Source organism: Tripterygium wilfordii, chromosome 3 (genome assembly GCF_013401445.1).
Source record: "Tripterygium wilfordii isolate XIE 37 chromosome 3, ASM1340144v1, whole genome shotgun sequence".
NCBI classification, from domain to species: Eukaryota; Viridiplantae; Streptophyta; class Magnoliopsida; order Celastrales; family Celastraceae; genus Tripterygium; species Tripterygium wilfordii.
The window spans coordinates 586,964-706,406 of NC_052234.1; the positions used below are offsets into that span (position 1 = coordinate 586,964).

A 119,443-nucleotide genomic window follows, 5' to 3' on the forward strand; every position below is an offset into this window, starting at 1 on the left:
TCGTATAGCTTGGGAAGAGGGCTTTCGCCAAGTTATTTTGGAGACAAATTCCTCTATGGTTGCGGATTGGCTAAATAAGCATAGTGTTCCACAACTCTCTCTTTCCAATTTGATTAGTGTGTGCCGAAAGCTTGTAAATCAAGCTTGGGAGGTGAAAGTAATTCACGTGTATAGAGAAAGGAATCGGGTTGTTGATTTCCTTGCATCTGAGTCTCTCAACCATGGCAATGGGCTAACGATTCTTCAACATCCTATTGCTGGCATTCAGGGTCTGCTTTGGGAGGATTTTATTGGAGTTGCTTGGCCTAGGCGGGTCTTGCAAGTAGAGGTTTAATCCTTTGGTTTGTCTGTGGGTATTCCCCCTCCCTAGTATCAAAAAAAAAAAAACCAAGCCTTATCCAATGAAAAAAAAACAAAACAAATTTCACCAACTACCTAATCAGACTCCGAGCCTCTCCTCGAACATATTCCTCATTTTCTTTCTCAACCTACGAGATATTAGCAATTGTTTGATAGACAAATAAGTGGATTTCACGTTACCAAAAAAAATTAGGAGCTGTTTCAGCATTGTTCCTCTCCCAAGGGCAGGTCAAATATAAAAGGTCACTTGATCCCACTACCAAAAATTGCTTGTATAAATGGCTATTAGGTTGTTTAACAAATATAATTTAATAATCTCAAACCTTACACAATTGTTTTAATTATCTGAATATTAAAAACATAATTTAAATACAAAAAAGAAAAAGAAAAAAAAAGAGCAAATCAAACTGACAGTCTAGCGGAAGACGACTCTTCGACCCCATCACTCCTCCTAGAGAAGAAATCTGGCATCTTGATCGATGCCAGTAATCTCGTCTTGCCGTTAACGGACAACTCTTCTACGTCGTTACAGGACCTTGCATTTCCAACCGAACCACTGTTAAAGGATCCCTCCCGATCGTTACCGAATTTCGTAATCCTCACCGAACCACCGTAAGTGGATCCCTCTCTGTCGTTACCGAACCTCGCAATCCGAACCGAACGTCCTCCTCCTCCTCTCGTAACAAACGGCGGCGTAGCACAAAAAACCCACTTCTTTGGCCGTTCAATTTGCAAGCTCTTCAACCTTGTATCCTTTCCGCTACCTTCATCACAGGCGTATGATCTACGACCCTTCGTCGAACTCCCTTCAGTATCCAAAAGCAAATTCATACTCCGCACGCGATTCAACTTCGCGTTCGCCATCAAAATTTGCCTCCTCACATCCACCGGCAGCCTCAATGTGTACCTCTCCGTAGTCTCTGTCGATTGAACCATCGAATGCCCCGTCGAATGGGATCTTGAGAACTTCCCATGTACCTTCTTAGGTCTTGGTGGAACGATCACGTTTTGGTCTTCGCTGGCTGTGACGATTACTATTTGATCGGGCGCGTTTGTTTCAATTGATTCGGACTGAGAGTTGTCTCCGTTTGTTTCGGGCGGTTCTTGTTCGAATTTCTCGGTCAGGTTCGCTCGACAAAACGGACAAGTGGTGCGAGAAGATAACCAGGCGTCGATGCAGTCCGGATGGAAGACGTGGTGACAGATTGGGATAAAACGCAGCGTATCATGGTCTTCAAACTCGCTCAGGCAAATCGCGCATTCCATTGATTCGCCACCGATTTTCACGTTCTTGACATCGGAGTAGATGAGGATCGGGAATGTCTCAATGATGTCATGATCCAAACCTCCGCATGTGGGACCACCGTCTGCGGCAGAGGGCTGAAAGGGTAGCGAAATTGTGACGGCTTCGATACAACATAAACGGTAGATGTAGTATGAGAGGGTGGTCGCACTGAAGAGGACGGAGACAAAGATGATGACCATCGTCACCCCGGATTTATCTATGTGGAAGGATCCAGAAAATCCATTATTCGAAGAACTGTTGGTGGACTGTCCCTGGCACACTGCAGGCAAGACGATGAAGAGAGTGTAAACCCAGGAGAGTACGTAGATCGGACGGCCGAGATTGATCGTCATTCGCAGTTTCTGATTCTAATTTTACTGAAGAACAACAAAAAAAATGTGCTCTGTTTTGTTTTGTTTCGACAAAATTAAGGTAATTTAAAGGGGGATGAAGATGCAGTATGCTGTCTGAAAGGGAAAAAACCCACAAAAACCAGAAATAGGTAATTAGTGCGATTTTGTTAAATTTCCATAGATGTTGTCTTAATTGCATTCGTTCCTTGTCATGATTAGCTGGTTTTCCTGTTTAGTCACAAATGTGTAAGCTAATAGTTGTACGAGGACAGGACAGGTCCATTTTTGATGAGTATTAGGTCAGGAGTGAATGCAGTATGAATGAATTATTCGATACTCCACCTCATCAGAAAATCGAGTCCAGAAGCAGCAGTATATATCTACAGTTCTACTCTGGAGTCTCCATTGTGAGAGAAGATGTGAAACTCAAAGAAATGGCTTTAAACGACATCGTTTTTCAAAATCGTTAAAACGACGTCATTTTGTACTGTTTTAGTCCATTAGTGATCCTTAATAGTTAATTCTACTACTATTTCTGAAATTACTTAAATCCTTAACACATGGCCGGTCACCGGTGAATCGGTGATTATGAGACTGGTTTGGGCCGAGTTAGGCCCAACCTAACAACCGGGATTATCGGCCTCCTTTAAGCCCAATTTTGAATATCGGAGTTGATATTAGTCTACCCTTAAATAAAAAAACAGTACCTAGGAACGCTAAAGGCTATGAAATTCGTAGGATATTAATGATATCCTACGAATGGTTGGAAGTAAAGGGGAGGGTTGTGCAACCCACAAAGTAAAAATGGGATGGACGGCCTCGATTTTAGTTAAAGAGAGAAGATTTTTAAGTGTTGTACCATGTCAACACCAATATCGCACGTCAAATTAACATAACACAATTGAGTGATATATGATAAGTAAAGACGTAACTCTTCTCACACAAAGACGGGTGTTTTGAGATGAGTGCAGATCTATGATCAAAAACGAATAATATTTGTTAATATGTTTAGACTAAAATTTTTAACATACCACGATAACAGTACAAGAGAATCTGACCAACGAGCGGGATATGTTGTGAGGAGATAATGATTCATTTGCTGAAGGGTTGAGATTAAGATGTGTGACAATTGATGTAGTTAGATATTGAGCTATTAATGCTTCTTTAACCTCTCATCTACAGCCTACAAGGAATAGGTTTTGAGGGGAGAGTGTCTTTAGGGGTAATTAAAAGCATTCACCCCACTAGAGTCAATTGCGAATTATCAAATTGAGGCCGTCATTTTGGAATCCACAAGTCTTCTCAGATCCTTTCAAGAATGGACAGTTAGTTAAGTCTCAAGAAACGAGCCGACCACTTAACTAGTTGATTAACGACTTAATAGCCTTGACTGTATGGTGAGCGGGATGAGGACCGACCCTAATCATTTTGATGTCCAAAGCGACAATGTAAATTAGTAGGGGTGTCCATTCGATTTTTGGTTCGGTTTTTAATATAATCGAAATGTCCGAATCGATTCGGTTATGATATTTTAAAATCCATAACCAAACCATATATTTCGGATAACCAAACCGAAATAACCATATTTTTGGTATCAGATCGGTTTTCGGTTTTTGAAGAAATGAAAAAAGTATGAATAAATCTCAAATAGAGTGAGAAAATAGCCCATGATAGACTCCAACTCCATCTAACAAAGTTTAATAAAAATTCATGATAACGATAATAAATGTATTATCTTATCACAATTAAAGAAAAATAAATTTACAATACCGAGACAAATAATATGATAAAGAAAAAGAAAAGAAAAGAAACATACATGAAGATGTCTCTCCACTTTCGCTTTGACAAATACTATTTTGCCTCCCATATTCTCATATTCCAATATGTAACTTTTATATATATATATAATTTAATATATATTAATATTATTTGATTTTTTCGGTTATAACCATAACCAAAAAAACTATAACCGTAAAAATATCAAAACATTTATTAAAATCATAACCATAGCCGAAACCATAACCGAAAAATCATATCCGAAAATCGAATAACCACGGTTATGGATGGGTTTCTCAGTTACGGATTGGTTGTAAACACCCCTATAAACTAGTGCCTTATCGCAAAAAAAAGATATATATATATATAAAATGAAACGGTACTAATATGTCGTATGCGTGAGCAATGGCCTGAGGGTGAGGAGAGAGAGTAAGGAACTGGTTAAAGTTTTTTTTATTGATAGACTGGTTTTCGGTTGGGTCGCTCAACTAATGAGTTATGAATAATTTTTTCTTAAAAATTATGGTGTTACGAGTCGGTCTGGTGTCCAAAGCTATAACTTTGATTATTTGGGCAAGGGCCGGCTCTGAGTGGGACCTTTTCGAATAGATTATACTCAGCCGAACTTTTATCAATATGAACATTTTGGATAACTGAACAGATTCGTAAGACTGCTGATCTCAAAAATATACAAAGCTTGATTTCCATTGGTGAACTCAGATGGAGCCAACCCTACTAGCGGTGGTTGAGAAAGCTGCGTTTAACAAATGCTAACTGTTTTTCGCGATTCAAAGAAGCAGCACCTAACGGTCATACGAAGTTTGGTTGTTGAAGGATGACAAAGCCCAAACACACACATACACGAGTCGATCAAAATTTCCCCAAAAACTAGTATTACATCGATCTGTTCTTCTATCTCTCTACACCTTCTATTCAACTCTTTCTTTCCTCCTCTCATTTCGTCTCTTTCTTTTTTCCTTTTGTTTTATCTAATAATGCACTCTTTGGATGCTCTCTCATATGCGACCCGCTCCATCACTATTACCTCTGTTTTGCTCATATGGGAAGACCCAAAATCCTCACCATTTTCAACGGAAGTAACCACGAAGATGGAGACAGAATTCCCTTATCTAATACTGTTCGTGAAAATCTTGTCAACAAACCTGATACCCATCAAGATCGGTTCTGTCGTTCTGTCTTTAACTATCTTGGCAGCCTCTTCTCTAACAGTATGTTTCGATTATTATCTGTTTTGGGTTTCCTTTTAGATTGATATTTTCAATCTCCAGTACTCTTTTGATTATCTGCAACTGGGTTGTTGATGATGCAGAGAAAATTGATGGTGGGTCACGGACTGATGAGGAAGAGAAGGTAATTTCTTGGTTATACTCCTTGGCCAAATCGGGCAAAGATTTGGTCTTCGAGTATGTTCGATCCACTGAAAGGGGTAAGTTTGAATTCATCATTTCGTAATATAATGGTCGGTTGCATAGTTCATTTGTTAAAATTTTGAAGTAATCAGCTTAATGGAGTTTGAAGAATGTGTTAGACATGCTCGAAGAAACGCCTGACTGCAAGATGTTTTCTGGTTTCTGCGGAAATAAGCTTTCTTTATATCCAGAATGGCTGTTTTTACACATATAAAGTAGAAATAGTTGAAAATCATCAGAGTAATACAGTGCCTTGGTCGATGCTTCCTTTTAAGTTTTGAACTTGACATAACTTTAGTTCATCCTTATATCATGAAGGTTTGAGCTTCACTGAAGCTGAGAGGAGACTGAAGGAAAATGGCCCAAATGTTCCTCTTGAACATGCTTTTCCAAGCTGGTGGCATCTACTGTGGAATGCCTTTTTCCATCCATTCAATATCATTCTAATTGTGTTGTCAGCTATCTCATTCATTACCAGTGACAATCCAAATGGATGTATCATGCTTGCATTGGTTTTTATTAGTGTTTCCCTCCGGTTTTACAAGGTACGCACTGCTTCATTTGCGTGCTCAAACAGGTTCCATGCTTTCCTATCTGAGCCATGGTCTTTACTTATTTTGCCACATACCTTTCAGGAATACAGCAGTTCAAAAGCTGCCATGAAACTTTCAGAATTTGTAAGATGCCCGATTAAAGTTCAAAGATGTGCAGGTCGAGTTGTTCAAACTGAGTTGGTAGTTCAGGTTGATCAACGAGATATTGTTCCCGGAGACATTGTCATTTTTGAACCCGGGGATCTTTTCCCAGGTGATGTGAGACTTCTATCTTCAAAACACCTTGTCGTAAGGTATGATAAATCTAAAATTTTTCCTTTTGGTTTTCCGAGTTTTTCATGCCGTCACAAGGATTCCATTTATAGCTAATTATAGAACGTGTTTGGATTCCTCCTTGAAACAGCCAGTCCTCATTAACAGGGGAGTCTGGGATAACTGAGAAAACAGCTGATGTTAACGAAGATCAAAGCACTCCCTTGCTAGAGTTAAAGAATATATGCTTCATGGTCAGTAACGAATTCAGGTTTTAAGCTACTTTTTCAGTAGTTCAGAGGTATTATAATTCCACACTGGATTGGATTTGGGCAGAGTTACATTCTCCAACAAAAGAGAAGACAGAAAAGAAATAAAATAAAAAATGAACATTTAATCAAGAGGTTATCGTTACAGAATTTCGCAAAGGCTAGAAAGTAATTTGGTTGTAGTGTAGTTTTCAGAATAGCGGATTATACTTATATCACAATCAGGTTATTTGTGGATATCGAAGTTTACTTCAAATTGAAGAGTAGGTGAAAATTTGATAACTTATGTGATTTTTCATAACTTGTTACAGTCGCACTATTGTTTAGTTGCGAATGGTAAATAATTTCTTTTCTTTATAAGTCACCGGACACCGATTTGAAAGTGAGTATACGGTTGAGTACAATGTAGAGGCTTCTAAGAATCATTATGTCCGAGTCTGAAAAGTTTTTCTAGAAGCCAAGAACAAGTATAACCTTTTTTTGTGTTTGAATATCCTTTCCAATGATTCCATGATCAAGTATAACTAAGCAGTTAAATATGGCTTGATGATATGAGAACGACTGACAGGAATCGGTTTTGATTTGCTTTTTCAGGGAACAAATGTGGTATCTGGAAGTGGAACTGGTCTCGTTATTTCCACTGGACCCAAAACTTACACGAGCACCATTTTCTCAAATGTCGGCAAACATAAACCACCAGATGACTTTGAGGAAGGCATCCGACATATATCTTATGTGCTTGTTGGCGTTATGCTTGTAATAGTCACTATCATAATCTTGATAGATTACTTCACTTCTCATATTTGGAGTGAGAGCATTCTCTTTGGAGTTTCTGTTGCATGTGCACTCACTCCTCAGATGCTTCCCGTTATCGTTAACGCTAGTCTTGCAAAAGGAGCACTTGCAATGGCCAGGGAGAGATGCATAGTCAAAAGTTTAACTGCCATACGAGACATGGGATCTATGTAAGTGGGATCTATGTAAGTTGTAACCACTTCTAATTAATGCCAGTAATACATGCTCCTGGGTATTTGCTTCTCATGAATCAATTCATGCTGCTGAGACAATTCCTAGTATTGAAGCCATCTATGGTATCAAATAATGTCCTTGATAAGAGCCACCTGTTTCAAAAGCATAAGGCAATTTTTTATTGCTCATTGATCCATTTAATTGGTGTAGGGATATCCTATGCATAGACAAGACTGGTACACTGACCATGAACCGTGCAATCGTGATCGATCATATTGACGGCTGGGGTTCATCGAAAGAAAAGGTCTTACAGTTTGTCTTCCTTAATTCTTACTTCAAGACTGAACAGAAGTATCCTCTAGATGATGCAATATTGGCATTTGTATACACAAACGGATACAGGTTCAAGCCATCTAAATGGAGAAAGAAAGACGAGATCCCTTTTGATTTTATAAGACGAAGGGTTTCTGTTATCTTGGAGACCGTCTCAACTGTAGAAAGAAGCAGCCCATTCCTGGATACACTCGTCGTTACCAAGGGAGCATTGGAGGAAGTAATGAAAGTTTGTTCTTTTATTGAGCACATTGATACTGGTGCAGTTACTACTTTCTCTTCTGAAGACTATCACAGGATTCGAAATATGGAAGAAGAATTAAGCAATGATGGCCTAAGGATTATCGGGGTTGCAGTAAAGAGGCTAAGAATGGTGTGTTCTATCTCTCATGCAGCTAATTTTCATATATGTGTCTCATTATAATTTGCATCTTTGTGTTAGTTTAAATTATTTGTTGTGATGTTGCAGAGGAGAAATGATCTAAGCATAGTCAATGTTGAAACTGCTGAATCAGACATGGTATTCCTAGGTGTAATTACATTCTTTGACCCACCCAAGGACTCGGCAAAGCAAGCTCTGTGGAGGCTAGCAGACAAGGGAGTAAAAGCAAAAGTATTGACAGGTGACTCACTCGCGCTTGCAATAAGGATCTGCAAAGAAGTTGGAATTAGAACCAGTAATGTAACTACAGGACCTGAGCTTGAACTACTTGATGAGCAGTCGTTCCACGAGACCATCAAAAGAGTGACAGTACTTGCTCGGCTCACTCCAACTCAGAAACTCCGCGTGGTGCAGTCCTTGCAGACAACTGGTAACAATGTAGTTGGGTTCTTGGGAGATGGAATAAACGACGCACCTGCACTAGATGCTGCAAATGTAGCTATCTCTGTAGATTCAGGAGTGTCAGTTGCCAAAGACTTTGCTGATATTATTTTACTGGAGAAAGATCTTAATGTCCTCATTGCTGGAGTTGAGCAGGGTCGTCTCACCTTCGGTAACACTATGAAATACATCAAAATGTCAGTTATTGCCAACATAGGAAGTGTTCTTTCACTTTTCATAGCATATCTGTTCCTGGATTTTGAGCCATTGACTCCAGGGCAGCTGCTTACACAGAACTTCTTATACAGTGTGGGTCAGATTGCAATCCCCTGGGACGGAATGGATGAAGATGATACTAAAACTCCCCAGAGATGGTCTGAGAAAGGCTTGCCTATGTTCATACTATGGAATGGTCCTGTATGTACTCTCTGCGACATTGCCGCCTTATTGTTCCTTATGCTCTATTACAAGTCTCATGATAAAGAATTGGACGCCAGGTATGAATTCTTCCATTCTGCTTGGTTCGTCGAGGGGCTTCTCATGCAGACCTTAATAATCCACTTGATCCGTACAGAAAAGATACCATTCATCCAGGACGTCGCCTCCTGGCCTGTAATTTGTTCCACGGTTGTGATTTCTGCCATTGGCATCTCAATTCCATTCACAATAATTGGAGAAGTTATGGGATTTGTTGGGTTGCCAATTTCGTATTTTGGGTTTCTGGTTGTGCTTTTCCTGGGATATTTTTCGGCTGGTCAAGTCGTCAAGAGGATATACATTCTGATATACAAGAAATGGCTTTAGAAAACAGAATCAACACTCATATGAGAACTTGCTCACTCTGTAAATTATTGAAGATACAGGATCATCCACATTTTTTCAATGGATAATACGTTCTGGAGAGTTTATTACAAACTGTAATAGTCGAGCAGCGAAGAATTCCCGCACCCTTCCCTCAAAAGAAAAAAGCAGAGAAGGAATGGCACGAGGTGCAGGCACACCTTCCTCTATCTATATTTGAATCATGGAGCTAGTCAGCTTGATTGTCATAGCACATGATGCATACATAGCCATCCACAAACTGATACAAGCAAAACAAAACCATCGAAAATTTGCCTCTTTGGTGAAATCCCTGCACAATGACATTAAGAATCCTGTTCAGATACAAAACAAATAACCAGAGCTGGCATCGTAGAGTGGCGGATTTCGAAGGCATTGATTTCAGAATTGAGCGCCTTACGTGCAGGTGTAAGTTAAAAAAAAGGACAAAAGTTTACTTACCGAATTGGAGATAATTGTTCCTGATGTTCCATTCAAAATCCCAGTGCTTCCGGTCATTTTTGAGTGTCCAATAAGCCCATCCAAAAGAAGCTGCATTATAAACCTCTAATTGAGCCCTTCCAAATTTTTGATAATCTTCCTGCAATCCGCTTGTCACATTCCATTCATTCACCCATTCTCCTGTAGCCAATTCCCATTAAAATATCGTCAGTTTAGACAGATTTGGATCAGAGTTGAGCAGTAAATTCATATTTAGGAGTATCGAGTGCCATGTCATTGTCTATATGCACATAAAATGGGAAAGTATGTGTCTTTGTCTGCTTACATAATTGCATAGGTTTCTTGAATTTACCAGCATAACAATACAAGAAAACATACAAAATTTATTTAGGGAAAAATTAGCATTACCAATAAAAACAAGGGGACCATTTGCGCCGTTCAGGGCCTGCAGCTGAGCTTCCCGGGTCTTGTATAGATATAGGATATTATCCACACTGCTCAAATTTACGAAGAATGTGTCGAAGAGATTGTAGTAATGCAGATCCAATACAACATTGTGAGAGCCGATATTAGCCTGATAGAGCTCCAGTGGATCTGCGTTGCCGATTCTTTGACAAATTATCACATAGGCTGTTGATGAATATTTTCTAACAGTTTTGTAGCCTTGTTTGTAATACGGAACCAAAATATCTAATGGAACTGAGGATGCTGATGGTTCATTTAAGAGCTCAATTCCCAGCAAAGCAGGATGACTTGCATACCTGGAAATGAAAGAATGTCATGTTTAAAAAGATCAAAGTCTACGAAGGGTTATAAGTTACTCTCTCCGCATATAAACTTCAGAGGCTATAAAGCAAGGACACTAAAAATGGTACAAACAAATACAGGTTTTCCCGGTCCAGTTAGTTTTAGCATTTGTTCAACATATAAACAAGAACTACCAAAGACAAAGGAAATGCGTGTGCACAAAAGGACACAGAGAGGAAAAAGAGTCTAAACTCTGCCAATTGGACCCCTACCCCTCATGAAGAACCACACTCCTTCAGTTATTTATAGTAATCCAACGGCTATTCTAGTTCATACCTGGAAGCCAAAAAGTCTATTACATCCAATGACTGTGAGATGTAATCCTGAGAAGTTGGCCAGTCGGTTGAACCATCTCTACTGGCACTATGTTCCATACCATTTTGTGAGCCAGGAGCAGCATGAAGATCAATTATGCATTTTATTTTATAGGTTCTGCAACATAGTAATCCAGTAAGGCATCGGAATCAAGTTGTCAAATTTCAAACAGAGAAAGGTGAAAGCAAGACCTACTGTGCCCACAAGAAAGTATTATCTAGGGCTTCCAAGGACCCCCCTATAAAGGGTTCTGGTGGATCAGGATCAAAAGCAATCCACCAACCAACCGGAATCCTCAAAGTATTTATTCCATGTCTATACAGAAAGTTGAAATCTTCCATAGTGATGAAACTGTTTCTATGTTTCTGCAATTGTAATAAGGAAAAACAAGAAGAAAACAAAAACATAAACTTCATTAAGAAATCTATTAAAATTAATCCAGCATATGTTCGATTTCTTTGTTCGTAAAAGGAATATAAAAATAACAGGCTACTAATTGGTTTTAGGTAGATACATAAATAACCAACCACCAACGAAGACATTATGAGGAGAAATCTATAGTAGCAAATGTAACATATACAAGAAAAACAAGATATATGCCAAACTTGTAGTCCGTGTCTTGAAGGTGAGGCACAGGTGCACAGATTTGAGTATCAGAACGACATTGCCATATATATATGCAAACAAATGTAATGCCTGTATTTTTGGAATTTGTCAACACGAATTAGGTTATTTGATACTATAAGATATTATTTCATCCCTCTTCTTTCAAAATATAATTACTAACTTAGCCTTGCAAAATGAAATGTATTACACAAAGCATAATAGCATTACAGCACGGATTGTCACTTCATTTTTTTTCTTTTTCGTTCCCAACTCTGAACCTTGAGCCTATTGGATCTGTATTATCCATGACAATGCTCAGCATTGACATAGAGAGTGGTGAAAGTCCACCAATGGTAATGGTGTAGCAAAATATGAGTAGAAACAAAACTATTGCCATATAGGAAGGAAACAAGGAATTACCTCGAGAACCTTTTTGGCCTCAATATGTCCGTATCCATTACCAAGCTGGTAATCTCCATGCAAGTTATTTGAGACAATTGTCATTTCAAATGTGGCTGCATTATCATCCCATCCTGGTTTCCCTGGATAGTCTCCCGTAAGCTGATTTCCTATAGTAGCCTAAAACATAAAGCACATCCTATCATGTAGGCTATTGAGAAACTTTTGAATCATTTGAGGATAGTAAACAATGAGACAGTCTAGAATGCCATATAGGGTGGTCCTTGGTAGATCATTAATCGCATGGTGTATTCCCCAGTGATTCCAGGTGTATATGATGGCTAAATCGCAAATGATCTGAAATCAGAAAAAAAATATATGCCCACGCTGGCAAGTGAGGTAGTTACATATGAGGAAGACAGAAGCTCCATGGAGAGGCTGAGACTGGACGGGAGATAATATTAAACCAACCCTAAGGGAAGTAGTGAGATATCTAACCATTCTGAATGCATGCTAAACGTGCCACTAAACTTGGTCTTTCATTCAGCCTGACCAATCACTTTAACAGTAATTCATATTTTATTCCAATATAAAAGTTAACGGACGAGAATCTCAGTTGTTAGCTCAATACCTGCACGTAGACCCCACTTGTTAGTTTAATGTGAATTCTACTGTTGTTATTCCTTTCAATGTAAAATGTTTCTGCTGCTGAAGACGAATTCACTGTTGCATCTACTGAGCACCCTTCACCAGCACATGCCAGAAAGTTGCCTTGTGCAGTACGCAACTGAAATTCTGATTGAGAAATTCGCCATAACTGCAAGAATGAAAATCAACAGCATAATAAGAAATAAGCTCATACACCAGAGAATTTATTAGTTCAAAGGCCACCAGGCACCAGCCCAATGTAGACATAAACTACATTAACGGTAGTGAAGCCAGAGAAGAAGTGATCACCAGTTTCATACAACTAGCATGGATAACAATTATTCAAGGATCCCTAGCTTCTGCAGAACCGGTCTCCAATCAGACACCACAACATGGTGCTTGAATGTCTCCTAATTCAATCTTACATTGCATCACTCCTCAAAATAATGGAGATGGGATGAAAAGGATAAGTTAATATACAGGCAAAATACTATATATCAATATATAAACAACAAAAACAGGGAGGAGAATCGGTCTTAATCTTTCAAAAAACATAACTGAATTAGATTACTAATTAGTGAATACAAATAAGATCAATGAGCATCATATTAGAGAACTATCAGATGAGTTTAAGCTTGACAGAACAGACCAGACAATGCTTTATCATATCTAGCAGACCTCCTCACAAACAAGGCCGCTTAAGCTTTGAATGCAGTTTTCAATACAACGCACCCTTGTAGGTTGCGATTGATGTTATTGATCAAGTAGGACAATTGTAGGAACTAAAGTACTAAACAATGAACTTCTTAGTCAAAGTAAATGGATTTCTAGATTCAGTAAGCATCGCCAATAGAAAGGTTAAACCATACACCATCAGATCTCTCTAATAGAGTCCACCTTTAGGTGTCTGATATAGGCTAACTGTAGCATTATAGTTAAGCACCCAACATATACAAAATGATTTAACAAAAAGCTTCATTAAGTTGCATTAATCTGAGATGTGGTCCCATCTACATATTAATATTCAAATGCAACAAATGGCTTCAACTCACTGATAAGATCATCATCATTTACCACCTCTATCTTAACAAAACTGAACAAAATTTTCAGTTCACAATCATGAAAAAACAGATCAAATGCTATTCAAGTTTTCTTCAACTTCACAAGCTAGCACCTAGGCAAGCATCAATTTCAACAAAATTCTGATTGGATTCTTTTAACACCGCAATTGAATAAATTTATTGCATTATTTATGAACTTCAACTCACAGCATAACAAAAATGCCATGTGCCTATCTGAAATCTAAATAAGGAGAAACCAAAAAAACTAAAATAGCTAAACTATCTCAGTGAATAAGAATTTATAAACCAGTAAATTTAACAAATCCATATACACATCATAGGAGATCATATGCACACATTAAGATCGATGATTGGTCAGGAAATTTACCCTGAAAGTTTCCCATGAGGAAGCAGTATCTCTATCTGCAGTAACGCCCATGCCACCCCCATTCTCTGCAGATACATACTTTTGCAACGTAACAGATTTTAGTTGGATCTGTGTGCCATCCTACATTTCGAAATTAGCTCCCAGTAAGCAGAATTCCTTACGAAAGACCACAAGAATATGTAAAGAAACAAAAAAAAAAAGAACAAAAAAAAAATGACAGACTTTGAAAGGAAGCTGACCAGCATGTCACCATTGGGAATGCCATCAAACAGTGAAGGCTTAATCCATCCTTCCACAACCAGCCATCCTCCCAAATTCACTCCTCTAACTTTGGAATCTCCCCCTAATCCCTCCACTTTAATCAGGAAATAGAACATCATATATAAGTACTGGAACATGGCTTCCATAAACAACTTTCAGCAATCAGCATTCCCAAAAAAAATACTGAAAAAATTTAAGAAATTAGTGGAAAACAAACAACTCACCTGAGCGTGCACGAGGGAAGATGAACCAACAAGACAGCAAAAATACAACTACCCATTTCCAAAAAAAAAGTTCCATGAAGAATGCAGGTCCCTACAGCATCAAGAAAGCAAAAAATATAGAATCCATCTGAAACAGATTAAATGGAAGACCCCAATACAGAATGTGATATTCAAAGACCCCCAATACACCCACTTGGGGGTATCTCAGTGATCCCTTTCTTGTCACTAAATTAATACCAAATTCCACTCTGTAAACAAGCATAAGCACATATCTGAGTCACCTTTCTGATAAACAACTAATTAATCTTAAATGAATACCATTTCTTTTCTGGAATCAAGACAACCCTAATCCTATTAAAATAAATAGCAGAAGAAAAGAACAACATTCTAGAAAGCAAGGGAATAAAAAGGGAGACGCAAAAGTGTTCAAAAACACGGAAAAGGAAAGCGAGAGAGAGAGAGAGAGAGAGGTGGCTACGTTGCTTGGAGATTTGATGTTCGCTTTGTGGGGTTGGTAGATGTTGATAGATTAAAGTATGAAACGTCATAAAGATTAAAAATTTCAAAAAGGTTCACCACTACCTTATCTTCATTGTTTTGTTCTGTACATTCCCTTCATCAATTCTTTTACTTGCTAACTTGGCTTTCCCAGAGAGAGTTTGTCACCGTCTCCTCCACTTGTCTTATTGGGTTTGCTTCTAAACTGTGAAAAGGCACTGCTGGTAACACTAGTCCGTGACTGTAACTACGTTGCTTGGAGATTTGATGTTCGCTTTGTGGGGTTGGTAGATATTAGATGATATGGTATTAGTCAACACAGCATGATATGGTATTAGTCAACATTCAACACAGCATGATATGATTTTAGTCAATATTCCATAATTACATCCCTATAATTATGGGATTGACAGTAGAATTAGGGAGAAAGACGTGTGATTCTGTAACTATATATGTTAGACTTTGTAACATAAAGTAATTATGAAAGAAAAACGATACTTGCAATCATTCTCTTCTTTCTTTCTTTTTCTACATGGTATCAGAGGAGGTCGTTCATAATCATCTGCTCCATCCTTGTTTTGCCTAAAAATGGCAGATATTATCTCGTCCAGTTCAAAGGCAGAAAGTTCTTCTGTCTCTGCATCATCAAATTTTTTTGAAGTTAATCCCAATCAGCGTTTGACTTCAGCCCTCTTGAATGAATTCAACTACCTTCCTTGGTCAAGGGCTATTTTATTGGCTCTTGGTGGAAGATCAAAGCTTGAATTTATCGATGAGAATAGCGTTGCTCCTGATGCCAATTCAGGAGAATATAAAGCTTGGATCGCAAATGACAAATTGGTCATGACTTGGCTGCTTAACTCTATGGAACTCCATCTTGCTGAGATTTTTAGTTTTTCAGAGTCCTCTGCAGATCTATGGAAAGCCGTTAAAGAGATGTACGGGAACCAGAATAATGCTGCGCGCGTGTTTCAACTCCAGAAAGATATTGCAAGTCTTCAGCAAGAAGGTAAACCTTTTGTGCAATTTCTTGGTAGTTTGAAAAGTATGTGGAATGAATTATCCATTTATCGTCCACATACAACTGATTCCGCCGTTCTGTTAAAACGGGCTGAAGAGGATAAAATTTTTCAACTTTTGGCTAGTCTTTCTCCTGACTATGAAGATCTACGTAGTCGCATACTCATGAATTCAGAACTACCCTCCCTTGCAAATGTATGTTCAACTATTTCTAGAGAAGAAGTTCGTAGAAAAGTTATGAACGTAAATGTTAAATCTGATTTTTCTGAGGCCCGGGCCTATGTATCCAACCATAGACGATCTGAAGAAAAAGGAAATAAGGGTAGGAGACCCGAATTGAAGTGCACTCACTGTAACAATATCGGTCATACCATGGATCGATGTTGGATTCTTCATCCTGAATTAAAGCCAAAATTTGCAAGAGACAACAAGAATGCACAGAAACGTTTCCAATCGTCAGGCTACAAGGCTAATCATGTGACAGCTTCATCCACGGATGGGCTCTCAAAGTTTACTTCTAGCCCGATCACGCTCATCAATGAATTCACCTCTTATCTTCAAGCAAAACAAGGTGAGATTGATAAGAATGAGAATGAAAGTTCATCAGCTATGCTTAGCCGATTTGCGGGTTTTCTTGCTGAAAATAAGAATGTCTCAAATGAAGACAAACCAGGTATTTTGAATGCTTTCTCAACTGCTCTTAATGTAAGTAATGTGCATGATTTTTGGGTCATAGATTCAGGTGCCACTGATCACATAACTAATAATCGTAGCATCTTACTTGATTTTGAGACATTGTCTCCACCATCTCAAATATCAGTTGCTAATGGCAAAAGTGCATCAATTAATGGGCAAGGAAAATTAAAACTACTCTCTGACCAAGTTGCATCATCTGTTCTATATGTTCCTTCCTTCCCTTTTCAAGTACTCTCTGTTGGAAAGATTATTGCTTCACTAAATTGCCATGTTATTTTTTCTTCTCACAATATTGTATTTCAGGATATAGTCACCAAGAGGACGATTGGTGAGGGCTTTTTCTTTCAAGGTCTTTATTATCTTCTCAAAGATTGTCGTGTTCCTAAGGGATTTCACGTGAATGCCTTTCTAGCTCCAGAGCAACAATTGTGGCATCAACGTCTGGCACATCCCTCAGAGTTAATTTTAGCAAAGCTTTTTCCTAGTTTCAACAAAAATTCCATCAATTGTGATGTTTGTCACTTTTCCAAATCTACTCGGTTACCATTTTCTTCCTCTACATCTCGTTCAAATAAAATTTTTGATTTGGTGCATTCTGATGTTTGGGGCCCGGTTCTCGAGTCATTTGATGGTTATAAATATTTTGTCACATTTGTTGACGATTTCTCTCGATTTACTTGGCTATATCTTTTAAAATCAAAAAGTGAAGTTGTTCATGTGTTTCGAGATTTTCATAAACTGATAATGACTCAATTCTCATCTTCAATTAAGATTCTACGATCAGATAATGGCACAGAATATATGTCTCATATCATGACACAATACTTGAGCATGCATGGCATCATTCATCAAACTAGTTGTGTTGGTACTCCACAACAAAATGGCATAGCAGAGAGAAAGAATCGAGACCTACTTGAGAAAACAAGATCACTAATGTTTCAAATGAATATTCCCAAGAAATTTTGGGCTCAAGGGGTGCTCACAGCCACCTATCTTATTAATCGGCTGCCTAGTAGAATTTTAAATTTCATCTCTCCATTTGAGTTGTTGACAGGAAAGAAGCCGAGCTTGTCACACCTTAAGGTTTTCGGTTGTTGTTGCTATGTGCACATTCAATCCTCTCAACGTGACAAGCTGGATCCCAGGGCAACCAAATGTGTTTTCTTGGGTTACTCTCCTACACAAAAGGGGTATAAGTGCTATCACTCTATCTCTAACAAAGTATTTGTCACCAGAGACGTTCAATTTGATGAAGGCACTCCCTATTATATTCGCTCTGGTGATATTTCGAGTCAGGGGGAAGAGTCCTTTTGTGACTTATTTCCATTGCCAACCTCAACAGATAACAATTATGCTTTTGATCATACTAAAGAGGTGGAATCTCCTGCTACTGTTACCGACAATAATATGCCATCACATGAAGAATCTCACACATCAACTCCCAATATTGATCCAACACTTGAAGCAGCTACAGGTACTAATTTACAAATTGAAGCACTTAATCCTACTAGTTTATCTCCTCGACGCAATCCTCTTCGTGAACATCGACCACCATCAAAGCTGCAAGATTATGTCACATATACGGTAAGATATCCAGTCAATAATGCTATTGGATATCATCGATTATCCTCATCTTATGTAGCTTATCTCAGTACCATTACCAAAGAAGCTGAACCTCGAAACTTTCAAGAAGCCAACGATCAAGAAGTCTGGCGACGGGCTATGCAAGAAGAACTTCAAGCTCTAAATGACAATCAAACTTGGAGTGTTGTTCAACTACCGAATGATAAGAAGGCAGTTGGTAGTCGATGGGTATACAAGACAAAATTCAAGTCAGATGGCTCCATTGAAAGACATAAAGCACGATTGGTAGCACAAGGTTTCACTCAAACGTATGGAGTAGACTACAAGGAGACATTTGCACCTGTGGCAAAAATGACAACCGTTAGAGCGTTATTGTCCGTGGCTGTAAATCATGGATGGTCTCTATCTCAGATGGACGTTAAAAATGCCTTCTTGCATGGAGATCTCCAGGAAGAAGTATATATGAAACTCCCACCAGGTCATCCTCAAAGCAGCGACCCAAAATTGGTGTGTAAATTGCATAAATCCATTTATGGATTAAAACAATCTCCCCGGGCTTGGTACGCCAAGTTGAGTGCTGTGCTTGAAGAGATTGGGTTCATAAGAAGCCATGCTGATCATTCTCTCTTTGTTCGAACTAAATCTGGTAAGAGATTGGTTGTGTTAATTTACGTTGATGACCTTATTGTTACTGGTAACCATGATGCAGCTATTGCTGACCTGAAAAGTGTTCTTCACCAGAAATTTGCTATTAAGGATCTCGGAATTCTTAAGTATTTTCTGGGAATCGAAATGGCCACTTCTCATAAAGGGCTTTTTCTCAATCAACGCAAATATGTGCTTGACTTATTGCGTGAAGTTGATATGCTTGACTGCAAACCTGCTAGAACTCCTCTGGATAGCAAACTTCAGTTGACTATTACTGGTGAATCTCTGGAATCCCCTAACCTTTATCAACGGTTGGTTGGAAAGCTTATTTATCTTACCATTACGCGACCTGATATTAGTCATGCAGTTAGTATTGTGAGTCAATTTATGCACTCACCCACCACCGCACATATGGTTGTTGTTAAACGTATTCTTCGCTATCTAAAAGGGTCGATTGGGCGTGGTATACTCATGAAGAATAATGGACACACACAGATAATTGGTTACACTGATGCGGATTGGGCAGGTAATACTCTTGATCGAAAATCGACTACTGGATACTGCATATTTATTGGTGGAAATTTAGTTTCCTGGAAGAGTAAAAAACAACTAGTTGTTGCTAGATCAAGTGCCGAAGCAGAGTATCGTGCAATGGCGTCTACCGCTTCTGAGCTTATATGGCTAAAAATGTTGCTTGCTGACTTGGGTTTTCTTCATTCTCAACCTATGTCTCTCTATTGTGATAATCAAGCTGCTATGCATATTGCTTCTAATCCAGTATTCCATGAAAGAACCAAGCATATTGAAGTTGACTGTCATTATGTTCGAGAAAAGGTTCAATCCGAATTGATTGCCACCAAATATACTCGTAGTCATGATCAACTCGCGGACATATTCACCAAAGCGCTATCTTCTACTCAGTTTCACCGATTACTTTCCAAGCTTGGCTCAATCAATCCTCTTGATCCAGCTTGAGGGGGAATATTAGATGATATGGTATTAGTCAACACAGCATGATATGGTATTAGTCAACATTCAACACATCATGATATGATATTAGTCAACATTCCATAATTACATCCCTATAATTATGGGATTGACAGTAGAATTAAGGAGAAAGACGTGTGATTCTGTAACTATATATGTTAGACTTTGTAACATAAAGTAATTATGAAAGAAAAACGATACTTGCAATCATTCTCTTCTTTCTTTCTTTTTCTACAGTAGATGTTGATAGATTAAAGTATGAAACGTCATAAAGATTAAAAATTTCAAAAAGGTTCGCCACTACCTTATCTTCATTGTTTTGTTCTGTACATTCCCTTCATCAATTCTTTTACTTGCTAACTTGACTTTCCCAGAGCGAGTTTGTCACCGTCTCCTCCACTTGTCTTATTGGGTTTGCTTCTAAACTGTGAAAAGGCACTGCTGGTAACACTAGTCCGTGACTGTAACTACGAAAGACAGTGCTTATGCTAGTAGAAATTAGGGGATGAAAGCTTGAACATTTTTACAAAACCGGTAGTTCAACAAAAAGGGAAGGAATGCGAGAATTGCGAAGGCTCCCTGCAAAGTAATGGATTCGCCGTCAAAAGAGGAAGTTTTGGACTGACATAGCTTATTTGGGATTTGGTTTTGAACTATAACTTCTGTCAAAGGAGAACGATATGCGAAAATGATGCCTGAAAAGTGATCTGTAAAGATTGATGCTCGATGGGTCGGTGGAGACTGGAGAGCTTTTCTTTGTCGCATACCAATTAATTGTGGGCCAGACAATGCGGGTCGGGCTGCATCCAAGGGTAGCTAACCCAAAATATAGGCCCGTATGTTAAAAATGGTCCAGTCCAGAGGAATGGGAAAGGCCTGCACCAGAGCCTAAGCTTCCCAAGGCAGCCCAAGCCCAAATATTTATTAAAAGCCCATAACGAAGTTTGTCATACAAAACGTTGCACAACTGGGTTCAATTCGAAGAGCCCATTATAAATTCCATTTCTTCAAACCCATTCGTTATATATATATATATATTTATTTATTTATTTATTTATAGAGAAATCTCTTTATCAATGGTAGAACAAGATCCATTTTGCAACAAATCTAAGGAATTACTTGGTTCGGGTTGAAGAAGCAAGTCACTCAATCATTATCAAATTGACTGTAATTTTGTTTCTATCCCTAAAAATCATACCAGAGCGCCTTCTACTACTAATAAGTCATGAACTAGAGCGTAATCATTCTCGTCGAGTTCATAATAAGTTTTTTTTTTTATCGGATTCGAGTAGAGACCAAAGTTCTTGAGCTACCAATCCAACTAAAAACACAAGCTTTCACGGATATCCTAGGAATAGGATATTTTCCTCTCACGTACGTTTGGTGTTTGCATGCAATGTGTCAATATGATCATAAGTTAAACACAAATATATTAAAAAATTGGGGGTTGGTGTTTTTATTTTTTATTTTTAAAAGGTAGTTAATTGGCTTTGCCACGTAGGATTGCATCACAGGACAGGAGTCCGACATGTCTGTCCCTGCCAACAATTGTATGGTTGGGAATAGTTGACTAGATTCTCTGTCCAAATGAGTCCAGACAAAACCCTACCTCATCGTCAAATCCATTCTAATGGTAGAACAGAACTCCAAAGGGACACAGCAAAACTAGCAATGGCGACCAATCTCATATTTTGCTTTGGGTTCCAACACTTTGTTGATTCCCGAATTTAACACATATTTGGATCGAGAATATTATTTTATTTAAATAAATTAAACAATACTCTAATAAATTAGTGGGACAACAGTTTCTTAATTAAAAGTTACATAATTGAGTTTCACTTATCATATATATATATATAGACACACACACAAATTTATTCTCACATACAGACGTCCGTATACAGAATCCTATAGCTTAAATAAGTGAGCTGAAACAGTGTGCCTCTGAAACAGTACATCGAAACATCACAGATTCTTGATGTCCTTAAACAATTATGTTTACCGACGTCCGCATGTGAGAATGACTATATATATATATATACATATGCATGCTTTATCAGTCCCTCTGTTACACGTGAAGATGATTGCATGGATTTACGTGAATGTTTTTCCCCCATGTTTCTCTGCCTATATTTCCCTCGAGTATTAAGTAGGATGTATATATATAATACGGATGTTGCAGAGAGACATAACCAAAAAAAGTCTAGTTGGCAGACTTAGCCTCTGCCAACCAAAACTAGTCTTCTTTTGAGTCGGTCCGAATGTGACTACACATATATAACATTTAAAATAAGATATTGAAGAAGAACAATTAAACTCTAAAATAATGTTTTTAATTCCTTATATAATTCCAAAATATATATAATTCATTCATTCTTTTGCGAAGAGTCCATGACGTATTTGATAATTCCAAGAATAATAGGAGAAGAGTCCATGACGTATTTGATAGTGGCATAATTGTCGCAATTTGATGACCGACTCATTCATTCTTTTGCGATCTCTTTGATATGTGTGTTTTTGCTTTAAAAACTCTAAGAAACAATCACTAACTCTTGCAAACACTTGCTTGCATAGGACATGAACGCATTTGTGACCTTTTATAAATCTCATTGGCCATATTTTGAAGCAACTTGTCATGTGTCAGGTGAGAAATTTTTGTGCATCCAAATTTAACTTCATATCAAATGTTTAAAAGAAAAACTTATATAATATCTTTCTAGGTTACTAAAAATGGATGTTTTATTGGTTAGTTTTATCGGGTTTAGTTAATGAAAAATGATAATATGTACCCTTATGACACTAGATAAAGATGAAAAATGTTGTTTGAAATTTGAAAAAATATGTATTTTAAAAAATTAAGTGACGGAGTGCTCATCACACATGACAGAATGCATAGTACATGTGATATGCTATAGTGAATTCTTAACAAGTGCTCTTAGAACACAGGTTATCAATACCTTAATTAGTAATTGTGATTAAAAAAGGTTAAACACATGTCACAATCATCGGGGAAAAAGGTGGAGACATTCAATTTTAATTATGAAGTTGGGTTCTTGGAAAGTGAGAAAACTTTTAGACTTGATGGTTGAGACGTCAGACGATTGATGAAAAAACTTTCATCTTTGTTTGTTTGGTCACATGGAAAATGGATTCCATACCAAAAATACCCATGTAGTTAAACACTTACTCTCTCTAGCTAGTGCTATATGCCAATAATAGCAATCATGACCAGTTTAAACAAAATAAGGAAATCCTCAAGAGAACATGCAATATCAAATTACTATATCCATGTTTGCAATTAAAACGGAACATTTAGACCAACAAAAGCACGTTATGCTGTCGATTATGATGATAATTATGACTTGATTAGTTGATTAGACCTTTCTTATACTGGAGAGGTTTATAAAAATGGTTAGACAATTAGCATACTAGCTAGCTGGGTAATTAGTGTTTTGAGATATAACCCTACAAAAAAAAATACAATGAATTGAAGAAATTTTATCATTCTACTTACTATGATCATGTGTGTCAAGACTCGTAGCTCCACATTGGATTGATATAATTCAACTTAGTGGCATATAAACAAATGTTCAACTCCTCTCACACAAATGACGCATTTTATGGGCCTAAGTACTTTGAGACTGCCTGGTATACAAATCTATACAGGCCTTAAGCCTAGAGCAGACAATATCACTTTGAATTGTTTGGCTTATCTAGTGTTATCATGAATATCCGATTTATAAACTCCTCACATATGTGACGAGTTTTTTGGGCATAACTACATTGAGACGACCCGGTTGTACAAATCCGTACGAATCTTAGGCCCAGAGCAAATCATATTAGTTTGATCTGTTTGAGTTATGCGATGTACCTCACCAGGTCCAATAAATAAAAAAAAATAAAAGAGAATCTCGCTCTCTCTTCATAATCACTAGAGGAAATGGTCCCTCATGCAACCTAATTAATTGGTGTACGAACATAATTGTGCATGCATGTATCGAACAGTTGTCATTATTTTATGTTTTCATGGTGAACTTCTATATATATATATATATATATATATATATATATATATATATATATATATATATCTATGTATGTATGTATGTATGTATGTATGTCTGTATGTAAATGTAAGCGTGTGCGTTGGGGTGTGCACACAATAATGCACTCAATAATAGGTGGAAGAGGGAAAGGGTTCGAATCATAGTTAGACAAAAACCAAAAAAGGTTGCTTGTATCTATATTTGAGCTTGCTAGGGCTTGAATATATAGGCCATGTCCCTTTGAGGTTCTATTTAGATCTTCATTGTCTGTTTGTGTCGTATAACTACAACTCTACAACAAATTAAGACTCGTCTGATCAGTAATTGTTTTTTTGTGTGTGAGATAGAGAAAGAAATATGGCATTAGAAGCTGTGGTCTTCCCTCAAGAAGACCCATTATTCATCTATGGTTGCAAGGATACCATTCAACATCAGCTTCAAAACTCAGATGGCATTGTTTTCAACACAGACAATTGGAAAACCCAAGATGCTTACTTGGTCGGAAAAATTAATGTTCTTCCGGTGGTGGTTGCGGCGGCGCCTCCACGACGGCCAAAGAGGCGTAGATTCAGAAGCATGAAGAACAAAGAAGAAGCTGAGAATCAGAGAAGGACACACATTGTTGTTGAACGCAATCGGAGGAAGCAAATGAATGACTATCTCAACCTCCTCCGATCCATCATGCCTTCCTCATACTCCCAATCAGTACTGCTACTACCATCCCTTTCTTTTCTTATTTTCCACACCGGCTTCAGCATCATTCCCCGTATTGGTATCGGCCCGGTCTTACCTATAATTAACGTAGAGTAGATTGGGTTGATGGTCCGAGTTTAGATCTGACCCAACTATATGATGCACATATTGAGTATTGGTTTTAGGCGCAAATTGGCTTAAAATGGCCAGGTTTGACCATTAATTAATTAATACTTTCGCAATTTTGCTTCTAAGGCTCATGATTTTTTACTTTAAAGAAATTAATCAAAATTTGAGGGTGTTTTCTCTTTGTCGAGTGGATTTGAATATCCGTGTTCTAGAGATTAAACGATGTTTTGGCCCTAACCGTTAATTTCTGACTTTGTGTGTTTGTTTTTTTTGTACACAGGGAGACCAAGCATCCATAATTGGAGGAGCAATCAATTATGTGAAGGAATTGGAGCAACTCCTTCAAACCCTTGAAGCCAAAAAGAGAATCAGTCAACAATCAGCAGCAGATACTAATAATACCAGTCTCTTTTCTGACTTCTTCACCTTCCCTCAGTACTCAACTTGGTCTAATTCTCATCATGAAGAGTACCCATTAATTAAGGCCGAGAAGCGATTTGTTAATGTTGCTGATGTGGAAGTCAGAATGGTAGAAAAGCATGCCAACATCAAAATATTATCAGAGAAGCAACCAAAGAGATTGATGAAGATTATTGGAGGGTTGCACTCTCATGGCCTTACCATTCTTCACCTTAATGTCACAACTCTTCACAAGACTGTCCTCTACTGTGTCAATGTCAAGGTAATAACATACATACATACGTACATATATATATAATGTGCATGTGTAATTGATGCAAAACCCTTTTTTTGTTTCTGATTTTAAACTTCATTTTGTTTGGTAGGTCGAAGATGATTGTAAGCTGAATTCAGTGAATGAGATTGCAGCTGCAGTGTATGAGATGGTGGGTGGTGTTCATGAAGGCCAAGAGGAAGCCGAGTCTTAGTTGAAGTATGTGGCCTTAGTTTCTTTCTCATATGTAATAATTATTAGTTTATTCTGAGCTTTGCAATCATGAATGTGGAACCAATACTTTATTTGTTCATGAGAATGTTTTTTCATTTTTGGGTTTTCCTTCCATTTAAGGGATGATAGAAAAAAGTGATAAAAAGGTGTGGCCTTTAATTCCTTGGATTCATCATGATATATGGGCTAGAATAGGGCACTGTGGGGGCACTCTTGATTGAGAGCAACTCAAGCCCAAAAAGTGATCACGACAAGAAATAAACTTTGCACCCCCTCATGTCTTGTTAAAAGTTTTTGCTTCACTAGCTTAATTGGAGTAGTATTTCTTTTCTATTTTATTTGTCAATATTGAGATAAATGGGGGAAGAAAGACAAACAAGGAAAAATCAAGTAGAAAATGTGAGTTGGATTTATGTTGCATGCTTGCATTTGGAGTTGAATCACTTGGAGCGATTTTTGAAGATTGAAATTCAGCAAATACATTCAACTAGTTGTATATATAGCGATTCAATGAAATCAGCATTATGGGTTTCACCTTCTCATTTTCATGCATTGGCTCATTCGGCGTACCTACGGGTCAAGGACTCTTATAGTAGAAGTCACCGTAATTTTTCTATAATTTTAATCTGTTAATCAATATAGAATCCACAAAATATTTTGAATTTGATAAATAAATTGGCGTCTGTGATTTAGTAGAATGACTTCTACTGCAAGGCCCCGTCCGGTGTAACAAGACATGCATGCTTGATTACACAATTCACTGAGACACACCCGAAAAGCAAATCAGGCTTTGATTTGATCTTTTTCACAAGACAAGCAAGTACCAAAACGATAGTCAAGGGCCACGTACTGCAGAGCTGCCATAGCAAACAGCTTTGGAAGACAAATCAAATTCACTTGATTTTTTTGATGTACTGAGCCTCATACTTCATCCATTGGAAGTATTATTTTATTTTATTTTTTTGTCGGGATATATGTCTGTCCATGTTTAACAAAGTCAGACACTCATAACAACATATAATGGGCCAGATCCAGGATTTATGAGATTGGACTAGAGATCGGCCCATACTAAGTTGAAAATTAAGCCGTTGCCCGTTGGTGGATAAGTGTGGCCCAATAACAGCCCCTCTCCCCTGTGAACTACACGGCCCATTCGGTGGCCCAATTTCAAGGACCCTGTGAAATAACTACGGAGGCCTTAGATATGATAGGTTGAATGGAAGTTTATTCTGGCAATGAATTCTTTTGATGCCAAGGTTGTGCAGCTTGTCGAATAATCTATTGTTGATTATTCTATGCCTATAAATTACTCCCGTTACAATATTTCACATCGGTTTGGAATGTCCAAACTTCAAACCATGTCGTTTATAATGAAAACCATGTTCCCAACCACATTAAGAGGCCTGAGTCAATGAATCAACAAAACTTTGAGGGTTATTCAATATATCCAAACTTCAAACCATGTGCTACTGGTTTATAATGAAAATCATGTCCCCTACCACATTAAGAGGTTTGAGTCAATGAATCAACAAAACTTTGAGGGTTATCCAATATATCCATAGGGAATCGGAACCGCTCTATTTTAGACAAATTCTATTGTTTAGTAATTACGTATTTTTATGTTTTTCGTTATTTTATGATCGTAACCCACTTTAATGGTCATTATCTCTTGATTTTATATATATATATATATAGAAACTCTAGTGAATTTCAGTGTGTTCTTTGATTAAACGCTGATTTAATCTTGTTCGTCTTATACGCTTGCTTCGGAATAAGGAGAGGAAGACATATTTGCAAGAGATTAAAAAAAAAACAGAAGGGATGGAAGAACACATAAGAGAAACATAGCTTAATCTTAGGGAATAGTCCCCCTAATTTCTCCTTCTCTGTTTAATAAAATTTTGTCTTGCACAAAAAAAAAAACAACCCATAGCTTGAGCTTGAACATAAAAATATTCACAAAAGGCAGTTTCAGGATCTTTGATGTTTCTATTGCACTTAATATTTCTGTTGCATGAACCATCATCCCCGCCTGAGGAATATAGCTTATTTTTCCCAGGATTGATTGTTTTCTTCCTTCAAAACCCTCTTCTTCAGAACCACATACCTTATGATGTTCTTATTTTCCAGTTGGCAGTTGATTTTCCTTCACAAGGGAAGGATTGAGTCAAGGCTTCTATTACCTTGAGATGATGAGGAGGCCGCCTTTCCACTTGAGGAGAAAGATCTTTTCATCACAATAGGCCCAATTGAAGAACCACTCATCAGTTTCATCACACTAAAGCTTCCACTCCTTCGCTTGGAAGAAGAAATCTTTGATTTCGACTTCTTACTTGCCACGAACTGATTATCAGTAACAGGAACAACATTAGCTACAGCACTGTAGATCCTCATTGCTGATACTGAATCCATTGATACCGACCTTCTCAGCGGTTGTAGTTCACCTTCTGTCGATGCTTGTCGATTCTCAACTAAATCGCTTCGAACCCGAGAGGGATAATTCAATCCTTTTGCTTCAACTGGGCTATTCTGCTCTTCAATCCTCAATCCGCTAGTTTCACCTCCTCCCACCTCTCCACTTACTATATTCTCCTCTTCTGCTTCCTCTCTCGAATCCAAATCATTCGAATTAACAGACTCCATTGATGACTGATCTTGAACAGCTGCATAGTTGTCGGAGACAATAGGGGCACGACACAAAGGGCAATTCTTATGCGACCTCAACCATGTATCAATACAAGGAATGTGAAAGGCATGGCTACACTTTGGCAAAAGACGAAGACTTTCATCTTCTTCAAACTCACTCAAGCAAACAGAGCAATCTGTACCTTCAATCAACCCTTCATCCTTCTTATACTTACAAACTGTGATTGAATCAATGATTGATTGTTGCAGACCCACAGTGTTGATGTACCAGATTGGATGATCAATCTCCGGCCCTTGATTTTCATCACGAAAACTCTCTTGGGTATGGAACAACATTGGGGAATTCCTTCTTCTGCTTGAATCAAAGGTATCGTTCTGTCTAGATTTGTAAAATTTCCAAGCCTGCCATACAAGCCCCAAAAGAAAAACACCAGTAATTAAAGCAGACAAAAATATTAGACCAAATTTGAGAACAGATCTTGGTAATACAGCACCCCTGTTTGCAAGTGTAGGCCTCGAATAGGAAGGTTGAGGCGACGGCGGCGGGGATGGAGGACATAAAGGATCATCAAAGACTGATGTAAGGTATTTACAAACTTCAGGACAGACCTTAAAACAAGAAGCCAAACAAAACCCATATGGGTTTGTTTCTGTATTGCAAGTCAGTCCACAATGAAAAAAAGCACCATCGCCGTTCGTACTGATTTTCGGTAGCAGAAGTGGTTTACTGTGATCAGAAGCCATTACAGAAACAGAGGAGGAGGAGGAGGAAACAGGGGATTATGAGGTTCATTTCATACCTTTGGACTTGGAAGTCAAGATTGGTGTGTGGTGTACTTTTTCCACAATAGTGAATAGGACAGCGTGTGAATTGATGAGAATAAAAGACTTTTGGTTTGGGGGGTTTTTGCCCCTTCCCCCATTAATGGGTTGGTTGGTTGGTGGCTTGTTTTTTTGTTCTTGTGGGTGAGAAAAGACATGGCAATTTCAGTGAGAAGAGAAGACTCAAGCCTTGTGCTGCATTTACTTGTAGGGATGGCAAAAAAAACCGACCCTAGCACTATTCATAGGGTACCCGGTCCATTTAAAATCCGAAAACCGATCCCATAGGGTTTGGAAACGGTTTTGGTTTTGATTTTCAAACCCGTTATGGTTTAGGGTCGGGTTTGGTTTTTGACGTCGGGTTTAGGGTACCCGAACCGTTTAATTAAAAAAGTAAATTATAGTAATAACATTATAAATCATTTATATAAAGGTATATTACTAGAATGTTAAATTTTAGCATGATCAAACATATTAAATAAAATAAAATAATATAATTATATAGATATTACATTCAAACTATAACAACATGATAAGTCATATTATTTTTTAAAAAAATTGAGTTATACATTTATAGAAAAATAAAAATATTAAAAGTTAGACGGTAAACAGGTACCCAATGGTAAACGGTTATGGAACGGTTCCGGTTTTGGAAATTTAAATGGTTTTTTAAACGGTTTTGGAACGGTTTTGATATTGAGTAACTTAAATGGAAACGGTTTTGGTATTCACTAATTGGAAGGGTACCCGATCGGTTGTCATCCCTATTTACTTGGTAGTTTCGTTTCTTGTTCTGGTTCTGTTTTCTGGTCCCATTCAGTAGACTTTTCTTTTCTTGAGTCGTTTACGCGTAAATGTTGTCCTAGTGCCTAGTGGTCCACTGGTCCTCAATGGTGCCATCACACCATAAAGAACCAAAAGAAAATGTTCTAGTAGTTGGCAGATATGCTTAATGGGCCTCTCTCCCGTCCCCGTTAGCTTTACAACTGAGCTTTCAGCTGTGACAATCTGTGATCAAGTTTATAGCTCAGCATAAGCAGTGGCACTACTAACTACCATTTTAATGAAATGAATATTTCCATCATTGGATCATTCACAATTAGGGTTGGCAAAATTCTATCCTGTCTGGATGACCGAATTTGTCCGACTCAGATTAAATCAAGTTTGAACATCAATTATATGTTCGAAATTCGGGTTAAAACACAAAAAAAATTATTCGGTTTAAAGCCGGGGCAAGGTTCAAATACAAAATATTGTTCGATTTAAACTCGGATTCGAGTTTCGGACATATAACTCATGTATCTTCTCATGATTCAAATCATATAGAGATTGATTGATGGCATATGGTGATTGTGTGGGGCAACTGGGCAAGTTGGTTTGGAATTTGGGATTATTTGACGTTATTGATTTAATGTAATTTTCTTTTCAACATGAATGTTGTGTCATTATTCACTTGTTTTGTATTTGGAACTATAGGGCAATTTATATGACAATTTGTTTTGTATTTTACTTTATTTTAAGGTTCTATGAATTGTTTCAATTAATTGTAATTCCATGTTAAGGAGAAATAACACAAAAAGGTGAATGACATTTGAACAAAGAATAATGCTTGAGACCCCTAAAAAGTGACCTCAAAAAACCCTCCATTTAATGTGGAGTGTTGGATGTGAAGTAGAGTCTACATGTGTGTTTTTAATCAATGACTATTTTAATGCCACATAGATTTGAGGGACTTTTGGGGGTGATATTTTGGAGGCATTGTCCTTGAACAAATTGGACAAATCAGACAATCTGAATTTAAACAAATATGGGTTTGACCAATTAACTATGTCTGAAATTCAATCTATGTTAAAGTCTAGATATGTTAATATTTTGTAAATTTATGATGTTGTCCAATCCGAAAACGACTCGGAAACCACTTTATTTTCCTATTCCCATTCATAACGTCCACATTACTTTTGGCAAATGCCCAATGTAGCCAAATGGGCCGCAGGCCCGCATTCCTAATTCATCCTTTGCTGCACAAGCTGTGTGAAATATTTTGCTGAAAAATGACTGTAATTACAGATATAACCCCATCACTATGACAGGAGAGACCCTATCGATTCGCAAATCGCAAGTCGCACAAACAGTAAAATGATCGGAAAAATCAAGAACTAAACCAATACAATACTTCTGCTACAGATTCGAGAGGGATCGAAGCACTCTACGATTCTCACCTCCCTTGATTTTTCAACCAAACCCCACCTCACGGCGTCGATGAGCGATTCCAGCGCCACTTCTTCACCCTTCAGCAACAACAACATGGTTCATCCGCTGTCGAAGAATTCGAGGCTGCTTGGAAAAAGAGCTGGTTGTGGTAGATCCAGAGCTGCTTCTTCTTTTTCTTCTAGCATTCAGCGTCGGATCCCTCGTCCAATTTGTCAAATTTGTGGCATATCAGGTCATGTAGCTATTGTCTGCTACGAACGCTACAACCCAAACTTTTAGTCCATAGTTGGGTATTTAGTGATCGTGATAATGCTAATGTGCTCGTAATAAACAGAGCCTAGTTTGTTTCTTCTCTTCGTTTAGTGCATTGTGACTTCTGGTTCTGGGTTCTGGTCACACTCTTTCATTTTTTAATGTTAATTTTTGGGATTTCTTGAATTAATCTGTTCTTGAAAAGATGCTCTCAAAGCCAAAAAGTTGAATACTAAAGACAATTTATCGGACTGAAATCTCTATTAGAACACAAATAACTTCAACCTCCAACCCCACAAACGTCCTCTGCCTTTCACGTCTCTAAAAGGACAGTTACTCCATCTTGTTCAAGTTTTTGATTAAAACCCACAAACCAAATCAATCTCAAACCATCAAAATGAAAGGATGGGAATAAAATAACCAGAAACCGAGTGCTGGAGTGATGAATGAGCATGATGGGATTTGGAGACCTAAGTTCTCTCAAAAGCTTGGTGTGGAGCTGATGATGTATAAGTGTGATGCCGTATGAGAGGAGAAGCATCATTGATGATCTTTCCCTTCATAAGCTCTTCCAAAGGCCGTCTCAGCTCTGCCACAGTTTTTGTACCATTAGCTGATATTCTCACTCGCGATGGTTTCACATCCCTTAGATGTGAGACTGAAGTGCTGGTTATAAGGGAGGCCAAGCTCCCTTGTCCACCTCTAGACTTAGCCTGTGTGCCCATGAAGGCTGGTTGGTTGGGTCGGGCTCTCCAGCCCACATTGGTGTGGTTTTGAGGAGACAAATTTATGCGGGCCTCTGAGCCTAATGCAGACAAATGGTTGATTATTTGGGGAGGGAGGTTGTTCTTATTAAACAACCGTACATAACAATACTTACGTCTATACATTTATATATTATTTACATCGCGTACCTGGTTTTTAATTAGTTTTTGTCATTCTCCATGGTCTTGTCCAGGAAGTATTCTGCACCTGCAAATGACAAACAAACATCAGTAAGCACTAAGTAGCAGGAAACTTCAGAAGAAGATTTTGGGGGAAGGGGGAATATAAGATGATGCTGCTTGATGACTGTAAATTCAAAATTAAGGGACTTATATAGCTAAGGAACAATAAAAAAAAATGGGGCTAAGCGATCTGTTGAAGCTGTGAGGTGTAAAAACGCATCGATAGGGAGTGTTACGCCTTAGAGGAAAGCAACCACCTCACTATTAAGGGGTCTACACTCTGCAAAGTCCACCCGGCACCCAACTAACCAAATCTTTTCTGTATTTGTTACTTTTATTTGGTTTTGTTTTGACCTTTTTCTTTGTCTTGCACCCATGTTAGATTCTCTGCACACTTGTTCATAGGCCCCAGGATGTAACCCTAAAACGAAAGGGCCATCCATCTTTCCTACTCTCTGTGCAAAAAAAATAACTCAATCGACTGTTTTCTGTCATTGTTGACACATCTTATTCAAACTTGGCTTGCCATCCTCTGCTTCTGGACATTGAATTGCCCTCTCTAATAAAGGTCTTGTGATTAGTGTCCGATTCATAAATCAATTTTTATAATATCTGGATATTTGTCTAGTACTGTATTTGCTTGGACTTGGAGTTATGATTATTGAATCTCGCATGTCTCCAACTCGCCATTGCACAAGCCTTATGAACGAGAGTTGTTTACCTTCTTACAAGCGAACATATGTGATACTGATACAAGACTCTTGTGTATGTTTGTTGTTTATAAAAAAAAAAAGAGGCCAAACATGTATGGTTGCAATCCCTGCATCTATCATAGTTATTGTGTTATTGTGTCCTGAAGATATACATTTATTGAATTATCAGCAAAGAGTAGAGCCTAATCAGGAAAGGATCATCCGTATTGGTCAGAAAAGGTTGTTAGCTAATGATCATCCCTACCTTGATTAGCAAACTTGCATTTACAACATCTGTGCCTGTGGTACCAACCAACTAACCAAGGGGAGCTGAACTGAGCTACTCTCTGAATCTACACTATTTCTATTTTTGGCATTAAGCCCTACTTGTTCTCTTATCTTCTTCATGGACATCAATTTCTGAACCCTTTTTTTGCTGTGCTGAGGACTGCAAGTCTGCAGACTCCACATGCACACAGATTTGCGCAACTCATCATAAGTTAGTTGGGGTCATCTCTGAAACTTTGAGAACCCAGTGAACCCAACTCACACGTGCTGTTACAATTTTCGAAACTACAAAAGTCTTATGGATCCTGGTATGTTCCAACTATCCCCAAAGTCTTATGCACACGATTTTTTGTGGATCATGTATGACCCACGATTTTATATAGATCATATACGTCCATCTTAATATTTGGAATAGTTGGGAAAATACCGGAGAACCTTAGAATTTTCCAAGAAAACGGATCATCATGATGGGTGGGTCCTTTTGATCATCTTTTGATGATCATACAACAGCTGCAATCCCACTATGTTCTTGCTTATCACAGCTTGGGGGGGATTCTGTCATTGTATATGGACTAGTCAATTCTTAGTCACCACAAGCTTTAGGATATAATCCGTCATCACCAGTATGATCCATCCATGCTGTCTTTATTGTGAAATGGACTAAACAGAGAAACAGCTCTCGACAGTGCTTTTATAAGTTGTGTTAACTTCAGTTATCACTTTATTTGAAATCAAGATTAACCCATTATCCATCTATACTTCTTGTCTGATTTTATGTCATGAACAAGTTTTTAAAGAATCGAAGAATAATAAAAAAAAAAACACAGTGTTGCTTCATCATTTGATTGTTGTAATACCAAAGAAGTGAAAACTCTTGGAAACATCAAAGATTGTTCCTACTTGCGTGAGAGAGGAACAGAAGGACATCTGTTTAACTGTTTAAAGCAACCGGCTGTGACCGGTGGAATCAAATTGCATTTGGTGTGAATTTCGGGTTCATTTCATATTTTCATTTGTCAACCAAGTGGGTGGAGTGTAGACTGTAGGGTACCTAACCCAAGTCAGATTTCTAACCCTCCATGTGACCCTATCCTGGTTTGGTTTTATTTAAAGAGAGCGTTTGCTACGCCAGTTCGTCTTGTGAACTGGTTCACTGATCCCTCCCCATCTCTCTCTCACTCATCTCCAATTCAACTTCTTCTAGAGAAATCTTTTCTTATGTGGATAGAACAGTCTTATTGTAGCTAAACTTGATTAAGTAATGATGTGGAGTAAGGCGGAGAGAGAAGGGTTTTTCTTGGTTTGAATTGATTGCTTCTCTTGTGGGTTGGGTTTTGTTTTGGCTTGTGAAAAGATTGAAACTTTAAAAGTTTTGAAATTGGGGTGTTTTGTATATTTTGGATGGGAAGTAAGGGAGAAGGAGGATTGAAGAAGGAGAAAGATGGGGGAGATAAGGGAGAACACTGGTGGTTAATGTTGTATAGTGGTTCTATACATCACTGTACAAGGTGGTCTGGTTTTAGACATGAAAACTCTTTCTTCCACGAGTGATATTACTCTTTCTCTCTCAAAGACTCAGTTTTTGAAAACAGAAGACAGAGAAACAGAGAGAAAGTTACTTGTTTGATCTCTGGTTTTTAGTGTTCTTTTCAAGACATTCAGTCATAAAGAGAGACTTGGAAGTTCAGATTCAGTGGGTGGCTTGATGTCTCTGTGTCCAAACACAGCAGGTTCAAACAAAGCATCCATTAACTTCTCTTTTTCTATGATCCACATCAAATAAATGAAAATTTCAGACATACCCATGTGATGTTTTCTTTTGTCTCTTTCAACTTTTTTTTTTTTAATGTTCATAAAGAATCTTCCTTTGTAAAATTTTCCCAAGAAACTTTGTTGGGTCAATCCCAAGTGATTATTCCAGTTTTGGAAACTTGGTACCTCTGTAATGGGGGACATAACTTGAATATCGATCCACTAACATTAAATTTTGTCTTTGTTTTATAGATGTAGACAGTCCAAGAAACAAGTACCATGTGTACAGTAGAGAATTCCAGTCCATGTTGGATGGCTTGGACGAAGAAGGCTGCATGGAAGAATCCGTCCATGTCGCAGAGAAGAAGAGAAGACTAGGCGTGGACCAAGTCAAGGCCTTGGAGAAGAGCTTTGAGGTTGAAAACAAGCTTGAACCAGAGAGGAAACTGAAGCTTGCTGAAGAACTTGGGCTGCAGCCAAGACAAGTGGCTGTTTGGTTCCAAAACCGCCGCGCACGGTGGAAGACTAAGAATATGGAGAGGGATTATGGTGTTCTTAAGGCCAATTACGAAGCTCTCAAGCTAAAATTCGAGACCCTCCAACGTGACAATGAAGGTCTATCTAAAGAGGTATTTCTACAAACACTTGGCAGGCAGACATAAGCCGAAAGTTCAATCAACTCTAGAGAGTACTCAAATGATGTAGATTTCATCTGTTGATTTGTTTTTTACAGATTAGGGAACTGAAAGCAAAGCTAAATGAAGAGAACACGGAGAGCAATATCTCTGCAAAAGACGAGATAGGGGCACCTTCAACTGATGATGAGAAAGCTGTAGATGAGAACAATCCGCCGCCGCCACCTCCAACTCTCGCATATTGTCGTTCTACGAAGGATCTGATGAACAACAACTACGAAAGCTTCGAGAATTATAACAATGGAGGAATAGGAGCATCAGACAGTGACTCAAGTGCTATCTTGAACGAAGACACAAGCCCGAACATGGGGGCAATTTCTTCATCTGTGGTTCTCCCAGAACACCAGCTACTGATGTCATCTTCTTCTTCAATGAATTGCTTCCAATTCTCAAAAGCAGCATCATATCAAACCCAGTTTGTGAAAATGGAGGAGCACGACTTCTTTAGTGGAGAAGAAGCCTGTAATTTCTTCTCTGATGAACAAGCACCTTCCCTTCAATGGTACTGCCCCGATCCATGGACCTAATCAAATAAAAAAAATCAAATATGGGTATGCAAAGGGAAGATCAGAAATCAAGAGAAGTTTGGGTTTTGTGAAGAAATGGAGAAGTTGCTCAACTGGGTTTAGTTGATTAATGGAACTGAACAAATCAACAATGGTGTGACAAAATGCCAAAACAGAACTGGAGCGGAAGAAGAAGAAGAAGAAGAAGCAGAGACAGAGAGAGGAGATGTCCATGTGTGGGAATGATTAGATAGTAATTGGAAGTCTGCGCTGTAAAAATTTCATGCAAAAGAATTTCTCTGTTTGACGGGGAAAAAAATAATCATAGCTTTCGCTTCTTTTTATATAATAATACATTTCTTTGCTTTTGAATTTTTCTTGAAAAGGAGGCTCTGTTTTACATAATCTGATTCCAAATTTTCAGAAGAGGAGAAAAAAAGGTAAATGTTAATTTCAAAAGGTAGAGAAGCAGAAAAACAAATCTCATCGAAATAAATTAAGTAGATCTGAAATCTAATCTACATTAAAATTTCATCGACCTGAAAAAGATTCTTTTTTTTCTTTTTTTTGCCACCAATGAACTTTGTTGAAATGGCAAATGCCAAAAAAGATAAGACAAAAGATGATTAAAGCCTCTCTTAAACAATGCGCCACATGATTAGTGCCGCAGCTTGTTTCTTGTCTTTGGATTTCTAACTTTAAAACCCTCTCTCACTCCACTCTTTTTTTTCTATGATCCTTTTCAGAATAAATATTTTAATATAGTCACGTACAACAAGTAAACCACCACTGCCTCATAAGTCATAAGTCATGACATATAAAATAACAAATAATTATGATATTTAATTATTTATATAAAAAATGTAAAGAGAGTAAATGGTGAGATCCAACGTTGATTTAAAGAAGAATCAACGGCTAATAGATAAATAGTTCTCATAACCTATTATCGGTTTTCAGGGTCTACGTCAAAGACGTTGAGTCTGGAGAAACAAATTCGTGAGAGTTTTGGCTTAGAGCGAACAATATCATACTATTGTTGGGCTCATAGGATATACCAAATTTATTCACAATCCAACTCAACTTATCGAAGTCTACTTGGCTACTGTCCGAGAACGTGCAGACTCCTTAAGGGGGTGGAATGATGAGATTCACATCGATTAAGACAGGAATGAACAATTAGTAAATAAGGAGTTCTCACAACTTAACACTATAATCGATTTTTTGGGCTTAAGAGAAGACGTTGGGTTTGGTAACAAATATGTGATAGTTTCGATCCAAAACAGACAATATCATATTACTGATGGATTTGTGGGCTACGCCAAATCCATACATAATTCAACATAACTTCTCAGAAGATATAAAGACGGGCATCGATCAGTAAACAACGACTTGCTCGAAATGCAATTTTTTTTTTTTAATTCCTGATTTTAATTTAATTAATTTTGTTGGCTCTTTATTATCCTTTGTTCTGTGTACTATTTTGCCAACAAGCGCAAAACCCGCTCCCTTCTATAGTTATCGAGTATCAACTGCAGACACGCACATGGTTATTCATTTGTGATCCTGCGTCTATTACATCCACGTGTACTGTGATGGGACCCTGAGATAGCTAAGAGGTGGTCCCTACATTAACTGTGGGTCCCGATGTTTAAGATAAGCCATGTGACGTGTGGTCCCTTGATGCGTCAAACAAGTCGTTTTCATCCACGTCACCATCTCGTGGGAATTTGCATGAAAAAGCCGGAGGTGGTGGTGGATGGGAATATATTGCGAGTGGTATGTATCCTTATTCAATCACTTCTGGGAACCCTTCCATCGGTGACAGCTCATCTGCTGACATGGCTAATGTGACTGCAACTGATCAAATACATCTTTTGGTACAAAAGTATACAATAGCCCCTCACATCCAACACATCATACAAATTTATCCCATAAATTTATCACATATATATTTGATATTGGTCTAAACTCGGATTATCAATCCCGTGTTTACATAAATTTTTCTCCTGATGATAATTATATTTCTCCCAATGGAAATCAAACTTAAAATCTCTCGAATCGACACGATTTTACCTTGAAAGATTTACCAATTAGATTATCATGGAAGTGGCTCATCTCAAGCTCTTTTTATAGGTAGGATGTCTTCTTTGTAACAAAATATTATTATTGTGTAGAAGATTTTGCGAGAGGTAATCTCTCTCTATATATATTAATATATATGTGTTGCACACTTGCACCTTTACCTTACTTGAGGTGCTCGGCGTTGGGCTTATTTTAATGAAGCTGATCTTTATCTCCACTCTTTTCTAACTAAAAGACTAAAATAAATCAAAAGAAAAACCCTACTTTCAATCACCTCTAATTTCTTTGATTAATTGTCATGATTATATATACACTACGAACTTTTGTATAGTTTATTGGGTAATTCCATGCAGCTAACACATAGGGTGGCATGTTGTATAGTTTGTCCACACAACAAGGGAATGATACTTTGTTTGGATACTTTGTTTATAATTATAATATATGCATACGAAATCCACTTATTAGTCTTGCTAGTGTCTCGCTTTTGCTTTTTCTAGCTTTTGCTTTTTGTACCTTTAATTTAATTATTTGATGAAACATATTTGAGATGAGCTAAAATCAAATTAATTAACTTAATTGCAATTTTTTTCCTATTTAACTAATTGATGATCAATATCTAACTCGTTTTTCGTTTTTTCTTTTAATCCATTTTAATTATAGATAAGTTGGAAGGGATGAATAAATTTTTGTACCACACTAGCTCACATTGGCAAGGGCGGATCTACATGTATAGTAGGGGACAATGCCCCTTTGTCTGAAATTCTGGCTCCGCCATGCGTATTTGTCAACCAAAATTGGAGCCATTGGTGCGACAAGAAACCTTATTAATATAGCTACCAAGAAAAGGAAAGAGATGAAATATTAGCAAAAACTATAATTCCTTTTTATCTTATGTTACATATTCAAATGGGCCCATATCTCATATGTATATATATATATATGCCATAACCCTAGCTAGTGCATACAACTTTCATATAGTAATGAAAATGATGTGGGTTTTTTTTGTTTCCCCTTTTAAAAGTAGATAGCCGATAGGGATTAGTTTGATAAAGTGTGATTAGGTGCATGGGATGGGAATCTTAAGATTTGCTCTACATAACTAGCATAGCTTCACCACGTAATTATAATTATTAAGCTTTTGTTTTTTTGGTTTGGTGTCTGTCCCTTTTAAGGCCATTAATAATTTAATATGTCCACGTGTACCTTCTAGATGAAATGGTTGCAATTAACAATATTACGACTTCTGGGATTCGCTTAACCTAATACCATATAGGAAATTAGGAATTGGTGACGTATATTATAGAGTACTACTATTAACATTAAATATTTTTAATTTGTAAATTCGAGAATCGTGTCAAATATTATAATACCTTACATCACTTGTACATTATATATAAGTTTTGTTCCATAACCAACTTAATTTTTCAAATTAAATCCCCAAGTGGTGGCCGAATTAATTCTTTAACACTCCATAAAAATAATAGGTTATATAGATTCAAGAACTCTCGACGTTACTTTTTGGTCACACCCCGTAATGCCGGTGAGATATCCCAATTTGGCGATTCAATTTAGCAAAACTTTCGAAGGTGCAATACATGCATCTAAAAAATACAAAAATGAATTTTTCTTAAAATTATATAAGTCTGTATATAACAGGACAATATAGAGACATGAGGATCCCCTAACATATTTTTTTAAAAATCATTTAATATAAAAAAGAAGAAGAGAGATAAAAAAAATTATATATATTTTAAATTAATTGTTTTTTTGGGTGAGGTCACAGATCCCTAGAAACATCTGATGGAGCCCCTAGATTTCTGTTCTCACTTTTTGGGTTATGGGGTTCAGCAACTTTGTACCAGCACACCACCCATTCGGACTTGAGACTGACTACTGGGAGTTCACCAGCTGAGCCAAATAAGCCAGAGCAAGGCCAGAGCCTTTTTGTCTTTCGGATTTTCTTTTCATTTGAGAGAGAGTAACCTGGAATAATATTATTATGATCTAGTGACAGGGTTTTAACCTAATTTATTACACTATCAGATAAAAAAAACTTCTGTACGTACGAGCCTGACGACAATAACCAAACTTACTGATCAGTCTTTGAAACAAATAAAGGTCCTACACTTTCTTGTTACGTGAACTTAAATTGATTCCAACTATCAAGAGTTGACAACTTGATGGGTAAGCTTACACGTAAGCCCACGAAAGCAATATGTATTGGATATGCTCTACGAATACTTGGAGGTGGCCCACTTTGAAATCAGCATGGGCCCAATTCTTTCATTTCAGGTAGGCCCAATTCTGCCTCTTGAAGTCACGTAGACAGGACAGGTCACCTGCTATATTCTATTCTATATATATGTATATATAGTAACAGATGACAGTATGACACTCCACTGATTCCAGTATAATGTGAAAGCAAGAAGCTCCCTCACCATATATTTTTTATAATTAATTTGGGCAAAGATAACATATATAGTCTAGAGTGGGCCTAGCCCAAAATTAGAATTACGAAGCCCAACAACGATGATTCTCTTGAAAAAACTTTTTAAAGTACGACAACGTTTCTTTCTTCTCTCAATGCACACGCGTACGCCACGTTCAACCACAAAATGACAAAAACCCTCGTGCGCTTACTTGCACTGGTTTTACTCTCCCACGTGCACTGCCGTCCTAAATGTCGCTATTTAGCCTATTAACAACACACAGCCACGTCATCCACGTAATTGCATGGGTCCCTTGATTTAATCACCACTGTCCCACTTAGTTGGCTGTTTGCAGGATGAATCTACTGTAAAGAGTTCGGCTACATATAACCATTCCTCTCTAAACTAGAAGTTTTCTTTCCAATTTCGTCCTTCGGCTATTACGATGTACCATTTTCATCCCTAACATGGTCAAAAGGTTGGAAAAATCCAACATGACATATTTTTTAAGTATCATAGAAGATCATCGAAGCGTTTGCTGCAACCTTCAATTGAAATACTGTTAGGATTATGTGAGGAGTCATTTTTACTTTGGACACGTGACAAAACCCATTAACCGAAAAGACTAGTTGACCAAGCTTCCCTTTATATTTGGGGATGATTGGCTGTCAAATTAGATATTTAATTTGACCATCCCAACAGAACGACCAGATTATGGGGAACGAACATTCAAATCACTCACTATAAGAATGAGAGAAGGGTTCGAGGTAACATTTTAAGTACTACTTTATGATTATTTGTCCCTCTTGATATAGAGACTAACTTGAGTGTTGGAGCGTCTACACTCAATTTACGACAATTACTTATAATGACCATAGTCATTTTCAGGATAAGGCGAGCATACATCCACAGAACTCCAAAACCGAACAACCTAGAGGCTCGTTTTACATTGTTCGATCAACGTGTAGAATTTGGTCACCACGGGTTCGAAGTGGTACGATTGTCAGAAAGAATTGAGGATTTTGAGGTTTATTTTTTCCTTTTTGATCACATGTATTATAACAAGTAAAGGGAATAAAGATGGTCAAATTACGACAAGTAGGATGTAATGTCAAATTTTTCCGTCGTCAAAATTAATTGAGGGATCAACGAGCTACTTTCGTATAGTTGAGAGAGAAAATTGGATAAAAAATAATTTGAGGACAAAAATAAAAATTAGAGTATAGTTAAAAGGCGAAAAGTTCTATTGAGCCATTAAATTTCATGATGTTGACGGTGATGGAAGTTACCTCACAGTGGTTTTAGGCACCGAAGCCACATTCACAGAAACAAGATGGGTCCCCTGCTTGTTTCATCACCACCGTCAACTTAGTTGATTGACTGGGAGAATTCAACTTGAATGCCATGATTTCCACGTGTATCCGGCTGTCATAACAAGGCGCCTACCAGGCTGTTAATTTAAAATTGCATCAAGGCCTCTGTCTATGTATATAAGGCAGAGGCAGAGGCAGAGGCAGAGGCGATAAAAGTAAAAAACAGGGGAAGATGAAGTAGTTGGACAAGATACAAAACAAGACAACGAAAATGGGTTGGTCCGAACCAGAAGTGACATGCAAGAAGCACCCAGATCTCAATCAATTACAAGGTGTCTGTGCATCTTGTCTGAGAGAGAAACTAACTCATCTCCATGTCCCATCACAGACAACTACTTCTCCTTCTTCTTCATTGGTTGGTTCTTCGACTTCTTCATCGGGTCCTCATCACCACAAGCGGGTCGGGTCAGAGATAGTGGGTTCAATGCCATACGATGTTGTAAGTGTTGGTAATGAATTGAAGAAGAGCAAATCCATCACATTTATGCCAAGAAACTCGGTTGGTCGCGAGAGTAAGAAGAAGGGGTTCTGGTCAAAATTGCTTCTTCATTCAAAAGGGAACAAAGAGGATGTTCTCATGCATCATTCAAGGACTACAAGGGCAAGCTTGTGTTGATTGATCTAGTGTTGTCAATTAATGTGGACGATCTTGTATAAGATCAATCATCATTCATGTGAGAAATGTTTGTGCGCTCAAGTCTGACGGCTCGATTCTAAGTTCATATCAATGTGAAAAGATAAATTTGTATATTGAATGTCCAAAGATAAATTTCTGCCTGAGCTCGAGTTCTTCAAGTCTCAGTCTCGGGTTGATATGGTTAACGTATGCTAAAACGACTTTTTTTTAACATTAACAGATCCCCCCTCATACATGACTACTGACTTTGGCAAGATAGATGTAAGCAGACCCAGTATAGCAATATTCAACTACAATTGGGGATCCAACAGCAAGGAAAAATTGGTATGCGCCGTATGACCCTTGTCGAAAATCTGTACATTTGATCCCAGTGTCTACTGCCGCAGCTAGGAAAATTTGCTTGACCAAACAGTATTATCTGGCAGGGCCAGAAATCCTAGTTCCTGTCCCTTTCCCGTCTTCATCATCATCACTATCATCGCCGTGATCACCAGAGGGCCGTTTCAATTTCTGAAATATCTCATCTAGGGACTCAGATGACGAGACACGAGAGACCAGTTGACTTTCCTGAATTTTCCGCAAAGGAAGAAACTTCTTGGCCTCTATATTTGCTTTGAAATTCTGGAAACCGTTCTTCATTGAATCCCATGTTGAGGACAAACCAGAAGGTGGCCTTCCACTTGTGTTATCTGAGTTGCCTGAGTCAAGCAAGGAGACTTCAGCAGATGAAATGTTCTTCTCTGGGGCCTTCACATCAGACCCTCGTCTACTCTGTTCTTTAAAGGCAGCATACTTGTTGCTGATCGCTTCTTTGCTTGTACCATATTTACGAGCCTCTTCCTTCACAGGTTTTGATGAACTTCCACTTACTCCATTCACGATGGAACTGGTCGCTCTCTTGATCTCTACAGCAGTTCCATCCTGACAAGTTAAAGATGAAAAAAATGAAATCTTGCAAGACAGCACTGATACAACATTAGGTCCAAGTCAACACCACATTGTTTGGTCGCAATACAGAGTCGCAGAGAAGGTATAAAATCAGACACTGAGAAAATCTAATTCGAAATTTTAGCAGATTCACGTACTGTGAAACTGCTTCCAGACTCGACATCCATGCTGTTAAAATTCCTTGCCAGAGGAACAACATGCTCACCAACTTTCCGCCCTTGTTCAAGCCAAGATCTTTCTGGAAAAACAATGTCAGTCAATAAAGTACAAAGATATGCATGCTTAGACACAAGGGTGCAATTGCTTAGTTCAATTCTATTACATTAGTGGGTGATCCTGCATATTATAGAAATAACACCATCTTTATGCTACTAAAAGATGTCACTATACTTGCAATACAATGAGTAAAGTAAGTATACTCTAACCTCTTTGTAGAATCATTAATCCAGATGGATCAAATCCGTCCATGTTATCTGCGTCATTTTCAATTCTAAATCTCTTCCAACTCCCAAAGAACCCAAATATGCGGTCGAAGAAATTGCTTGCAACCAACAAGGTGTATATAACCATGATAAGTGGATATATTCTGTTAAATCCAGCTCCAAAGAATGGGACCACTGAACCAATATTTCCCATTCGCTGCAATAAAAGTTTGGATACCAGAAAGGTAAAGTGAATGCTAGGAGTGAAAGAAGAAACTCCTTCATAGAATAAAGGTGACCTCAACTCAAGAACATAATTATGTTTTCTTATAAGCAAGCTTGGGGGATGGGGACATGACTTTAGGGTCAAGCAGATGAGATGTCAACTACTAGAGCGATGGTGGCTCTCACTAACAAGAATTATGTTAAGACCAAAACATGCAAACTTCCTCAAATACTTGGGAGCCAAAGCAGAGAAATTATTCATATCTTGATAATATGTCTAGGAGTTTCACAGGCAATAATTCCCTAAACCGCTCCAAAACTATTTTCGAAACTCGCCTAGACACTGAGCCAGAAAATCTCTGTTTTATAGAGGTTCCAAACGCTTAGATAGGTTTCCAATCCAAAATATTTCCATTATATGTAAAAAGCATTCCATGCGGAACTTGATGCTAGAGTTAACCAAAAGCAGTAAAAAGTCAATCTCAGAAACCCCCTCATGTATTTCAATGTTCCCGGTGAAAGTACAGTTCTCATAGAGCATAAATATTATAAGAGGGAGGATCGTATAAAAAGTAAATCATTGTCAAAACATATTTTTTTAAAGTTAGACGGCAATATCTCAGTAAGCACGTCTACATGCTGCCATTTCAAAATGTTCAGCACAATTGAAAGAAATTTCAAGTATCAACAGAGAATACACACTGAATAGATGGAAAGTTTAAGATAAGCTAGAATGAGCCATCAATTTTTTACTGTACTGTATTAGAGTTTCTGTCGATGTCAATTTTACATCTTTAACAGCACAAAATTTATCTCGAATCTATTGTTGATAGGTTTTTAGTTGAATGTGGTAATGGCTTCCTGTCTCCTGTAACAACTTTTCTTTGAGGCTCCATATTTAGCCTACTTGTGTTCCTTGTTTGACCTTCTTGGTGCTTCAATTAAAATTTACCATTCAAAAAAAATGTCGAAAAGAACAGAGAGTCCATGCATAAATAAGATGAATGGAAGGAGTACCTTCTCAAATATAGTATGCTTCTTATCATCATCAGCCTCAAGACTAATAAGGTTGAGAAAATTGTAAGAAATCGGCGGAGCATACCGTGCAACCATCCTAGGAGAGAAATTGCAGTTAGATACATTGAACAACGGATAGATTTACTGATAACAATGAAGACTTTGATGATGAAAGACTTACGAGCATATCATAAGCAAGCTCACAGAGTTCGTTTGCCTAGGTGTGAATGAGTAAAACATCAACATTCCAACTTTGAACAAGGAATAGTATGTGCAGACGCACATATACATCAGAGGTACAAAAGCAGAGACCTGGAAAGCAAAGTATCAACACGGAACTGTGGTAAGAGAAAGTAACGAAGAGCTTTGAAACACATAACTATTAGCACGATGCAATAAATAAAATACAAAGACTAAATCCTAGCACATAAAACAAATATCTACCTGCACAAGCACCTCTTGCTTTCCTACCGACCTTATGAGGATTGAGAAGAGAGACAAGTCAACTCCGGTAAAAAGCAGAGTTGCCTCAGCTAAAAGAATTGCGGCTGACATGATACCTAGGATGATAGCAAAGAACTTCTCGAGCTGCTTTCTTAGGATGCATCGCCAAATGAATTCTGCGAAGAACCACCATTTTAACATATTCAAAAGTAAAATTCAAAGCCATTTGCAAATCATTTATTTACAGAAACCAAACGAATCAGCAAAGATGCAATGAGAACACAGCTGAGAAAGAAGCAGGTGACAAGTTCACAAAGAAGTATGCCAGTAATTCTTATAGAACCAAACATACAAAAGAATTAATTTACTTCTCTCAATCCCTAAATATTGCACAGTATGAAATCCTGTCAAATTTGGAACAAAATGTTTAACTGAAGAGGTTCATTTCAAAGAAATAGTTGCCCACTCTCCCATCTCCCTTACATCGTTCTCTAAATCTCTGCGGATAATAACCTGTTCTGCTTTTCTAAACAACAGCATCGTATGAAACCATCCATACTGCCGTGTTAATCCATGATTCAATTTAAAATAATCATCTCAATATCACAAAACATTCTGTGCAAGAAGGAAGTCACTGATTATATGATATCCAAGAGTAAATCATGCATCTCTACCTAAAATCCAATAAAAAACGTGGGATATACATAATTTCCATTTCGAGAAAAAAAAGGTAGTGCTAATAACAACATCCATAACAACATCCTCCACAAACCTAAACCCATAAATGGAAGTCATTTACAACAAACGAAATCCCATCACTTCCTGAGCCATAGAAAGTAAAGACTCCATTCAGAGAGAGTTAAATCAGTTAATATCTGATTATTACCGATTGTATCTAAGAGGGCCCCCAATTTCCCTTTTCGGCCTGGTCTGAAGCTTGAAATATACTTCCTGATACAGCATACATAAATTGAGAGATGAAAGAATGCATTTGGTAACTTATACCAAACAAGATATTAAGAAATAGGCGAGCATAAATAGGAGCAAACCATCCAGTTGAGCTGCGGCGTTCATAATTTTTTATTGTATCTTCCAGTTCAAGAGCCTCAGTGACATAAGTCATGTACTCGCTGCAAAAATAAAAACATATCAGAAGCAATGGAAATAAGTACTAAATGTCCACACTCGATCAAACTGAGTCTTACGCATTCTTTCAGAATATAAGAAAGTGGAAAAGCATAAAGTAGTGCTTCATAATGCAGGAACATTAAATATGCTCCCCCTGTTAATCAAGGTAACCATACAATCAGAAATGGTCAATTGAGAGCAGACACAAGAATTATCCAACCCAATGGAAACAATCGAAAGAATATGAAGTAACAAACATAGAAAAGAGTCTCGGGTGGCTTTCACGTTGAAAAATATAACTAATTAGAGAACAAATGAACATCCACGTGAAGACGTGAGCCCCTAGCCTCAATGGCAAAGCCAAGGAGGGTCTATAAGGACACAATGTGCCTTTCTTATAATAAAATTAATACTCCATCATAAAATTTTAAAAAAATAATATATATATATATATATATATATGAGAAAATGCATATGGGACTTCACCATAAGCCAAAGACACCTTTCAAACATCAAATTTCTAGCAGTAAGAATACCTTTTGTATCGATAATACTCCTCTCTAGCTCCCCGTAGATGACGCCTGAGAGTTGCCATTGATTTCTCATCTGTATCGTAGTCCATGTCATTCTCACCCAACCGACCGCCTTGTGGTTTGAAGGATGGATCTTCCCTAAACTGGGAAATCAAAAATCATATTCAAAAATTTTAAATGATGCAAGAAACGAACCAAAAAAGGATTAAACAGGAAAGAAAAAAAAATAGTACCATTTGAGTTAACATATTATCAATAACATTCATGTACGGTCTCAAAGGATCACGCTTGGACATTTGATTGGATGTTGCTTGAGCAACCTAAGAGAAAAAGCAATAAGGAAGAGTTACGCCAAGGATGGGGATATATGAAAGTAATCATGCCTACAGATATTAACTGAAAAGGATATGAAATGATGATAGAAAATACTTGTTAGAATAAGCAAGAACAACATTTCATTTTTAACCATTCCGGAAAATATTTAACTTAAAAAGCACTAATACTTGTAAATTTAATATAATTTTGCATGCAAATTTGTAAAAGAAGGAAAAGAATTCTAAGCTGCCATTGAGAAAAAACTTACAACAATAGCATTTGATAGATCCTGATGAGCCTCGTCAAGTTTCACAGCCATTTTAGCAATCTTGTGAGAAAGAACCTTCTGGCGGATGGTCCAATCTGAATTTTTCCACATGCTCTTGGGAATTTCGCTCAAACCAAAACCAAGAAGAAATGCACCAGTCACAAGTCCAAAGGTATTCGAGCAACCCATGGCAAAGCCTAGAATACTTCCACCCCTGGCAAAAAAAGAAAAGAAAAGGAAGATAAAGTACTTAGAAAGCAACAAAATATGAGAAGTTCTGCAAATTACATCGTACTCAAGCAATGAGAAATCCACTTATTTATACCCCATACAATCCATCACTCATCTCTAGTTATGCAAACATAATTAGTGAGAGAAATACAAAAGGTAAATACCTTTCGAACAAATATGATTGCACAGTATATTACTTGTAATTCATTTATAGTAAATCAGGAAAGATTATGAGAAAAGATTTGACAATGACCAACCTCCGAGATCAAATGTAAAATCCAAATAAAAGTAGAATAATTTACGATGCACAGAAAATGAATAAAGTGAAGAAGGCCAGGAAACAAACCAATCTTTGCGCATCATGATAAGGAGAACAAGTCCGAAAAGGCCAATCGATCCAAGAATTAAATAAAATACTAAGTTGACATGTACACTAGTCTTCAATCTTTCTTTCACAGTGAAGTCTCCAGCATCTTCAAAACCCTGAATAAGGGGCACCACAGCCCTGCTTAGAGATAACATAATTAAAAGAATGAGGATACATTCATCTACGATCAGAAAAATCCTTGAAACCTACCTTTAAGTATAATGATATGATCACTGATTAAAAAGGAAAAAAAAATCACATCATGCGGCAAACATTGGAAGGGTCCAGGTCAACAAAAAAAATCATGCAGTGAACATGACAACAAATTACATGAATAAAATCAGATAAAGGAAGAACTTTAAAACATTGCAAAAAATTAATTTGTATTCCATTGGACGGTGTCGAAAGAAAATTAATAAGTTTATAGCAGGCATACCAAGTAAGTAGAAATGTACTCCAATATGACCAGCTCCAAAAGAAGGATATTCCTCCATTTGGAAGTTGAAATTTTGTCTGTACATGTAACAGAAGAAGCAGTTGGATTAAGGCATGCCAAGTCATGATGCCAGAGAAGCGCTTTTATCAATCACACAACCAATCCAGAAACAAATATTGCGGAGAAGATAGTTTTGCAGGCATGATAGTGTTGGATATAAATGAATCCAGAAAGGAAATCACTTCGACCTCAAGGTACCGTTGTTAAAATATCTTAAGCATCTTTCTATTCATTTAAATGGAACCAGTAACCTTCTGAACTAAAAACATTTATATTCCAAAACTGAAAATAAGTGCAATTTTCACGATTCCAACTCTGAGAATCTGATTCGATTCTTGATTTCAAAATGTAACCCAATAAACTATCAAACCCATAAATCTCTAGGCATAAAACACTAAAACCAATCAAATGGCCGATAAATAAATTTCCCAAACATGGCACCAGCTGCATTAAATTTAATCAAAAGCTCTAAAACTAATTTGGCCTCAAAAACACTCGTGAGTTCAAGCAAAAACGCAACAATCGATCAACAGCAAAATTGAAGAGGTTCAAGGGAAGTACCGTCCAGATATCGGCAGGTACAAGGATAATGATCGAAAGAGAGCAAAACCATGTGTATCCGACAGTGAATAAGACATAGCGAGGCACTTCCCGTCCAGCGAAGTACCTCAAAGTCCATATCACCATGCCTAGGGTTAGAGGCAACGAGATCAGATAGAACACCCACATCTTTGTCTAGAATTCTCCGCGATTTTTCGGTTCTTCTTCTGTAGAGAAAGAATAGACAGGGACCGATCCACGGCCAGTCCTATCGCTGCAAAATTTTCTATCAGCTAACGTGCGCTTCTTCTTCCATTCCTACCGTGGCGGTCTATATTGCGCGCTTGCGTAGAAGCCAAGTGGCCATTGCCGTAGCAAAAATAAAATCAGAAAAATATTTTATTATTTTGGTAAAAAAAAAAATTTTAAAAAAAAAACTGATGTCCAATGACGAAACAGGCCTTAATTCCAGTTTGGGCCCATTTTCTCTTGCTCAGGCCCAAGAAACTTGCATGGGCTCGTTTTTAAAGGAGCAGTTTTGTCTGCCTTGGGCCAGTTTATACTGGCCCGCACAACTTGGTCTTCTTAAACCCTGCACCAATTCATACTAATTTTTGAGCTCGTGAAGAGTTAGCTTATTCGTTACTCAGTAACTCACCCATAACCCCCAAGTTTATACTGTAGAGACTTGTAGTCCCATCCACTCGATCCAGATGCTACATGAGTGGTCTCAGAGATTGGGCCACAAACGAAACTTCGTAAGACCGAATCAAGCAAAAACACGTACACAAAAGGGTTTGAATTGCCTCCTTTGTTCTCTCCCTTTAATCATTACTCATTAGCATTTAGCTAGTACTGCTGTAAACTTTTCTCTTTGATGATCACATCCTCTCCTGTGTCTTTTTGACCTTCAAATGGGTTTTCTTTTCTTGCTTTGTAATATTCTCCTAAGACCTTCATTGCATGCAAAACATACCAAGTAGAAAAGCTGATGGACATTGCTTTAATATCTTTGTTTTTTTCTTTTTGCTTTATCTCGTTTTAACTAACTTTGGTTTCTTTTCCAAAGCTACCATGATCGAAACTAACTACTCAAAGGCCAACTTCTTATTGGATGCCTTCACACCACACGCGTGGCTGTTGCTTTGCTACTAATTACCAAGTTCAATATATCATAAATTCACACCTCCCACACAATCAATTATATTGTTTGTTTTGAGATTTCAGTACTCGTGCATACATCGAATTACTCTCACGGGTTTGTTCATTCCAAGCCTAGCAAGTGCATTGACTAAGCCTGACTCACTAAACTTGAGAAAACGACTAATTGATTGTAAAAGGGTGGGCTTGGCCTTATAAGAATGAATCAATTATACATCTTTTCCGATTTGGGATAACATAATCATTGCCTTTAACTCACAAATTGAAAAGTTTAGAGAATTGAGTTTGCTGACTTTGCTTTGTAATAATTTATAGGAAAAGTACATGATCAAAGACGAGAAACTCCAGTACACTCCATGTTTTTGGATGGGCTCAGGATGAAATTTTATTTAAAAATTTATATTTATATTTTGATCGTTGTTACAAATTTAATCGTATTTTTTTTTATCCAGAATAAATATCAAATTTAACATGAAAAATATGACAATTCTGAACTACCATTGGTTATAAACTTAGAATGTTATGTCTATTCCGCGATGAATTTGATTCTTCTTTTGAACAAAAAATACAATGCTGAACTCGTTGAACTGGATATTGCGTACATGTCCCGGCACTCCCACATTTTCTCTAAATATCTTTGACGAGTCATCACCAATTAACAAGATTTATCCCTAATTATATATCTTAACCGTTGTATTGTCACTTCAATTAGATCTCTTTTTCTGTATTAAATTTACGAAAAAGACATTATCACTGCCACGTATAACGGTATAAGCAGAATTAGGAGACCTGTTATTGTCCAGTTGTCAAACAGAGTAGGATTGAAAACACTCGTTCATAATTGTTACATTTCCTGCCACAATAATTTGCATTGCTGAAAATAAAAATAAAAATTGTTAAAATTTGTCTCACTCACACATATGTGTGTGTATATATAGCTTATAATATATATATATATATGAGGAATTCTCGCATAAGGGTTTAATGTAATGATGTAAAATAAAAGTTTATGTTTACATCATTGATTTGAAACATGTGGGACCAAAAGTAGTGGGCCCCATTTGTCATATCACTCATCCACACCATTAAAAAGTAACACTTATTTTACACTTTTATATTAGACCCTTATGTGATAATTCATCATATATATACACATTAGAAATTCTTATGTGTGAATTTGTTTTTCAACTATCGATGTGACGGGTCCCACAATAAATGTGTGACCCTCATTTTTATTGTATTTTATTACCACGATTAAATTTCGTATTCACAAAATTAGTTCACACGAGAGAATTTATGATATAACACCATATACACAAGCTTGTTGAAGGATAATAATTTTTGATAGCTATGGGATTTAATTATTGTTGTAAGTGGTCCAGTTAGAAGATGCAGTCATCATCTTTATTATTTAATATGAAAAAACACTCGTGAGTTTTGCCATACATATATATATATACACTTATCCTCTTCAAGAAATTCCTCCTTTTGCATTGCATGTCACAAACATGCCCCGATGTCGGTCCAGACAGAGCAGGTAGAGAGCTTAAGTTTGCTTATACCTGATAAAGCAAAAAAGAAAAAGAAAAACGACACCGCATTGACAAACTGGGAAAGCAAATTTAAATAAAGCTAGCCGACTATATATATAGTAATCCAGTCAAATGGCAAAGGGAAAGTCAATCTTTTCATGATGTTTTATTACAAATTAATGATCAAACGATTGGCATGTTCTGAAAATTTTCCTTGATTGTGATTGAAAAAAAGTTAAATTATTTTTTTGAGTGACAGACGTCATGGATTTTTGGATTTATCTTGCAAGAAAGACACATACTATGATCTGTAATCCTCATCTACCCCTAATTAGGTCAACGCTTAGAAACACCCCATGGTTTAATTTTGGTGGTCAATTGATCATCAAATAATATACGTACATATATATATATATATATCGCTTGTTTGTAAGAGTTTCTTCATTGGATTCGCATGTTTTCGTCCATAATGCATAATTTGCTTTGATAATTTGTTACAGCTTTATTGGCATTGTGTTAGGTAGGCAAAAGTCAAATTAAATTGAGTTATTATCAATTCAAAATTCTTCGAGGTCTGGTAGCCGAGGTGGGTGAAATGATTTCTTTGTGATAGGTTGACTCAAGTTCGATATCCTTTATTGACACTAGAGGATAGATCGATGGAGCGATAATTTATAGGAAAAATAAAATTTAGTTAAGAGTAAATGAATCGATTCAATATCCTTTTGGCGGACCATACCGTTTTCATCCGATTTACCACCTTGTAAGTGGGAAATTTTTGTGAGAAAGGGTTTATTTCGTAAATCCACACGTCCATACACATCAACACTATTATCCGTTTTGGATTGTTGGATTTCTGTAAATATATCGGACCCGATTTCACCTTAAACCTAAACAAATGGGCTAAGTCTAACCCACTCAAACCTAATTCAGAAACATCATGTTACAAGTTTGATGCAACCTTCTCAATTAAAATGACAAAAAAAAAAAAAGGAGAGAGAAGATCTTGTGACTTGTGAGTAGTGAAGTGTATGTGCAAAATCAAGACGTTGGCTGTCACAAACTTTCACATGTTGTTGAAAGATCCATCCAACCAACTAATAACAAGCACGCAGACAACATACGCCTACACCACCAGCCCCCATTAAAAAGGTGAAACCGTTCGCGATGCACCCAAAATCTCTCTCTCTCTCTCACTTCCACTGCCGCCAATGCATTTCAGTGAAAGAGAGACTCAGACTCTTTAAAAAAAAAAAAGAGAAAAAAAAAAGCTATTAATTGAAAAATAAAAATAGCATCATCACATAACTCACAACCAAAGAAAGTCTACTTCTCCCTCCCCGTTCTCTCTCTATCTCTTCCGCTCATTTCCCGATGAGCATCAACTGCCGGTGAGAGCTGCACTCTTCCTGTCTTTCGCTCCGGTTTCAATGGCTAACAACAACGACTTCGTTTCCCAGACCTTCCGAGCCTTGGTGGAGACCGCGGACCGCAAGTTCGCTCGCGCGCGCGACCTCCAACCGTACGGACGGACACAAACTCACTGCTTCCAGAAAGTATTCAAGGCGTACATGAGGCTGTGGAAGTACCAGCAAGAGAACCGGTCCAAGTTGGTTGAGGCAGGGCTGAACCGTTGGGAAATCGGCGAGATCGCTAGCCGGATCGGTCAGCTGTACTTCAACCAGTACATGAGGACTAGCGAGTCTAGGTTTTTGGTAGAGGCTTATGTGTTCTACGATGCGATTCTGAGCAGAAGGTACTTTGAGGGATCGAAAGTGAAGGATCCGGGAGTGAGGTTCAAGGAGTTGAGGTTTTATGCTAGGTTCTTACTCGTGTCGTTGATTTTGAAGCGCTCGGAAATGGTGAAGTTGCTTGCAGAGAAGCTTGGAGCTCTTGTTGACGACAGCAGAGCAGCTTTCCGGGTAATTAGACTCATGATCTTTCTCTATACTGTGCAATTCATTAAAGGCAAGTATCAGTTGTTTGTAGGACTTGTGGAGTTGAAGTCGTAATGTACCTTATTTGGCGTTCTTTATGTGGTTTTGTTTCCTTTTTTACTCTTTATCTCGTCATACAGAAATGCAGGAAATGAACTTTGATGGAGTTACTTTCTTGCTTGATATCTTAGAAAATCGAAATTTAGGCTTATTTGGTCCAGTTGTTGTGGTAGAGTAAGTCGAGCTGGCTTTCTAAATGTTCCAGAGCATTAGAAATTGGAAGACGGAACAATTTTTTAAATCTGTTAAATAGTCGGAGTATTAGGCATATTCTCTTTAGTATTTGGGAGTCAAAGAGGAAATTTATAAGAAGAATTCTTTTTTGGCTTTTTTGAAAGTATTTGAATACCTGCTGAATCAACATGGTTTAATGGATGAAAGTGAATTTATAGTATGCGAGTGTCCCAGATTGGAATGTTTATATTGGTCTCATAGGGCTTGCCAGTGTGACAATCCAGATTCTAGTTTTGCTTTTCTACATTCCCCATCTTAATTTAAAACATAAGTATCTCTTCTTTCAATTACCATATAAAAAGGCATTATTATTGTCTGATCTGTATAATTTTACTGATCCTAAATGTCCTTTTGGAATATCTGATCCTAAAGGAAAGAAGTAGCTAGGTGGTTTTCGGCTGAGGTCAGAGATCACTGAATAATTAATGCCTTGAAAATAAGTTGAAGGGAAAAGAAAGAAAGTTTGAAGCTGGCATTTGTTTATTTAAAATACATAATAAGCTGTTTCTTTGAATCCATATGAGTTGCCTGGTTGACCAAGGGACTTTTAGGATTGATTGGGGGTCATAGATAATCCATCGAAAAACTAACTCTTTGATGGCCAATCCTTAAATTTTATGAATTCATTGAGTAAAAAGCCCAGTGGCAATCTCGGTGTTGGCTACAATATTACACCAAGCTGGGAGAGTTTGGTTTGTACATAAAGGCTAGTTATCATCTTTTCCCTCACGGTGTGAATCAATTGGCCAAGGGGATAATCTTCTAGCCAGAAGACCATTGTTCGAGTCTGGTAGCAAATCTGTTGTGATTAATCTGATTCTTTGGGTGAGGGGTTACTTCAATTGTTCGAATTGTACCCATGCATTAGCATGGAACCACAATGATGGCTCCGCTTACAAGGTTGGCCTCGCTACTAAAGAAACAGCTATTGGCCAAAATTGTTGAAGAAAAAGCAGATAACCGCCCCATTCAAAAAGAAGAAGAGAAAAGGCAAAATGTGGAAGCTTGTATTAGATTTTGTGGCAAGTGTACTTTAAATGATGCCTTCCCCATAATTGTCAAATTTGCTACATAACCAGGGTTAACAATTATTCATACATGTTAGTATCTGACATCTTTTCTTTACATTTGTTTTAGAAGTGATTTTTTATTCTTTTTATTCATACACGTTAGTCAATTCTGCATTTAGAAGTGTTTTTTTTATTCTTTTTAACGAATACTTGAATTCAAATCCTCTTCCCAAGCTTCATGAATCTTGGTGCTATCTAAATGGTTTCTCAAATTTTCTATAGCTCAATACCAGACTTACTGCATCTCAATGGTGTATGTGGCATCAATTCTTTTTTTTTTTTTCATGTGGATGCAGGACTCGTTCTGTGCATGTTATTTCTCATTTGTCAATCTCTTTGTTGTTTACCGGTATTGTTATTAAACCCCTTTACATTGATATCTATGATATTGTTGCAGCATAAAAACCTCTAAACTATTTCTCTTGGCGTTTTGCACCTTTTTTTTAATTTGTCTGGTGTTGTATTGTTGTCCTGGCTCTTTGGGCTGAATTCTCTTCGTGCCTTCTAATAATATTAATATTGCTTTTGCATATGAATGAAGTGATGTCTTCAAACAAATTGATAAATGGAATTGAGAACTCCAGCAGAATGTGTGTTTTTTTACATATTGTATCTTCTCAGGAAACCAATTTCAAAGAATGGAAGCTGGTGGTGCAAGAAATTGTTCGCTTTATGAATGTTGACACATCCTTCACGAGTTCCAAACCCTTGCGATATTGTGCTATCGTCGATTCTCATCCAGCTTCACTTCCGTATGTAGTGCGTTTCCATTCAAAGAAAATTCTCAAATTTCAAGATGCGCTCCTAACGAGCTATCACCGGAACGAGGTGAACCTTATATTGTGTTTGTGTCAGTGATAATATATTTAGGAGGTTTTTGAGTTCAGTAATCCAAAAATATTGTACAAAATAAAATTTGTATGACATGTTCAATGTGCTGTCCTTTTCAGGTAAAATTTGCGGAACTCACTCTGGACACTTACAGAATGCTGCAATGTTTGGAATGGGAGCCAAGTGGATCTTTCTACCAAAAGCGTCCGATTGAAGTAAAGGAGAATGGTGCTATGATTGATCATTCTGGAACTTCTGGAGTTATAGATATGAACTTGGCCACAGATTTAACTGATCCTTCTTTACCCTCAAATCCTAGGAAAGCTATTCTCTATCGGCCGTCTGCAACACATTTTCTCGCAGTGAGTTTCATGTTGTTTCTAGCTGTGAGTTTCATGTTGTTTTATTTTCTAGTGACATTATTCCGTTTGTAAAAACCAAATATGTTGCTGCTTTAATTCAAATAATTATGGTTTAAGTTCAGATGGCCATTCTCTCTTCATTTTTTCTTTTTCATTAAGTAGACTTCATGGGTGAAATTCTTTCTGGAAGAGTTGTATGTTACTTCTGAGTTTAAGTGGCATATCTTATCTTTATGCACTTTGACATTTTCCTGTTTTCATTGACTAGGCCCCACATGGTCTATAGTATTTAAGAGTTGCACGATTGCTTCCTCAATGATGATTTCCTCTATGTGCCATATCTTCCCCATTTACATTGAGGGTTGACCATTGATATTATTAGTTGGCTTAATACAACCTACGGCCTTTTACCTCTTATATTTTATTCTCTTTGGGATAGATATCTAACTATAAGCAAAACTTCAATCGTTTTCTGGATGGACATTGGACAGGTCATGGCTACTATCTGTGAGGAGCTCCCTCCGGAGAGTGTTATGCTAATATATCTGTCAGCCCCAGGTATTTGCTATTTTTTTTCCTCGCAAGGACCATTAACTTGTTTAGTATTTGCATTCTAGCTGATGACTTTTCATCGTACACAGGGAAGGCTAGTTGTAATAATGTTTCTCAGATGGAAATCTCTGGTGTATCGAGCAAAACTTCAAAAGAAAAGATTGTCTCTCGAATCTCGCATGACAAATGCAGCACACTCGAATCTCACACTAATGGGAAGGGTGATACGAATGAATATTATGGTAGCTATCTGTGGTTTGGGCCCAAAGGAAATGGCGGTAAGTGCCTAGATGACTTGTGCTCTATTCGGTTACTATTGAGGTTTTGAGGCAATACTCAGCTCTCTTTTATGTTCACTTATATATTATCATTGTATTAAGGCTCTTCTCTTATTTGAGCTACTTTCTTATTTCAGGGTCAAATAATCTCTATCCTGGTGATATAATTCCATTTACTCGGAAACCTATTTTCTTAATTATTGACAGTGACAACAGCCATGCATTCAAGGCAGGTTTGTCATAACTTGTGTATAACTTATCAGGCAAAATGAAAAACACTATAGTTTCAAACAGAATTTCTTGCTGTGCTACCAATATGATTTTCATTATTAGTTTCAAGTATGATTCTTTCTATGAATTGAGGATTTTCCAGCTTCCACTTTCCTTTGGTGCGCCCACTGTCCACGCTTCTTCCTTTGTACTTTTTTGATGACTAAATCATGTGATAGGGTTTTTTATATTTCTAAATGTTCTTATCTAATTTAATTTGGGTGTTAGCATTCTTTTTTAAAGCCTTCTGCATGAATTGTTGTTTTGGGTGCTTCTTGATATACTTTACATCTTTACCTGGACAGGTTTTTTTTTTTTGTAAACCAGAAGTGTTGAACCCATTATGTTTAAGGATGTCTCAAGGATAAAACTAAGAAAATATTTTCTCTAATGCTTTTCGCTTATCTAAAGGGCGTGTTGTTGCATCATTCATGTACTGGCTTATGAGATTGTTTGGGGGACCTTGCTTGTGTGCCATGTTTACATGTGAAATGTGATGATGGCCAGGTCCTACATGGAGCAGAAATAGGGGAAAGAGCTGCTATAATCCTTTCACCCTTGAAGTCAGCATTCAAGAACCAACTCGGTTCTGGTGTAGTGCATAATGGAAGTCAGTTTACCCTCTTCTTGACTGCTCCTGTACAAGCATTCTGCCAAATGGTTGGCCTCTCCCCTTCAAACACTGATGTGGTAAGTTGAAAACGTAAGCTTTTGAAGTCCCAAGGTTTTCTATTCTTGAAGTTGTTCTAATTTAATGAGGTTTTGCTCTTAGGATGTTTACAACAATGCTGAAAGCATACTCTCCACTGCCTTCTCTGCATGGGAAGTGATCCTTTGTACGTTAACTAACCTGGATTTGGTCTGGGCACAAGTTCTATCTGATCCATTTTTAAGGCGGCTTATCCTCAGGTACTAATCTTTCATATTAAGCAAATATCAGGTTTTCATAATTTTTCGTTATTTTAGTGTGCTCTACTAGATCTTATGGTGAACTGGAGTTACTCCAGCTCTATGAAGTGATTTTCTGGTGTTACATGTCTAGCTTTAAATAATTTTGTACAAAACTATATGTATTGTTTAGAAATGTTTAGTTTATAACTCATCAATATACTTTGGCATTTCAATCAATTAATTTCAATGTCTATATCTTACCTTGATGACAAAAAGGTTTTTTATTTCTTCAAGTGACCTGTTTTGTTTGGACACTCTAGACATCTTTTGTGGGGTGAGGAAGTATATGTGAATATGCATGCAAAGAGCATTTTCTCTCTTCCTTTTTGTTTATTTAACTATATATATATATATAGATGTACAGATATATATGAAAAACCTTTTTTGCATGCATAGATATAAAAATATGAAATCTGGGTTTGGGTCTTATGTTTTAGCTGAGTCAGCAAAATAAACTTATCTGCAGATTCATATTTTGCCGATCCGTGCTTTATCTCTTCTGCTCTCCGGAAGAGAGGGAACAATATTTGCCGGTTTGCTTGCCCCATCTTCCCCCTTCCGTGTCTCCATCATCAGACGTTGTGCGGTCTGCTGTCATCAGTCTCTCAAATCACCTCAACGTTGCTGACTGTTTTCGCTTTGACGACACATGATTAGGGCCATAAATTTTGAAAGGTATTTGTAATTAAGCATTACAGCATTCTGGCAGTCTGGTTCCTAGATTGAATGGGGTTTCCATCAAGCCTTGCAGCATTGAGACGTAACTTGTGAAAGGGTTCAAGCTGGCAATGAAAAGAGCACTGATTCAGTGTGGTTGCTCCTGCTTGTTTTATTGCAAATATGCTACCTCGTGGTGGTTTCAGAGCCTGCGTGCTGTAACGTCTGGTGGTTTGTTCTCTGTAGATGAGTTTTTATGGTGTGTTTTGAGCATTGCAGGATGTGTAGGAGGCGATTGTGTATAAAGCTAATTGCTTTAATGATTGTGGTAGAACTGTTTCGAAGTAGTACCATTTTTATCTTCTGGATGAGAGATTAATAGGAGGTCAGCAAGTGACACATTCTTTCTTTCCTTCTTTTTTAAAAATTTTTTAATACACTTTCAGCGGCATTTACACATATTCATGGAGAAGCTGCAAAAGAGGCAGGATGTCAAAGAGGGGAGTTCAGGATTGCTGAAAGTTTAGCTCTACACCTTTACGAAATGTATTGCTTTAGTTTCATATTTTGGTTATATTCCAAAAAAAAAGTTTCATATTTTGGTCATTTGCCTGGTTATTTTCTGTTCTTCTCTTCTTTTGTAATAAAGAAATTACAAACTTCAGTGTGACTAGAGTCGGAAAAACAAGTATTAAGATTGCAGTTTAAATTGTGTCATTCCACCAAAAACTGACTATTTCCCTCTATTTTTTCTTGATGGATTTGGTTTTTATTCCATAGGATTTGGGACTTCAATGTCGTTGATGGAAGAAATTCCTCAATTGGCCATTTTTCTAGGCCACAATGGTAAGAATGTAGACATGGAACAATACAAACAGCATCCCAGCTAACAGAAGCAGTTATTTAAACAACAAATAAAAAAACTCGATCAAACAACCTGCAAATCATTGAGAGCTTCTGCCATATCATGCAGACTTGGCTGAATTTTAATCGTCTGCAATGAGTGAGACAATAAGAACCCAATAACGACCCTAGTCTCGATCTTACTTCGCCTGAAAAGTTCATCAAAGCATTTTCACTATAGATGTACTGACAAAGCAACATGTCATAACTATTATTCTCATAATAGTTACAGGTCTTTGCTGATGAAAAGCATATGAAAAAATTTCATTGCAAAACACGAATGGTAACCTTATTCTTGGAATGGGAGCAAATTACCCAGAATTGCCAAGTTTTGAAAGGAAGTAGGGCGTTTGAGAAACTACTCATTCTTGGTTGGTTCCCAAGGCTGGTATCTGGTCCAATCTCTTTGCCCAGGATTAAGGGTATGTCCCTTGGAATGGTAGATGTACTGCTCACCCTCTCCGGAGAAATTCTCCTTGTGGTCAATTCCATACCTCTTGGGTTTCAGCATCAGCAGCTCATCACCTGTATGATCGGTTATGTGGTGTAGCCAACCATGCCACTCTGCTGGCACTTGAGAAGCATTGTAACGACCCTTTTGTGCGTATTCAACCCACCTGTGCCTTCCATGTTGGACCTCAAGATTCTGATAATACTTATTGCCAAATTTATCAACACCAACAAGCGTTGCCCCAATATTGTGAATTTTGGTTTGCAGGAGGTTTCCATCTGGAAGGCACTTCAAATAGCCTTCCTCCTTAATCTCCCGCCAGAAGGTGCCAAGTCCCTTTTGTTTGATCCCTTGCAACACGTTCTTCACCACCTTCAAAGCCATCTCTCTGGTTTGTGTAACGCTGTGTGATATTCCATTGAAAGAAATTGATAAGTAGAAGTTCTAGACATTCTTAACATGCAACCCGAAAAAATGAAACATAATAATTAAATGCACGTCTTGATACAGTGGGTATTTCAAATCCTTTTGTTTCAAGCCATTATGCACTCGGGTATATATGAGATAACTATATGTCACCAAAGGATATGTCCAACAAACCAATTACCAACAAGCAGCGCTATCTCTTGCATATGTCAGTGTTGTCATAATTACAATAAAAACTTCCTGCATATGCACATGAAAAAATACACAGAAAAGACAGTGTCATCTAAGCTAACATAAGGGAAGAAGTCTAGTAACCCTATTTCCATGGAGAGACACTAGCAAGTGATGGCTTCAGAGAACCAAAAATCAAAAAGAGTTATCAACCAACAGCGATAATTAACCATCCAAATCAGATAACTGAATGTCAAGCATCATAATATCCAAAATACAAACCTTCTTAAGAAAAAATAGATATACGTCATCAACCATCTACGATCCTAGTGCAAATAGATAATGTACATTTTTTACAACCTAAACCCAAATCTACTTATCCATCTGAAAAAGCTCTACAACAAATTCATCTTAAAACAACCTAAAAGATGAATGACCTTTGGCATACAGATAAATATTTAACAAGAACTTCTTAATTTCTAAAAACACACACACACACACACACACACACACATACATACATTTGTGCATATATATATATATATATATATATATATAATGTGCTTGACTACGAATGAATTTCCCTTAAGCCAATAAAAAGCGTCAACAAGTTCCAGGTTTTCACTACGAAAAAAAAAAGAGAAGGGTGTATCTATCACCTTACCATTTCTTCAATCCATAAGCATTTCTAAAAAAAACCAAAAAATAAAGTGATACTCAACTCAGTACACTCATCATATCCGTCAAGGATCATGCCCATTGTACACGCATAAAGTAAATATCATATACAAACACCCACCCCGTATTTACAACCCCAGTTTGTGCCCCTACAAAGAACCCACCTGGAAACACACACAGCCATCCCCAAGTATTTAAACACCTGCAGAACAGAACACCCATCTTGAAAACATACCCACCCCCAAGCATTCACATCAACCTGAAAGCCAACGCCTGAAACACTCACACCCATATATACCAACGCATCTTTAGCAAATACAAAATTTCAACAAGTCGCAGCTTTTCACTCATAAAAAAGACAGTTCATCTATCACCTTATCATTTCTTCTTCAATCCAAACGATTACGGCATCTATTCACCTACCCAGACTCACGTTGATCATCTTAATGAAATACAAAACCCAGAAAATCAAAATAAAAGCAAATGCAACAATATCTACCAAACAAATGTATATTGCAAGGTAAAGCATTTATTCCAACAAATCATATTGCGAAAAAAAGAAATGATCGGGTTAAAGAAGCCACCTACAGAAAGATCGATTGAGATTCTTCTCCACCACTAGCGCTTGAAGCTGCCGACAAGAAAGATCTCGATCTGGGGAAGACAAATTCGAGGAATAGTGGAGTCGTTTAGGATCTTTAGGTCAGATAGAGAAGGGCAAATACAGAATAACAACGACTGAGAAAGGGCAGTTTTGTCAAACCGTGAATATGTGGTCAAACGCACCGTGTTTTGGCTTGTGACAAAAGTCGTTTAGTTGGGCTACCTGCATTACTGTATGCATAATCAGTTATTCACACCGCGGTGAGTTCAAAGTTGAAGTTGGAGGAAGCCGTTTCACTCCTGAGAGCATCCACAGTGATACACCAAATATCCAGCACTTCAAAATCATTCTCTCTCTTTTTATCTATCCTACGTGGCACAATTTAATTGGATGAGTGAATCCCACAATATACATTATTCATCAACACTTCATACATTCCAACACTTCATACTCACTTTCTCTATTTTCTCTCTCTTCCTTTTTATCATCTCTCTCTTCTTTTTCATATCTCTCTCTTCTTTTCATCTTCTCTTTCTTCCTTTTTATCATCTCTCTCTTCCTTTTCATCACCTCTCTCTTCACTATTCATCACCTCTCTCTTCACTATTCATCAACTATATACATACTCCAACTCTCAAGTATCCTTTTTCCACAACCAAATTTCTCTCTTCTTTTCATCTTCTCTTTCTTCCTTTTTATCATCTCTCTCTTCCTTTTCATCACCTCTCTGTTCACTATTCATCACCTCTCTCTTCACTATTCATCAACTATATACATACTCCAACTCTCAAGTATCCTTTTTCCACAACTAAATTTTCAAGTGTAATTTTTCACCCATTGTGTGTATGTAGCACTATATTTATCAAAAAAGTAACATTTCAAGTACTTGAAATACACTCCATTATACCCATTGTGAACATCTAGCACTTAACTTATCAAGAAAGTATCATCTCAAGTACTTCAAATTCTTCCCATTGTGGATGCTCTGACATAATATGTAATTGATTGCATTTTTAATCGTCTAACTCATCTCGACAATTTCGACTCACTTCAGTTAAGAGGTCAAAACACGACACACCTCCCTCTCTCAAGAAATTCCATAAACAAATAAGCTCTACCCTTTATACAAAAAGTACAAATCAGTTCGCTCTAACCAATAAGAATCGACTATTGATATTTAACGATCCGTGTCATCACTGCAACTTTACATCGTACCCGTCCATTCCATCCAGAAAACACAAGTTATCCCCGTTTCAGACGTCCGATTCGTACAGAGAAAGCACAAGAGTTGCCAATTTTAACCGTCCGATCATCCTATCTGGCAAAGATTTTTCCTATAAATGCACATTAACCGCACGGCGAATCGAACTTTATTGCAGTTGGCTTGGAGAGAGAGACAGAGAGATTCGTGAAGAAAGAAGAGGTATGTTTTCTCTCCTTTTTCTCTAGCGACTAGGGTTCTAAATTCAATTTTGAATGTCTGTTAAGGGCTCAATTGGAGATTTTGATTGGTTCTAAGTTAGTGCTTGAATTGAAGTCAGGTTTAAGTCTCCTGTTGTTTTGATTCAGCTTGTATCACTTTTTCCCCAAATTGGCGATCTTCGTTGATTATATCTAGGGTTTTTGTGTGAAACATGCTAAATTATCTGTAATGGCATAATGAGTTTGTTTAATTTACTGAATTTTCTTCGTGGAATGATGCTGTTTTGCTGAATTCGTTACTTGGTGTTCTTGAATTTATACTTTTTTTCCCGTGCTTCTTAGGGTTATAGTGAGGAGAACGGTATTTCACTGCGTTTAATTCTTGGATAGAATGCATTCTCTCGGTACTTCTATAAGCTTTTCTATATATCAAAAAAATGAGTTTAGTATGGAGAAATCTGATGTTCATGATTTTCGTGATATAGGTTTTATATATCACATGTTGAACATACGAAATTATGATTTGAAAATTCGGCAGATTTTCTTGAGTTGTGAACGTTTACCTCTCCCTCCCTCTTTGTTTGTTAATTTGTGTTATTTGCGCAGATGGCCCGTACTAAGCAAACTGCCCGTAAGTCAACTGGAGGAAAGGCTCCTAGGAAGCAACTCGCTACCAAGGTCTGTGCTTTACTCATTGTTTGTTTGGCTTGAGAATTGATGGCAATTGTGCTTTCTTTGAATTCTAATTTCAATTTTAATTCTACATTTTTTCAGGCTGCTCGTAAGTCTGCCCCAACTACAGGAGGAGTGAAGAAGCCTCATCGTTACCGCCCTGGTACTGTTGCTCTTCGGTGAGTCAGATTATCCTTCCTGTGAATTTGCTAGTAATATTGATTAATAATGTCAAAGCTTGTCATGTGATGTGTGAACTCTGTTATTGTGCAGTGAAATTCGTAAGTACCAGAAGAGTACTGAGCTCTTGATAAGGAAACTCCCCTTCCAGAGGCTTGTTCGTGAAATTGCTCAGGATTTTAAGGTAAAAGATATATATAATGAAAGGGTGATTGTTCTGCAAGTCCAAGTATTTAGGGCACTATAGCCATGATCATAATGTGTGTTGTTTTTCTACTGTGATGCAGACTGATCTGCGTTTCCAGAGCCATGCAGTGCTGGCCCTGCAGGAGGCTGCTGAAGCATACCTTGTTGGTCTATTTGAGGATACCAACCTGTGTGCCATCCATGCCAAGCGTGTTACCATTATGCCCAAGGACATCCAGCTTGCTAGGAGGATCAGGGGTGAACGTGCCTGAGTATTGAAATGGGGAAGGATAGTTGTGGTTTTAGTTTTATGTGTTGTTGATTTGTTCAGTCAAAACTTGTTTAGGCGGGTAGACATTAGTTGGGTCTGGTAGAATGATGGCTTTGTAATGCTAAGGTTTCATAACTGGTAGTGTTTGTCTGATCAGAGACATGAATTTGTGGTTTTTTTTTACAGCTTCTACCATATTTTGTGGTACTGAATACTGATGCCTACTATTGTTTCTATGGAGTTTAGTGTTGCAGTTTTTACTTTAATTCTTGTTTGATATTTTGTTAAACGATTGTTTGGGCTTGAGACGTGTATCCGTGGAGGTTCGAAACCGGTTGTGATTATGTTGTGGGAAGATTCGTCGCCGGATCGAATTGCCTTTTTGCTAGGCAATTAGGTGGCAGCATATTCCCGAGGCATATTCATATGCTCATTCTTGTTTTTATTGGGGGAACGTCGGTTTGCTTTGTCTTTTGTGCTAGTAAAACTGTATACGTTTATACTTCATCATCGTTGGCAACTGCCACCTGGTTGGCTTCTATGTCAATTCTTCATCGTGTAAGTCTTATTAGAGCCCACTCTTCCATTGTTATGGGCCTGGGCCAGCGAGACTGTGACGTCTTCTCTCGGCTTTGATTTGGTGCAATACGTGGAATGGAGATGACGGATTGGAAACACTGTTGGAACTCGAAACAGACAAAAAGGTGTCGAGGCAACGTTTAGAAGTAGTTGAGAGGAGCAATAAACTTCATTGATTCAGAAGGCAGTTCCAGAGGATGAATAGACAGAGGCACACTAGATGCTTTTATGGCTTTCTCGATTTCCTCCTTGTCCAAGATCATCCTTAAACGAATCTACAAGATCATCCTTATATCATGCTGAAGGTTATGAAAAGTTCTCAATCAAAACTCATCAGGTTATGGAAGGCAAACACATCATTGAAGGTCAAGACCACAAGTCAAATTTCCCATATGGTTTACATATGTTTAGATCAACATCAGCATATGATAGTCCTCTTAAAGCATGAAGATTTTGAGTAAGAGCAGCAGAAATGGATGCAAAAGCAAAAAGCTAAATCTCATTCCAACTATATTGTGAAATCTCACCCACCTTTGCTTCAGCCCTCTTACTAATACAAGTAAAGCCGCCTTGCAACCAAGTATATCCAAATTTCCAATGCAGGAAATGGTCGAACCACCAAGAAAGAACCGGAAAAAAAAAATAAAGGAAAACAAAAGACACCATGACAGACAAACCTAAACCTATACCCCCCTGAGGAATGAATTCTCACAAGGAACCAACTGCTATGAAAACAGAAAAACATGGGTTCAATACTTCGATCTAGACTTCTAGAAAAGCCCTATGCCCTACCAACTGAAGAATCTTACAATTACCCTTTCCCTCTACAAATATCTGACACTTCAAAGCAGCAGAGCAGATCTTCTCTGTGGCCGCCTCGTCGAAGCTGATAAAACCATATTACTTCTGTATGGAAAAACTTTTAAGATCAACTCTAACCAAACCATACCAGACTGCCACTGTGTCAGCAGATGCCTAACAACCATTTGACATCCCATTAGCTATTTTCTCAGACACAACTGATTTGTCACCTTGGGGGACATTGCCACCTTGTGAAGCCAATCCATTTTCATGATGCTCACTAGTAGGGAGCTTTGATGAAGTGGGTTCATCAGTTAAAACTGATGCAACCTCCAATGACACTTGCTGCGATCCATTTTCAGCTTCTTTCTTCTCTTCCTTGGGCTTTCCATCCCACAACTTCATCGGCAAAATGTAAAATAGAAAAAATTAATTCAAAGTTCACAGCAAGCCTTGAAGAAAAACAAACTGGATGAGAGCACTAAAAAGGAGAAAATCTCAACAGGTGCAGCACTACCAATCATTAATCAGGAAAAAAAAAAGAGGAATAATAATGAACTATTTGCATCATACCACTTTCTGGAGCTGCTGCTTTGCCTTCTTTTCCTGAATTATCTTTTGCCGGGCCTCATAAAACCCAAAATCATCCAAAATGGATGTTTTACTCGAATGATCTTTGAATATCTTGATCATTTTAAGCCCATGCTCCAACTTGACCTGCATGTGAAATTGCCGTTTAGGATGAAAAATCAAGTATAAATTTTTTTTTTAAAAAAAACTAGTTGTGAGAGAGAGAACGAATTTGGTACTTACCTCTTGAGTGTCCCTGCTGTTGGTGACTGGTTTATTCTCGTTGTTCTCAAGGATAATATGTTTAAGTAAATTGTTTGGCACATCCTTAACAATGTGCCACTTAACCGGAAAACAACCCGTCCACTTGTCTTGTTGCCAATATTCCACGCTCTTATCAAAATCAACTGGACCCACCATCTCTGCAAGGCCAACGAACTGTCCACTAGTATTGACCTAAACAACAGTCAAAAACAACAATGTTAAAAGACCATCTATACGTGTCAAATTGAACCACGTTAATAAATGGCATATTCATGCTCACCGAGAAAAAAAGGAATACAGGACAGCAACCAGATAACTGCTGAGCCTCTCGGTACGATGCATCAAGCTTCTTGTTTCCATTCGGTGTGCTGGCCCAGACATTGTACTTGATGCTCTTGTGAACATCATCCTCACTGTAAGACTTAATAATGAAGAACTTTGCATCAGCATAATCATCAGCAAAATTTGCTTTATTGAACTCTTCCAAGCCTGGGAGCACACTGGTCTTGGATGTCTCTTCCACACTTGTTTCATCTGATGATTCAGTTTGAACACATGTGCTGGGCTCAAAATCCCTCTGGTTTTTAGGTCCCTTTGACCGAGGTCCCCTATTCAGCTCGTTCAAACCATCAACATTCTCATTGACATACCCACCATAGCCATAACCCCGTCCCCTGGGTCTGTACTTGCCATCAGCAGCATGCCACCCACGTCCATTTGTTCTTGAACCATACCCGGTGGATCCATAGCCAATACCAGATCTATAGGCACCTCCATAATGACCATAAAATCCATTTGGATACATCCCATTCATAAGCCCATGAGTTGAACCCATGCCAGACACTGGACTAGGGTTGTGAAAACCCTGGGGAGAGGAAAGAGAGGATAAACATCTTAGATAATAAACAAGAATATGCATCATCATCATATGACCTCCTGAATGAAAAACTGTTCACAACGTTTTCAAGATAAAAGACATACAACCACAGGCTAGTTCAACCTGAAGGATAAACTAAGTGTTCATTTAACATTAGATGTAACCAATCACTATGTATTCTGATTATCGAAGAGACGAGCAACTAAGCAACTGAAGAAACTAGCAATTTCAATTACCCAGCAAATGTCAGAAACCAACCATATCTTCACTCACAAGAGAAAAAGTTACAGAAAAGAGGGAATTCTGGATTTTGCATACCGTGTAGTGAGAATTCGGATTGTACTTTCTCTGGAAAGAACTACTCTTTGATTTCGAGAATGAGGAAGTAACTCCGGCACTGGTAAGAGGCCCATCAAAACCAAATCTTGGACCTGGATAGCCAGAAGCAGGAATACCCCCTGGCAAAGCACCACCATTGACATTACTTGGAGTGAACAATGAGTTATTGTGAGTTGGTTTAAATGGAACAGGACCATTGTTTGCCTTCACAACCCCATTAGTTGCAGTTCCATTAGAATTGCCTTTAGATGTTTCCACAGACAAAGCCTTCTGATCAACAACAGTGGAGGTGGAGAAAGCATCCTGTGGAGGGGCCACTGAACTAGAAGTTATTGGCCCAGAGGTTGTAGTTGGATTGAAATAAGAAGGATATTGATAGTGCTGAGGCCCATATAGCTGACCATCATTCCCCATTGTAGGAATCGGGGTAGCTGCGGGAGAGTATGGACCATATGTGGGATATACATAGCCATTGTGATACATAACAGGAGCACTGTCACCATAAACTGCCTGGAAAAATGACAGCCATCAGGCCAAACAAGAATGACTTGACAAAATGACAAAAAATCATGCAGTGAGAGTGCAGAGGAATGGAGGAACTGGAAGCACAAAAAACTTACAGAGGACATATCCATTCCCTCCGAATTCGCATATCTCAAATAGTTGTCCCAGTCATTACCTGTCCCAATAATTGACATGTGGGTCAATGCTTGGGAATTAAAAATATAGACCAAAAGATAGAAACCAATGCCCTAAAAATTTTCAGTTTCAAAATCAATAAAGATATAACAACCATTATGTTTGATACAAGCTTTTAAGTTTGTGAATGTAATAGAACAAATAAAGTTATTGACCTCATATGCAACAGTCGAATTCACAACTTACTTCCATAGAAATAGGGCGTAGGGGCAAAACCATTAGGAGTGTAGCACATATTTGGATCCACACTTTGCTGGGGCTGACCATTTGGAACATTCCCCAGATTGGCTGAGCCATACTGGTAAACAGAGGTCTGCATGCAAGAAAAGATTAACCTTTAAATCCAGTTCATTTGTTTAATGGAAACATAACTTCCAACAATTTATCATTAACACCAGCGCATCTTGAAAGTCCATTCTTCAATCAACACTAATAAAGTAATGGAAGTGCAGAGTACCTTCTTAGCGGCGTCAGAAACCTCTGAAGGCTTTGTTTGAGAATCCAAGTTCAAATTCTGTAGCAAATCTGCAGTTTCTAGAGAAAGCAGGAGTAAAGGCATGACAAACTTTAGTACACAAGTAACTTCTACCATATTCTAATCCATAAGAAAACTATAAGCCCTACTCTGCTATGAATACAAGACAACAGAGCTCATTTTTTCAATTGAAACTTCATAAATCCCAGTAGTTGAAAAGGATTTAAAAAGACGGCAGAGAGTGACACAGCTGGCAATACAAAAACCAATATTCAATTCCCAAGTTAACCCATCAGTCAATGGTTTTTGCTTAGCCTTATCAATCAACCTTTACGAAAAATAAATCATTAAAACCACAAAAGTCAAAGATTTTCAAAACCAGATCTCTGGAAGGGTGATTAAATCTACAGCTTGAAAATCTCAAAAGCGATAAATCCTTTCAGGTTCAACAAGTAATCCCCGTCTACCAATCACAAGAATATCCAAAGAAATAAAACCCAATTAAAAAGACACAAGAACACCAACCCATACAAATCTCACCATGTCAGGTACTTCAGATAAAAAAATAAAAAGAAAAAGAAACAACCAGATACAAAATCAACCATCACCGGCTCGATACGAGCGGAAAATGAACAACAGATCAGAAAAAAGAAACCAAGAAATCAAAACAGAAACGAATACCACGAAGCTTAGTGAAGGATACGATCTACGGAAGGAGTAACAGCAGCCATGTTCAAACAAAGAGGGTTTGAAACAAAAACAGATCTTTCTTGCAGATGGTGAGAGAGTGTCCAATAAAACCCTAAAATATCCCCAGATCAATTTGGGGGTTTTAGAGCGGATGGAGAGAGAGAAGGGAACGAAAGCTCTTCGCAGCACCGCCGCCAAGGGTTTTGGGCTTTGGAATAGAGGAGGGTTTTATTGGTAGACGAGCGGTGTTTCAAATACCACATATATCCCCTTTTTATTTAGTTCCTTTTTAACTAATTTAAGTAATTATATTTCTTTCCAAAACAATAAACAATAAATCAAGTAATTAACTATATTAAGACTTAAATCCACCCACAACAGGAAACTCAATAAATACATTATATTCAAAAATTCATAAAATATATTTACTCGATTAGAACCCGGATACTAACCAATTCGAGTATATATCTTAACTATCTCGGAATAAGGATTTTGGTTGATTAGCTCTAGACAAGTATTTGTCTAATTTTATTTTTGACTTGTCATACAAACATTCATCAAACTAACAAAAGTATTTGGGGGAGAATGAGTATATCCAAATATTATATTTCAAACTTATTTTTATTTTGATAATTTAAATTGCTTTTTAATTATAATACAATTTAACAAAAAAAAATTACGTACAACAGGGATTCCAATATTTGATATCTCAGTTATCTTAATTGTTGAGTTATACGGATATAATTTTATGTACATCATGCGGGACATGTAAAGTTTAGGAATTCACTTGAATCATGTGTGGATACGAAATTGTACTTGAATCGAAGTAGAGTTAAATCGTTAGGCAATTTTCGGTGAGGTGTGAAACATAGAAAATATTCGCATGTCCGGCCAAGAGAAGAAAAACAAATATTCAACCACATATGATGATTTTTTTAAAAGAACATTGTTTTCGAAGTTCAAACACGAGAGTTGGTCCAAAAAAGATTGCTTCTTGTTATGGTTGGGACAAGTGGTCATCATTCCTTTGTTCCACGTATCTTGGACAAGTCACTAAAGGCAGAGACGGACACATGATTTTATGTCACGGTGGTAAAGCCAAACGAGCTTGTCCCCATATTTTTTTTGATTATTCATTTTTTATGTTTAAAGTACGAAAAATAGCACCATGAATCAAAGGTTTAAAAATAGTGGATTAATAATTCAAATTTAATTTACAAATGTCATTGACGATTTTTCACATTTTGAAAGCGTTTCATAATGATCTCATTTTGAGAGAGCATACCTTCAGACGCGCATAGAAACTAGAGATATATACTATAGACATGTGTAAGGTTTGTTAGAGCATTTGCATCAGTTTCTCTTAACAGATTCCCTAAAATACAGACAAAATGTCACTTTCCCCTATTTTACAGATTCCCTATCCAATCAACACTGCATCAGATTACCTATCATATTCTCTATTGCATTAAAATAATATTTATTTCTCTTTCCTTTATTTATTCTATTCATATAAACTACTTCTATTTAAAATAATAAATTAATTACATTTAAAACAATATATTAATTAAAATAATAAATTAATGTTATTAAAAATTAGAAAAAAAATTGAGGAGAGAGAAAGAAGAGAGAGAAAAAGTGAGGAGAGAAAGAGGAGAGAGAAAGAAAGGAGTGAGGAGAGAGAGAGGAGAGAGTGAGGAGAGAGAAAGAAGAGAGAGAGAAAAAGTGAGGAGAGAGAAAGGAGTCAAAATGTGAGGAGAGGAGAGAGAAAGAGATGAGAGAGAAAGAAGAGAGAGAAAGAAAGGAGTGAGGAGAGAGAGGAGGGAAAAATGAGGAGAGAGGAGAGAGGAGAGAGGAGAAAATAAAGTAGTAAAAAATATTATTTTATGTTTAGGGAAGTGAATAGTGATTCTCTAGATGTAGGGAACTACTGTTCATATTCTGTAAAATAGGGAACCTCTAGGTAATCTGATGCAGAGCTCTATTTTGACAAAATCTCTAAATTTTACAGACAGACTCATGTTTAGGTAATCTGATGTGGATGCTCTTAGTATCTGAATTGTACGGTGCTCTTCATTCTCCAAAACCCAAATTTTTCATAGGAGCCCACAATCATTTTTTTTAAAAAAAAATATTTATGTGAATCACCACAATTATACCCTTCGAGTGTATTATAGCTTGCAAATCACGATTATCAAACAAATTTATGTAGAGTCAATGTTTAACGGTAGAGTTTTGAAAACCCATAACTTTCAATATAGAGAGAGTTACGAGACTCATAATATGTTTTTGAAAGGGAATCTTGTGCCCTACACTAACTATCAAAACTTCGTTCTTTGTAACAATAGGGTTCAGGCCCAAATTCACACGTTTAGGGGGTCTACAGGATACTTTTATATTATTGCGCATAATTTACGTTATTTTCTTATTTAGTTTGGTTTCCCTTTTCTAATGATTTTAGGGTTTCTTTTCTAGTATAAATACTCATTTAAGATGTAATTGGAGGCAGACTTGATTATTGTTAATAATTTAATATTAAAGAAAATGAGATTTGTTCTCAATTTGTGGAGACTTCCACGTTCTTTTTTGAATTCGTCATAGCACGATTTAGCTTATTACTTTCGTTTCGTCACAAATATAGTAATTTTTTGTACGGACTCAACGAGAATTAAACTCAAAACCTCTAGAAAAGAATGTTTCATCATAATATTCTCATTTATGCGAATCGAACTCAAAACTTCTAAAAAGAGAATACTTCCTCATAATATTCTCTTCATTATGCGGATTCAATGAGAATTGAACTCAAAACCCGTAAAGGGAAATATTTCCTCATAAATCTTCCTCGTAACCAGTAAGGCTAGTAATTAATTCTTATCCTAGATAACTTCTTAAAACTTGTCAAAGTTTATAATTTTAATATTATTAAAAATGATGATTATTATTTTTAAAAATGATTATTATTATTTTTACCGATTGTTAGAAACTTATAGAACTTCACATAAACGTTTCAAAGAAGTAGCCCGAGAACACATTTTTAACAAGCCCAAGCATATGCGCATGCTTGCACACTCCAAAAGTTACGACTTTCTCACAAGAAGTATGTGTTTGCAATGTTAAAATTGGTGCTCTAGCGCGAGCCGGCAAGATTGAAGCTGCCCGCCAACTGTTCGATAAAATGCCAACGAAGGACGTTTGTCACATGGATGCTATCGACACTGCCTACTGGCAAAACGGGTTTATCCAAGAATACAAGAGACCCTTTTTGAATTGATGCCCGTGAAGAATGTCGTGTCATGGAATTCCATGATTACTGGATGTGTAGAGAATGGATGGTCGATGAGGCATTCGTCTTCTTCCGGGTAATGCCTAAGAGAAATATTGCCTCTTGGAATGATATCTGGTTTTGTCAGATATGAGAGGCTATTCGCCTTTTTTAAGAGATGCCTGGGAGGAATGTGATTTCTTTTACGGCTATGATTGATGGATATACGAAGATAGGGGAGGTTGAGAGGGCTAGGCAGTTCTTTGATTGCGTGCTACGATGTTTCACGGCTTGGGATGATCAGCGGGTACGAGGAGAATGGGAGGTTTGACGAGGCAATTGTATGAGCAGATTCCAGATAAGAATGTGGTTGCCGTGATCACAGGGTGTGCTGCAAAGAGGGGAGGATCAATGATGCTAGAGCTTTGTTTGAAGGAATTCAGTGTAATGACTATGTTTCATGGGGTGCAATGGTAACAGGTCTGCTATTTTGGACAGATTTCCAACTTATCGTAATAAAAAGAGACAATGGTTTTGGTGTGAACTGGCAGTCACATTTAGACCAACAATGTTTGCAATCACATATTTCCCCCTAATTGGCAGTCACATTTTTGCAGGTCATGCGCAAAATGGTTTTTGGAAGGAAGCACTGAAATTATATCGTCAAAAATGATTCAGATGGGTATGCAACTGGATCACTCAACTGTTGTATCAGTTTTTCACTACATGTTTCAGACTTCCTTCGCTTAAAGAAGGAAGGCAAATTCCTTTGCTTTTTATAAAAATGGGTTTGAATCAAATGTGTCTATATGCAATGCTTTGGTTACAATGTACAGAGGTGTGGAAGTATCATGGATTCTGAGTCAGTTTTTAGGCATATCGACAAACCAAACCTTGTTTCTTGGAATACAATTGCTGCTTTTGCACAGAATGGCATTTATGAGAAAGCTCTTGATTTCTTCAACCAGATGAGAATTGATGGTATTGAGCCTGATGGTACAACTTTTATGACTTTACTAGTTTTTCTGAAGTTCATGTAGATTTAATGAAAATTTGAACGGATGGAAAGCAATCATTTAGAAGGAAAGAGAATAGCAGGAGGTCATTCAGCTCGGCTATTTGGTTTCATTCTCCTCTAAGTGAAGTGTTTGGCAAAGAATTTTCGATACAATTTTGAGGATTATGGTAATGTCTTCTCTTCTCTTCTTAGTGTTTGTATTGAAGTGTTCATTTTGAGAATGTGATTGATCTGATTTCAAGTGATTTATTGTTTATACATAAATAGTAATTTCGATTTATTAACATAAGTTCTTTGTTCTTATTAAAATAATAACAAGTATTTCAATGGGATAGGTCCAGGTGTATTCACTAGGCCAACTTGGGAACTCAGTCGAAGATTTATGATCAACAAAGACAGTCTTGGAAGACCAGGTCGTTAGATTGGTTCCTTCAACAATCCAAAAACCGCCAAGTCACAAGGAGACAAAGACCAAACCCTTGCCTCTCTCCCAAACCCACATTTGCCATTACATTAAAAGATTCTCAGATTCAGACAGACTCGAGCTGTATGTTGTCATTGGTGGAACACCCAAGAGTTTCGGATGTCCGTACCATTGCTTATTACCAGTCTTTCTCTCCCTCAAACTTCTCAAAGATAGAGAGAAAACTTCTCAAAGATTCATGCTATCTTGGGTCTGTTGGACTGGGGTTTACCAAATATAGAAGATTCAAAAGGACAAAAGAGCAGTCATGCCTAATTCAACAATCTTACCTTCTAAACCAAGGTACCTTCTTAATTTGACTTGTGTTTTTCTTCCATTCAAATCCATGCATTATTACCGCTATTTTTGGTCATCTATTTTTTTTTTTCATTTGCTCATTTTAGACTTTCAGCTTTGATGGGTTCTTCTTGTTTTGTGTAATTGGTGTTGAATTTAGATCTGGGTCTCTGAAGTTATCGCCAAAGAAGAATCCACCATTGTTTGTAGCCAAGACAATCCCTGCACCTATCTGTTGCAAAAGGAACAATCTTATATCAGAAATCCATCCGAATTCACGCAACTCTCCCCGTCAAAAGCCCTCAAGGATTACAAATCTATCCGAGGTATCAAAAGATATTTTTCTCTCTCTATGTGTTCTTCTGATCTTATGGGCTGTATTGAAAAACTTGGTCTCATTAAATGGAGAGTTTTGACAATTTTTAGAAACTTTTTAATTCAAACTCCATGTGCTGAATGGTTTTCTTGTGCTTGATTTGTTTTAGAATCCGATTGCAAGAGCTTCGGAGATGCAGCAGCATATGGGGCAGATTGATGAGGAGCTGATGAAAATGAAGGAGAGACTAGGTGGAGCAGAGGAAGAAAGAGATCGAGCACTTGACCAACTTGCAGAGATAAAGAAGGAGGTTGCAGAGGCCAATTCTCTTAAGGAATCGTTATCAAAGGCCGCTCACGAATTGAAGGAGAAAGAGAAGGATATTGAGTCATTGAAGCTTGAACTTAAAAAGGCAAAACAGTTGGATCTTCAATTGTCTGAGAAAGATGCATTATTGGAGAAGTTGAAAGAGGAATTGAGTAATTTTAAAGCCTCCAAGGCTTGCCAATCTGATTCATCGCATGGGAGCGATAAACGTATTCAAGAACTTGAGGCAGATGTTGACAAATTGAAGAGCTCTGAAACAAAATTGTTAGATTCATTTGCTGCCCAGACAAAACAGCTGGAGCAGAATAAGATTTCCCTTGAAGAATCAAAGCTAGAGATTGCTTTGCTCCAAGAGAAGGCGGAAAAATCAGAGGGTTCATCAGGGCAGAAGTCCAATGATCTTCATCCTTCAATGGAGGATCTTCAACCTTCAATGAAGGAAGCATTAGAGAGTTTCAAGTCCGAGCTTCAATCGACAAAACAGATTTTGGCTCAAGCCAAAGAGGGCGAGAAAGTCGCGTTGTCGAAAGCTATGAGCTTACTAAAGGAGATGGACATGCTTAAACACGAATTGAAGATGGCGACTGAAGCTGAGGAGAACAGCAAGAAGGCAATGGATGACTTAGCTATGGCATTGAAGGAAGTCGCAACCGAAGCCAAGCAGGTAAATGAGCAACTCACCTCAACCCAAGAAGAGCTAGAGAGTATAAAAAGAGAGGCTGAGAATCTGAAATCAAAATTAAAGAGCGCTGAAGATGAATACAAGACCCGCTTAGATGAAGTAAGGAAAGATGCTGATCGATTTAGAAACACGTCTGAGAGGCTAAGACTTGAAGCCGAGGAGACTCTTCTGACATGGAATGAGAAAGAAACTGGCTTTGTTAATTGCATAAAGAGAGTTGAAGAGGAAAAAGCTTCTTTAATAGAAGAGAACAACACGCTCCTTCAAGCGCTTACTGGGGCAGAAAACCAGACCCGGAAAGCAAAGGACGAGAACAACAAGCTGCGAGACATACTTAAGCAGGCCTTGAATGAGTCTAATGTGGCAAAAGAAGCTGCAGCTATTGCAAGGGCAGAGAACTCTCAACTTAAAGATGTCTTAGCTGAAAAAGATGATGCCTTGGATTATATTACTAGAGAGAATGAAAATCTCAGAATCAATGAAGCTTCTGCGCTTGAAAACATCAAAGATTTGAAGCGCTTGCTCGCTGAATCATCATCGCCGAAAGCCTCAAAACCTGATGAGAAAGATAAAGAGCAAGGAAGTAGAGGAAAGCAACACAACTCCACGGATAAGGAACAGAAAGACAATAAGGAACACAAGGACAATAAGGATCAAAAGGACTACAAGGAACAGAAAGATGGCAAGAATAAGATAGGGAAAACGTTTAGTTTCAATCTGAAGGATCTAAAAATACCAAACAAGCACAAAGAGGAGCCAAAAGATGATGAACACCACAAGACTCAGAACAAACAGAAGGTGGAGGAACCGAAAGATGAAGGTGATGACGAGGAGACTCAAGAAACCGATGACATAATGAAGGGTTCCATTTTTGATGTGGCAGAGACTCCGGTTTTGAAGACTGAGCACCATCGTAAGAAGTCTTCTTCGACGTTCACATTCACCGTAGATGGAGAGACAATATCTTCTGAGGATCTAGAGCATCTTGAGGCTGCTCCTTGTGATGATGAGAACGATAGAAGCTCAAGAAAGAAGAGGGCATTGCTACGAAGATTCGGAGATATCCTAAGGAGAAGAAGCTTTCACTGAGAAAATCTTCATTCATTAAAACTTTCTTTCTGGTACATTTTTTTAACACAAATTTGATTGTATGATTAGCTCACCTTGTGTACTTATCAAATGAAATCCATTACATCTTGAATTAGTTGCCATGCTTAGTTTAACAATGAATTTTGATTATCTAGCGCTTCCATGTTATGCTCTAATTGTTTAATTCGACATTTGATATTGTTAAGTCCCACATCAATTGGTTTTCCAACCAAGCGTGTGTTTATAAAGCTAGGCCCACACCTTATTACACAACAAGAAATTTTCATGAGCCTAGTGAGTTGGGGTTTGACCATTAGTAGTTGAACTCGTGAAGAACAAAGTCGTGTGGGCTCAATATATCATCGGGAATCGGGACAACCCAAAATGAATAAAATATTGTTGATATGTATAAGGGCGTGTAGAGATGAGCATGAACTCATACCATTAGACTCACACCTATAGATTGGCCAAAAATTCAACGCTTAGGCACAAGAAACTCATTTTATTTTTTTCCTTCTTTTTTTTGAAATGGAGATTGGAGATTCGAACTATGATCATTAGGTGATATACACCATATTTATCACTCCAATATTCTAACGACATTGAAGAAATCACGTGTAAAATGAGACATTATTATGAGATATGGGACCCAATCATTTTCACGACAAGGTCGGCAGGTGTTGGCCATATGCGGTCAGACACCTGGATATGTGTTACTTTGCTTGCTGCAACTTATTACATTATTTAATTTAAAGCACAATTACTTCGACTTAATTAAGTTTTTATATATGCAATCTGCTTTACCTAACCCGTCATGGATCAAGTGTGGGAATTGGGATATAATAACATTTCCTAATATAAAATACAAACCACCTATGTTACATTTTCATCATTTATATTCTGCCCCAAAATGTATGTGCCCGACATAAGGTGGTGTGTTTTATTTGAGAGGGAATGATTTCGCTTTCCAAATTTGAACTTGTGACCTCATAAAGGACGGAAAAATGAGTATTCAGGTATTTATTAGATTCCTAAGATAAAACACGCAATAGCTTACGTTGGGCACATACATCGATCATCATCAATATTTTGCACCCACATAACAAACCCACACTCCAAATAACAAATTATATTGTCCGCTTTAGGGTTTCGATTCCCATAGATACATTGGATTATCCTCAAGGGTTTGTTCCTCCCAAGCTTAACAAGTCGGTTAAGCCCAACTCACTTAAACAGATAAAAAGCCTAACTAGTTGTTTGAAAGTGGGCTTGATCTTATATACCCATCGGAAGACACAAGTCTTATTGATGCGGTATTTTTTAACTTTACACTCCCCCACATTTATGAGTTAGGTTATGTCAAGACCTAATAAGTGGAGTAGATGCTACGTCCAATAGGATCGAATTGTCCTGATACCATATTAAAAGTCCACACTCTAAACAACCAACTATATTGTTCGCTTTGGAGTTTCGGTTATCTTGTATACATTAAATTACTCTCAAAGATTTGTTTCTCTCAAACCAAGCAAGTGGGCTAAGCTCAACTCATTTAAGCGTGGAAAAATGCCTAATTGTTTGAAAGTGGGCTTGATCTTATATACTCATCAAAAGACACACCGATGTGGTATTTTTTTTAACTCATAACAACCAACCCCTCAATCTTATAAAAAAAAAATGTGGTAAATCAATAATCATAGTTATATCCTAGCTAACATTTCCCAATATTCAATTATTGTTAAATTTGAAGGACAAAAAACACACCTTATCCAGCCACAAAGAAATCTCATCCGTTGCTTGATAATGGACGGACAACATGTGCTGGACTCAGGTCATATCAATAAAGTAAAATGTCCACAGATTAATCATTTGTCCTTCAATTCTCTGGCCCCACACACTATAAAACATCTGGTCCCACACATTATCCCTGATAGGAATGAGATCACCGAGTGTTAGGAACACCACGAGATTTTCGTGAATCCAACGGCGTAAGCTAATTCGTATAAATTAAATCCTCGTTATCACGCCACGTGTTCTAAAACTACGGTCCAGCTTGCACCGCTAATCCACACAATAATATAACCCCTCCACATACATACACGCCTATATATTCGCACTGAGGGAGATTCCCAAAATGGGAAACGCCAGCGATATCTGTGAACAGCGATAGTATGTCAAACGTCGTCGGATTAACATCTTCTCAAGAGAGTACGCGTGAAGGTGAGGGAGACGAACGACTGGATTTGATCGACGGAATGGATCTAACGGCTCCGAATTTAACACTTCCGTCGGAGACTTTACTGAGAGCGGCCGTTTCTCTCAAGGACCAGGTACGTCCGTAGCTAATTGAGTTCCAGTGGCGGAGATTCCGTACACTCAAAGCAAGTAAAATTGTGTCGTTTTAGGTTGTGGAGGTCACGTGGAAAGGTGGTGGTGGTTGTACGGACGGCGGTGCGAGTGTTGATCCGACGGTGTACACAGGTCTGCTCGGTACTGCTTTCATGTGCTTGCGGTCGTACGAAGCTACTGGCAGCCAGCAGGACCTGCTGTTGTGCGCCGATATCGTCGGAGCGTGTGCTTCCGTCGCGCGTGCTTCTACTTGGTACGTCACTATGTCATATAGTAATTGCTTTGCTCTCTGAACTCTGAAGAGTGGCTTTATCCGGAAGGTCCAGTCCAATAGCTCCTTTGTGACCACTGGATCAATTTTAAATTCTGAATGGTCATTCGTGGACGCAGTGGATCACCAATTTAGCAATAAGGTAGCGTACAAGTAAGACTGGCGGAGTCTCAGAATAGACTCTTAACCCGCCATGTCCTCAGCCCACACAACCGAAGAAACCCAAGAATTACGGTTCACCAACTCGAAGCCCGACCCGAGGGATCTACGATATAACATCTAATAAGCTAAAATGCCAAGTTCTTAGTGGCTTTATCATGTGAATGAGATCTTCATCTTCTGAGATTTGGGTGTCACTCCAGCACATTTGTGGGCTTGGGAATCCAAGCGTAAAATCAGGATTCTAATTTCGGACAATTCTGGTCATTGTCATCGAAATTGTTTCATGTGTTATTGTTCTTTATCATTGATAATGTCTGTCTTTCCATGTGCACTTGTGCAGGCATGTGACATTTCTGTGTGGTAGAGGAGGAGTTTATGCTCTTGGTGCGGTGGTTGCTAATTATATGAGGGACCATCAAAGACGCCACCTTTTCTTGGATCTCTTCCTCCAGGTATCACTACCAAATATCAACCCTTGCCATGTTCAACAAATTAATGGAGACAGTTAAATACCTCCAGGTATTTGACAATTATTGTAGCTGGTGGGAGGTTTGTAATGATTAGCTAGCCTCCTATGTGATTATGATATTCTAGTCTAATTTTGTATTAGATAGAACGATGAAGGTTATTCTAAGTTCAAGATTTGGTTGCACAATTACAAAGTTCAGCATGGTCCTCAGAAATGTGGACCAGTATTTCAAAGTTTTGACCTTTTGACAATGTCTATTTAAGGATCATAAGATAAGTTTATTGACCTTTTGACTTAAAAAATGGGTCCTGCTCCTTGGAATGTTGGTTTTCCTCATGTGATGTCTGCTAATGTTGTACACCAAGAGGTTCGTTCCTCCACGCTGTTATACTGTTGTCATAATATTTGTTCAAATGAATCATGTATAGGTAGCACAAGAAAAGGCCCTTCCAATTGGTCCAGAGGAAGGCGGTTTTGGAATGTCATATGAGCTGATGTACGGGAGAGCTGGTTTTCTATGGGCTGCTTTGTTCATAAACAAGCACCTTGGAGATGAGACATTGCCTATCGACCTTCTTATGCCAGTAGTTGATGCTGTGTTAGCTGGAGGCAGGGCTGGGGCGTCTGATAACACTGCATGCCCACTGATGTACAGATGGCATGGAACTAGATATTTTGGTGCGGCCAATGGCCTTGCTGGAATCTTGCATGTTCTACTTCACTTTCCTCTCTCTGAACAGGACATGGAAGATGTTAAGGGGACTTTAAGGTATATGATGAGTAAGAGGTTCCCACATAGTGGAAATTACCCCTCAAGCGAGGGAAACGCAAGGGACAAATTGGTCCAGTGGTCTCATGGTGCGACTGGAATGGCCATCACCCTTTGCAAGGCATCCCAGGTAATCAACTCCACACAGTTAGTTTTATGCGAACACGTAAATACATCTGCCAAATTAGCCGCCAAGAGACTGTATTGCAAACATCATAAATCAGGATTCCACCCTCTTTCTAGGCTCTTGGGAATAAATTTTAATTATATTATGTTATTGATTTGATACCTTCCATTGTACTAAAATGAAAGAAAAGGTCACAGCCTGGGCAAAGGTCACCCCTTTCCCTGTATTTGGTATTGTGCAGAAGCTGTTTGTGATTTAAACATTTTCATTACACATGGAACTTATCAGAGAGCTCATGGAAGATAGCAAAAAACCTTCTTCAATGTTTCAGCTAATATCAGTATGTAGCACACAATATAGAAAATTAGAAAATACAGAACGAAGATCAACTCTCTTAGTTAATATGTTAAATAGTTCAAGTAATGCTACTTTACAAATGTAATATGAGGCAAACCTCCTTTCAAGTTTTGCAGGTGTTTCCATATGATAGAGAATTTCGTGACGCTGCTATAGAAGCAGGGGAAGTTGTATGGAAGAGTGGGCTGGTGAAGAAGATAGGCCTTGCTGATGGCATGGCTGGTAATGCCTACGCCTTCCTTTCCCTCTATCGTCTTACGGGAGACAACATATACAAAGATAGAGCAAGTGCATTTGCAAGCTTCCTTTGCCATAATGCGAGACAGCTCGTAACCATGACACATGGACGAGGAGATGAACATGCCTACTCTCTTTCCCAAGGTCTTTCTGGAACAGCATGCCTCTTGTTTGATATGCTGGCACCTGAAAAGTCCCGGTTCCCAGGTTATGAACTTTAGTGTGAAACTGTTAGCTGAAAGCTTACCTTTCAAGCGTGAAAACCTTCATCTAAAATGTATATATGAATGTGGCTTAATGCCCTAATATAAGTTTGAAATGAGCATGTCTATATCTTGGGCAGTCTGTTAAAGTTTACAGGTTGCTTGATGAATTACTATATATTGGCTTCTATGTTGCAGAAGACTCCAACATTGCAGCCCAATTCAAAATCTCCTTGAAGAGCAAACAATTTAGTAGAATATATTAACATGATTTTATGGGAATTGAGTACTCATCTTTTGTTATCTTCTCGGCTGAAGAAATTCTTTCCGACTTTCTTTGAAAAAGATGTCGACAAGTTGTATGATGAAATGAAGACATGATTAATCACTGCATTCAGGTGCTTCTTGTCCCACTAAGTTTGTGCTGCAAAACAAATTAGAGTTGGGTTCAAGGAATCAAGGACATCTGGCTAATTGGGCCTTGATAACAGAAAGTGGCCTCTTCATAGACCAAACCCAAAAGGCTATGTATCAAATCATGGGCCCAAGAAGGGCCTAAAATCTAAAGCAACAGAAACAAAGCCCAGGTGGCCTGAAAAACACCGAATACAGCGTAGATTAATCATCCACGTGTACGGTTATGATATCGCCGAAGAGAAATTATTTGGGTTTTTGGTCAGGATAAGTACGAAATTAGCCCCTCTACTTTGTCTTTTGGATCAAAAAAGCCCCTTATCTTTTTTTTGGATCAATAAAGCCCTTACACTTATAAGAGTGAAACAAATTAACAATTCTATCAAAGTTCTGTTAAAAAATACTGATTTGACACAAATTATCTGGCATGCATATTATAAAAAAAACAAAATCCTATACGACATGACATTCATTTGACAAAAAAAATAAAAAGATGACATGGCTTTAAAAAAATAAAAAGGAAAATAAATTTTTGGTTTTGGGATCGATTCACTGGAGATGGTGTCGAAGCGAGATGATGAAAACCTACACCGGCTCATAAGGCCCAAGGTAGAACTACAACCCAGAAAACCGGCTTACTAGGTGAGGGTGCCTTGGATCATTTTTAAACTAGAGTTGGTAACCCTATTTTTTTGATGTGGGATACTCATCACGAGAGCCTCTTGTTATTGACCAGCTTGGGTTTTGTTGGCCATCTTTACAAGCTTCTTTCTTAAGATGGCTACAAGTCAACAACGAGTAACACATTAAGCTCATCTTGTCCATATCTCGCTTATACTTGTGTTAATGGTCACCTTTATCTCTCAGCTATAGAAAGGGTGGAAGAAATTGTTCTATATCTTGTACGAATTAGTAAACTAATTAAATTTGACCCATATTTTGCACACCCAAATTGATAAAAATTGCATATCTTGTGTGTTGTTGCCGGAGAATGGGTTTGTGAAGAGCTTTTGGAATGTGCCGATCAAAACGTTTGAATTTGGGGGCTTGGATTTGATTTTGGGGGTTTTAATTTGGTGGAATCAAAAGAATCATTTGATTTTGGGGTCTCTCGAGATGGAGATGGAATCGAAGAATCATTTGCTTTTGGGGTTTTGTTCCTCATGGAGTATTGTTGGAGATGGAGTATTATCGCCAGAGATAGTCGTCGTCGGAGATGAAGGGTTTTATTTGTTCATATATTTTTGTTTAATCATTAATTGTCACACGTCAAATTATGTTTGGTGATGTCCACATGTATGCAATAAAAAAAATTTGCATTTAACTGTCAGTCAGTATTTTTTTAACGGAAGTTTGACGGAATGGCTAATTTGTACCACTCTTTAACATACAAGAGTTTTTTTGATCCAAAACAAAATTTAAGGGCATTTTTGATCTAAAGAGCAAAGTAGAGGGGCTAAATTCCATTCTTATCCCTTTTTTGATCTGATGCATATATAAACGACACATTAGGCGCAGCCGAAAACCCTAATCGCTACAAAGGAGCCCTAGCGCTGTAGAGCAGTAGCAATTCCCTTGTTGGGCTGTAGCGAAGCACTCCATCGAAGATGAAGGTTTGTCTCTTTCTCTCAGTGTTGAAGATTCTTCTTCTTCCTCAGTAAACCCTAGATTTTTCGATTCTCTAATGCTAACTTGTTATTTGATTTATAGTTCAACATAGCGAATCCAACTACTGGATGCCAGAAGAAGCTGGAAATTGATGATGATCAGAAACTGTAAGTGTTATTTTCGTTAATTTTGCTTGGGATTTTCTCTTCTTTTTTTTTTGGGGGCTGCGGTAGGCTTGTATTTTTTGATGTGCAATTAATTTTTTTGCATTCAATTTGCTATCACTGTTCTAGCATTAGATATTTCCCGGACAGATTACATTGACTCCATAAATGGATTTTGGAAATTGTATTCTCATGGCTCTATTTGGTTCCTGAAAGTTTTAGTTTATATAATCTGAATGTTGGTTTTGATACTAGAGATTTTTGCTAGTTATGTAGTTAAATAGGTTTACTGCTTTATTTGAATATATGTTTCATTTTTAGAGATCGTTACAATGTAGTTTGGAACATTTTCAAACTTATTTGAACTGGTCATGCTTCTTCTGGTTTGATTTTGCGATCATCAGAACTCTATTTTTCTTCTGTTAAAACTTGTTTGATAAGCTAATGGGTGCTGTTAGATATCATGCATTGCATCTATTGCCCACTGTAACGGGTGGCTGCTGACTGTTCCTTGGATAATTAAATGTTATGCTGATAAAGGATATGCATGATACAAAAGAAATTTTAAATTAAAGTCCCAAATAATGCATTTATAGTTATAAAAATTGGTACTTATTGGAATTCATTGTTGATCTAGATCTGTCATCTTTCTCCTTTATCTTCGTGCATTCTTTTTTTATGGATCTGCAATTTTTCGTCATGGACATCTTTGTTGTACATATATATAAGAACCTGCGTCAGTTAACTGATCATAAATGGATTTCATATTTTCATCCTCAAACCAAAAACTTTCTTTGTGTAAGCAATTAAGCATGCCATAGAATATGGTATTCACTTCTAGTTAAAAGTATTGGCCATTAACAATTTATATTTGTGCCTCAAATGAATTGGGTTTTTGGAGAACAATGGACACATAATGAAAATTTTGGATGATGCAGACGAGCATTCTTTGACAAGAGAATTTCGCAGGAAGTTAATGGAGATGCCCTTGGTGATGTATGTTGGCCTTTCTCGTTTATTGTTCTTCTTGTCCTTCCAACTTGTTTTGCTATAGGTTTTGGTCATTTTTCTTTCACTGTATGTTGACACTTTTGAACTTGTATTACAGGAGTTCAAGGGTTACGTGTTCAAGATCATGGGAGGCTGTGACAAGCAAGGTTTTCCAATGAAGCAAGGAGTGCTGACTCCTGGCCGTGTTCGTCTGCTACTTACCAGAGGTTTGTGGACTACATAACGCTGCATTTGTGTCAGTTTAGAAATGTAGGAAGCTTACATATTTGGCCCCAGTTTAGTTGTTTTACTGTTGTAGAACAATGTATGTATTTAATAATTGTAATATTGAAGAACTATGTCTATGAGTTTGGTGCAATGCTTGTTGAAACAGGTACCCCTTGCTTCCGTGGACATGGTAGGAGGAATGGAGAGCGCAGGAGGAAGTCTGTCCGTGGTTGCATTGTTAGCCAAGACCTCTCTGTCTTGAACTTGGTTATTGTCAAGAAGGGCGAAAATGAGCTTCCTGGATTGACTGATGTTGAGAAGCCAAGAATGAGGGGGCCAAAGAGAGCTTCCAAAATTAGGAAGCTGTTTAACCTGTCAAAGGAGGATGATGTGCGGAAGTATGTGAATACTTATCGTCGTACCTTTACTACTAAAAATGGTGAGTCACTGATTTCTTGATTTGAGTTTTCTCGGTAGAGTGAGATAGCATTCAATCTTATGTGGAGTGGTAACTTCAGAGTAGTTATCAGTATAATGTAGTAAAAATTGAGTTATACTTATTTTGTTTGCAGGTAAGAAGGTCAGCAAAGCCCCCAAAATTCAGAGGCTTGTGACTCCTTTGACTTTGCAGAGGAAGCGTGCAAGAATTTCTGAGAAGAAAAAGAGAATTGCAAAGGCCAAGGCAGAAGCAGCAGAGTACCAGAAACTTCTTGCCTCCAGATTGAAGGAGCAGCGTGAACGACGCAGTGAAAGTTTGGCAAAGAAGAGATCCAGGCTTTCCGCTGCCTCTAAGCCATCTGTTGTGGCTTAGGTGATTTGAAGTAGTTGATAAGGTTGGGCCTGATGCCTCCGATATGGGATAATTTTGTTTTTAATTTGGAGAATTCATTAGATTACTCCCTTTTCTTCCCCTGCTAGCACTCGTCTTCTAGACAAATGAGATTTTGTTTTATTATGTTACTATGTTGATTTTAACTTATGTCATTTGCTATAACCTCACCTTCATGATGGATTTAAGCAAATGTTATGGTTGGTTTATTATGTTTCTTCTTCGAAAGATATCTTAATATGTGCCTTTTGATGTGATCAAATTAGAGAGTAAATTTTGTTTTGTCAAGTCCTGGCGTTCTTGGGGAAGTAGCTGTTATCGTAACCTTGGCCTGTTAAGAATTAGTAATTGTTGCTACACGTAGGGATTGGTATTGGCTTGGTGTAGTCTGACAGTCAATTCTGAGCACATTCTTATCAAAATTGTTCTCTTCCAGGAGTTTCTGTGAATCTTTCTAGTTTGTAAGATTTCGTGGAGCTTGGGTTATGTTGTTATGGGGCTTGGTTTAGTCATTCTCATATTCAGGGTTGTTTCTTGGGATAGCTGTTGTTATGGCCATGAGACTTGCTTTAGCCATTTTCATATGCGGGATTGTCTTGTGATAACGGGGTTTAGGGTTAGCATGGCAGAGGCTGATGATTAAGGAGCTTTGAGGTCTATTCCTATTGTTTTTGTTTTGTTTTGTTTTGTTTTTTTTTTTTTTTTGTGGCTCCTGTTTATGTTTCTATGTTTCTAATCACGAAATAATTCTGTGGTAGTAATGATTCTATTTGAAGCACCCAAAGAACTCGGCTAGGCAATGTATCGCTAGTATGTGTGCAATGATTGAAAAGGAGCAATTGGATTGTTATAGTTAGGGTTGTCCAAAAAATCGATTCCAGGTCTGATTGTATTTATGAAATATTTATATTTTCAGATAATACTCTAATTTGGATTAGGGTTCGGACGAGTAAATTGGTTTTAAACCGGATAAACAAAATTTATTTAGACCCGAATTTCGTACATGTAAGTTATATCCAAACTTAATTTAATACGGGATAGACTAACTCAGACATTCAGTCATTCATACCGGATCTTCATCACCTACTTGAGTAAATTAATGAGTCTCTTGTTGGGGATCCAAATTAATAATTTTGCAAATGAATTTTGGGCATGATTTTAGATAAAGCAATGGTTTGAAAACGTGCTCTGTGTTTCTTTACCAAAGTAGTCCATTCACCATGGGTTACTGACGTTTTGTACTCTGTTTCAGAATGGAAACAGTAAAATATCAGATTTTCAACGGCCCTTCCACGGCAGAAAAGGTGGGTTTGTTAAATGTCCAGTTGCTGCAAATGGTCCTCCTTGTTGGTCATTCTGTGCCTCACAAAGTTGAACACACAGAGATTCTTTTTTCTGGTTTGAGCCCATTGACAGAACAAAAGGCAGATTTGAATGAATGTCATCTTGTGCACTCTGCCTAACTGCCTTCCACTCTTTGTACGTTGCTTGAGAACTTGGGCTCCACTTCATCTTGTCCAAAAAAAAGACGGTCAACTTCCACCTTAACCATCAAAGAAACCTTAAATTCATTAGTAGCATTTAATGAAGCTGTCAGTTATCCATGGGATCGCGGGGTTTACGCTTTACAAATCAGTTGTCCGATAGGTAGGGTGACAAAACATTGTCCGGTCTGGATGACTGAATTTATCCAACCCAGACTAAACAAAGTTCGGACATAAGTTATATGTTCGAAATATGGGTCAAAACACAGAATTTTTGTTCGGTATAAAACCAGGTCCGGGTCCAAACACATGAGATTTGTTTTGCCACTTTTCTTAGTAAGAAGTTACATTTCCCTCTAATCAATGTTTCATTTCATGTAATTGCTTGTTATGGCAACCAGTGATTTTTCCAAAAGTAAAAAGGCCAAGAAGGCAAGAATCATAGCGTAGCTGATTGATCTACAACACAATTAAACAAGCAAACTGTTACATTTTTCAAGTGATCATAACCTGAGAAATTTAGCCTCATCATTCTATGATTCTCAACATTTCTCCAATCTTATTATGCCTTTCTCTATCTTTCTCTTTACAGTCACTTCTATTTAGTATAGTCAACAGCTTCAATCACAGTATACGTCTCTGTCCATTGAGACTGGACCGTAAGTTCATAGCCTGGCTATTCGTGATCCTGCAGTTGCGCCTGATCTCTCCGGGCCGTCCAGACTGCAAGTCACCCAACTTGATCATTCCTTCGATAAACGCCTCGAAAAATGCAGGTTCGTTTTGGCTAAACAGCCTCACATACTCTCTAGTTCTTGCAAATGTGAAGAGTGTTTGATCAGAATTGAGAAACCCTCTTCCTGAAACCAAATCCTTGAAATATTGGTTATCGAATATTCGAGGCGTTGCATCAAGATCACCTGTTACATTCTCATCTCCACCAACTGGACACAGCTTGTTTAGCTTTTCTCGGTACATTGGTTCAATTGCTGGGTCAGGCTTGCCTGAACCAGATTGATTGTAGAGCCTGAACATGATAGAGAAGCACCTGGCTTTGCCAATTGAATGTGTCCCAGAAAGTGCTACAAGGTCTCTGATGGAAAGGTTGAAACTTTCAAATAAGTTTATTAGGAGACTTGCATTGGCTCTTGGACTAGGCATTATGTTGTTTGAATCTTCTTGACTTGCTGTTAAGCTGTCCTTTCTTCCCAGCTTCACTTCCCAATTGGGTCCTCCACTCTGGTTTAAGACAAACCAACAGACGTACATAAAAAATAAAAACATCTTTTTGACGATTTAACAATTCACAAATGAGACTGAACAAACATTCTTCTTGGCCGCTCGAGATTTACAATCACTCAACTATCTTGAAGGACCGAGCTGGGTGATTCCTCGGTGAAAAAAGGACAAAAACCCTGGTTGTAGTTGATGGCTTGCCAGCCACACACTTCTTTAATGATTGACATCACATACTTGTTTTCTTTAATAAAGTTCCACAGAATCTCTAGTCTCAAATGTCGAGACACAGAGGACCCATTTAGCAGGATATCCGGCAACCATATATGTTGGTATCCAACACTCATAATAATCATGTCCTAACTCTGTTTTGTCCTAAAAAGTTAGAAGAAGAATTGAAGATGGAGAGAGAGAGAGAGCAATAATAAATTACTTACCAACAAAACAGCATCTCTGGAAGCCATGATTATGATATCTGCACAAGAAACAACACCAGGGCAGACCTTCTCTAACGCATCCTTGACTTCGTCGACAACTTCAAATGATCTCAGAGAATTAATATTTGACAGAGCAAGTTTTTCTCCGAGCATGGTGGGTGTATCATCCAACAACAGAGAAGCATCACAACCCTTCATGGAAGAAATCGAAATTATCAACAAAAACAGTGGAAAGCTAAGTGGGTTTTCACTAAAGTTTTTGTCTTGGAAAGAAACATTTTACTATACATTGACAAAGCAGTCATGGAATTGGAAGCGCATGACAGAGGCAACACTTCTGGGTTCTCTTATCATGGACTTCCACATCACATCCCTCACAATGAATTCTGCTTCTGGGCATGTCTCGGCGTAAAACCCCGGCCGAAGCAGCTCTGCTACTGCTAATGGGAGGAGGAGGAGGGAGAGGAGGAGGAGAGGAGACATTGTTTGGTTTGGGGCAGTAGAAGACTGGTCCAGTTTTCTGTGTTGGAAACTGAGGATGGGAGAAGGGGAGGTGGGTTTTTATGAAGTGAGATTGGGAGAGTGGTCTTTTTTTTTTTCTCATTTTTTTGGATTTTAGGGTGTAGCTCTTAATAGGGGTGAAAACGGTAGCTTCCGATTGATTTTGTCTCGCTTTTTTGACATTAATTTAATTGATTAGTCAGTTAGTTAATCGTTCGGTTCGATTTTTTTCGAATTTTTTGTAGCCCTAGCTATAGATATGCCAATTGTCCCTAAAATGTATAATTTAATACAAATTCTTTCAAGATAATAAATGGTTGCTTTTCCAAGCAAAAGACACAAGTATTGATTTTATTGCCTATTAACATGGTCAATTCAAGCATATAGTGGACTCGAATGAACAGTCAATGACTATTCCAAAATTCAATTTTTGAATTTATTGTCATTCATGGGTCATCTTATCACGGTAGGGCCTAAAAAACGCGTTGTTAAGCATACGTCATTTGATTGGGATTATGTTAGACCGATGTACGATTATAGTGTTGACAATGCGAGCTATATAAAGATATATGAGAGGCTTACCTTACATATCCGAAAAAGGAGAGATTTTTTATTGTTCATTTGTTTGATAGCACAAGAAGTTGACGAGGGACGAGGATTTTGTGATAACAAAAGGGGCAAGAGTGGATGTAATTGGTAGAGAAGGTGCGTCATCAATTGCGACACACACAATATATCACGTTTTTATAGTCTTATTTTCTACATTTACATCGCTTCTTTGCAAATATTTACTCACCAATATATTAAATACTTAATTTAGGTATATCTCGGTGTAACCAATGAGCGAGAGCTCGATTGGTAATCGATTGGGTTAGGTATATGCGTGTCCAAAGTTCAATTCCAATGAGAAACAAATTTCTCAATGGTATTTAAAAAAAAATGTACATCTCGGTATAACCTGGTGATCAATAATAACATTTGCTATTATGTAATGAAATGTTGTGTTTAAACCTTCAAAAAGAAAATATCAACTATTGAGTAACATAAACTCTTCTTATTTTCTGTAATGGTAGGTGACCACTCTCAACACATGATTTTTTTACCCAAATTGGGAATTGAGTAGAATGTGCAACATCTTATAAACATCATTGAGATTTGGTATCAGATCCAACTTCTTATAAACATCAGTATGCTAAGACTTGCATCTCACATCATTTAGAGGTAAGATCGATATAATTTATAAGTAAAAATATAATATCGCTACTAAGAGACTACTTTAATCCTTTTAAATGTCATCTTAAAGATAAAACCATGTGTATCTTAAGCCCAAATCGAACAATACCTCTTCGAGTTATTATGGTTGAATTTATGCGATATTTTTACGAGTATCCGATTTGTAACACAGTCTAAAGTTGATCGAGTAGGCAGAGAGTCATTGTCATTAAAGTGGTCCAATTTTATGATTTATCCCCTTCAATGTTGTCCAAATTGGGGGAACTAAGCTAGATGTTGACATTAAAAAAAAAAAAGAAAAAAAGAAGAGGACATATTGGCCTTACAAATCTCGGATTCAATTGGGGGACACGTGTCAAACATCCAGCGGCTCGATTGAAAAATTAATGGATCTTGCCCTACTTTTTAAGGGTCGGTGACCTTTGACATATCCCAATCCCATAAAAAAAATACATGGATAGTGGGCAGCCGATTACATAAAGATAAAACATCAGAATATAGTTATCGATAAGAAATTATATGTAATATAACTGGGCTGTGCCTTTGGATTTGGGCCCTCGGGGACGTCAATGTAATTACATCGGCTTAAATCTCAAACCCAGAGGAGAAGCCCACTGAGAAAACCTTTGAAGCCCAAGGGCCCAGCCCACGTTGGACCTCTCGAGCTCACGGGCACAGAACTGAAAAGAAGGGAGGCGAAAGCCTAGCAAGAGTAGGCGCCAACAAGGAGTTCGCAATTTAGCAGCAGGAGGTAGCTGACAATGGGCGGCGGCGGAAGAAGAGGAAGGAACTGGAACAAGTCTCGCACGCAGAGGAAGGATTTCAAAGAAAACAGAGAGAATGTCTGGAAGCGCCCAAAAACCGATCCATCCGCAGATTCAAATGCTGATCCCTCTTGGCAACCCTTCGCCACCCAAAACCCGGCCTTCGATGAGTACTACAAGGTTTATATCTACATATCATGAATACATGAGCGTGATTCTGTGTATTTTGTCTTTTTCTTTGTGATTGTTATGGGATTGCGATGGTAGGAGCAAGGGATAGTAGCGCCGGAAGAGTGGGACACTTTCATAGAAGTTCTTCGAAGGCAGTTACCTGCTGCTTTTAGGATAAACTCCAGGTAAATTTTGATTTTAACTATTCATTAATGTCTTTTCGTATTGATATTACTGTGTTTAGCTTGAAAATTTATAAGAAGCGGTGCATTTTAAGGTGAGGTTAGTTTGTTCTGTGCGTTGGAAGCTTGGAATTCTGGTATGGTTAACTAAAGTAAAGAAAACAATAAGAATGGCCAAGTAGGCTTACTAGTTTAGTTAGAATGCCCGTTGTTGATATTATTTACATAGTTATATTAGCGGAGGAAGAGTTTAAGGAAGGAATTGAATGCTATTTTACTTTTTTTTTTATTGGATAAATGGAACAATAATTGAAGGTGCTAAATGAAAGGCGATTTTGGATGCTTGAGTAGATAATGCGTTGATAATTGGATGTTAAAAATCTTAGAATGTGGCGTTAGAGAGAGTTGAATTTTTGAAAACCATGTTTTGCAAACATCCATATGAACCTTTTTGGTTTATGAAATGAAATTATGAACTGGATGCACTTCCCCAGTTCTCTCTTGATCCAAGAAGAAAAGATTGATGTAGCAATCTTTATAGTGGATTAGATTGTGGATTCTGCTATTTTCTATAAAACTACTATTTTATTTGTAATTTTAGTAAGTATAAAGTTCGTTATTCACTGGTTTCTGCGAATTCAATATCTGCTCATAGATTTTACACGATGCAATATTTGAGAGTTTCTACTTAGTTGTAAACTCATTGTGCCAATTCCCTTCTCCTACCTTGCAGTAGCCAGTTCTGTTTGGACATCCGATTACAGTTAGAAAACGACTTTATGATATCTCTCCAGGCTGAGGTATGTTACACCATTCATTTTTTAATTCCAATTATATGATAATTATGTTGCTCATGCTGGTCCTTAACTTCCTATTTTTCATCACCCTTTTGGCAGTCCATTGATGGTGATGAAGTGGAGGCTATCAGACCATTGCCTTGGTACCCTGAAAATCTTGCATGGCAATCAAATTTTTCCCGAATGCAGCTTAGGAAGAACCAAACTCTTGAGAGGTAAATCATATAATTTGTGGAGATAAATACATTTTTGACTATATGTATGGAAAAGTGAAAAAAAAAATGTGCTAATTTTATGATTGTAAAGAGGATAGCAGTAATAGGATATTATACTTTTCACATCGCCAAAAGGTCTGCTAGTGTCACCAAGAGATGCGAGATGGTATTGGATAAAAATGTTCTTGGGCTCTATCCCGTCACTCGCTCACCACCATTATCTTGACAATTTTCGTATGCATGCCAGCATTCCTGAGTGTTGTATTAGACAATGAATTGCTTCTTTGCTTCATCCTTGTAAATTTCTTTGCAAGTGATTGGTTCACTATTAATGTCATTCCCTAAAATGAAGATATATTAACTTAATATTTGATGAATAACTACATCATGGACATAATAGTTGCTGCAAAGGCTGTTTTCTGCTTCTGTTCGCTGAGGAATTTACCGATTTGAATGATCGGAGGAGATCTTATATGTTGTTTTGTCACATTTTCAACTCATATGTAGGTTCCATGAGTTCTTGAAGCTAGAAAATGAAACTGGAAACATCAATAGACAGGAGGCTGTTAGCATGGTCAGCCATCATTACTTCTTTGGTTTTCTATGCTAATTTTCTGTTGTCGTATCTTATGCAATTTTAAGATATTCAGATTGCTCCAGGTTGCTTATCGTAAAGGTAGGTATTTATGACTTCTTGATTGTTTCCATTGCAGGTGCCTCCTCTCTTCTTGGATGTACGTCCAGATCATTTTGTACTCGATAGTAAGCAACTTATGTTACAGTTAATTACACGTTTCTCTTAATGTCTAGTGCAAGTAGTGTATCATCACTTCGAAACCGATGATACTACTTCCTTGATTTCAAACCTTTGAGCTTCAAAAGATATTTCTAGATGGAGGAAAAGTTTTCTTGCAACCATGTTGAAAATTGTTGTTGCATTGTTTATGAGGTTTCGGTTTAAGAAACTTGTACTGTGTTGTCATCGTCATCATCGCCAAAGCTTAAATCACAAATACTTTGTGATGAGCCACATGAGCCTGCAGTAACAGTAATATAGTTTATCAAAGCTCAATATGTTGTTTCCTGACAAGCTAGTTACTTTATCGCAGTGTGTGCGGCACCAGGTTCAAAAACTTTCCAATTGCTTGAGATCATATACAAGTCAATGGGATCGGGGTTACTGCCCGATGGAATGGTTTGTTTCATTTAGTTACTTGTGTTTCAATGCTATTGATCTTTATTTATTTTTATCTTCGATATGCTCTGTATCTTAGGGAATATATTGGTAGCTACAACGTCCTTATTTCTGCTTTTGACTATAATCTTGTCCTAGTACGCTGTACATGACTCCACATCTTCCAGTCTTTTTGAAAATTGATTTATCTTCCTTTTCTTAATAGGTTATAGCAAATGATCTTGATGTGAAGAGATGCAATCTTCTCATCCACCAAACAAAAAGAATGTGCACTGCGAATTTGATAGTTACGAATCATGAAGCTCAGCACTTCCCAGGGTGTCGGTTAAGCAAAAAAGCATGTGACATGGGAATAGAATGTGAACCTAACAGTAGTCAACTTCTCTTTGACCGTGTCTTATGTGATGTTCCCTGTAGTGGGGATGGTACGCTTCGCAAGGCTCCAGATATCTGGAGAAAATGGTTATTTTCATTGTTCCCTGTTCTGTTGCATATTCATTTATGTTTTAAATCAGCTTTTGGTAGATAAAACTGTTGTCCTTTATACAGGAATGCAGGATTGGGAAATGGGCTTCATAGTCTTCAAATTCAGATAGCCGTGCGAGGTAACCTATGGAAAGCCTTTTAATAGATATTTCCGAATGGATTTGTAGTTCCCTGGTTTTACAAAGTTCCATTTGGAAATCACTTTCTCATTGTTGCAAATCGATTGTGATATCAGTTTCTTTGAGTCCCTGTGAGAATGGACTTGATTGGTTGAAAATGTCAAAAGTCAATACTGATGGCTAATATGGTTTGAAATAGTCAACTGTAAAACCTGAAAGTTCGTCACATGCATGAGCTTGTCTATCTTTCATGTAATTGAAGATGACATTCTGTTTCTTTGTAAACTCATACACACTGGTGCAGAAACTTTGATTTTTTTTCGAATGGAAAATAGCCAACTTGGTGAAAACATTACATTAAATGCACTCTCTCGCATAAAAATCTCTCCTCCATCCCACTGTACCTGATCAACAGGTTGTGAAACCAAGTACCTTGTATATTTCCAAAGAAAGATGCCATCTCATTAAAAACCCTATCCATCCTTGTTGTTGAGCAGTAACCAGGGGGGCAATAATTCAACTATGTTTTGCTGATTCCCAAGCATGGACAGGTAGAAAAAGCCATCAGTTCTTTAGATGTTCTTGCAGTAGCTCAAGGAATGGCCACATGGTTCTTATGATAATCCAAAGTTCTGTAGTCCACTCGGTGAAGAACAATATGGTTGAGAATTCTTTTACCTCTTTCTTGCATAAAAAAATGTATCTTTACGATGATATGTCTTCCTCCTTTTGAGATTATCTATTGTTAGAACTTAGAATTCTATGCCATGCTACTTCCCACCTGGCACCTGGTTTTACAAAGTTCCATTTGGAAATCACTTTCTCATTGTTGCAAATCGATTGTGATATCAGTTTCTTTGAGTCCCTGTGAGAATGGACTTGATTGGTTGAAAATGTCAAAAGTCAATACTGATGGCTAATATGGTTTGAAATAGTCAACTGTAAAACCTGAAAGTTCGTCACATGCATGAGCTTGTCTATCTTTCATGTAATTGAAGATGACATTCTGTTTCTTTGTAAACTCATACACACTGGTGCAGAAACTTTGATTTTTTTTCGAATGGAAAATAGCCAACTTGGTGAAAACATTACATTAAATGCACTCTCTCGCATAAAAATCTCTCCTCCATCCCACTGTACCTGATCAACAGGTTGTGAAACCAAGTACCTTGTATATTTCCAAAGAAAGATGCCATCTCATTAAAAACCCTATCCATCCTTGTTGTTGAGCAGTAACCAGGGGGGCAATAATTCAACTATGTTTTGCTGATTCCCAAGCATGGACAGGTAGAAAAAGCCATCAGTTCTTTAGATGTTCTTGCAGTAGCTCAAGGAATGGCCACATGGTTCTTATGATAATCCAAAGTTCTGTAGTCCACTCGGTGAAGAACAATATGGTTGAGAATTCTTTTACCTCTTTCTTGCATAAAAAAATGTATCTTTACGATGATATGTCTTCCTCCTTTTGAGATTATCTATTGTTAGAACTTAGAATTCTATGCCATGCTACTTCCCACCTGGCACCTGGTTTTACAAAGTTCCATTTGGAAATCACTTTCTCATTGTTGCAAATCGATTGTGATATCAGTTTCTTTGAGTCCCTGTGAGAATGGACTTGATTGGTTGAAAATGTCAAAAGTCAATACTGATGGCTAATATGGTTTGAAATAGTCAACTGTAAAACCTGAAAGTTCGTCACATGCATGAGCTTGTCTATCTTTCATGTAATTGAAGATGACATTCTGTTTCTTTGTAAACTCATACACACTGGTGCAGAAACTTTGATTTTTTTTCGAATGGAAAATAGCCAACTTGGTGAAAACATTACATTAAATGCACTCTCTCGCATAAAAATCTCTCCTCCATCCCACTGTACCTGATCAACAGGTTGTGAAACCAAGTACCTTGTATATTTCCAAAGAAAGATGCCATCTCATTAAAAACCCTATCCATCCTTGTTGTTGAGCAGTAACCAGGGGGGCAATAATTCAACTATGTTTTGCTGATTCCCAAGCATGGACAGGTAGAAAAAGCCATCAGTTCTTTAGATGTTCTTGCAGTAGCTCAAGGAATGGCCACATGGTTCTTATGATAATCCAAAGTTCTGTAGTCCACTCGGTGAAGAACAATATGGTTGAGAATTCTTTTACCTCTTTCTTGCATAAAAAAATGTATCTTTACGATGATATGTCTTCCTCCTTTTGAGATTATCTATTGTTAGAACTTAGAATTCTATGCCATGCTACTTCCCACCTGGCACCTGGTTTTACAAAGTTCCATTTGGAAATCACTTTCTCATTGTTGCAAATCGATTGTGATATCAGTTTCTTTGAGTCCCTGTGAGAATGGACTTGATTGGTTGAAAATGTCAAAAGTCAATACTGATGGCTAATATGGTTTGAAATAGTCAACCGTAAAACCTGAAAGTTCGTCATATGCATGAGCTTGTCTATCTTTCATGTAATTGAAGATGACATTCTGTTTCTTTGTAAACTCATACACACTGGTGCAGAAACTTTGATTTTTTTTCGAATGGAAAATAGCCAACTTGGTGAAAACATTACATTAAATGCACTCTCTCGCATAAAAATCTCTCCTCCATCCCACTGTACCTGATCAACAGGTTGTGAAACCAAGTACCTTTTATATTTCCAAAGGAAGATGCCATCCCATTAAAAACCCTATCCATCCTTGTTGTTGAGCAGTAACCAGGGGGGCAATAATTCAACTATGTTTTGCTGATTCCCAAGCATGGACAGGTAGAAAAAGCCATCAGTTCTTTAGATGTTCTTGCAGTAGCTCAAGGAATGGCCACATGGTTCTTATGATAATCCAAAGTTCTGTAGTCCACTCGGTGAAGAACAATATGGTTGAGAATTCTTTTACCTCTTTCTTGCATAAAAAAATGTATCTTTACGATGATATGTCTTCCTCCTTTTGAGATTATCTATTGTTAGAACTTAGAATTCTATGCCATGCTACTTCCCACCTGGCACCTGATAATTGATGGTGGTGTCAAAATTTTCTTGATAGCTCTTGAAGGAAAGTTTCCACCACCTCTTGCCTCATATTTGCTTCTCAAATACTTAACATAGGTGTTCACCGAATCACCATGAATAGCCCTCTCCTCTTCTACTTCCACCATAGGCAATCTTTTTCTTCTCTAACAACAACCTCATTTGCTTTCTACCAAGTCTTTGAAAACTCCACAAATACGTCTATCTCCAAATCAAAATCTTTGCTGGATAAAGTGAATACCTTAAGTGACACTGCCCCCATTGACCACACTTCTAAGGTCTCTTTGTCCAATAAAGAGTCTTCGTTCTTTTCCAGTGGGTATCTAAATTTTTCCTTGAATTGTTGATGTGGGGTCTGAATCTCAGAAAGGAAATATCAGTGCTGAGAAAATTGGGGAAAAAGAAGCAAACAGAAGAACTATTTCGGGTGGTTATATAAATTATAAAAGTCCTTTCTGGTGGAAAACCCAACTAGATATCTCACTTCTGAAAGAGGAAAACGAGAATGGATTCAAGTTTGGGAAAAATCGAAAGAAAGTCAATTTTGTGAACTCCTTTAGGTTTCTATTTGTTCTGTTTAGTGCAAAGTGCCATGATTACAGCTCTTGTATTCATCGTCCAGGAATATCTTTGCTTAAAGTTGGTGGACGGATGGTTTACTCGACCTGCTCAATGAATCCAGTTGAGAATGAGGCTGTGGTTGCTGAGGTAACGTGTGCCAGTCAATAGAAAGAAAATGTCTTAACTAGATTTATGCTATTGCCATTTTGTTTCTACATCTTTGCACCCCTTTTTGCTCACATCTCTCTTGATAATTTCTGATGGCACTAATGTTCATTTTCTTCAGATTCTGCGGAAATGTGGAGGCTCTGTAGAGCTAATTGATGTTTCTAGTGAGCTTCCAGAACTTGTTCGCCGCCCTGGTCTCAAAAAATGGAAGGTTGGCTATTTGCCAATTTCATTCTTAAGTCATTTTTAATTTAATGTTAGAAATATTATCGTTATACTTTAAGATTTTGGTTTCTGTAATTTTATATGTACATTTATCTTCTACATTTCCATTGCGCAGTTTCTCTGATGCATAGAATATTTTGCTTCTTACCAATGTTATCAGCAGATACCATGCTTGGACATAGCATTAACATAATGGGTTGGTGAAAAATCTAGTGATTCAAAAACAAGTTATGAATTTTGGCACACTGGAAATGATAAAACAGTAAGGGTAAGAATGATCATCAATAAACGCTTAAAAAAGAGATTGTATGGATCAAACTTAAAGGCAAAAAATTGGTTTAAATGGTTTTGGCATGTACTAGTTTTTTTTGGCAATCCAGTGCGTAAGTTGAGAAAGAAGACGTGGATGGAAGGATATGGACACCATAGATTAGTGGAGAGTGGAGTCTTGAATTCTATTGAACCATGATATTAATAAATGTGGATTAGTGGAGAGTGGAGCTTTGAATTGAACCATGATATATAAGAAATTTAGTGTATTCATGTGATGTTTGGGAAAGACTTTGAAGATGATGCTGTTGCTGTAGAATATGTTGTATCATATTTGGTGATGAGTAAATGATCATAATTGATCGATGGTTCAAACAAAGTCTCGAGAATCAATTTATGTTGCAAGTAAATCTGTAAAATTGGCTCTGCCCAACATGGAAATAAGATTTTATAATCAGAGGCACTATATTATATCATATGTCAAACTATGTCAAACTGGCTCAAGCTCTGCCAAATGGCTTGCCATTCCAAATACTGAGCTTATATAGCTGTCAGCTCATCTATTTGTGTATAATTATTAAATCTTATTGTTATTTCTGCTTGCAGGTGCGTGACAAGGGCCTCTGGTTAGCTTCGTACAAAGACGTCCGCAAATTCCGAAGAAATGGGATTGTTCCCAGCATGTTTCCTTCTGGGAGAAGTGATAATGTCATATCTGACAAGGATGCTGGGCAGGATAATGGTGCTAGTTTAGAATCTGAAGATGGGTTCGATTTAGTTGAGGATTTGGTGATCAATGACTCAGACATTGAAATTTCTGATCTCCCACTAGAGCGTTGTATGAGGATAGTGCCTCATGATCAGAACAGTGGAGCTTTCTTCATTGCAGTCCTCCACAAGCTTTCTCCTTTTCCAGGTACTTTAAGAATTCATGGAAGTGAAGTTGTTGGTTGTGGTCCTGCTTCTCCCGACCCCCTATTTCTTGATGCTGCCTTTTTTTTTTCTCAATAAACATTTAAATCCAATTGGTTATTCTTTGTCCGTTTCCTCTATGCAGTTCAGGATCAAAAACCTAGTGAGATGCAGCAGAATGTGTCCTCTAAAAACCATGAACCAGAAGAAAATTTGACAGATCATATTGTGGAAGATATTGATGAGGTCGAACTTAATACTGTAGATGGTGGAGAGGAAAAATCTTCGGAAGCTGATTTAGTTGATAAAGAAACAGATGTAAGTGCTTTGGAAGTTGATCCTTGCAATACTTGTGAAGAACAAGATTCAGGGGAAACCCAAGTGGCAGTTGGTGGGGAAGGTGATTCTTTAAAAGCTAGAGGGAAGAGGAAGCTACAAATTCAAGGCAAATGGAAAGGGGTTGACCCTGTTATTTTCTTCAAAGATGAAGCCATCATCAACAGCATAAAGACATTCTACGGTATTGATGAGTCGTTTCCACTCAATGACCACCTAATATCAAGAAACATGGATAATAACCATGTGAAGAGAATTTATTATGTTTCAAAATCAGTCAAGGATGTTCTGGAGCTGAATTTCCTTGTTGGGCAACAACTTAAGATAGCTTCAGTTGGTCTCAAGATGTTTGTAAGTGTACCTGCACATTTTCCTGCTCTGCCTTTTTTCTTCTTTTTTTGCTGTCAAGATCCAAAATGATAGTACTAGTCCACTTTTGTTTTCTCCCTCTTTGGCTTCTTGTCAATTCTCTACACAGAACCATGAATGAGGTTAAATGATATACATCCCAGTTCCTGGAATGAACAAAATTGTCATTTCTTATGCTTGATGCTTGCCAAAGCTTGTTTATTCTGCTATTTATGGAAGAATTACTTTTAGGTTGACCTCTGAACGCTTTTTTCTTCTATTAAATTGAAAGGAGCGACAAACATCAAGGGAAGGAACATCTGCACCCTGTGCCTTCCGGATATCCTCCGAAGGGTTGCCAGTGATTCTCCCATATGTCACCAAACAGATCCTCTGCGCATCCCAAGTCGACTTCAAGCATCTTTTGCAATACAAAACTATCAAGTTTGCAGACTTTGTTGATGCAGAGTTTGGTGAGAAAGCATCAAAACTAATGATGGGTTGCTGCGTGATAGTTTTGAGAAAAGGTACTTGTACTCGTATAGTTGATGTAACCAGCGTGGATGCCTGTATGTATAGATTCCCTTATTATCCTTTCTTTGCAGATGGCCAAGCCTCATCAGATCCTATACAAGTAGATGCATCAACAATAGCGATTGGCTGCTGGAAGGGTAGGGGCAGTTTGAGTGTGATGGTCACTGCAATTGACTGCCAGGAACTGCTAGGAAGACTCTTTGCATGCACGGAGACTGATAAGAGCTCATTACCAAAGGAAATCAATGGTGAAGCTGAAGTGCAGGATATGGATGGGAAAGAAGAGGTTGCGGAGATCAAAACCATTTAATGGCAACCTGATTTTGAGTCAATTGCAAAATTTTGAGTTGATACTCTCTTTTTATTCGATAGACAATTTTTCCCTTTTGGATCAAATTGATATCGCAGGGTATTTGGGCCGCCCATCTCATCACATCCAAGTTTATTGCTTAGTCACTATTTTGTTGTTTTCTCATGTGGACATGTAAAAGCTGCTGGGACTCATTCGGAAAGTAATTAGAGCTAAATTTCAATTCCTGAAAACCTCCTCTTCACATAATAGGTCTCGTTTTATCTACTCTCAACCAGCCACTTCACATATCATGTGGGTATCTGGTCTGTTCTTCACCCGCTACACACACACATAATTATTATGTGGGTAAGGTATCGTATATCTAGTTCATACGACACATCGTATAAGCCATAAAATCCAGAAGTGCACACTTTTGGTTCAGTATAATAAACACACCAAAATGGAACTCAATATTCTGAAATCATTTGAAGCACGCCCATTTCTTGTGACATTCAACCTTGACTGGCTACCAGGCTTCTACAGAGTCAGAAAAGGCAGATACTATTGAATTGCAATCAGCAAAATAAGTAAAAGAGAATGTGCAACTCAGCTTTCCTTTCAACCTTTTGTCCTTAAATCAACTACCTCACATGCAACACTATGCTAAGGTAATGTAAAATACAACACGCCTTCATCCAAAAAATTGCTATAGGAATCATAAGATAGAGGAACTCCAGGCTATAGAAACTTGTCTCACCAACTCATGATGATGTACAACACATATTATTCTTTTGTGGAATTACTTGCGCAGGACCAGGAACGAGGATCTTCTTACCAGCCAGTGACGCAGGATTTCCATTACTTTGATTTTCACCAGCAGTCAGGTTCTTCTTGTTCACGATGTTGAAGATCTCTGTGAATACAGTCAAGAAAGCAGACTCGACATTGGTTGATTCTAATGCCGAGGTCTCCAAGAAGAACAGTCCTTCCTTCTGAGCAAATTCTTTAGCATCCTCAGTAGGTACAGCTCGTTGGTTCTCAAGATCGCATTTGTTCCCAATCAAAATGATAACTATGTTTTTGTCAGCATGGTTACGCAGCTCCTCTAGCCAGCGGGGGATGTGATCAAAGCTCTGGCGTTTTGTAATGTCGTAAACAAGCATTGCCCCAACGGCACCCCTGTAGTATGCGCTTGTGACAGCCCTGTATCTATTCACGATATCCATATCAAATACTGATACAACACTACATGCACAAGAATAATACGTTTGGTCCAAAATAAATCTGACATCAGTAAATAAGGAAAATATTAGGGGTGACATATGAGAGGATAACTTCAACAATTAGGCAGCTGTTATGCTTTTCTTCTTCTGCCTAGGTTTAGGCACGCAACTATGGTTACTCAATACCTAGTGAGCAGCAATAAAAAATAACATAGACAGAACAGAAACATAGTACAACTGAGGTAATGCATATCATTATATGACTGAAAGGCTTATCAGATAATAACCCTTCGGCTTGTTCAATTCAGTCACATAGGACCACTCTACAATTCAGTAAAGTACGATATCAATTCTGCCAAGCTACATTGGGAAATGACTCAATGCCAAACTCACTGACTTGATCCAGCCTGATTACCAAACCTTGAAAAAAAAAAGAAATGGACACATTACCTCAAGATTATTAGACAGGATCAAGCTTTGTGGCAATTGCCTTTGATATTACCAAAAAATATGGTTGCCATTTATTGATTTACAGCATCTATGCAGCACCATCCATCATAAAAAGGGTCCAAATAAGTGCAAATATGATCCATAGATAGAATGAGGCATCAACAAATAAAAAATACTAATAGTATACATAATGTATACATATCAATGATTTATGCATAAGCCTGTGCCGATATTACCGGCTTTAACTATTCATGGTTGGTCATATATTGTATGACAATAATTTGTATACATGTGACCAAAAATAGTATGATTTTGTAACCCTTATACATGTTTGCCTGTGTGACCAAGTCAAAGGTCCTAAAGAAATTCATGCAACAACACCAAAGTAGAACAGATAAACTGTGGGTGCAATGTCAGTAACGAGTCTCTCGATCAGGCCTTCACGCGCAATGAGTTTTAACCAATCAATACAAACCAATGCTCTCTAGATAACCCAGCCAATTAACAATGACAAAAGAAAGCTTAGTTTCTGAAACATTAGTTATCACTTCCAGGATTTAGAGAAGTTACTTATCTCTGGGCACCACATCAACTACTCATCAAGTGAGCAATTGAATCAATTCATACTGATCAAGCATCAACAACTCATACGGATATATTAGAAGTCAGATTTAACTTTAGATCACCCCCTAATTGAAGTAAAAAACGTAAATCCAGCACAAAATCACGGAAATCCAGTCTCAGCAACTCGTAGAAACAAGATACTGAGGATAGAGTACCTTTCTTGGCCGGCGGTGTCCCAGATCTGGGCCTTGACACTCTTGTGCTGGATAACGAGTGTTCGAGTCTGGAACTCGACCCCAATGGTAGCCTTGGAGTCGATGCTGAACTCGTTTCTTGCAAAACGGTTCAGTATCTGCGACTTCCCGACCGCCGAGTCCCCTATCAACACCACCTTGAACACGTAGTCTATCTTCTGCGACGCGTCTCCGTATCCTCCTCCGGTCGCCATTTCTGTTCGCGATAAACTCTGGCTGAACTTGATAATCTCCTCTTATTATCTTCTTATTTCTCCTTTGTTGAGATCAGTGGCTTCTGCTGCAGAGAGCTTTGAGGGGAAAGGCGAGGCAAATGATGAAGCAGGTGCAATCCAGTATGTCGTGGTCCACAGTATTTAAGGTGAAAGCACCAGTGGAATATGCTACGTATGGTGTCATCATAAACATTTGTTACGTGGCGTGAGCGGATTTGCTGGAGAGCAATGTGGGGGTACATGTGAGCGTGTTCGATAATAAATAATAATTGACAAATTAATAAAGTTCAAATCCACAACAATCGCGGTGTCGGGGGATGGAGCGGTGCGTATGTCTCGGGTGGGTTGTCTTTCTTTCTATTGGGCCAGGGCTACGCCTTTTTGGATATAAAACGGCGTCGCTTCCATTCTCTCACCAAACATACTCTTTAGTCTTTTCACATCGTGCTTAATTTCAAGTTGTAATCCAATGCACAAATATCTTTAACTAGAAGCGTAAACCGTCGGTTATTGGATCTTTCTTTCTTTTTTTTTAAAAAAATCGAATAATCTATCAATTATCGATGATTATTTTAGTTATTTCGATTGATTCTTTGTAAATTTTTTTTAAAATAATCAATCAATCGATTAGTTTGAGTTTCACGATTTTTTGACACCCCATCTTTAACGAAAACAAATAAATATTCAATATTATGTTGGAGTCTTTCGCTTTATTTTATCCTCATCCACCTCATATGGTGAGGCCCTCATTATGAAAATTAATTTTTAAGTTAGCAACACCTATATCATAGAATTATTTGGATAATGGTTGGTGATGAATTTTTCAGAGACTAAATCATATAAATTCGAAAGTTCTAATTAGTAATATTTTGTGGCCCCCGCGCGACCTTTTCTAACTAAAATTAGAAAGACAATAATGCTTGCAAAGGAATTTACTAATTTAGACTCGGTTAGCGTTTGCGTTAAACGGAACGACGTCGTTTAGTTGTAAAGCTCTAGGCGTCTTCTCTGCACGGCTACGATTTCTCTGTTTTATTTTTAATCATTGGACGGTTGCGATTTTGCTACCACAATAAAGGAAAGAAAAGGGAGAATCCCACTGAGAGTGACGAATAGCTTCCAGATTCTAGAAAGAAAACACTCTCAGAGAGACAGAGAGTGAGAGGGATGGAGGAAGAAGAGCATGAGGTGTACGGTGGAGAAATCCCAGACGTGGAGGGAGATATGGACCCTAACAACGCCGATGTCGATATGCACGCCGCAGAAGATGACGCCGTCAAGGTATATTCATATGAATCATATCCACTCTCATACGCTTATATGTATACAACCGGAAACCAAATTTGGTTGATCGATTAGATGATAGATATAAAATTGTATTGTCTATGCACGTTCAACCTTGAACGTGATTAGGCGCAAGAGCTGGATGAGATGAAAAAGAGGTTGAAGGAGATGGAGGAGGAAGCCGCGGCTCTCCGCGAGATGCAGGCGAAGGTGGAGAAAGAAATGGGCGCTGTTCAAGGTTTCTTTAAAATCTTTTCCCTATTTTTCTTCTAGGGTTTCGGATCTAGGATTATTAGTGTCGATTCCATGTTCTGCTCCTGATAAGCCTTCCGAATAGCAACCAACTGAGGAGCTATCGGAATTTGACCTTTTCTGTTGGCGTAATTCGAATAAGCTATATGCTTATAATTCCGATTTACTCTTAGAAGTTAGAACGGCTAATTAGAATTATATTGATTTCTATTCTCGGCCTTTTCAATTTAATTTTTCCCCTTGTATGTTGGCAATTTAAGATTAATAATGTATTTTATGGATGTTGTTGGATGTAACTTTGGAACAGATCCTGCTAGTGCAGCTGCTAATGCAAACAAGGAGGAAGTAGATTCAAGATCGGTATTTGTTGGCAATGTGAGAAACATAATCTTTTCCCCTTTTAGGTTTCAGGAAATAGAAATAGTATTTGTTACTTTAATGATCTTGTTGTTGCTTTATTGCTTACAATGTTTTTATTCATTCGGTCATCAATCAGGGAAGCTTGCATGTAGGCATGTGTGCATGGTTGGGTGCAAATCTACGTAAATTTTTTGGTTCTGCTTAAACTGGGTTTACCTTCTCTTGGTTCTATCTAAGTTCTTTGCACATTTGAAAATTGCTGATGTGCTTGGGTCATTGACTTACTTTCTTTTCTTTATTGCCCAGATATATTTTATCAAAGCATTGAGATGCCAAAATACTTTCTTTAGGTTTTAAGACATTTCTTGCATTATCCAGAAAAGAAGTGAGGCGCATGGAGGCTCTTGTTCTAAAATTTTTACCTGCCATCTGAAGTAAAACTTGTATACGTTATGAAATATGCATGTCCTTTTTAGGTTGGAATCCTTTTGAGCCTGAATGAGTTGCAGGTAATACATACACATGTAGATATAATAAATGATGTCAGTATAAGGTTGCGGTTATTTCAACGTAAGCTATTTGGTAATTGTGTGCATGCCATACTTCTTCTAGAGGGAAATCACGCTAAACTCTGAGAAAGCCCATCTTTGTTTAAGCTAGTCGATTTATTTCCATTGGATAATGTTGTAATTCATATTAGGAATAGCAAACTGTGTCTTGCCACTAGTACATTTGCTTTCTAGTTACTGATGTTTGTGGAAGTATCGAGTGAATAATTTCATAAATTTTTTCTGTACATCCAAGATCAAGATCATACTACTTTTATATTTACGTTTACTATCGCCTTTGGTAAAACTTAAAAGGAATTAGAGCTGTACCATGTGATTTAGTGATTGTGACTCGTGGAGAATATGGTTAGGGTTTGAGGGTATTTTTCTTAGATAGTTCTCATAGGCTGCGTTGCTCTTAATTTGTTGGACTGTTGGGTTTTGCTTCCGTTGGTCAAGCAGTATAAATTTTGCCTTCTGTAAGATCTTTTTTATATGTTTATGGATATGTGTTTTGTGAAGCAGTGAAAATATGCATTAACATATATGGACTTTGGGGTGTGTTAATTTGGATATTTCTCATGGAGCATTTCCCTTAATCTTGTGGATTGTTTGGATTTATGGGCTCCATTGCTGAAGCTGTAGCAATTGAATTCTGGAACAATTTTAGGGATCTGTATCTTGTATACCCCTGGACACATGTAAAAGAACACAATTAAATTTTGAAAAAAGAGGACCTTATTCAGTTAGATTGAGACTAGTGGATTGTTGGACTTGCGATACAAAAATAAGATAAGAAGTATTTATGTGAAATAACTTACTGTATGGGAGCACTTGCAACTTCCCAATATTTTAACCTCCTGAAAGAAGTCACGATTAAGAGTTTTATATCTTAGCTTTGAAAAATGAATTGGGTTATGGTAACTGTGTCTGCTTTTACTTCAGCATCGTGAGCTGTATTTCTATTGTAGATGTAGGGTTGCACTTACTGTTTGGTAGATCCTCATTTTTTGTCCTGGATAACCCTTGAAGCAGCTGAGACTCTAGAGCATTGTTGTTAGATTCACTTAATATTGATGCATGGTATGTATCAATTCATCATATTAGACGTATTGTGGAAGAGTTCTATTATATCAGGAGCTTGTATTTTTGGTGCTCTAAAAGACAGTACCTTCTTTGTATCTCCCATTTTGCATTCTATTGTTCTGTAGACCATAGCTGCATGATTTCTGCCATATGGAAAAATCAGGGCAAATGGAAACCCGGAGAACTGAAAAAGAAAAAGAAAAAAGGAGAGTTACAAGAGGAAGGAGAACGGGAGAAGAATTTTGGCATTTTTTCTGCACCTCTTAAAATGAATTCAACACCATTACCCATTACCTTCAACAACTACAGCAGAAACTAGGGAGAGAAAGGGACACGTGAGGAAGACCTGTATTCTGACTAATTGAGGAGTAAAAAGCGGCTCTGGGAGTTCAATGGTTCAGAACTTCAGATGGGCATGTACTTGCGAGTCCAATTCTATTACTCGGTGTTTGTGTCCTCATATGCTCCTTTCCAATGTAAAGAGTGGAAAGCGGTTTTAGGGTTATCATTCTCATTTATCTTAAATAATGGGTGTCCAGGCATTATATATGAGCAAACTAAATGGCCATTCTAGCCTGAGCAATCTAAGCACCTAGTTCTAGTGAGTGATGATTGTAACTGTGATACTAGAAAATAGAAATATGGAATTTGCTGTCTGGGACTCAAATATTTTAGCAAAAGAGTTTGTTGGCAACAGGTTTTGATCTATGGAGTTTGAAGAAGAATAAAGGGTAAACTGTCGGATGTCAGGAGACTATTTTAGGAAAATAGAACCAACCAAAAAAAGGTAGTCTGTGACCACTGTCTACAATGTTTCTAATACTCGGGTAAAGGTGAGCAGTTCACATTTTGAAGAATCACTAAATAACATGATTATCATGTTCATTTTCTCCCTTGTGCTCATCCAGTATTCATCCAGCCATTGCGCTTCACACCTTTGCTGCTGTCAGTATGCCACGTCCTTTATGTTCCACACTTCCACTGCAATTGCTGGAAAGGTTTTCTATTAATCATTCAATTGAGGGTTTTTTTTTTCCCCTTTTAGCGGAGTAGAAAATGAAAGCAATAGTTGTTCAATTGCTTCATATTCAAAATAAAGGTTAATATAAGTGGAGAATTTGGTCCTGCTATTTTTTTCATCTAACTTCTCTGGGTAGATTGTATAGATATTCGCAGCAAGAGTAAAGCATTAAGTTACTTATTTTGAACTAAAACTTCACTTTTTTTTAATATCAAAATCCCTTTTCCGATAAGTATGTGGTTATTCCTTGTTAACTTCCTCTTGCTTTAGGGATTATATGAGTTACAAGAATTATTGGGTATTCTTCTATTGTTGCCTGTTTAATTTTGAGTTTGAGTTTTAGGGTATATGGTTGGGATTTACTTTATAACTAAAACACTGTTCTTTTTTTTCCCTTCCTTTTAACTTCTGGTCTGGATGTTGGGTACTTGGTGTTTGGTATCATGGTTGACTCTATGTCTCACTATGATCGCAGGGTTCGTAATCGGTATTCCACGAGTTCTCTTTTAGTAATGCTGGAATAGTTACACTATTTTCTGAGGTTGGGCCAAAGTTATTCTGGTGTTAGATAGGATTGCATTGTAATGAGAAAGACTTTGTGTGTGAATTTGCAAAGAAATAAGGAGAGGGAAAAAAGAAACAAATGAAAAAAAAATGAAAGATCAAAATTTCTCTCTGAAAGAAAATGTGAAAAAATTCTCAAAAATTTGGGGAGTTAAAAGAGGAGAAAAATGAGAGATGAGAAAGAAAAATTGAAAAAGAATTTCCTGGTAAAAAAAATGAAACAGGAAAAAGAAAACAAAAAAAGAATGAAGTGTAATGGAAATAAAATAAAAGGGAATGGTTTGTAGAGCAAATGTTGTATTTGGGAAAGTGGAGTGAATTGGAGCTTCTATTTTGACTGTTTCTGAAATGGATTCAAGTGCGCAATGTAAGTTGAGCTGCTTTGAATGCGAAAAAAGCTGCAAGACAAACTTTTGTCTTATTTCAAGAATGGAGGGATACTGGATGCTACTGGAGTGGTGGTCGTTGGCACTCCTGAAGAGGGTGGTCATTGAGCAGCAGATATGATGAGATCGTAAGATTGTTAATGTTCCTTTCTTGTGACCTTATCTTTTGTCAACCAACACTTTTATCCAATTTAATAGAAGAATGAGTAAGATTGACTGAAAACTTTTGTACTTGTCTTTTTTTCTTGGATTTTTTTTTTCATTATGGGACAAAAAACATCATTGTTATGTAGCTGTCTAATTAATAGGAATTTCCTTCCTGCATAGGAAATGACTGCTAATGTGGGTGGAAATTACCTGATGCATAGTTTATGTATTATTTTCACGTTTATAATTAGTGTTATATGAATTTTTCGTAGTGAATCTCTCTATATTATTGCCATTGGTCATGGAACAAATTTTAAACGAACTATGTTTTGGACTGGATATGCTTTTCTAAAATCTCAAGCATTCATTTTAGTTTTTTGGTTCGTCACTTATTGGAAAAAAATTCATCAGTTCTGGCTATTCCTCTGGTGTATGACCCGTTTCCCCCTCTGTTTCTTTAGAAATCTTCTATTAAGATTTTGGTGCATTGGAGTCGTACTGTTTTGCAATTTGCTTCTAATTACATTACTTCAGATGTTATCTTGAAGATTGCCGTGATTTTGACAAACAATGACATGGTTTATTAAAACCTCTTTTCCCATTCGATTGAATTAAGACATGTTCTTTTGTTTACCTTTTCCCTTTCATCTTTTGTCAAGTGGGTGTTGGGGCGATTTGAAGTTGTGGATAAAATAGATTACTCTCCCAAAATTTTGTGCAGAACCTAGTATCAATAAATTTGCTCTTGAGGAATTAAAAGAACGCCATAATTTGTGAATATGATTGTATCGTAAACTGTGAAAGGTTGTGTTTTGAGTCATTTTTGCTGACGAGCTCTTGGGAATCACATTAGTCAGCAGTTATTGGGAATTTGGTATGCTGTATTCAGTAAAGCAATGGTGATCTCGAACATGCTTATGAGTAGTAGTGGATTTAACAAAATGAAACACATTTTAAAGAGCAGTCTGACTAAATGATGAAACTTGAGTAGTAACTACTACTCTAACTCTTGGTGAAATGAGTTGATAGACTTTAATAGAAAGCTGTGCTGACTAGAAAAAATTTACTCAGCAGAAAGGTAAAAGTGATATTTCTCCTATTTTTATGGCAACAGCAGTTTGTATGTGCGTAAACATTGAAATTTAACTCCAAACTTCTAAAGTATATTAGGACCTGTAATGTGCCTCCTGCCTGGTAAGAGGCAAATCTTAAAACATGTGCGTTGACATGCAATGGATAGTTTTCGTTTGTGTTTTTCATATTTATTTGTTTTTGTCCTTAACAAAATCTGGTGGCAACTTGGCATAGCAAGTGCGCTGGTAATCATGGCTCCATCTAGGTTCTTACCGGCTTGAAAGCTGTTTAGGATTAAAAATGTTCTCTGGTGGCATCTTTGATCAGCTACATATGTGATGTCAAGCTAATCCAATTTTCATCAAAATTTTGGATTCAATTGTCCTGCAGGTTGATTATTCATGCACTCCTGAAGAAGTGCAGCAGCATTTCCAATCTTGTGGCACTGTGAACAGAGTGACTATTCTCACAGATAAGTTTGGGCAGCCAAAGGGTTTTGCTTATGTGGAATTTCTTGAAGTGGAAGCTGTTCAGGAGGCTCTTGTGTTGAATGAATCTGAACTACATGGCCGTCAGTTGAAGGTAACTTCCCTTGGAAAGATGCAATGTTTTGTCTTTTATTGCCAAACAAGAGGCATAAGATTTATTATTCCTAAATTTTCTGTTTTTTATTCAATTGACAAACGTTTCAGGTTTCGGCAAAAAGAACAAATGTTCCTGGGATGAAGCAGTACCGCCCAAGGCGTTTTAATCCTTATGCCGGATACAGATCCAGGAGACCATATGTACCTCCGTATTTCTACTCCCCTTATGGTTATGGGTATGGAACACCCTTCCTAGCTAGTCTGTTTTGTTTTACTTTTCTACGTCATGTTGACGCATGTTTTATCTTTGCGATTTTAATTGCTTAGTTGTTTTCATTTTTCTTTGATTTTCCAGGAAGGTTCCTAGGTTTCGAAGGCTGTCGCGTTACATGCCTTATTACTGAGAAGTTAATATCTTCCGAGAGCAGACATTTATATGTTATCTTTTAACAATAATTTCAGACCCCTAAATGAAGATTGTCTTCATGATACTTTTACTAAATGGCACAATGAACATTGAATATTTGCTTGACCGTGGAGAGAAATTATGTCATGATGCTGCATTATTGCCTTTTTCTTATACCACCATCGGGCGGCATGAAGTTTTGTGTACATGTTTGGGCAGTAATATATTTCTTTTCTGCGTGAACTGCTTTGATCTTAATTGTGGGAACCTGTTTTTGTGGAGTGAGGAAAAAAGGTTATGAGTTGGTCTATTATGGCGGGGGCCGATAGATGAATAGAAGACTTGCATGTGGGGTGGAGATGATGTGGTAGATGCACATCTTTCTTTGGCTAGTGATCGCCGATGATTATAACATTACCAGTAGAGTTCTAGTTATAGAAGTGGAAGAAAGTAATAGAAATCTATGTTCTAAACCCTGAAGAAATTAAATTCTCTCTTGGAATATATGTTCCTGTGCAGTCTGCTCTTTGTCATGTGATCAGTTCTTTAACATTTTAAATAAAATCATCTGTAAGCCTTCAGGCTTCATAGAATTGCATGGTCCTTGAACAGGTTGGAGTTATCACTAGGATTGTGATGCTGACTTAAGCTTATTGTTGAGGGGTACCGCATTTTTAAGGGTGATAATAATATAGTTCCTGTTTGTCTTATGTTACCCTTTACATTTTGCAAATTCAACTCTCCATTTCCTTGAGGTAAAATTCCATAAGTTTGTTTTCTCCCCCCATATGTTAGGAAACACCAGTCGACTATCTTGCTCAAACTTGACTATAAGATATGATCTGCTTTCCCAAGCCGAACCCATCACAGGGCTCAGACAATAGCACGAAATTGATTGATTGAATCAAATAATCCAAGTTAGTAATTGTAGAGAATCAAGCAATAACAAAATCAAAATGGTAAAGAGGCACCACAGAACGATATACGTGGTTTGACACACAATGACGTACGTTTACGGGTGGTAGAGATCCAATTTCACTATATGAAGAAGTTATCTCTGTGTCTCTCTCTAGGAGGTGGCCATGTCAGTCCTCCTTCAAAAGAATCCTAAAATTTCTATTTAAACAAGTGTCCCGTAAGTTGCAGATCCACGCTATTTGTTCGGACGGCTCGAGGAGCTGTCCGAACATATATTAATCTATCTAGGATTTCACAAATACAATGTTTTCCGGACAACAATCTTTCTATCTAGTAAAATGCAGCTTGGATGAGCCAATTTCTCCACATCCAAAACCTTTTAGGGTTCACGGCTTTAAAACGCTTCTTACTAAGTCAAGGAACTCATGGATTTATAACATGTCTATTAGATCTTCATTTTAGACACGTGAGACTTTTCTCAACACTATACCCCTTCCTCTCTTCCACTACCTCATCGAAAGAAGGGGTAAAAAGGGATTAAAAAATGAAGAGTAAAGGCTGTCCCTCCCCCAATCTACCATCAAAGTTTTTTTATGGGCTCAAGTACCATTAAGTGAGATGGTTCATAAAGAGCGCAGCTGTGTGGACCCAATATAATCTTTTTACTCAAGTTGGTTTTATATCTTTTTTTATTTATTTTGCTTTTTGATAATTTTGATAAAGATTTGTGATATCGTTTATGTAATTTTGTTTGAGGAGCTCCACTAGTTCCAGTAGTCAAGCTCCTCACCTCCTTCACAAATCACCAAGTGCAGGAGTTTGATTATGTAGTAATAAAAAATTGTATGGCCCCATTGGGCCATTTAGTAACGAGCCCAAGCTCAACGTACCCATTTCATGAGCCCAGCTGCTATCAAAGCCCACGAGATGGCCCACACGAAACCCATGAAGTCTCATCTATGAACACTCCGGTCAGTCACATGGCCATGAACATAGACCCTGACGCCACATCTGACACTAGTGGGCTAACGTCATGTCTGATATCTGCTTTACTGTATGCAGGATGTCATTTCCTGACAGGATCTCCTATCTTCTCAGTGGCACCACGGCCATGGAGGCGTCAAGCCGACTCATAAATATCCTCCTTCTAGAAAGTATATCCAATCCAGTTCGCACTTGCTCCCTTGAACCTGACACGTACATATTTTTAGGTATGCTCTTTCAGCTATATGATATCAAGTCATTTATGGTTGCTCACTTTGATCCTCCACTCCGTGGCCAACACGTGTCCAACCCCCATCATATGTCCTGACACTCCCATCTTGTTTTTCGTCTACCAACCTTGACACATCCGTTATGCTTGACTTTACACACTTATACCCTAGGCTCTACCAAAAAAGGACAGAAGTTGGTGACACGACTTCCGAGACAAACCTCACTCTCATACAAATACCCTTCTCCTACCTTGGAGATGGGGATTAAAACATTAGAAACCAGAGACATACATTTTTCCTACCCTTCACTAAATATTCAGCCAAAAAACATTTGCGCCATCACCAGTTTTCCACCTTCGATCACCACTGACTTGATCATCAGAGTCTCTGCTACTGGCACCCCCTAGTCCGGTCTGAGAGCTTTCACAATTATTCTTGTTGTGATACTTGCAGGATTCAAAAGTACAGACGAGCCTCCACGTAATCAAAGTTGACATTTCAACGATAATAAAAATTGCTCCTACAGATTCCCCATTACCCTTAAAGGCTTGAACAGTCAATCAAAAATGTTATCGTTATGGTCACATAAATCATTTTGCAGTTTATGTCTCTAATGCAAGCATGGGAGCTTTATTTTATTTTATACATGCTTGAGCCTAAACTAAAGGCAAAAGATCTATCCGTGACAAGCAGATCTCTAATATCAATTAATTATTTAGATTTAATAAAAGATTAGTTGAAATGTGCGTTGTATTGTCTATCTTGTTTGGACTAGTATATGCCGCGAGATTCCATCATTATTGCTTTAATACTTTACATTATGAATAAAATAATTCAACGACAGCGAAAATCTGATTAATTAAGGTATTACAACTCCCCCTTTAAAGGTGAAATTAATACTAAATTCACCCCGCAAATCACACTCGCAATAAAGGAAGATCAATAGTTCGAAATTCATATAAAAGAGGATTTCCAGTCAAGTAAATATATCTCAGTTTTTCAATACTTTTTACCAGCTAAAGAGAGAGCTCTAAATACCGAGCTATCTCACTAGTCATGTTGTCTGCAAATCTAACTTGAGCATCAGAGCATCCTCATGAGGTACATTTCGGGGATCCCAAAACTCATGTTTTCTATTTGTGTAGAGACAAAATAATGTCTTGATCCATAGTTTGATCGACTAAGACTTCTGCAGAATCGAGCAACCGATCCAGAAAGTCGTTCCGATATTGCATGTCATTGATGGCATCCACATTTCTGCTCATGATGCACGAGTGAGGATAAAAATGGACACCCTAAAGGCAAGAGATCCATCCGCGACAAGCAAATCTCTAATATCAATTAATTATTTGGATTAGTTGAAGTGTGCGTTGTATGTCTCTCTTTAATACTTTACATTATGAATAAAATACTTCAATGACAACTTTCCCCTTAAAAGCCTTAAGCGATCAAGGCAGACTTAGCTACTACTCCCATCAAGTCCATGGCCGCCGAGAATGGAAAGCTCCACTTAGCGATGTTTCCATGGCTAGCCTTTGGTCACATGCTCCCATTCCTTGAGTTTTCTAAGTTAGTAGCCGAAAAGGGTCACAAAGTCTCCTTCATTTCTACTCCAAGAAACATTGATCGTCTCCCAAAACTCCCTCCTCACTTGTCTCCTCTCATTGACTTCGTCGCACTGCCGCTACCCCACCTCAAAAATCTGCCTGAGACTGCAGAGGCCACCGTTGACTTGCCTCCTGATGGTGTCGGGTACCTCAAAAACGCCTACGACCTTCTCCAGAAGCCATTGACCGACTTCCTTATAACTCACAAACCGGACTGGATTATCTACGACTATGTCCCTTACTGGTTACCGGCAATAGCCAAGAAAGTCGATATACCGACTGTGTACTTCAGTCCCTTCCTCGCCGCAACTATTTGCTGTGTCTGTCCTGCTTTAGGAGATGATGATTACCGGAAAACCCCCGAAGACTACACGGTGCTACCCAAGTGGGTCCCGTTCCCTTCCACAGCGGCATCTCCTCGGTTCATGGCAATAAAACTTACTGATGCCATAGTCGGTGACGAATCAAGATCTCGTCTGTCGGAATATTATAGATTCCGTGGAAGCATTAGAGGCGCTGATATAATATCTATCAGAACCCACATTGAATTTGAACCAGAATGGTTAAAACTTGCAGAAGATCTTCATAAGAAACCCGTTATTCCTGTTGGTTTCATTGCTCCATTAGACGATGACTCTGTTGATGAAACAGAGACGTGGGGGTGGATTAAAGAGTGGCTAGACAAGCAAGAGAGAGGGTCTATAGTGTACGTAGCATTTGGTACCGAAGCAAAGTTGAGTCAAGATGAACTGACCGAGATAGCACTCGGGTTAGAGCTTTCCGGCTTACCGTTCTTTTGGGTGTTAAGGACTCATCGTGGATCATTCGACCCTGATCCGCTTCATTTGCCTGACGGGTTTTTGGAGCGAACCAAAGCACAAGGGGTAGTATGCACGAGTTGGGTGCCACAACTCAAGATTTTAGGCCATGACTCGATTGGAGGATATTTGACTCACTCGGGTTGGAGCTCAGTGATTGAGGCGCTTAAGTTTGGTAAGGCTCTTGTTCTATTGAGCTTCTTTGCTGACCAAGGTCGAAACGCCAAGGTTTTGGAGGAGAAGAAGATTGGGTATCCGATACCGAGGAACAACGACGATGGATCGTTCACAAGGAACTCAGTTGCTGAGTCACTGAGTCTGGTTATGTTGGAAGAAGAAGGAAAGGTTTACAAGGAGAAAGCCAAGGAAATGAGCAACTTGTTTGGTGACAAGGAAAAACAGAGCTTGTGCATGGATAACTTTTTGGATCACCTTAAAGCCAATAAACGTCATCATTAAGCAGCTTTGAATTTCGTAGAAGTCTCAGGTCCGCTGCATGTATTAATATAGTTTTTCTTCTCCTGTGTTTTAATTTAAGCTTCTGATTGGCCACTGTTGTAGAAACTGATAGATTTGTTTGCTATCAATCATTATCATTATTTACTAACGAGAGATGACACGATTGATAATCGATTAGGTTAGGCTTATACGTATCAAGATTAGATTCTAAGGAAAATCATATTAAATAAAAGCATTACCATTATTTACACACTATTTTTCTATTTTATATATATTTTAAAACTCTGACGTTTGACTTTTCGACCATTCCTCTCTCTTTTTTTTTTCTTTTTTTTTTTTTATGCAAAAGATATCCTACGTGGTACAGATAGAAAAGCAGCAGGGGAAAATAGCCTTTATTGAGTTGAGTCTGACCCGGATTGATAATAAAATTTTCAAGTATGCCCGATAAGGTCCGAACGTTCGTTGAATATCCTAATTTTTAATAGCAATATATTCTTGTGGGCATCCATTTTAAACCCGTAAGTCGGGCCAAGATTTCAAAATTGGCTCGATCATAATTTTGGGTCGACACCAGCCCGACTTGGTCTAATGCGTTAGGCATAGATTTCATCCCAACATGAAATGACAGGCTGACTCAAAATGTGACATGGCAAAAGTTGAATATCAAATTTTGAACAAAAAATATTCATATTTCTTTAAAAATACCAGTCAAATTTCTTTCTCACAAATTTTGACATCATTATTTTTTTTCTTACATGAAATTTAAAATTGTTATATATATCTCAACCGTATAATTGAGATTGGACGATTCATCTGAAATCATTTGATTATCGAATGCCGAATCTTCTTAAAAAGTGTTTTCTTTTGGAGGAAT

General features: G+C 37.7%; 21 protein-coding genes and 2 long non-coding RNA genes across 37 annotated transcripts; 13 read left to right on the forward strand and 10 right to left on the reverse strand.

The window, feature by feature from the left end:
- Positions 1 to 762: 762 nt before the first annotated feature.
- Positions 763 to 1,998, reverse strand: LOC119992690 (RING-H2 finger protein ATL32-like). The gene has a single exon (XM_038839487.1). The coding sequence runs from the start codon at positions 1,996 to 1,998 to the stop codon at positions 763 to 765; it is 1,236 nt and encodes a 411-aa protein (XP_038695415.1).
- A 2,435-nt stretch (positions 1,999 to 4,433) lies between these two features.
- LOC119990754 (magnesium-transporting ATPase, P-type 1-like) lies at positions 4,434 to 9,319 on the forward strand. Of its 2 annotated transcripts, XM_038836848.1 has the most exons (9): positions 4,434 to 5,003; positions 5,105 to 5,221; positions 5,523 to 5,749; positions 5,840 to 6,051; positions 6,162 to 6,264; positions 6,874 to 7,244; positions 7,459 to 7,954; positions 8,051 to 8,601; positions 8,713 to 9,319. In XM_038836848.1, exons 1-9 carry the CDS (start codon positions 4,835 to 4,837, stop codon positions 9,206 to 9,208), a joined length of 2,742 nt encoding a protein of 913 aa, XP_038692776.1. In that variant the 5' UTR covers positions 4,434 to 4,834; the 3' UTR covers positions 9,209 to 9,319. The 2 variants fall into 2 exon arrangements, with proteins under 2 accessions (XP_038692776.1, XP_038692768.1); XM_038836840.1 differs by having other exon boundaries at positions 4,435 to 5,003; positions 8,051 to 9,319.
- A 55-nt stretch (positions 9,320 to 9,374) lies between these two features.
- LOC119990768 (probable glucan 1,3-beta-glucosidase A) lies at positions 9,375 to 15,133 on the reverse strand. 6 transcript variants are annotated; one of them, XM_038836860.1, is made up of 11 exons: positions 14,977 to 15,133; positions 14,395 to 14,485; positions 14,149 to 14,264; positions 13,910 to 14,029; positions 12,444 to 12,629; positions 11,834 to 11,992; positions 11,003 to 11,172; positions 10,769 to 10,924; positions 10,094 to 10,446; positions 9,686 to 9,865; positions 9,375 to 9,536 (listed from the first exon to the last, which is right to left on the reverse strand). In XM_038836860.1, the coding sequence occupies exons 2-11, from the start codon at positions 14,468 to 14,470 to the stop codon at positions 9,451 to 9,453; spliced, it is 1,602 nt and encodes a 533-aa protein (XP_038692788.1). In that variant the 5' UTR covers positions 14,471 to 14,485; positions 14,977 to 15,133; the 3' UTR covers positions 9,375 to 9,450. The 6 variants fall into 6 exon arrangements, with proteins under 6 accessions (XP_038692788.1, XP_038692795.1, XP_038692802.1 ...); XM_038836867.1 differs by lacking the exons at positions 14,395 to 14,485; positions 14,977 to 15,133 and having other exon boundaries at positions 14,132 to 14,266; XM_038836874.1 differs by lacking the exons at positions 14,395 to 14,485; positions 14,977 to 15,133 and having other exon boundaries at positions 12,770 to 14,029; positions 14,149 to 14,176.
- A 288-nt stretch (positions 15,134 to 15,421) lies between these two features.
- Positions 15,422 to 16,487, forward strand: LOC119992699. The gene is made up of 2 exons (XM_038839496.1): positions 15,422 to 16,442; positions 16,484 to 16,487. The coding sequence occupies exons 1-2, from the start codon at positions 15,481 to 15,483 to the stop codon at positions 16,485 to 16,487; spliced, it is 966 nt and encodes a 321-aa protein (XP_038695424.1). The 5' UTR covers positions 15,422 to 15,480.
- Positions 16,488 to 24,197: 7,710 nt separating this feature from the next.
- LOC119995417 (transcription factor bHLH94-like) lies at positions 24,198 to 25,716 on the forward strand. The gene is made up of 3 exons (XM_038841904.1): positions 24,198 to 24,578; positions 24,976 to 25,377; positions 25,481 to 25,716. Exons 1-3 carry the CDS (start codon positions 24,231 to 24,233, stop codon positions 25,580 to 25,582), a joined length of 852 nt encoding a protein of 283 aa, XP_038697832.1. The 5' UTR covers positions 24,198 to 24,230; the 3' UTR covers positions 25,583 to 25,716.
- A 1,708-nt stretch (positions 25,717 to 27,424) lies between these two features.
- LOC119995064 (RING-H2 finger protein ATL54-like) lies at positions 27,425 to 29,159 on the reverse strand. Its single transcript, XM_038841430.1, has one exon. It carries the CDS (start codon positions 28,990 to 28,992, stop codon positions 27,751 to 27,753), a length of 1,242 nt encoding a protein of 413 aa, XP_038697358.1. The 5' UTR covers positions 28,993 to 29,159; the 3' UTR covers positions 27,425 to 27,750.
- Positions 29,160 to 31,122: 1,963 nt separating this feature from the next.
- LOC119995105 lies at positions 31,123 to 32,811 on the reverse strand. The gene is made up of 2 exons (XR_005467611.1): positions 32,448 to 32,811; positions 31,123 to 32,338 (listed from the first exon to the last, which is right to left on the reverse strand). It is a non-coding gene; the product is annotated as an uncharacterized LOC119995105 (long non-coding RNA).
- Positions 32,812 to 34,592: 1,781 nt separating this feature from the next.
- Positions 34,593 to 36,786, forward strand: LOC119995421 (homeobox-leucine zipper protein ATHB-6-like). The gene is made up of 3 exons (XM_038841909.1): positions 34,593 to 35,190; positions 35,465 to 35,841; positions 35,946 to 36,786. The coding sequence occupies exons 1-3, from the start codon at positions 35,166 to 35,168 to the stop codon at positions 36,432 to 36,434; spliced, it is 891 nt and encodes a 296-aa protein (XP_038697837.1). The 5' UTR covers positions 34,593 to 35,165; the 3' UTR covers positions 36,435 to 36,786.
- Positions 36,787 to 42,508: 5,722 nt separating this feature from the next.
- Positions 42,509 to 42,913, forward strand: LOC119992734. The gene has a single exon (XM_038839530.1). It carries the CDS (start codon positions 42,509 to 42,511, stop codon positions 42,911 to 42,913), a length of 405 nt encoding a protein of 134 aa, XP_038695458.1.
- A 215-nt stretch (positions 42,914 to 43,128) lies between these two features.
- On the reverse strand, positions 43,129 to 50,227 carry LOC119995069 (LMBR1 domain-containing protein 2 homolog A-like). 2 transcript variants are annotated; one of them, XM_038841435.1, is made up of 14 exons: positions 49,890 to 50,227; positions 49,269 to 49,345; positions 48,812 to 48,948; positions 48,235 to 48,448; positions 47,885 to 47,971; positions 47,655 to 47,794; positions 47,040 to 47,120; positions 46,877 to 46,941; positions 45,991 to 46,166; positions 45,728 to 45,858; positions 45,547 to 45,643; positions 44,308 to 44,521; positions 44,020 to 44,120; positions 43,129 to 43,855 (listed from the first exon to the last, which is right to left on the reverse strand). In XM_038841435.1, exons 1-14 carry the CDS (start codon positions 50,005 to 50,007, stop codon positions 43,349 to 43,351), a joined length of 2,145 nt encoding a protein of 714 aa, XP_038697363.1. In that variant the 5' UTR covers positions 50,008 to 50,227; the 3' UTR covers positions 43,129 to 43,348. The 2 variants fall into 2 exon arrangements, with proteins under 2 accessions (XP_038697363.1, XP_038697362.1); XM_038841434.1 differs by having other exon boundaries at positions 48,812 to 48,970.
- A 3,567-nt stretch (positions 50,228 to 53,794) lies between these two features.
- LOC119991584 (protein SCAI-like) lies at positions 53,795 to 60,369 on the forward strand. Of its 3 annotated transcripts, XM_038837931.1 has the most exons (10): positions 53,797 to 54,483; positions 56,484 to 56,690; positions 56,813 to 57,055; positions 57,547 to 57,613; positions 57,697 to 57,885; positions 58,023 to 58,114; positions 58,663 to 58,845; positions 58,928 to 59,064; positions 59,573 to 59,781; positions 59,858 to 60,369. In XM_038837931.1, exons 1-9 carry the CDS (start codon positions 53,992 to 53,994, stop codon positions 59,757 to 59,759), a joined length of 1,797 nt encoding a protein of 598 aa, XP_038693859.1. In that variant the 5' UTR covers positions 53,797 to 53,991; the 3' UTR covers positions 59,760 to 59,781; positions 59,858 to 60,369. The 3 variants fall into 3 exon arrangements, 2 of the variants coding, with proteins under 2 accessions (XP_038693859.1, XP_038693851.1); XM_038837923.1 differs by having other exon boundaries at positions 53,799 to 54,483; positions 59,573 to 60,369; XR_005466230.1 differs by lacking the exons at positions 59,573 to 59,781; positions 59,858 to 60,369 and having other exon boundaries at positions 53,795 to 54,483; positions 58,023 to 58,118.
- A 341-nt stretch (positions 60,370 to 60,710) lies between these two features.
- On the reverse strand, positions 60,711 to 63,108 carry LOC119991598 (probable NADH dehydrogenase [ubiquinone] 1 alpha subcomplex subunit 12). Of its 4 annotated transcripts, none has more exons than XM_038837952.1 (2): positions 62,977 to 63,108; positions 60,711 to 61,520 (listed from the first exon to the last, which is right to left on the reverse strand). In XM_038837952.1, exon 2 carries the CDS (start codon positions 61,499 to 61,501, stop codon positions 61,025 to 61,027), a length of 477 nt encoding a protein of 158 aa, XP_038693880.1. In that variant the 5' UTR covers positions 61,502 to 61,520; positions 62,977 to 63,108; the 3' UTR covers positions 60,711 to 61,024. The 4 variants fall into 4 exon arrangements, with proteins under 4 accessions (XP_038693880.1, XP_038693871.1, XP_038693887.1 ...); XM_038837943.1 differs by having other exon boundaries at positions 62,981 to 63,100; XM_038837959.1 differs by having other exon boundaries at positions 60,711 to 61,505; positions 62,981 to 63,058.
- A 1,225-nt stretch (positions 63,109 to 64,333) lies between these two features.
- LOC119991615 (histone H3.3) lies at positions 64,334 to 65,993 on the forward strand. Of its 2 annotated transcripts, none has more exons than XM_038837981.1 (5): positions 64,334 to 64,419; positions 65,025 to 65,096; positions 65,193 to 65,269; positions 65,364 to 65,454; positions 65,558 to 65,993. In XM_038837981.1, exons 2-5 carry the CDS (start codon positions 65,025 to 65,027, stop codon positions 65,726 to 65,728), a joined length of 411 nt encoding a protein of 136 aa, XP_038693909.1. In that variant the 5' UTR covers positions 64,334 to 64,419; the 3' UTR covers positions 65,729 to 65,993. The 2 variants fall into 2 exon arrangements, with proteins under 2 accessions (XP_038693909.1, XP_038693917.1); XM_038837989.1 differs by lacking the exon at positions 64,334 to 64,419 and adding an exon at positions 64,798 to 64,822.
- Positions 65,994 to 66,665: 672 nt separating this feature from the next.
- LOC119991576 (YTH domain-containing protein ECT4-like) lies at positions 66,666 to 71,267 on the reverse strand. The gene is made up of 9 exons (XM_038837917.1): positions 71,035 to 71,267; positions 70,314 to 70,390; positions 70,043 to 70,169; positions 69,778 to 69,836; positions 69,137 to 69,667; positions 68,222 to 68,806; positions 67,921 to 68,133; positions 67,681 to 67,824; positions 66,666 to 67,506 (listed from the first exon to the last, which is right to left on the reverse strand). Exons 1-9 carry the CDS (start codon positions 71,060 to 71,062, stop codon positions 67,282 to 67,284), a joined length of 1,989 nt encoding a protein of 662 aa, XP_038693845.1. The 5' UTR covers positions 71,063 to 71,267; the 3' UTR covers positions 66,666 to 67,281.
- A 2,802-nt stretch (positions 71,268 to 74,069) lies between these two features.
- On the forward strand, positions 74,070 to 78,631 carry LOC119985897 (WEB family protein At5g16730, chloroplastic-like). Its single transcript, XM_038830358.1, has 5 exons — positions 74,070 to 74,763; positions 74,901 to 75,468; positions 75,637 to 76,067; positions 76,222 to 76,387; positions 76,547 to 78,631. The coding sequence occupies exons 3-5, from the start codon at positions 76,033 to 76,035 to the stop codon at positions 78,473 to 78,475; spliced, it is 2,130 nt and encodes a 709-aa protein (XP_038686286.1). The 5' UTR covers positions 74,070 to 74,763; positions 74,901 to 75,468; positions 75,637 to 76,032; the 3' UTR covers positions 78,476 to 78,631.
- A 1,964-nt stretch (positions 78,632 to 80,595) lies between these two features.
- Positions 80,596 to 83,592, forward strand: LOC119985902 (lanC-like protein GCL1). Its single transcript, XM_038830373.1, has 5 exons — positions 80,596 to 80,802; positions 80,878 to 81,074; positions 81,595 to 81,706; positions 82,152 to 82,622; positions 83,093 to 83,592. The coding sequence occupies exons 1-5, from the start codon at positions 80,644 to 80,646 to the stop codon at positions 83,432 to 83,434; spliced, it is 1,281 nt and encodes a 426-aa protein (XP_038686301.1). The 5' UTR covers positions 80,596 to 80,643; the 3' UTR covers positions 83,435 to 83,592.
- Positions 83,593 to 85,300: 1,708 nt separating this feature from the next.
- Positions 85,301 to 87,861, forward strand: LOC119985615 (40S ribosomal protein S6). Its single transcript, XM_038829904.1, has 6 exons — positions 85,301 to 85,443; positions 85,541 to 85,605; positions 86,541 to 86,598; positions 86,711 to 86,819; positions 86,987 to 87,259; positions 87,393 to 87,861. Exons 1-6 carry the CDS (start codon positions 85,438 to 85,440, stop codon positions 87,629 to 87,631), a joined length of 750 nt encoding a protein of 249 aa, XP_038685832.1. The 5' UTR covers positions 85,301 to 85,437; the 3' UTR covers positions 87,632 to 87,861.
- Positions 87,862 to 89,482: 1,621 nt separating this feature from the next.
- On the reverse strand, positions 89,483 to 91,379 carry LOC119995303 (peroxidase 17). The gene is made up of 3 exons (XM_038841774.1): positions 91,095 to 91,379; positions 90,807 to 90,998; positions 89,483 to 90,372 (listed from the first exon to the last, which is right to left on the reverse strand). The coding sequence occupies exons 1-3, from the start codon at positions 91,287 to 91,289 to the stop codon at positions 89,758 to 89,760; spliced, it is 1,002 nt and encodes a 333-aa protein (XP_038697702.1). The 5' UTR covers positions 91,290 to 91,379; the 3' UTR covers positions 89,483 to 89,757.
- Positions 91,380 to 93,234: 1,855 nt separating this feature from the next.
- LOC119990528 (RNA cytosine C(5)-methyltransferase NSUN2-like) lies at positions 93,235 to 103,204 on the forward strand. The gene is made up of 15 exons (XM_038836496.1): positions 93,235 to 93,484; positions 93,572 to 93,660; positions 94,391 to 94,457; positions 94,554 to 94,669; positions 95,177 to 95,243; positions 95,383 to 95,431; positions 95,779 to 95,864; positions 96,070 to 96,326; positions 96,414 to 96,469; positions 100,109 to 100,194; positions 100,334 to 100,426; positions 101,317 to 101,626; positions 101,768 to 102,309; positions 102,599 to 102,833; positions 102,912 to 103,204. Exons 1-15 carry the CDS (start codon positions 93,302 to 93,304, stop codon positions 103,148 to 103,150), a joined length of 2,475 nt encoding a protein of 824 aa, XP_038692424.1. The 5' UTR covers positions 93,235 to 93,301; the 3' UTR covers positions 103,151 to 103,204.
- LOC119990550 lies at positions 96,478 to 100,090 on the reverse strand. The gene is made up of 3 exons (XR_005466063.1): positions 99,466 to 100,090; positions 97,258 to 98,729; positions 96,478 to 96,521 (listed from the first exon to the last, which is right to left on the reverse strand). It is a non-coding gene; the product is annotated as an uncharacterized LOC119990550 (long non-coding RNA).
- A 470-nt stretch (positions 103,205 to 103,674) lies between the features above and the next one.
- On the reverse strand, positions 103,675 to 105,949 carry LOC119990536 (ras-related protein Rab11D-like). Of its 2 annotated transcripts, none has more exons than XM_038836516.1 (2): positions 105,585 to 105,949; positions 103,675 to 104,335 (listed from the first exon to the last, which is right to left on the reverse strand). In XM_038836516.1, the coding sequence occupies exons 1-2, from the start codon at positions 105,815 to 105,817 to the stop codon at positions 103,894 to 103,896; spliced, it is 675 nt and encodes a 224-aa protein (XP_038692444.1). In that variant the 5' UTR covers positions 105,818 to 105,949; the 3' UTR covers positions 103,675 to 103,893. The 2 variants fall into 2 exon arrangements, with proteins under 2 accessions (XP_038692444.1, XP_038692436.1); XM_038836508.1 differs by having other exon boundaries at positions 103,675 to 104,341; positions 105,585 to 105,942.
- Positions 105,950 to 106,928: 979 nt separating this feature from the next.
- On the forward strand, positions 106,929 to 113,729 carry LOC119995033 (polyadenylate-binding protein 2-like). The gene is made up of 6 exons (XM_038841391.1): positions 106,929 to 107,119; positions 107,252 to 107,360; positions 107,682 to 107,749; positions 112,951 to 113,142; positions 113,253 to 113,380; positions 113,500 to 113,729. Exons 1-6 carry the CDS (start codon positions 107,006 to 107,008, stop codon positions 113,546 to 113,548), a joined length of 660 nt encoding a protein of 219 aa, XP_038697319.1. The 5' UTR covers positions 106,929 to 107,005; the 3' UTR covers positions 113,549 to 113,729.
- A 3,295-nt stretch (positions 113,730 to 117,024) lies between these two features.
- On the forward strand, positions 117,025 to 118,706 carry LOC119990024 (UDP-glycosyltransferase 91A1-like). Its single transcript, XM_038835837.1, has one exon. The coding sequence runs from the start codon at positions 117,166 to 117,168 to the stop codon at positions 118,564 to 118,566; it is 1,401 nt and encodes a 466-aa protein (XP_038691765.1). The 5' UTR covers positions 117,025 to 117,165; the 3' UTR covers positions 118,567 to 118,706.
- Positions 118,707 to 119,443: the final 737 nt, after the last annotated feature.

Coding starts and splice junctions, on each gene's coding strand:
- LOC119992690 (XM_038839487.1), bottom strand. CDS start 1,998: ATGACGATCAATCTCGGCCGTCCGATCTACGTACTCTCCTGGGTTTAC.
- LOC119990754 (XM_038836840.1), top strand. CDS start 4,835: ATGGGAAGACCCAAAATCCTCACCATTTTCAACGGAAGTAACCACGAA. Junction 6,265..6,873: donor TAAAGAATATATGCTTCATG/GTCAGTAACGAA, acceptor TTGCTTTTTCAG/GGAACAAATGTGGTATCTGG. Junction 7,245..7,458: donor ATACGAGACATGGGATCTAT/GTAAGTGGGATC, acceptor TAATTGGTGTAG/GGATATCCTATGCATAGACA.
- LOC119990768 (XM_038836860.1), bottom strand. CDS start 14,470: ATGGAACTTTTTTTTTGGAAATGGGTAGTTGTATTTTTGCTGTCTTGT. Junction 10,447..10,768: donor ATAGACTTTTTGGCTTCCAG/GTATGAACTAGA, acceptor TTTCATTTCCAG/GTATGCAAGTCATCCTGCTT. Junction 9,537..9,685: donor GAACAATTATCTCCAATTCG/GTAAGTAAACTT, acceptor GTCATTGTGCAG/GGATTTCACCAAAGAGGCAA.
- LOC119992699 (XM_038839496.1), top strand. CDS start 15,481: ATGGCAGATATTATCTCGTCCAGTTCAAAGGCAGAAAGTTCTTCTGTC.
- LOC119995417 (XM_038841904.1), top strand. CDS start 24,231: ATGGCATTAGAAGCTGTGGTCTTCCCTCAAGAAGACCCATTATTCATC. Junction 24,579..24,975: donor CTTCCTCATACTCCCAATCA/GTACTGCTACTA, acceptor TTTTGTACACAG/GGAGACCAAGCATCCATAAT. Junction 25,378..25,480: donor TCTACTGTGTCAATGTCAAG/GTAATAACATAC, acceptor TTTGTTTGGTAG/GTCGAAGATGATTGTAAGCT.
- LOC119995064 (XM_038841430.1), bottom strand. CDS start 28,992: ATGGCTTCTGATCACAGTAAACCACTTCTGCTACCGAAAATCAGTACG.
- LOC119995421 (XM_038841909.1), top strand. CDS start 35,166: ATGTCTCTGTGTCCAAACACAGCAG. Junction 35,191..35,464: donor TCTGTGTCCAAACACAGCAG/GTTCAAACAAAG, acceptor TTTGTTTTATAG/ATGTAGACAGTCCAAGAAAC. Junction 35,842..35,945: donor ATGAAGGTCTATCTAAAGAG/GTATTTCTACAA, acceptor TGTTTTTTACAG/ATTAGGGAACTGAAAGCAAA.
- LOC119992734 (XM_038839530.1), top strand. CDS start 42,509: ATGGGTTGGTCCGAACCAGAAGTGACATGCAAGAAGCACCCAGATCTC.
- LOC119995069 (XM_038841434.1), bottom strand. CDS start 50,057: ATGTGGGTGTTCTATCTGATCTCGTTGCCTCTAACCCTAGGCATGGTG. Junction 48,449..48,811: donor ATCATGATGCGCAAAGATTG/GTTTGTTTCCTG, acceptor TTTTTTTGCCAG/GGGTGGAAGTATTCTAGGCT. Junction 45,644..45,727: donor AGCTTGCTTATGATATGCTC/GTAAGTCTTTCA, acceptor TTTCTCTCCTAG/GATGGTTGCACGGTATGCTC.
- LOC119991584 (XM_038837931.1), top strand. CDS start 53,992: ATGGCTAACAACAACGACTTCGTTTCCCAGACCTTCCGAGCCTTGGTG. Junction 54,484..56,483: donor ACAGCAGAGCAGCTTTCCGG/GTAATTAGACTC, acceptor GTATCTTCTCAG/GAAACCAATTTCAAAGAATG. Junction 59,065..59,572: donor TTAAGGCGGCTTATCCTCAG/GTACTAATCTTT, acceptor ACTTATCTGCAG/ATTCATATTTTGCCGATCCG.
- LOC119991598 (XM_038837952.1), bottom strand. CDS start 61,501: ATGGCTTTGAAGGTGGTGAAGAACGTGTTGCAAGGGATCAAACAAAAG.
- LOC119991615 (XM_038837981.1), top strand. CDS start 65,025: ATGGCCCGTACTAAGCAAACTGCCCGTAAGTCAACTGGAGGAAAGGCT. Junction 65,097..65,192: donor GGAAGCAACTCGCTACCAAG/GTCTGTGCTTTA, acceptor ACATTTTTTCAG/GCTGCTCGTAAGTCTGCCCC. Junction 65,455..65,557: donor AAATTGCTCAGGATTTTAAG/GTAAAAGATATA, acceptor ACTGTGATGCAG/ACTGATCTGCGTTTCCAGAG.
- LOC119991576 (XM_038837917.1), bottom strand. CDS start 71,062: ATGGCTGCTGTTACTCCTTCCGTAGATC. Junction 70,170..70,313: donor TTTCTGACGCCGCTAAGAAG/GTACTCTGCACT, acceptor TCTTGCATGCAG/ACCTCTGTTTACCAGTATGG. Junction 67,507..67,680: donor AGCAGCAGCTCCAGAAAGTG/GTATGATGCAAA, acceptor TTGCCGATGAAG/TTGTGGGATGGAAAGCCCAA.
- LOC119985897 (XM_038830358.1), top strand. CDS start 76,033: ATGCCTAATTCAACAATCTTACCTTCTAAACCAAG. Junction 76,068..76,221: donor ATCTTACCTTCTAAACCAAG/GTACCTTCTTAA, acceptor TGTTGAATTTAG/ATCTGGGTCTCTGAAGTTAT. Junction 76,388..76,546: donor GGATTACAAATCTATCCGAG/GTATCAAAAGAT, acceptor GATTTGTTTTAG/AATCCGATTGCAAGAGCTTC.
- LOC119985902 (XM_038830373.1), top strand. CDS start 80,644: ATGTCAAACGTCGTCGGATTAACATCTTCTCAAGAGAGTACGCGTGAA. Junction 80,803..80,877: donor CCGTTTCTCTCAAGGACCAG/GTACGTCCGTAG, acceptor GTGTCGTTTTAG/GTTGTGGAGGTCACGTGGAA. Junction 81,075..81,594: donor GTCGCGCGTGCTTCTACTTG/GTACGTCACTAT, acceptor GCACTTGTGCAG/GCATGTGACATTTCTGTGTG.
- LOC119985615 (XM_038829904.1), top strand. Junction 86,599..86,710: donor ATGGAGATGCCCTTGGTGAT/GTATGTTGGCCT, acceptor CTTGTATTACAG/GAGTTCAAGGGTTACGTGTT. Junction 87,260..87,392: donor TACCTTTACTACTAAAAATG/GTGAGTCACTGA, acceptor TTTTGTTTGCAG/GTAAGAAGGTCAGCAAAGCC.
- LOC119995303 (XM_038841774.1), bottom strand. CDS start 91,289: ATGTCTCCTCTCCTCCTCCTCTCCCTCCTCCTCCTCCCATTAGCAGTA. Junction 90,999..91,094: donor TCCATGACTGCTTTGTCAAT/GTATAGTAAAAT, acceptor TCTTCCATGAAG/GGTTGTGATGCTTCTCTGTT. Junction 90,373..90,806: donor CCAGAGATGCTGTTTTGTTG/GTAAGTAATTTA, acceptor GTCTTAAACCAG/AGTGGAGGACCCAATTGGGA.
- LOC119990528 (XM_038836496.1), top strand. CDS start 93,302: ATGGGCGGCGGCGGAAGAAGAGGAAGGAACTGGAACAAGTCTCGCACG. Junction 95,432..95,778: donor AGATCATTTTGTACTCGATA/GTAAGCAACTTA, acceptor ACTTTATCGCAG/TGTGTGCGGCACCAGGTTCA. Junction 96,470..100,108: donor AATTCAGATAGCCGTGCGAG/GTAACCTATGGA, acceptor TTCATCGTCCAG/GAATATCTTTGCTTAAAGTT.
- LOC119990536 (XM_038836508.1), bottom strand. CDS start 105,817: ATGGCGACCGGAGGAGGATACGGAGACGCGTCGCAGAAGATAGACTAC. Junction 104,342..105,584: donor GACACCGCCGGCCAAGAAAG/GTACTCTATCCT, acceptor TATCGTGAATAG/ATACAGGGCTGTCACAAGCG.
- LOC119995033 (XM_038841391.1), top strand. CDS start 107,006: ATGGAGGAAGAAGAGCATGAGGTGTACGGTGGAGAAATCCCAGACGTG. Junction 107,750..112,950: donor GATCGGTATTTGTTGGCAAT/GTGAGAAACATA, acceptor ATTGTCCTGCAG/GTTGATTATTCATGCACTCC. Junction 113,143..113,252: donor TACATGGCCGTCAGTTGAAG/GTAACTTCCCTT, acceptor CAAACGTTTCAG/GTTTCGGCAAAAAGAACAAA.
- LOC119990024 (XM_038835837.1), top strand. CDS start 117,166: ATGGCCGCCGAGAATGGAAAGCTCCACTTAGCGATGTTTCCATGGCTA.